The 143,340-nt window shown below is 44.3% G+C and overlaps 7 protein-coding genes and 1 long non-coding RNA gene across 13 annotated transcripts in view; 6 read left to right on the forward strand and 2 right to left on the reverse strand.

Moving 5' to 3' along the window:
* Positions 1–2,640: 2,640 nt before the first annotated feature.
* Positions 2,641–6,279, reverse strand: LOC103723500 (vesicle-associated protein 4-2-like). The gene is made up of 7 exons (XM_008814425.3): positions 5,645–6,279; positions 4,638–4,708; positions 4,337–4,418; positions 4,094–4,212; positions 3,286–3,363; positions 3,052–3,171; positions 2,641–2,959 (listed from the first exon to the last, which is right to left on the reverse strand). The coding sequence occupies exons 1-7, from the start codon at positions 5,988–5,990 to the stop codon at positions 2,900–2,902; spliced, it is 876 nt and encodes a 291-aa protein (XP_008812647.1). The 5' UTR covers positions 5,991–6,279; the 3' UTR covers positions 2,641–2,899.
* A 10,324-nt stretch (positions 6,280–16,603) lies between these two features.
* Positions 16,604–17,231, forward strand: LOC103723501. Its single transcript, XM_008814426.4, has one exon. The coding sequence runs from the start codon at positions 16,864–16,866 to the stop codon at positions 17,134–17,136; it is 273 nt and encodes a 90-aa protein (XP_008812648.1). The 5' UTR covers positions 16,604–16,863; the 3' UTR covers positions 17,137–17,231.
* Positions 17,232–22,654: 5,423 nt separating this feature from the next.
* On the forward strand, positions 22,655–41,619 carry LOC103723504 (protein THYLAKOID FORMATION1, chloroplastic-like). The gene is made up of 5 exons (XM_008814428.4): positions 22,655–23,005; positions 25,799–26,069; positions 27,872–28,088; positions 40,526–40,641; positions 41,199–41,619. Exons 1-5 carry the CDS (start codon positions 22,834–22,836, stop codon positions 41,290–41,292), a joined length of 870 nt encoding a protein of 289 aa, XP_008812650.2. The 5' UTR covers positions 22,655–22,833; the 3' UTR covers positions 41,293–41,619.
* Positions 41,620–48,772: 7,153 nt separating this feature from the next.
* LOC120110530 lies at positions 48,773–60,730 on the reverse strand. Its single transcript, XR_005511622.1, has 2 exons — positions 60,565–60,730; positions 48,773–49,824 (listed from the first exon to the last, which is right to left on the reverse strand). It is a non-coding gene; the product is annotated as an uncharacterized LOC120110530 (long non-coding RNA).
* Positions 60,731–63,121: 2,391 nt separating this feature from the next.
* Positions 63,122–70,367, forward strand: LOC120110531 (chlorophyll a-b binding protein CP29.2, chloroplastic-like). 3 transcript variants are annotated; one of them, XM_039125768.1, is made up of 7 exons: positions 65,847–66,029; positions 66,123–66,366; positions 66,484–66,687; positions 66,766–66,858; positions 66,959–67,060; positions 67,147–67,476; positions 67,580–67,757. In XM_039125768.1, the coding sequence occupies exons 2-7, from the start codon at positions 66,199–66,201 to the stop codon at positions 67,628–67,630; spliced, it is 948 nt and encodes a 315-aa protein (XP_038981696.1). In that variant the 5' UTR covers positions 65,847–66,029; positions 66,123–66,198; the 3' UTR covers positions 67,631–67,757. The 3 variants fall into 3 exon arrangements, with proteins under 3 accessions (XP_038981698.1, XP_038981697.1, XP_038981696.1); XM_039125769.1 differs by lacking the exons at positions 66,484–66,687; positions 66,766–66,858; positions 66,959–67,060; positions 67,147–67,476; positions 67,580–67,757 and adding an exon at positions 63,126–63,794 and having other exon boundaries at positions 66,123–66,280; XM_039125770.1 differs by lacking the exons at positions 65,847–66,029; positions 66,123–66,366; positions 66,484–66,687; ... (2 more) ...; positions 67,147–67,476; positions 67,580–67,757 and adding exons at positions 63,122–63,805; positions 68,217–70,367.
* Positions 70,368–71,374: 1,007 nt separating this feature from the next.
* Positions 71,375–77,282, forward strand: LOC103711164 (putative PAP-specific phosphatase, mitochondrial). Of its 2 annotated transcripts, XM_008797213.4 has the most exons (10): positions 71,375–71,541; positions 71,641–71,737; positions 71,859–71,961; positions 72,129–72,379; positions 72,529–72,588; positions 73,300–73,538; positions 73,614–73,682; positions 75,714–75,792; positions 75,875–75,925; positions 76,912–77,282. In XM_008797213.4, exons 1-10 carry the CDS (start codon positions 71,435–71,437, stop codon positions 77,059–77,061), a joined length of 1,206 nt encoding a protein of 401 aa, XP_008795435.1. In that variant the 5' UTR covers positions 71,375–71,434; the 3' UTR covers positions 77,062–77,282. The 2 variants fall into 2 exon arrangements, with proteins under 2 accessions (XP_008795435.1, XP_008795434.1); XM_008797212.4 differs by having other exon boundaries at positions 71,376–71,541; positions 73,300–73,682.
* An 8,026-nt stretch (positions 77,283–85,308) lies between these two features.
* LOC103711165 (transcription factor MYB102) lies at positions 85,309–87,033 on the forward strand. Its single transcript, XM_008797215.4, has 3 exons — positions 85,309–85,607; positions 85,753–85,882; positions 86,071–87,033. The coding sequence occupies exons 1-3, from the start codon at positions 85,475–85,477 to the stop codon at positions 86,867–86,869; spliced, it is 1,062 nt and encodes a 353-aa protein (XP_008795437.2). The 5' UTR covers positions 85,309–85,474; the 3' UTR covers positions 86,870–87,033.
* Positions 87,034–142,367: 55,334 nt separating this feature from the next.
* Positions 142,368–143,340, forward strand: part of LOC103711223 (probable serine/threonine-protein kinase abkC) — a 10,154-nt gene continuing 9,181 nt past the window's right edge. For all 3 annotated transcript variants that reach the window (XM_039125771.1, XM_039125772.1, XM_039125773.1), the window contains exons 1-2: positions 142,368–142,656; positions 143,166–143,340. The exon at positions 143,166–143,340 is cut by the window's right edge and continues 1,170 nt beyond it. In XM_039125771.1, coding sequence (XP_038981699.1) covers positions 142,622–142,656; positions 143,166–143,340 — 210 coding nt within the window. In that variant the 5' untranslated portion in view covers positions 142,368–142,621. The remainder of the gene's footprint in view (positions 142,657–143,165) is intronic.

A 143,340-nucleotide genomic window follows, 5' to 3' on the forward strand; every position in this document is an offset into this window, starting at 1 on the left:
AAGTCATATCTACTGTTAGTTTGCTTGGCAGCGAGTTTGCACCCTGTACGCCCCTTGTTTTCTAGCCCTGGCCATCCAACCGGCGGGCACACGGACGGCCTCAGAGCCAGAAATGGAATTGAGGATGAACTCGTGCCGACTATCCAGTGGTCGGCAACCAAGCTGCTTACCGCACGGACAATTCTGTGCGCTTCCATTACCGGTCTTTGTAGTCCGCAGGCGAGCGGAGTGGAGTCATGACACGAAGGAAAGAGATGCCGGGGAACGGCATTTGTCCGTTGGTGCGGTGCCGTCTAAATTTGAATTTTACCTCACGTGCCTGTGCTTTTGAACCATTGAATCATGATCTAGTCCGAGGTCTTTGTCCATCCGCCTAGGGAACGTCCGATGGTTACCATAGGAGTATATTGTCTTTCAGATTGGTCATGTGTTTCGGAAAACAAACAAAGCTGCTGATTAGGTCATGTTCTTTGCTGCTCATCATTCTAGAGAGATTTTTTAGACTTACTGTATACAAATCCCTTCACCACTGTGGAATATTTTGTCCCTAGAGTCCGTAAGCAATGCTCACATGGGATTAGTGTGAGCGGCCTGTTTATCCCAAAAAAGTAAAATAAAATGATTATAAAAAAAACTTCCTGGAGCAGCATGATAATTTGGATGGGTCACATGTTCTTGCGAACTTGAAAATAAACCGCCATTGTCCGATAGGGTGGTGAAACAAAGGTTGTACCTTCTTTTTTGCAATATCAACCGTTAGATCGTGCATCAAAAGCTGTGTAGATAGATGGAGGCTTGAGATTTGTGTAATGTGCGATCTGACGATTGATGTCGCGAGAAAAAGATCGATCGTTTCTTTCGCGGGAAAGATGAACCTGATCCCTGAAATGGAACCTTGCGATTTGCGCGATAGCCTTGTGATCTTGACCCATACAAGCCATTGGATGCTCATTATGCGGGTGGCTTGTTTGCAACCACATATTTCATGCTTTAACTAGGCATATGAAAGACATATGCTTCGATCTACTCTATGGACCCCTCTGTGGGATGTCCCTACTGATTTTTTTAATATTTTATTTTCTAATTTTCATGATATTTATTCTAGACTGATTTAATGAATCAGATCTTTCAAAAAAAAAAACATTCTTCATGCATATGCTTGGGCAGCTTGAGCCCTTGAAGGGCAATTCGGCATCACCACCCAGTCTTCGGTTCCAAATGCTTTGGCCAATATTTTGTCAAATGATGTGGATACTGTAATATATTGATAAGATTTATACCCAAGTCCTAATTTTATTAGGATTCTATTTACTTATTTCTTCTAGAATAGTTATTTTTATTGTTAATAGTTATCAAGTCGTGTTGGTTTTAAAATTTGAGTAAAAATGAAACATCGGCTGTTCGTTGCTCTATTCAATGAGGCTTTGGTATCTTCTGAGAAAAGAGAAAGAAAGAGAGAGTGAGAGTTGTCAGGCATGAGAGTGAGTCTTTGTAGTTTATTTTTTTTAATAAAAATATTTTCTTTATTCTAACCTTTTTTTTTTTTGATTAGTATTTGTTATAGATTTTGATCCAACATGGTCAATCTACTTTGTATAGTATGCCCCTCTACACATATTGTACATTACGATGTAAAAAGAGAAGGCATGGTCTCACCAGGTCTCTGAAATGACACTTTGTTGTCTTGGTCATGATAATAAATGGGGGTGTAACATATGTAGATCCTGCATGAATCCTAAGGAGCCAGATGCACAATGATGCAGGGATACACAGCAGAGATCAATGCTTCAGAACCATCACCATTTGGAGTCAGTTGATCTTGTTGCCTGTTAAATATATCGAGCATAAATATATCCAGCGAATCAAAAAAAAAAAAAAAAAAAAAATCTAAGTTCTAAAGGATGGTTAACAGTCAACAGTCGAGGACCATAGCAGGGCACGTTCTCCTCTCGGAATATATTATGAGATGTTCCAGAATGAAGCTGAACATCCGAGCAGTCGTTAGGGCAGCCTGTTGATCTAATCACCATTGGAGAATCACCTTCGAGCCAATTCATCTTTCATGAAGATGTGCAGGGCCTAGGGTCCTCGCCACACTGGTTCCAGAGTCTCTCTCTCTCTCAAGTTTGTTTGCATAAGCTGTATATCGTGCAGGCAATTCACAGGCATCATATTCATAACCCTGTTGACACAGAGAGGGACTGTATATATGCTAAAATTAAACTTCCACCTCAACATAAAGTGCACCAGTGTCAAGTGCCAATTAGGGTGTAGCATATACAACTGGAGTTGTTTAACATTAAAATGGCCTGTCTAGCTCGACCATATAAGTTTCACAAGTAGCTAAAGAATAGCACAATCCTTCCATGACACCGTAAAAATCACATAGCATTGAAGTTTCAACGTGAAAATATGAAGACATTTCAGAAGAATGTTGCACCAGGTTTAGAGGTACATGAGTGAAAATGATTACAACACCTGCCATTGGAAATCAGTCAACACCAAGCCTCCATGCAGAGCTCCCTTTCCACAAGAAGCATTACTTTCAATCTCCAACATCTAGTAATTTTACGATATTCGAAATCTCCTTCACAAGAATATAGAAACATGACGGCAAAATTTTGGGTGCCTCACAATATCTTTCACAACAAGTAGTTTATTTCAAAAGCAAATATCATTATACACATTTAGAAAACAGAGTTCAAAAGCACTACCGATATCAAAGGTTTGAGTAATTGAAGCATGTTATTCTATCAAGTTGAACCTTTAACATAAACAAACACCCAAGGAAACCTAAAAATTAACCAGGGTAGATAATGACAGTTCCTGTCTCCAAAACACATGATTCGGTGATCTCATTAAAGAAAAAGAAGGGGTTACAATAACAGCAAACGGAACTTTACACTGAGTCAACCGCCTCAACCTGCTGACGAGCAAGGTATCGTTCCCTTCGTTCTTTCTAGAAAAAAGGTGAGAGGAGAAAGATAAGAATGATGGCAAATCAAGGAAACAAGCAGTCCTTAGCTTAATTGTTTAGGTAAAGGTGAATACCCATTCATCTATAACAAGCCCTTCACCCACTATTTTGGGGCCAGTGTCTTCAGCAGGTTTCTTGCGCGTCTCAAGTGCCGCCTCAGCCTCAGCCAGTTGGTGCTTCAGCTTTTCCAATTGCTTCAGAATGCATCGACAATACATACGATCATTCAACATGTTTTGCATACAGAAAGCAATCTTAGGCATAAAAGAAGGTATGTGATAGTCATTGTTGCTAAAGTGCTGGCTTACAGGGCAGGGGCGTTCTGGATCCAAGAATATAACCTTTAGAATCTGCTCCGCTGCAGCCTGATCTTTCAGCTCATCAAACTGTCAAGGATATATGCTACGAACATTCAGAATTTTTTTTCCTCAAAACAAAAATTAATGAAGATATATTCATGAAACAAATAATAAAACACAAAGTGCTATCATATTGAAAAAAGGCACAAATGGTCTTAGGCCTGGCTCTAGAAAGGAATACAGATCACAAATATTTGTCAGATCATGAATCTCAAGAACAACAATGTCGATCATCTAATAATCAATGGCCATCTTTAGTATTGTAGGCAAGGTATTTCCATGGATCATGGGAGGTATGTTTCTTTACAAGTAGGTTCCACCTACCCTTGACTGGTTCACAGCAAAAGCTCTAAGATCATCAGTTGGAAGGCTGATGCCAATTTGACAGTCAGCTGGAAAATTAAACTCAACTCTTTGCATCCTTCTTTGTCAAATTTGTGATCCACAGCCATTCCTATCTTAATGGGATAAAACCTAGTTGTGTTGATACGCACACACACACACACACAATTTCATATATAACAGTGCTGACGCCATATTCATATATTCTGGATTGAATTACTCATCTAAAGTTACCTGGAGTACTTCTTTTATCGACTAGAGTTTCCTATATCCTAATGCATAGTCAAAACACACCATCTCTATGTGTGGAACTTTTTACACCCAACAGAAAAACTCGAGAAATATTCATTTGCCATGAAAATTCACTTAATGTATAAAAAGCTTAAAATACGCATGATAGTAAAGAAAGACTCACCAGTTCTGGTACATATTCCATTGGTCCTTTTACCTTTAAGCTGACAATTTTAAACTTAACATTGCTTTTCTGATCTATGATTTTCTCATTGTTCTCTGGTTGCTCCACAAACTTGAAAACTAACAATGAAATTGATGACTTGAATGAGGAATCAACAGAATACTTCCACAAAATTATCCTCTATTTAAATAGAAAAGGAAAAATGAACCAAAACCAAATATCTAAACATGGTGATCATAGTACCAGTTGCTATGATACTCTCGCCCGGAGAAAGTATGGCCCCAGGAGGACGCATGAAACAGCTTTTTGGTGAAGTTGTTTGAAACTAAAACCACAACGCAAGTAACAATATTAGCTAATATAGAAAAGCAAGAGAATTGTGTCAAAATAGTAATAATAAATGTTCGATGATCAAGAGATTTATGAAAACCTGCTCTGTAGATGATTAGATAATTGTCGATCAAACATGTAGATCATGTCAACAGCTACTTTTTGAATTCAACAGTCGCATAAAAACTGAAAGAGTACAGAAGGCAATACAAACCTTAAATGCTACATGAGACTTGCTGATGTTTTTTATCCTGACTGCACTTTTAGCCTGCTTACCAGGTTCATCTTCAATTGAAAAATTTAAAAAAGATAACAACAGTCAGTAAAGAAGAACAACACCGCCTGATTCATGTCCTGAAAAGTAACCTCCCATGGAGTAAATCTAAAAGTAATTCATAATCTACATAAGAATCAAACACAAAACTAAGAAAATGAGGACGATGTTGACAGAGACGAAGAGAACAAATATAATTCATAATGGAGAAGCACTATCTTTTAAAAAAAAAAATCCACCAACATTTGATACTATTACGTTTGTCAGAAAAATGAACAAAAGAAAAGATATGATACCAGGAATTATTCTTAGAATTCAGAACGAATCATAATCTGAAAAAAAATGCAGAACGATCACTAAGGAAACAAAAGATCCGACCCCCACCACACACCGGGAAAAAAAGTTAACAAAATGCAGTAAAAGAGATCAAACGAAGCGAATCCATTGGAATACATCACCACTAAAGCAAAATTATTTTAATGATTGCATGAACCCAGATCGACACATGCACATGTAACAGTTACCAAAAGTAATATCGCAAGAAACAATAAGCAGAAAATAAGCATAAAAGAGCAACTCTCATTAATGCGTCTAAGGCTTCAACATAAAAAGGAAGCCTCTCATTACAAATTGAGAAAGAGACCAAGTTACCATACTCCCAACCCCAAGAGTCCATTGATCTAGAAGCTTTAGAGAAAGGTTCGCCCCTTCGCTAACCAAAATCAAAACTTTCCCTAATATTTCTAAAGAAATCGTAACATGTTGTCGGATTAAAAGAGACGAAAAAATCCAAATCAAAATACCTTTTTTTTTGAGAAGCAAATTCCGAATTTGTTCATGAAAATAAGCTGGCAGATCGAATCAAGATCTCATCTTTCCGACACCTCATCAAATGCAGTCCCAAGAAAAAGGAAAAAAATCCAAGAGTACGACCCCAAGAAACTCACAAGGGAAGTAGAGCTTGTTGGCCGGATCGAGGCGAAGCCGGCGGCGGCTGGGCAGAAGCGACCTCGCCACCGATGAAACCGATCCGCTGCCCGAGCTATGGTGGTGGCCGCCTGAGCTCTGGTGGTGGCCTCCCGAGCTCTGGTGGTGGCCGCCCGATCCGTCCACCTGGCTCGCCTGACCTTGACTCGGCCGGTGGTGACCCACCGACGACGACGACGACGACGACGACGACGATCCCGCACCTCCGCCGCCGCCGCCGCCGCCGCTCTGCCAGAACGGCATCCGGCACAGGCTCCAGACCTTCCCATCCGACGGCTCAGTTTTCTTGTCCGCTATCGCCATCATCGGAGACTCAGCGATCGGTTAAATCACTTCATACAAGAAAGGCGGAGCACCAGACCGCCTGTCGGGTAGCGTCACCGGAGGTGCACCCAAATAATGGATTGCTTCTTTCTTTCTCTCTCACTGGTATCTTCTTCCTATCTTCTTCCTCCTCGATTCCTCCGCGTCTTTAGAGGAAATGAACGACAGCTTGACTTTTTAGCTTTTTAGATCGCCGAGTCGCGGAAGAAGGCTTTTCCAAAAAGAAAGAAAACAGCGAGTGGACGATCGGATCTCAGACACCGATTCAACTGTTTCTAAGAGGCGGAACTGATGTCCGCGATCCGACCCCCGCGGGGAAATAGTATCCGGGTACACCGGATGTAATGCAGCAAGTTTATTTTTTTCTTTAGATTCGTTTAAGTCCGTTTGATCCAATGATCAGATGGCTCATAGTTTGACACCCGTGGCGAGGGGAGTAGGATTTTTTTACCACTTCAATGGTAGCCGTGTCCAAAGAAAGAATTTAGCCGAGGCATGACGTTGACTTGGAAGTCAAACGAGTGAGGGCCATTGGATCTCCTCAGCGCAGCAGGGACGTGGACAGCGGACTGGAATATGTCAACGTGGTAGGCTTAGCCTGGTCTTAGGAAGGGGTTTCCAGGAAGGATATTTTTATTGCACCCCTCCTGTTATCCTATTATGTTTAGACAAATGGCTTACTCATTTTCCCCTTGCAAGACAAGTGATAAGAACAATATTGATCACCTTTTGCGCAACTATTCTTTTGCTACTTAAACCTGGAGTGGTATCAGCTTGAAGCTGGGATGATCCCACTGGCAACAAAGAATGACAGCAAGAATGGTATGGACGGACTGGAGAAATTTGAATCATCTCAAAGCCTATTGAGCTGCATGGAATGCACCTGTCCTTGCTTTTGATTTGGTGTATTTGGCAGGAGAGACGCAGAAGAGTCTTCCTTGGGAAAGAACCATGAAGCTTTCAAACTAGCTAAAGAAAGCTTCTAAGTTATTTAAATCATCGTAAGTGCCAGTCTTCAAAAAGCAGCTGCCTGGAATCTTGATGACCATTCTTTGAATGTTTTTCTTTCCTTCTTTCTTTTGGCCTCAGTTTTGGAAACCTCCTTCTGGGTTCATAAAGAAATTTTATATTTCTTCATAGTCTTCATGAAGCTTGGTGGGAAGAGATCGAGACAGACAGAGAGAGAGCAAAGAGCAAAGCCCAATAGAATGCCTCAAGTTTTTGAACTCCAACTCTCCATGCTCGTTCAAACTAATAAATATCCTTATGTTAATTGTCCAAAAAATATAAGCAATAATTTGAGTTGACAATTTTCTAGGTGCTATTATCTATTAAATATTGTTTATTATGGGTAAAAGCCCATGGCAATTATTTGGGTGAAAACAAGTCTCAAACCCAAATATTAACTCAGTCCATACCAATCTCACCAATTGCATTAGTTGGCAACCTGCAGCCACAAATGATTGCTACTGCCTGAAAAATAACAACGGTGACCATATTAATTTTATCTAAACAATCTACTAGGCAGCTAATAGCCATTAAAACACTAATAATGATATATAAAAATCTCACAATTGCCATGCTTCCCATTTTGGTTTGTGCTTTTAGGTTTTCTTCTCTCCCCTCAAAAGACCAGGAGATAACTGAACCAATAACGCATGTTAATTAACAAGAAAAAGTTGGTGTTGGGTGGAAACAAATGAGCAGGTAGTAGGACCAAAATGTAAAAAAGTTCGTTCAGATGATAAATGGAGGAATGTAAGACCGAACCACTGGTCCGAGTCATGTCAATTCCCATTTGAGCCTGGTTTGGGAGTCAAATTGCTCGTTGTTTTAGATCAGCGTACTATTTCCAGAACTCAAGCCGACATGGCACGTGCACCACCTAGAAGAGCAGGGCTCGCCGTGGCATCGATCGGCGAGCTCGATCACACCACGTGGTCGTGCAGCATGCAAAGCCTGGCCTCAGTACCCACCACATCCTTGCAGTCATCCATCCTCTGATTTCTTTACCTTTGCTGAGATAATCCGATTGAGTTTTCGTCAGAAAGATACGAAAGAGAGCATTTTATAAGCCGAGTTAGGGTACAATTCTTTGCCTATTAATTAGTAAATAGTATCCTGTTTCTACTGTTAGATCCGGTCCTTTCTGGGTAGCGTTAGTCCTTGGACCTGTGCATGGCTGCATTCCTCGGTTTGTTGCAGGCAGCCTTCGACCATTCCTTGGAGTTGGAGAAAGGTTAGTAGATTTCTCCCTTACTTTTTGAAATCGGCAGACTAACATATATGGATCATAATTAAATATCGATATTTTGATATTAAGGCAAGCAATTCTTTTTCTTTGAGAAGTACAATATTGCCTGTATTAGCAGCTTGTCCTTCCAAATTCCCTTGGAAGTTAGTCAACAAATTAAGAGGAGCATACATATGTACATACATCACCAAAAACAATCATACATTACCGACGCATCTTATTACCTATAGTGATATTTATCAGCATTGTTAGTTTTATTACCAATGCTTTGTAAAAAATTGCAAAAGTATTGGCAGTGTGAGCATTAAGAAAAAATATGTCGATACTTATTAGCGTTGTCTATTGTTAATAGCAACGCTTAATCACGTCGCCGGTTAACTACACTAATATTTTTTATAACCACATTTTAAAGCATCGTTATAATTATTTTTTTTGAAAAAAATATTTAAAAAGATTTTAAAACTTTATATACATATATATGCTAAACATATACTCAACAAAAGTGGAATTATTATATAATCAAATAGATTATTTGAAATATTCATATTGTCAATTGTAATTACATTTATATTGTCAATTGACATTTACATTGTGCTTCGAAAAACACAAAAAATATACATATAAAACTCCTAAATAAATAATCTAAAGCTATCATGGGCCGATAGCATCATCATCATCATCTCTACGAGTACAATCAGCATCATAAACCTACAAGAATAAGATGGAAACAGTAGAAGTTAAGAATATGAAAATCATTATGCTAATACAAAAATATATGATAATTACGTAAAATATTCAAATGGTTGTAGTTATTTATTTGAAGAGGGGCAAACCTATACAACATAGATACAATCTGATCAAGCTGAACCCTCAAAGATTGTATATCTGTTTGATGACTTTGCCTCAACTCCTCTATATATGTATGATAATTTTGCCTCATCTCCTCTATCTCTGTATGATGGGTTTGTCTCATCTCCTTCATCTCTGTATGATGGGTTTGTCTCATCTCCTCCATCTCTTTAAGATGGCTTTGCCTCATTTTTTCTGTCGCAGTCTTCAAACTACAAATCTTTATAGGGCTACTACTTTATCTGGTATCTTGGATATATCTACTTGCTACAGACAACTGAGTCAAGATAACTCCAATACTATAATTTTTTATTCGGTCATAAAACTCTGCATTCATCAATTTGGTGGACACCTAAAAGAGTCGGGCTCACCTGACATCGATAAGCCCGCACCACGTAGTCGTGCAGCATGCAAAGCCTAGCCTCAGTACCCACCATATCCTTGCAGTACATCCATCCTCCGATTTCTTTACCATTTGCTGGGATAATCCGATTAAGTTTTCGTCAGAAAGACACGTTGAGAGCATTTTATGAACCGAGTTAGGGTACCATACAATTCTTTGCCTATTAATTAGTAAATAGTATCCTGGTTCTACTGCTAGATCTGGTCCTTTCTGGGTACCCTGAGACCTGTGCATGGCAGCCTTCTACTATTCCTTGGAGAAAGGTGAGTAGGTTCCTCCTTTACTTTTTGAAATAAGCAGAATAACATATATGGATCATAATTAAATATCAACATTTTGATATTAAGGCAAGCAATTCTTTTTATTTGAGAAAGTACAATATTGCCTGTATCAGCACCCAGTCCTTCCAAAATTCCTTGCAAGCTGGTCAACAAGCAAAAGCATACGCATGCACATACATGCGCATGTATGTATGTGTATATATATATATATATATATATATATATATATATATATATATATATATATATGTGTGTGTGTGTGTGTATGTATGTGCAAAGACAGAAAAGACAAGGGATCTCAGTCAGCTTGGGCAGCCTCAGGCCCGACTTCGGGAGCGGCTTCGGCCTCGACAATGACTTCGGGAACTGCTTCAATCCCGACCTCAGTAGTAGCCCTCACGGTACCCTCATCTGCCATATCGGCGACGAGCTCACATGCCTCAATGGGCTTGCTCACTTCAGGTGCAACCGCTGCCTCTGCAGCTCCAGATAGATATGGGCGAAGGTCGCTGAAATCGACCTCGGGGCAAAGCCTCTGAGCCTGGTCATGACAGTTCTCGAAGCCCTAGATTATGGCATTAGTAGCCCCCCTCCACCAGCTCATCCATATATTCTTCGGACTGGCGAAAGTTTCGGACCGCCTCTCGGGCCTGCTCCTCTGACTATCTTCCAAGTTGCTCAGCCTTCAGCCTCAAAACTTCGGCCTCATGCCTTTGGCCACCCAGTGCATCTTCAAGCCTGGAGATGCGGCTTTTGGCGGCCAAACGAGTTCGAGCGAGCTCGGCCTCCATCTCCTAGATTTGGGCAAGTTCAGCTTCGACTGCTCTTCCCTTCTTCTCGGCCTTCCGCTGACGCCGCCCTCTCCTTGGCCTCGAGCTGCCACTTCTCGGTGGCCGCTGCCTTCTCTTCGGCCTCCTGCCGCTACTGCTCGGCAGCCATTGCTCGAGCCTCGGCCTCCTACCTTCGGAGCACAGCGTGCTCCATCCTCGGCCAGAGCACCTTCAGCTGCCCCCGACAGTCAGACATGGTAGACACTAGCATGTTGACTATATAAAGAAACTGACATAGGAGACAAGAGACAAAGTGTTAGCTGAGATCAAGCACTTAGAAAAAAATATAAAAGCAAGGGTATGACATTACTTACCAAGATGCTAGCGGAGTATGCTTCGTTAGCGAAAACTTCGAATCCCAACTCGTCCAACCAAGCTCGGTCGCCCGGGAGTGTGGCGCAGTGGACGAGCTCGCGAGTGACTTTGCCAGACTCGAGGGCCATGTTGTCCTCGAACAGACGACATCCGGGCCGAAATAGCCTCCTCCCGGGCTCAGAGATAGTGGGCTCGGCCCCAGAGGAGGTCAGCACCCCAGATGAGGTCCCGGCCTCGGAAGAGCTCGCGACCCCAGCAAAGGTGGGAACCCTAGAAGTGGACGGGATCCCCAAAGAAGTCAGGACCTCGAGCCCGCACCTTGGCTCAAGGTCCGATCTGTGCTAGCGAACAGTTTTGCGGATCTTCCGAGCTCTATTACCAGGCGCTCCCTTTAGCTCTATTGCCCCCCCTTCTATTGTTGCTGGGGGTAGCTCGACCTCGACATGTAAGGCCTACTCGGGCCCAAACCGAGCAAGTTCGATGATGTTGACCTGAGCAGGCTCGTCCCAGGCGACACCAGAAGACGATGCAACCCTAGCCTTCTTTAGCCTCCGCTCGGGCCGAGCTTCACTCGAGGCGGCCACCCACTTATGGTTCCTAGCCATCAAGGTCTCAACGTCGACAAGCATCCCTTCAATTTCTGACAACAGGAGCCTTAGTGAGAATTAAATATAAAAAAAGGAAGAAAATAAGGAGGAAGAAGGATGGCTACGCCGCCCTTACCCCCAGGATGAGCCGAGCTCAGACCGACATTCAGTAAAGCTTCCTCGCTGAGCAGATCAGGAAGCTTCAAAGACACTTCGAGCTCGAGCAGCTCGTCTAAACTCTCCTACTTGGACCACGACAACTTGGAAAATTTGTTATTCACTATGGCCCGCGCGACCCCCAAGTCGGGTCAAACCCCTACAACTGCTCGGAGGAGAAAAAAAAAGAATTTGTCCTTCCACCCATGAATGGAGGAAGGAGCATCTCGAAAAAGGGTGCGGCCTCTCCGAGGAGAGAAGTACCACCACCTTTTGTCTGCGAGGTTGGGTTTCAGTATGAAGCAAACCCGAAAGACACTCACCGAAATGCGAAGATCATGGGTAAGGTAGAAGACGAGGAAGCTGATGATCATCCTCCAAGAGTTCGGAGTGAGCTGCGCGGGGACAAGACGATAAGTCGCCAGCAGCTCATTCACGAACCCGTGAAGGAGGAACCTCAGCCCTGCTCAGAGTATTTCTACATACACTCCGATCTGACCCCTAGGAGGGTCGATCATCCGAGCCCCGGGCCCCAAAAGCTTAAGAGTGAACTCCCCGAGAAAGAAGAACCGAGCCCGAATTAGGCTTTGCTCCTCTTCGGCCATGCTTGAGCCGATTCCGCCTAGACTGTGATCCACCTCGAACTCGACCTCCTCCGTACCCGAAGAAGTCCGAGTTCGGGATGGACCTATGCTAAGCACAAGGGCTCTCGAAGGTGTTCCCATTTCCTTGCTCACAAAAAAGAAAAAAAAATGACAACTCTCTGGGTGACCAAGGAGAAAAGGAACACCTACTAGAGACGTCTTCGGAGAAGATGATTGGGAAAGGGGAGAAGGATTCGCCACAAAGTCTGCAGGAAAGCTTCAAGTAGGCTCGAAGACAACAATGGTGGCCAGGAGGAAGGAGAGCGAAAGCAAGGAGAATCAAACAAGGACCCTAGGGCCTCCACAAGGCTTTATATAGCTTGCCTTAATGGCTTTGATTGGCCTTCCCAAATGGCCGAAGCGGTCAGATCCCGCCAGGTGGCAGACCCAAACACTCTCCTAACGGCTCCCTCAGCATATCCTCCCGAATCGTAGCATTAAAGGCCAAAAACATCATGGTGACTACTTTCGAGGGCAAGGTATTGATGATTGGCCCTTCACATTCCGCAAAGCCACGCGCTTCGAAGATGGGACATTAATGATTGGCCCCTCGCGCTCCATCTAGCAACGCTTCGAAAAGAAGCGCACACACAACCTATTAAAGAGCTCCTGTGACCGCTCCCGCTTGAAATGATGTGGCAGCCTTATCCACTCAAGCTCGGCTTGCGAAACTCAGCCTGAAATCATTGACCCCCAGTAATGTGAAGCGTACCCAGTTCGGTGCGCACATTTTCATGAGCACTTGGCTACAATGTTGGACGATCAACAGTCTAGCTACTTCTTTCACCCCAGTTAAAGAGCGACTCGACTTCGAAAGATGGGGGGCAAATGATAGGGGGCAGAATAAATCGTCCAGCTCAGGATAGGGGACCACCCCATTCCGGCCAAGTAGACCTCGGTGCTGACTAGGCGGGACCTCGATCCCGCTTAGAGCCAGTCTGACCTCGGACCTCGCCGAAGGCTAAGCTAACCTCGTCAAGATCTCTCCACTGCTATGACCTGCAGCAACCTCTTTTGGTGCTTATAATGACGTCCCGGGCTCGAGCTCAGGACGCCTTGCTGCGTCAACTGCAAACCAAAGAGATCCCTCGACTGCGGGGATATATGACGATGCATTCCAGCCCGAGCTCGGGGTGCCCTATACGACAATGCGCCCCGGCCAAGTTTAGGGCACTCTATGCAACGACGCGCCCCGGCCCGAGCTCGGGGCGCTCTGCTGAGCAAACCTGAAAGTCAAGGAGGATAGGCCGATCTCAAGGCATGCCAAGTCGACCTCATCAAACACGTCGTAGCCCCCAAGTCGGCTCGACCTCAACGCCTACCGAGCCGATATCACCGAATATTTGTCGTGGCCCCCTGTGTCGACTCGACCTCCGCACCCAGCCAAGCGGGCAAGGCCGATCTCGGCCTCAACCAAAGGCCGAGCTAATCTCGCATGGTACGCGCCGCAGCCATGCCCTGCGGCAACCTTACTGCACTATGCTCTGCTTGATGGTCGCGCCGAGACACGTCGACAAAGTACTACGCCTTGCTACCCCAGCCATGCCTACTGACAAGGGCCATGCCTTGCAGCACATGCCAGCGCCATACCACACGCAGAGACAACTCAAACCGTGTGCCTCAAACAAGTTGTGGCTGCGCGCCACCTGGCCAACACCGTCTCCTCCCATGATGAGAATAGGCCACACCTCCGCCACCTGGGCACCTCCGCGGGGACTTTAAATAGCCCCATCAGGTAACGCCTAAAGGACTTTTGGCCAACAAATACTCCACGCTAACTTAAGCATCGGAGGGCCCTCATCGGAAATTCCGGTGAGGCTTTGTGCAGGTACGCCGACGCACGGGAGGTGGCGTCCTATCTTATTCTCGGCCAGAAGCTCCCCCGATTCCTTCGGCGTGGTCACCCCCGGGCCAAATTTGAACCACAACATATATATGTGTGTATATATGTATATATATGTCTATATATATATATATATGTGTGTGTGTGTGTGTGTGTGTGTGTGGATATATGTATATACATAATAAATCAGACATATTGCACTTTTTACATATGAGTGTCCCATGCCCATACGCCGCACTTGATGAATTTATAATCACACGTACCATCCCTATTGTCGTCTTTTTCTCTTCGATGTGGACAAAGAGTAAATAAGTTCGATGGCTAAGCTAGATGGATGCATGAGCGTATCATCGACATTCGATTAGCCAAAAAAATAATAATTAAAAAAATAGATGATTCGAATAGAGTATATCCAGATGCCTTAATCTTCAAATTTTTTTGCTACCATCATATTGTCCATTCAAAAAAAAGATGAATAGAGTTGGATAGGGTTTTGGGGTACCGACTAAATTTATTTACTATTACTGCTACTCCTAAAGTAGAATACTATGAGCAATCTTAAAAAGCAAGATAAAGTAAACATAATTAAAGATAAATTGGATTCATGGATGTATCATAGGATCCCATTCTCAATATTAATTTCAATCTAATATTTATAAATGGCTCCTCATAGCTAGTAAGATGAAATACTCATTTTAGACACTTATCTTTTCTATTATATGCTACATAATCCACTATTACGCAGAATGGGAGCTTGTGTGGAATCTTGGATTTTTGGCATAACAGCGGTAGAACATAACAAAATATTATGGCCGTGTAACATAGGGGCCTACGCTACTGAGAACTGGGCCAAAATATCGACACATGAAGGGCCCGACACATACATATGGTTCTATCTCTCCTCTCATGTCATGGCTAGTGGAAAGACTATACTTCACTCCTCCCATGTTATGAGTAATGGTAAGTTGGATATAATTACGGTTCTTGAATGCTGCTGCATTAAAATCTCGTCATAGGCCGACAACTCTTACTCCCTTGGTATGTACGTTCTATTCATTCAGGCCACACCTTTGATGTTTCAGCCTGCCTTTTTTTTAGTATATCGGCCTTTAATATATCCCTTGGAATCATAACTTGCTCAAAGAGAGATGGAGAATCCAGTCGGTAAAATAAAAAGTTTATTCCTTCCATGGGCAAAATTTTAGCTGAGAACAAGTTAGATCTTGCTCCGCATCTTGAAGTCTTTCATAAGCCTTCTCTCTGTTTATCACATTTCTTTCGAAGTTTCGAATACCTTGGCGGAATCTATGCTGTCAAAAGCCATCCCGTTTTCATTGCGGCATTGTAGCAGTAGAGTGGTGACGGAGTACGTTGAAGAATCAACCTTCATCGTCAGGATATATGGGCCTGACTTGAATCCAACACAATCTTCAGCGAATTTAAGTTGCTCGACGGATACCTTCATTGTAAATTAAAAAAAGGCAAATGAAGTGTAGGTTGAGCGGAAACTGCCTTTGTTCTAATACAACGTTGGACCTTACTCCCTCTCATCATCAAATAATAAATAGGTCCAATCACCAATCTTATAATAGCAATTTGTCTTTATATATATATATATATATATATATATATATATATATATATATATATATATGAAGAGAAACTATTTGTAAATAATTTGCAATATATATATATATATATATCAAATAATAATAATAATAATAGTTTACAAAAGATAGTGGTTTGTAAGTAAATGTGTTATACTATTCAACAAGCTGAACAATCTTATAGGTGATTTAAAGAATCTCTTTATCTTCAATGTACAACTATATAAGCTCCGCATCCTGGTATGAGTCAGCTTTTTTCTAAAAAGATAGGTCGTCGTATCTTAACATGCGACACTAATGCTCTAAGGTTATTTCCAAGTTTGAGATGAGGGTCAAGCAGCTGTTCTGAATGCAAATGCTTCTAGCTGAAGAAGTTTGATAAATTTTTTTGCAAAACATAATAGATAGAACTCGATTTTTTTAAGAAAATCAGAGCATTTCGTTTCTTCCATATTTTCCAACCTACAATTATAATCAATTGATTCGTAGCTTTTCTCATGTTGTTGAAATTTCTATTTCTCCATTTAGTCCACAGATGCTGGTAGGCCATTCTCTCCATTTCGCCCATTCTCAAACTGATCAGCAGCAATCTGATAGCAATTTGAAGTTAGAAAACTTTCACTACTTGGAGAGCAAGACCAATGGATCCACTCAAGTTCAACCTGACAGTAGGTCGAGCTGGCCTTAACCTCGGATGGTCGGATCATTATTGCCAGCTCAACATGGTGGCCCAATGTCTGCCACCGAGCTTGTGTACACGGAACCTGGGCGACCTCCAAAGCAGATGAGGTCATCAACTGTTCTTTTGTGAGCAAGTTGCAGGCAAAGTGTCCCCATGGAGCCCTTCTCTCTAGTGCTTTACTGCTCGCCCCTCGAACCCTCCGGTTTCTGGCCATTAAACACCAAAACAGCCCCTTGTATTTGGGATTGGCACTCCCCAAAACCACCGGCACCTCGCATGCCGTTTTCTCCCACTCTCCTCTATAAATCCTAAGGCCACCTTCCGCTCAATAGAGCACCGCAGTCTTCCTCTATTTTTCATCATCTTTTCAAGCTTATTAGCACCAGCTCCGAGAGAGAGCAGTGATGGCTTCTGCAAGCAGGGCATCTTGGGTCGTGGCCGCCAGTGTTGGGGCAGTGGAGGCCCTCAAAGATCAAGGGGTGTTGTGTAGATGGAACTATGCCTTCAGGTCTCTACACCAGCAGTCCAGGAGAAGCATGGGCTCATTATCTCAGGCTATGAGGATGTCTTCTTCCATCAGTGCTGATAGAAGAAACAAAGGGGAGGATGAGAGAGCTAAGCAGTCTGAGGAGTCCTTGAGGAAAGTCATGTACCTGAGCTGTTGGGGACCCAACTAGCTAGGGAGATGCAAGTCCTTGTAAACCAAGTATGAGAATTGTTATATATCTTGTGAAGAAAAAAAAAGAAAAAAAAGCCTTCTTTAATTCGCCTTTGTCTATGAGTTCACTCTTCTGTGTCTTATGATTCTCTTGCCTTTTTCTTTCTATTTAATTTTTTTATGCCACTTGAGAATTACCAACCTTTTGATGGAATTGAAAGACTGAAAACCGAAGCCTTAGTGATTTGTTTTTTTTACAAGTTTTTGAACTGTGACATGAAAATATTTGTGATCCCCAGATGCTGCAGTCTTTCATTGCCATTCATCTCTGAAGAACTTTCAATTGGTGGTGAAATCTTTTTCCAGGATCTTCAGGTTCAAGTGGGGTGCTGGGCTACTATTCTGGCTTAAAAGTTATACCACCTTGCTCTCAGCTTTTTGTGGATGACAAAATTTATTGTCAAAGCCCTAAGATATAAGCATGTCTTAATCCAATTTTGGCATTAAAAAATCTGTGAGATTTCAATTTGTTTTTAGAAAAATTTGGATGGGAATTATACAAATAAAAATAACAATATTGTAGAAAGGAAAATTAACTAAATTTGCAGGCAGGTTGGGTGGATAAAGAACTCAACCTTCAAATTTTTCCTCCCAGCCGACCTATCTTGGCTTGTTCTCGCAGGTAGGGATTGATTAAGGGAAAAACAAAATCTGGGGACATAAAGGTTGTCCAAGTCCAAAATTATTTTGTGGACATGGTTGTATATACTATGTTTCCTACCATGGGAGAGGTCCGGATAAATTGAAATGCCGAGGTCATCAGGAACAATTTTTTTTTTAATCAACAACCAAAAAAATATATTTCATTTTTCTCATCTTTTATGCCAATTGATTGCGAGATAAAATTGCAAAAAAAAAAATTATGGATCCGAATGAAGAAAAAGAATTCATATAGCTCTTCTAAAACTTAGCTGAGTATAGCCATTGAGTTTTGGTTATACCAATGTTTGCAAATATCTAACATGAAAAATTAATATTTTGAAGCCCGTACGACACTGGATGTGTGCCCAGGAACCTTTTTGGAAGAGGGATAATAATGGCCCCATGATCAGGACATCCCATCAAGAAGCCAGCTGGATGTGGGACCCAAAGGAAAGCACCATGCGGGAACCACTCGTAGAGTTTCACATGATAACATTGCGGTGGGCTTCAATATCTTTCGTTATGATCCTTCCAAATGTGGAGCGTGACATGCAAGTGTAAATTACACAATTTGATTGGGAAGGAGATAGCAATTCCAGCTCCCCCAAAGCCTCAATTAGCCTGCCACCGAGATGGTAGTGTGGTTCGAATAGGGTTAAAATTCCACTGAAGTGGCCCAAGTTTGAAACGTGCGGACTTTGATTAAATACGGAGATCGGATGCTTCCCGCTTGGTTTGCTCGATGGAGTCACCATCTGGTCTGCCGGTACTTAGGTGGTGCTGGTGTGCCGTATCACACGTGGAAGGGGCTGCAACATTGATGAAACTCCCCTGCGGGTGAAGAGAGTATGAGTACAACTTGTCTGCCCGTATCGAACATTCTCTAGTGGAAAGTGGGCCAGTGGAGGTTGCTATGCGGGTGAGGTCCTCTTCACCGCACCCCCTCCCTAATGTACTAAAAAAAAAAACGAAGCCTGAATTAGCCTGACCAAGCAATCTTATTTCTACAATAATGTACTGATAAGTATTTATAAACAAGTTTAAAATGATTAATAGTCAGTTTTCCATAAAAAGTTGTATTTAGGCATTCATAAATATATCTCTATTTTTTAAAGCAAAGAGAAAGTTCGATTCAAATAATAATTACATAAATTTAATGCATAAAAAATTCTTTCAGCATTTGATCCTAAAATCTCTCTTATTAGAGGGGACGCTGCCAACTGGCCACTTCCTAATTCGTGGCGTCCTCTTGGGCCTATCCCTTATTAGACACATTTTTACAAAGAAATAAATATGTTAGATGATTGCATGGACTAGTTAAAAGAGGAATTTATTGATCGATTCTTATCTTGGTGCTTGCTTATTTAATGAGAAGAAAATCTAATTGTAAATTACCCAATTCTTAAGCAATTTCACAAAAAACGGATCGAACGGTATTACAGTTGGATTGCAATTGCGACCAAAAACCATTAGACAAAAATATAAATGGATCAAGTTACCTAAAAGAATTACTTTTTATTTTTGTATGGATAATAATGATGAAAACATATCAATCCTGGTCTGCCGGGATTTGAGCCTGGAATATCCACTGAACGTATAGGAGGCTGATACAAGGGTTGCCAATCCTCAAAACCATATCACTCATTCCACATTTTCAACGTATATACAAGGTTTATAACTATCATCAATAATTTTTTTTCTTATGATTTTTTAAAACTTTTCTAGATATCCGTAACAAGTTCAGGCAATGAATTTTAACCTTTCACCTTGGAGAAAATAAAAGAAAATAATAGCGCCTAGATTCTTAGTTAAGAAATGCATGTAAGGGTTTACATGCAGTTATAGACGCTGCATTTATGATTACATTTCTAGTGTTTTGGTATAATTGATTTGTAGTTGTGACATAATAAAATTTCATATTTGTTTGCCAGTGAATAAGAACTACGTACAGCTACATTTGATTGCACTATTAAAACGATATTAATTATATATCTCTATCAATTAATATCCTTGTTAGGAAGATGTCTCTAAAACCTTCTTCATTTGCAATAATTCATCTTATAATTAATTTAACCACAAAACAAAATATTGGAAAAAAAATCTTGAAATGCAACCTGATTTGCAGAATTTTAATCACCTTACAACAATCCAAATACCAAAAAGTAATCACCTTAATATATCTCAGGATAATCTGAATCTCGTACTCTCTTTCTCGGGATGGTCGAGATAAAATATCATATGGTAAGAGGGGGGTGGGGGAGGAAATATCAACATTTAGACGAATTTTTCCTTCAGGCATAAAGCCTATTAGCAATCTCAATCACCAAAAAACAGTCCCCTTTGTCCAGTTCACTTAAGCAACTTTGCTACTTTAGACGTCCAACTCCATTTCAATTCTCAATCCAATTCCATGGTACCATCCATTACATGCAGAACTACTATTCCAATTTATGATACACAACGGAAAGATTAGATCTTTAGCTAGCATAAATCTCCTCGAAGCCCAAGTTTCTGTACAAATGGAGCATACGATCTGGTAAACTAAGAAAACAACTCCTACATACAGAGGTGCAGCCAACCGAAGGAACATCTCTCTCTCTCTCTTCTCCTATTGTAATAGAAATCTAAACTAAGTAGGTCCCCAACAGCTCAAGAACATCACGATGCGCAGCGACTCCTCCGCCTGCTTCCGCTTATCCTCGCGGGCGGCGACCCCAGACTTGAGATTAGAAGTGTCCGGTGCGCCGGAGAGTCGCATCACTCGCTTGGAGTTGGAGGTGGCCGCGGCGGTATCCTCAATCGACTTAGCGTCCTGCTCCGCGAATCGCGTCACCGCTCTCATATTCTCATCTCGGCTCCTCGAGCGGAAATCGATCTCAGAAGGAGGCTTCCCGGAAGAGCACTTACGAAGGGAAGTAGGAGAATGGGATTCTCAGGAACTCGGACTTGGGGTTGGAAGGGGAGAGAAGGAAAGGAAAGGGGAGGAGAATGTTTATGTAGAGGAGGAAGAAGGGCTGGCCGGGGAAGGAAACCACCGGCTATAGCCGGCGTATGCACGACACGTGTCGGTTGGCGGAGGAAGGCTCTAGAATTTGGATTTGGATTACACGTAGGAGGAGCCTGCCAAGAAAATATCTTCCCTTGGCTTTGGGAGCATCCAGGAAGGCTGAGAGCTGTGCGGCTCGATGTAGCGACGCGGTCCGCTGCGGCTGATGGTGTGCCACGTGGTCATTAGGTTTCACGCCTCAGGAGCGCTCCTGAAGTTGGGAAACTGGGGGCCGCCGGGCGGACATGGTCAGAGGCGCTCGTGATTGGCTGCCAGTCAGAGAACTGCGCTATCCGCTGTTCTGGCATGATAAATAAACTTTACCTTTTGAGATGGGCCGGATGACCCACGGGTCAGGCTTTATTGTGAGAGCTGGAAGCCTGATAAGGCCTGCTGCATCCCATCAAAAATGCCAGATCGGTACCGTTGATCGTGGTTGATGACTTGATGGTGGTTAAAATGCTAGAAATTTAAAAAAATAACGTACTTTTTAGCTCCTTCATTCACGCATGACAATTAAATTAACGATTCGAACAATATGATCCTACATCTTTATTTGATTTGTGATCTCTGAAAACATTCAAATCAGCTAAAATTTAATGTATCTATATTAAAAATTTTTGGATCAGGAATAACAGTTTAAACTTGTTAATTATATAATATACAAATAATTTTTAATATTTAGATGTTTTGTACACCATAAATCATGATGAATGGCGTCAATTTATATTTTTAAATACATATTATTAATTTCTAATAAAAAGTATTTGGAATCCAGCTTTCTCTTTTAAAAAATTTTTAAGAGCGTGTTAGATCTGGCTATACTCAAGTGGATCTCTACTCAAAATCAATTAGATCTATATTGGACAATAGAGGTTCTATATTGATAATCTAAAATATTATATACGATTTATTATCTTTAAACTACTTATATAACAAAAATCATGTAATTTAGAAACTCATAAACTATGTATCAAGCAATAAAAAAAATATAATTTTATATTTTAGATTATAATTTTTTTGACCATTTGATGTAAGGTTATATTTCTATATCACATATTTTTTTGGTATATATAAAATTTAAAGACGGCAGATTACATTCAATAACTTGGATCATCAATGTGAGATCCTTATCATTGAATCTAGATCTGATCAGATTTAAGTGAAGAGATTTACTCGAGTGTGACCAAATCTATCTATATATATATATATATATAATATTTAATTTTTATTTATCTATCTATTATAGTTGCATCAATTATATAGATTAAGATTTTCTTATCCATGTTTTACTATCTTTGTGCTACTTTCATTACTATTAGATATTATGATCGATGTATTAAACTACACTCAGTCTTGTAAATCACCATATCAACTAATGTTGTCATATTATCAAGATAGCCAATATATTCCAGTTATTTTAGAAATCCTTCCACCCTCCCATCTTGACCTAATAAATCTGTCGTCACAAGTGGCGACTCTGACAATGCCCTAAAATATAAATTCAGAGTTTCGGTCACATTCCAAAAAATAATAATAATAAAAGAAAGCAGTTGATGCTTGCATTGTACATCTTGCTCTTTCTTTCCTCCTTTTCTTCTCTTCAATTCGCTCTCTCTCTCGTCCTCCGTCCCGGCCACTAAAATTCAGCATGGGAAAGAAAATAATAATAATAATAATAATAAATATGGTGGCGGTATGGGTTGTGGGTACGCGTCCGCAAACTACTGGCTGGATCGCTTTCTTGGTATACCGGATAAGACCTCGCTTTCTGACCTCTACTCCAATCTTCCCCTCCTCTCTTCTTTCCGCTTAACCTTTTCGAAATGCGGTTTCCGCGGGGTTCCTCTGTCCCGTCACCCGCGACGACGACGACGACGACGACGCCGACGACGACGACGACGACGAGGCATAGCAGAGCCTAGAACTCTTCCACCCTCTTCCGAGAAAAAGCAAACCCTAGCCCTAATGGCTGCCATCGCTTCCGTCTCGATCGCCTCCCTGCGGCAAGCCTCTTTGGAGAGGAGGCCGACGCCCTCCGCTTCTGGACCCTTCGCCACTTCTCTTTTGGGTGGCCTTCCTTTCAAACCCCCTAAGCTGGGCTCTCGAATGGTGGTCCGATGCCTGGCCGCCTCAACCTGTGAGCTTTTCTACTTTGTTCTCGGAATTTTGTGGTTTATTTGAGGATTAAGTACGTGGTAGCAGCGGTCTGGGATTTTCTGTTGATTTTTATGCGTTATTGATAATCATTTTGAAAAAGAAACAAATATTCGTATTCCGGTAAAGTTTGATGTTTTGATCGAAAGCTTTCTGAAATCCTGGGTTAATTAGTATTATTCGGGTTGGGGTGTCTTTTCTTGGAAGTTTAGCTGAGATTTTTATCTTTGGATGCCAAGCCTTTTGCTTCGAAATTTTCTTCCCGTTGTTGTTTCAGTTTTTGAGTCAGTAAGTTACGTTCTTTATGTTCGATTTGAAAAGGGATGGTATTGTGATATTTCAGAATAGGGTTTGATTGCTGTTCAAAAGATCAAGAGTTCTGGGCAAGTTGTTGGCCTCTTCCTCCGACTAAATAAGGCAATAGATAAATAATCTAGAATAGGAGAAAATCCCCCTTTTTAGAATCTAGTCGAGCTGAAGCTTGGTGAACTTTTGTTCAGTTATAGAACAGCATACAGAATCTTGCGGTTCAAGAACAGTAGCAGATTCAAGGCTGCTGAAAGCGATGAAATTTCTGCCAAAAAAAATTGACGCATTGGCATTTTTGCATGCAAGCTGCATGCTGAGATGTATATCGGGCAGTAGGTTGGTAGATTATGCACCTTTCATATTGTGGAGGCACACACACCATAGTACCCCCGTCATGTTTACTGAACTGCATTGCCCTTGGCTATACATGGCCATGCAGTCCACATTGAGTTGTGCCGGTACCGCATGAAGCTCTTAAAAGGCTTGTGTTTTATGGGCTTATGCCTTAGCTTTAATTCCAGCAATTGGTCTGCTGCAGACGTATAGGTTTTTCTTTTCTTTTCTTTTTTCTTTTCCATAGAGTTAGAATGGAAAATTATGGCACCAGCTTGTATCAAAATGTATCAGCAAATACAAGTGCATAATATTGCTTTGATGCAGGGTTATACGATTTGTGCAGATGGTACAGAGCTATGCACCCCTTATCGTGAAAATAAATACGAGAATGATGCAGATAAAAGATACAATGTAAATCAAATTGGGACTTCAACTTTTTGCTAAATGTAGCTATAATCTTTGTACATCATGTGGTCTCCTTTTCTTAAACTTCGAAGCAACACATCGTAGACTTTTATGGTCACTTTCAAGTGTCCCAAAGTGTTTGACACTTCAACATCAGAAAACTTGGCACTAGAATGCTACCATACATCTTTTTCTTCTTCTTTTTCTTTTTTCTTTTTGAGTGCAAATTACACTTCAAATCTTCAATACAGTTGATACATGTAAAAATTGAAAAAAATATTATTGTTAGAATTCTCTGACTCTGGACTAAGTGGATTTTTTTGGTGAAATTCTCTACTTAAAATGATTGGATATAAAACATGCTTTAAAGTATTCTTTGACAGGACACAGTATATGGGTGTTCCAAGGATCCAACGCTTCTGGCTAATTTTAGTATGACAATCCAATTTCCTGAGCAGTACTATGCCATTGCATATGATATCCAAGTGAAGGAAAGCGTCAGAACTCTACAATCCAAAAACTTAAATGTCCAAGCCACATTGTGTATGGGCTAATTTTTCTGGCCCATATCAGAGGATAACAAAGCCCTCTCTATAATTGTCTTCTTTCTGCGTTCTTTTACTCATTTTAGACTGTAATTAGGTTGGTTCTAGACTTGAGCTTGGTATTTAAGCTGTCAATGGAATGGCTTTAGACTTGAGCTTGGTGATGCACATACTCATACTGAGAGTCCCTACTATTGAGGGTACTTGAAACTTAACTGAATGCACCGAGTAATTTAATCAAAAATTGGTCCAGCAAGTAGATCATTCCAAACTCCTGTTTCCTATCCATGTAAGGCAAGTTCCGACTCTCCTTGAAATGGTGAGAAGCTAAATAAATTTAGAGGCTTCTTTAAAACAGATATTTGGAGGTAGTTTGAAACAATAGATATAAATTACATCCTAATATACTTTAAATACAACCCTAAACATTGTAGCTGATGGTTTGGGGTCTCTCAGTAGTGATGCTGGCTGCAAGATCAGCTTGTAACTGATGGACTAATGGAATAGTATATTGTCTTAAAGAAGGTATGGTGCTATTCATTGCATGTACTTCTGCAGAATTACGGCTGTGTGTCTATTTGCCTATTATATTAACTAAATTGAGTTATCTTAGCTAAATTGAGTACCTCAACATGATCTTGGAACCCATATATCCAACTTGTTTCTACTTGCTCTTGCCTAGGAATTATTTTTCTTAGCATTTTTTACTGTATAATAAACTCTCATCTTTGAAGCATTTATTGAAGATAATTCTCTTTTGAGTATGACAATGATTATGTTATAAAGGGCATAATGAAGTGAAAATTCTTCTTAGAAGCTAAATTGTGCTCCAATCACTTGGCTTTCTGTTCTGTTGTTCTAGAATTGTATAGAAATGTAATTAACAATATTTCTCTTCGCTTGTGAGCCCTTTCACTGAACATTCCATAAATCGCAACATATTCACCTTTTCTTCCCCCCATTTAATCAAAGTCTGAAGTTGTGTAAAAGAGTTGGGTTCCAAAAAATGCAGTTGACTCATAGACTATGCAATAGAATGATTCTTGATAAATGAACAAAAAATGTTTATTTTGAACATATGATTTTTTCTCTTTCACTAATTAGCTTCTTGTTCTGTTCTTGGAGAGCTGGTGGAATTTTCATTATCTGTTCTTTCCTTTTATTTTCCCTTTAATTTCCAGATGTCCCACCCACTGTATCAGAAACAAAGTCAAATTTTCTCAAGTCATACAAGCGGCCCATTCCGAGCATATACAATACTGTATTGCAAGAACTCCTTGTGCAGCAGCATCTGATGAGGTACAAAAGAACTTATCAATATGATGCTGTCTTTGCACTGGGCTTTGTCACTGTATTTGAGCAGCTGATGGAAGGATATCCTAGCAATGATGATCGAGATGCCATCTTCAGAGCATATATCCAGGCCTTAAAGGAGGATCCTGAAGAGTACAGGTATATCTTCAAAGGCTTCTGCATGCTCGGTTATATTCTAGCCATGCAATTCTAGGTCTTGTCCTTGGGCAGTAAGAACTTTAAATAATTCTGGATATGTTCATAATATATAATCCAGTGAACTTTTTGAATTTTTAGCTTACCTTTCTGCAGCTGGAATTACTACCAATGAACAGCTGCTGCTCATTTTATTGATGACTATTATGCAAATCAGTCATTTTTGGTGAAATTGGAAAATAAATTACTAGGTGTTATTTGCTAAATTCATGGTCATGTTGTTAATCCAATCACATTTTTGCACATGGCCCAGTCACAAGATGCCTTGCTGATGAATGTACCATATTGAGTTGGTAAAAGCTTCTTAGCATGATACCCAGTGCTCTGGTAACTATATAAATCCCTATAAGTTGCACTGTCACATGTATATGAGTTTTTTGTAAGACATGCATCTGATAACCTTCTCATAAATTTTAGGAAGTTTAGCTCATCCTTTTTTTTTCTTTTTTAATATTTTATAATGGGAACTCTAAGGATGCAGCTACACCCCCGAGTTTGAACCCCAACTCTTTTCCTCATGTTCATCACTCCATGATGGAGCCACTTAGGAGATGGTAAGGCTTTGTGCCAACAGCATTTGATATTCTCTCAGCATTGTGTTCCAATTGATATTCTATCCACCAGCTACGTGCAATGCATGCTGCATTCTAGTTTTAGATAGTGATATAAATAACAGACTCCAAATGAGTGGGACAAGGCTTGACACATAAAATGGATTATAGTTAACAAGCAGTACAAACATATTGTATATTAGTAAATGATCGTAAAGATAAGGCATGTCTAGTTCTGAAAAGTTTTCTTCTTCTATGATGAAATTTGCTACAATCATATGATTCTCGTGAAAAATTTTAAGATTTCCAGCAAAACTATTGTTTCTATAATATGCTTGCTCAGTTTTTAATGAGGGTTTTGGCATGAATCAAGCAACACTATAATCACTTCTCTGATCCTATCTTGCCCTTGAATTGCAGTAGATGACCAATAAGTTGATGACTGGTAAACTGCAAAGTTCATTGCATTTGCTTTATTTGCAAATTGATGATCACATGTAATGTTTGTTTTTTTTCAGGATTTGAGTTGGATGACCTTTGTTCTCTGCATAAGCAATGGTCCTACCATTGGAATATTTATGTTTTTGTAAATTTAATGTAATATGCTTGCCCATAATTTTTTAGCCAGGGTTTTGGTATGAAGCTGCTATAACCCTGAAACTAATGGTCAAATTCTATCCTGTCCTTCAATTACAGTAGAAAATCGATAAGTTGATGATTGGCATTTGCATAATTTGGAAACTGATAAAGCATGTGACATTCTTTTGGTTTCAGCATGAGTTGCATGACCTTGCTCCATGCATCAGCAACGGGCCTTCCATTTGAATCTTAATGTTTTTGTAAATTAGCAAATGGTTTGGTGGTTTCTGGCATTTTATTGTTGCTACAGCTTATCTTCCGGAGGTAGTTACCGCGAAGGATGATCTCTTAAATTTTGAAATTTGATTGTCAAGCAACTCATTTATGGAATTTTTGAGGTGTTCTTGATGAGCATGTGTTTCATTTCTTCCAGTAATCATCGCTATTAGGCTACGAGATCTTTAGACAATCCACAAGTATGTCACATTGTTTTTGTTCATTTCTCCCAGACAGCATTTGTGATTATGTTGTTCAATATGCTTGAAGACTTCAACTATGACCTCCATTCTTTCAATGATCCATATAATTTAAGCTTGCTATGCTTGTCCACTGCAGATGTGACGCACAAAAGTTGGAAGAGTGGGCTCGTGCTCAAAATGCTAATACATTAGTAGATTTTTCTTCGAGAGAAGGAGAGGTTGAGGATATTCTAAAAAATATTTCTGAACGGGCTCAGGGTAAGGGAAATTTCAGCTATAGTCGATTCTTTGCCGTTGGACTGTTTCGTCTGCTTGAGCTGGCAAATGCAACAGAACCAACAATCTTAGAAAAGGTTGTACTTTTTTTCATCATATTTGCAGACATATACACCACACTGTCTTCTATATTTCCTTATAGTCATCTTGGGTGATATTAATATTGATCAACAATATGTATATTTCCTTTGTAAACTGTTATTTTAGAGGTAGCTGTTGCTTATAAATTGCGCTGTCTTATAACTAATATTTCAGCTAGCATTATTTTTTCTATTCTTGGTCCAGCAACCATGGAATTTTCTCTACCAGATATATGTTTAACCTAGTTTTTTTGCAATTTATTTATTTTATTATTACCTGAATTTAAGGATAATTTCAGCATAGCATGGCATGCTAATGGATGAGCTAATGCACTAAACAAATCTACCAAACGATGAATTATCTATACAAAACTATAGATAGAGATCTAATCAAGAATTAGTAAAATTGGTAGGTTGTAAGTTTGAGCACCAAATAACTGGAGGTTCTAATCTATCTGCCTTGCATTCTTGATACCTAAATGTGTTTGAGGGTATTGTCAAAACCTAATTCTCCTATCCTGCATGGGCCTGGGTCAAGTGCTTAGGTACCAACTAGCTGGCTGGCCAGATCTATTGGCTTCCTAAGTGGTTGGGCTCTAAGCTCCGTTGTCAAAAAAGCTCCTAAGCCTAGGTGGCCCAGTTGTCAGCTTTTTAAAATAGTGATTAGTGGGTTTGAGTTATTTATCAACAAGCGAGCATTACATTTTTATATTCTCACATTAATAGAGACACATGAGCCTTAAATTCATGAAAAATCTATATGGTGACATACAACTATCATTAACATAATAACAACATATTTTAGGTGATTTAAACATATTGTAAATACAGTGAGAAAATTACATACTGACAGTACCATGGAAAGTTTATGTATAATGTATTACAATGTGGAATGACTTTTACCATTACCATGTCCAGTTTGTAGATTGATACTCATATTCTCTCAATAAAAATAGAAAAGCTGAAGTATATGAATTACAGATACATAGTTTTAAAATGTAAAAATTAGGTGCTATATCATTAATTATCTTGTGTCAGTCTATATTGCTTCGATATGCATCTCTACAAGCTGATACATATGGATATTGTCCAGCATGGTCAACACAATGGTGCTTATTGTTGGGAACCCGCCCATGCCGCTGATATTTCAAAATAAAAATCAGATGGCAGCGGAATCGGCATGCACGGGTTCGACGTTCATCGCATGAACGTTGTTTCGAGACCTTTCGTAATTAGGCAAGAATTAAAAACTTTTAAAACTATTAGGAAGATCAAATCTTCACCTTGCGCGGGTAGATGATCACTGCAAATCTGAATTCGTGGTTTTTGGAAGAGGGTTCGCTTGAAGCCGTTCAAACGTCCGGCCTCTACGGGTATCCATACGAAGTAGAGGACTGATCAAATCTTTCTTGTCTTCCCGGGGTGCTAGCTCCCTTGCAAAGACTTCTTTTGATGGCTGATCTCCTCTCTTTCAATCAACCCTTGATTGTGCTTGAGAGGAGGAAGAAGAAGGATGAAGATGAGGAAGAAGAAAGAACCCCACGCAGCCTTCTTTTGTTCCTTGCGTTGGATGAAGGAAGGGAAGGGGAGGAGGCCGCCAACACTTGGAGATCCTTTTCCCTTGCTTGCGGCTGAACTAAGAGAGGAGAGGGGCTGGTGGCGGCAGCAAGAGGGGGAAGAGAGCACACACATAGGGCGCCGGCCCTAGGTCCCTTTTTATAAGCATCAAGGGCTCCTACAAGTTAGGAGCCCTTGACAACCTTCTTTCTTTGGAGCGCCGGCCCCTTCTCTCTTCTTGTCGCCCTAACCAATTGGAGAGGGGCTGATGCCCCTCTTACTTGGTTAGCCTAATCCTCTTCCAAAGAGGATTAGGTGCCTCTCTCATGGTTTAATCCTAATCTAATTAGGATTAGCCAATTTTGGGTTCAATCTATGCTAGTCCTAATCCAATTAGGACTTGAATGAACCATGACTCAATTGAACTCTTCAATCCTAATCCAATTAGGAGTCATGTTGATTCATTAGATTAATAATTAATTTAGACTTAAGGAATCCTAATCCAATTAGGATGTATTTAATTTTAGTCCTAATCCAATTAGGACTCTATTTGAATCCGAAGTCCTAATCCAATTAGGATTTCTAGGAATCCTACTCCAAGTAGGAATCCAATTTTAATTCAAAATTCCTAATCTCATTAGGATTGTAGGAATCTTATTTCAAGTAGGAATCCCAGTCCTACTCCAACTAGGATTCCCAGTCCTAATCCAATTAGGACTCTAGGAATCCTACCCGAAGTAGGACTCTTGTTTCAAGTCTAATTAATTAATTCCCTTTGTTCCTTTCTTCAACTTCTTATCAATCAAATTGATTACTTGTGATTCCTAATCACGATTTCAACCATCGGATCGGTCAATACTTCTAGTGTGTGTGACCCCATAGGTTCTATTCTGACTGGTAGTGAGATATATTGTGATCTCTATCTCAATATCATTGAAAACTCCTTTCAATGGGTTGGAACGATTCCAACTCAACTCATTAGGGTTTATCGATCATCAAGATAATCCCTATGAGTCCCACCATCCACCAGTGACACCTAGCAGCATGTAGTGGCTACCCAGCAGAATGGAATGATGAACCTCTAGGTGCAGTTAACGTGTGATACAGTCCTACTATCGTGGATCCCTACAGGACGGAGGTCATGGACAACTCGTCAAACCCCATCGTCTGTCATATGTCAAGATTTATTCGACTCGAGTTCGATAGTGGAAAACTCTTTCTCCACTTTATATTACTGCCCTGGCCAAGGTCTTAGAACTCAGTCTAACAAATCACATAGGATCACTCCTCTTCTATCAAGGTCGATAGATTCTTTATAGGTGCATACCCTACTCCTACAGTGAACTTACTGCAGCCAATCTACATTGCATGGACCCATATGGCTAGAGACCATGTATGTGTGCAGTCAAACTACAATAACCTCACTGTGAGTAGCCGAAGCACCGCAGGTCAAAGGACCAGTCACACTACTGCAACATCAAGCAAGTCACTGACGAGTGGATAGACATCCAAGTGACTTCTTGTCTTGGTCACGCTCAGTACCCTTGTTCTCTAACAAGCACCTGCACTATCACTTCAGTGTCCCTACACTGTGGACTCAAGTCTCATCCATCCAGAAGGAAAGTGATCTGTGCACTGATCGGATCGATCACCGTCCTCGTGATGATCCATTGATCAGGAGCATTTAGAAATTAATCACCAATGATACATGGCTCAAATTCTCAACTCTTGAGAATATGTATCATCTTATTAATTCCTTGGACGATTCATAGACACATAAATAATATGAATGAAAAGATGCCTTTTATTTATTCAATAATAAACAGTCAAGTACAAAATTATGTCCCTAGAATCAACAATGTGTCAGCCAAATTGGCTTCTAGGGCATACATCTAACAATCTCCCACTTGCACTAAAGCCAATTGGTCATATATCTTAGGCCCATCTTCTCAAGATGGGCTTCAGTCTTTTGCTGACTCAGCTGCTTAGTGAACGGGTCTGCCACGTTATCCGCGGAGTCTACTCTCTGCACCTCTACATCATAGTCGCGTATGAAATGGAAGCGCCGCTCTATGTGCTTGGACTTCTGATGAGACCATGGCTCCATAGCTAGTGCTATGGTGCCAATGTTATCGCAGTAAAGTGTTATGGCATCTAATGACATTACACATAACTCTGCAATTAACTTTTAATCAGAAGGTTTCCACTGCACCCTTAGATACGGCTTAACATTCAGCTTCTAAGGTAGAATCTATAATGATCGGTTGTTTGGAACTCTTCCAATTTACTGAACCACAATTGCACATATTCTGATGTAGACTTTCTATCATCAATATGTGTGCATCCTTCTACCTTCAACTCTGATCTTCTCCCAAAGACCAAGAACATGTCCTTAGTTCTTCTCAAGTACTTAAGACTGTTCTTCACAGCTATCCAGTGCTTCTTGCCTGGATCCGACTGATATCTGCTTGTGACACTCACAGCAAGAGCTATATCAGGTTGTGCACACAGCATGGCATACATGAGGCTTCCTATTGCCGATGCATAGGGAATCTTGCTCATGTGTTGAATCTCTTCAGATGTGTTGGGGCACATCTTCTTGGAGAGATGAATTCCATGTCTTAGGGGTAAGAGACCCCTCTTGGAGTTTTCCATGCTGAACCTCTTCAGCACCTCCTCTATGTACATCTTCTGTGAAAGGCCAAGCATCCTTTTAGATCTATCTCTATAGACCTTTATTCCCAAAATATAGGATGCTTCCCCAAGGTCTTTCATGGAGAATTCTTTTTGACAACCAGACCTTGACCGAGGTTAGCATGAGAATATCATTCCCAATCAGGAGAATGTCATCTACGTACAGTACGAGAAAAACGACAGCACTCCCACTAACCTTTTTGAAAACACACGGTTCCTCTTCGTTTTTGATGAAATCAAACGTTTTGATTGCGTCATCGAAACGAGTGTTCCAACTCCGAGATGCTTGCTTTAGTCCATAGATGGACCTTTGCAGCTTGCAGACCTTGTGATCTCCATCACTGGAAGTGAAACCCAAAGGCTGTTCCATATAGATATCTTCATCAAGGTATCCATTCAGGAAAGCAGTTTTCACATCCATCTGCCAGATTTCATAATCATGAAATGCTGCAATAGCAAGCAATGTTCGGATGGATTTTAGCATGGCTACAGGTGAAAAGGTCTCCTGATAGTCAATGCCTTCGCGCTGACTATACCCTTTCGCCACAAGCCTTGCCTTATAGGTCTCTACCTCTCCATCCGAACCTATCTTCCTCTTGTAGATCCATTTGCATCCAATAGGTACAATACCTTCTGGTGGATCTACTAAGGTCCAGACTTGGTTGGAATGCATGGAGTCTAACTCTGACTTCATAGCTTCCAGCCATTTCTCGGAATCGATATCAGATATCGCCTCGTCGTAGGTTTTGGGATCTTGTGTATGATCCCTATCTCCCACTAGGAACATTTCCTTGGTATCCTCTTCAAGTATACCTAAGTATCTATCGGGAGGATGGGAGACCCTACTAGATCTACGAGGTGGTCGAAGGACATCGTGTACTGGCTCTGTATGAATGGGTTCAATAGGATCCATGACTCGTTGCTTTTCAGAGACTTTCTCTTCAAGCTCAATTTTCCTCCCACTGCCTCTATCAAGGATAAACTGATTTTCCAAGAAGATGGCATGACGGCTCACAAACACATTGTGATCCTCTGAGACGTAAAAATTGTATCCTAATGACTCTTTAGGATATCCTATAAAACGAGCACTTATGGTCCTAGCCTCTAACTTGTCCGCCTGTAGTCTCTTGACGTGGGCCGGACATCCCCAAATCTTGAGATGACCAAGACTTGGTTTCTTACCATGCCATATCTCATACGGTGTGGTAGGAACGGATTTAGAGGGAACTCTATTCAATAAATAAATCGCTGTGAGTAAGGCATCTCCCCAAAGGAACATAGGTAAATCAGTGAAGCTCATCATGGACCTGACCATATCCAATAGGGTCCGATTCCTCCTCTCTGACACCCCGTTGAGTTGAGGTGTACCCGGAGGTGTCCATTGTGAGACTATGCCGTTTTCTTTGAGATAGTCCCGGAATTTCCCACTAAGGTATTCTCCTCCTCGATCTGATCGAAGAGCCTTAAGAGGTTTTCCAGTTTGTTTTTCTACTTCATTCTTGAACTCTTTGAACTTTTCAAAAGAGTCAGACTTGTGTCTCATAAGATACACATACCCATACCGTGAATAATCATCGGTAAAGGTAATGAAGTAAGAATAACGTCCCCTGGCTAGCACATCGAATGGGCCACATACATCTGTATGTATTAGGGTAAGTATTTCAGTGGTCCTCTCCCCATGTCCTACAAAGGGCAGTCTAGCCATTTTTCCTTGAAGACAGGACTCGCAAACTGGATATGACTCGGAAGTCAATGAGCCGAGAAGCCCATCTTTATCCATTTTGTTCATCCTATCCTCTCCAATATGGCCAAGTCTGAGGTGCCACAAATATCTTTGGTTTATCTCATCTTTGGATCTTTTGGATCCTTTGGCACTCACATCTTGCTCGGTAACATTCACAGATACATCCATATGTAAATGATAGAGACTGTCGATCATGAAACCACGTGCAACTATTTTATTTCTTAAGTAAATAGAACAGCAGTCTTTGTCAAATGTAAAAACATGACCTTCCTGTGCTAGACATGAAACAGAAATCAAATTTCTGCTAGCAACAGGTACATAATAGCAGTCTCTAAGTATTAAACTAAATCCAGACGGTAGTCGCAGATGGTAGGTGCCCACAGCCACAGCAGCAACTTTTGCCCCGTTGCCAACCCGAAGGGTTACCGCACCTTCCGCCAGCCTTCTACTTTCCTTTAGACCCTGCATGGTAGTGCACAAATGAGCACTAGAACCAGAATCTATAACCCAACTGGAAGTAGAAGAAACCGTTAGATTAGTTTCAATTATGAGCAAGTCTATACCTTCTGAAGGTGTGTCAGCCTTCTTGTTCTTCAGGCTCTCGAGGTATGAAGGACAGTTCCTTTTCCAGTGGCCGTCGACATTGCAGTGGAAACATTTTCCTTTGTCATTAGCCTTTTTCTTTTGAACTTCCTTCTTTGGCTTCTTGTCTTTCTTCTGCTTCTTAGCAGGCTTCTTTTTCTTCCAAGTAGACTTTCTCTTGGAACCAGAAGTCAACTCAGCAGCAAGGACATTGCCCCTTGAACCTTTCAAGGCTCCCTCAGCAGTTACCAACATGTTGATTAGTTCAGTCTTAGTGCATTCAATCTTATTCATGTGGTAGTTTACTATAAACTGACGAAATGAATCAGGAAGTGACTGTAGGATCAAATCCACTTGCAATTCCTTGTGCATGTCCATACCGAGCTTCTCAAGCTCCTCTAGGTCCTTGATCATGGTCAGACCGTGATCATGGACAGACTGCCCCTCGCGCATCTTCGCTTTGAAGAGCCTCTTGGACACTTCAAAACGAGCTGTGCGACTCTGCTCACCATACAACTCTTGCAGGTGTGCCAGTATTTCCCTAGCAGTCTTCATATTTTCATGCTGGCATTGGAGTTCATTAGACATGGATGCCATCATATAGCATTTTACTCTAATGTCATCATCCAACCACTTTTTATGCAACTCACGTTGAACATCAGTAGGACGTGCTGGTAGTGTGGGGATATCTGAATCGAGTATGTAGCCTATTTTCTCACAGTCCAAAACAATTTTGAGATTTCTAAGCCAGTCTTTGTAATTGGTTCCGGTCAGTCGGTTGGTCTCAAGAATACGGGTCAGAGGGTTTGAAGCCGACATTGTATCTGCAGAGAGTAAAGATTCTAGTTAGACTATTTGTACTTGATCCTAATCTGTTCTAAGGTCTTTTAGAACAAATGTGACTCCCACTATTTTCTCGAATCCCTCACACTCCCCTGGTAGGGAAACGGAAATTCCACACGACTAGGGTTTCTAGTGGGTACTGCGGTCCCACCAATTTACATGCCACCTCACCTAACAGTTATTGGTGACACATAGATGGATGAGTGTACAACTCTTGTACAATGCTTCTCAAGCATGTTGCAGTGTAACTTGGTCTCTAAGCCATGAAGACCTCACCTAACAGTTATTGGTCCCATTTCTTAGTTAAGTCAGACCCACCGTATAACCGTAGGAATAAAGTCGTCATTGGGTCCTCACCTAACAGTTATTGGTGCCCAACCCCACCTTTACCCTACAACATCTCATGTCTATAGAGAGGTCCAGCCCCCCGATGCAACTTGACCACTGTGTCCAGCCGAGACAAATCAACATCAGAAAGGCCTTAGCAGCTCTACTACAGTGGAAGACCTATTGACTTAATATTGGTTAATCAGGTCTTAGTGTTTGCAACTTGAGCCCTTCATAAGAGGTAATCGAACAATTGGCCAGGTAAGCAGGTGGGAGGCTCCCCTTACTCAGAGAGTAAGGTCCTAATTAAGTAACCACCTTTCATGCTTTCCTAGACACCAATTAGATCAATTAATCTAATATGACTTGCTCATGTCGGTTCACTCTCGACTTGATTGAGGAGGTTTTGATTTAGGTCTCAATTGGGTTTGCTACATCACATGTAAGCCTATCTACCCGACTCTCATTCACATCACATGCAAACGGCGCATTGCAGGCAGTTATAATCGCGGCAATAATTAAAGCTAAACTTTAACTAGGTGATGATCATGGATTCTAATTAGGTCGTATTACAAGCACATGCACATCAATCGATCAAGTGGTCTTCAACTCTTGAATTGGTTCCAAGCCTCCTTGATTCGATCCTTGATCAACTCTTGATCCCATCGCCATCAACCGCTTAGATCACCTTTCATCTCATGCATTTGCTTCAGCTTGATCGTTGATGTACATCACATCACAGAAATACAACCAGATGTAAAATAAAAATAAAATAAATTACATTTCCTTTTAGGAGGCACGCAGGCCTCTCAAAACATCAAATAAGATGCATGCAAGCATCTGAAAAATTACATGATATCGCAGATCACATCGCAGGTCATTACATTTGATACCAAAAGGGTTTGAATCCTATGATCATCACCATATGCAACAATTATAATTTTCAGATCTGAAAACTAACTGATTATGTCATGACATAGGTTGCTGATCATGCTAATCATGATTCTAAACTTTGTAATCCCATTAACAATGCAATTAGAATCATCTTTTTATCACATAAAAATCAGCATGTAAAAAATCAGCACCCCTGAAAAATCTGCATGCAGAATTTTTCAGCATGCATGATCATTCAATTTTCAGATCTAATAAGCCTTTAGATATTTAATTCCTACCTTAATCTACGAAACCTGGCTCTGATACCACTGTTGGAAACCCGCCCATGCCGCTGATATTTCAAAATAAAAATCAGATGGCAGCGGAATCGGCATGCACGGGTTCGACGTTCATCGCATGAACGTTGTTTCGAGACCTTTCGTAATTAGACAAGAATTAAAAACTTTTAAAACTATTAGGAAGATCAAATCTTCACCTTGCGCGGGTAGATGATCACCGCAAATCTGAATTCGTGGTTTTTGGAAGAGGGTTCGCTTGAAGCCGTTCAAACGTCCGGCCTCTACGGGTATCCACACGAAGTAGAGGACTGATCAAATCTTTCTTGTCTTCCCGGGGTGCTAGCTCCTTTGCAAAGACTTCTTTTGATGGCTGATCTCCTCTCTTTCAATCAACCCTTGATTGTGCTTGAGAGGAGGAAGAAGAAGGATGAAGATGAGGAAGAAGAAAGAACCCCACGCAGCCTTCTTTTGTTCCTTGCGTTGGATGAAGGAAGGGAAGGGGAGGAGGCCGCCAACACTTGGAGATCCTTTTCCCTTGCTTGCGGCTGAACTAAGAGAGGAGAGGGGCTGGTGGCGGCAGCAAGAGGGGGAAGAGAGCACACACATAGGGCGCCGGCCCTAGGTCCCTTTTTATAAGCATCAAGGGCTCCTACAAGTTAGGAGCCCTTGACAACCTTCTTTCTTTGGAGCGCCGGCCCCTTCTCTCTTCTTGTCGCCCTAACCAATTGGAGAGGGGCTGATGCCCCTCTTACTTGGTTAGCCTAATCCTCTTCCAAAGAGGATTAGGTGCCTCTCTCATGGTTTAATCCTAATCTAATTAGGATTAGCCAATTTTGGGTTCAATCTATGCTAGTCCTAATCCAATTAGGACTTGAATGAACCATGACTCAATTGAACTCTTCAATCCTAATCCAATTAGGAGTCATGTTGATTCATTAGATTAATAATTAATTTAGACTTAAGGAATCCTAATCCAATTAGGATGTATTTAATTTTAGTCCTAATCCAATTAGGACTCTATTTGAATCCGAAGTCCTAATCCAATTAGGATTTCTAGGAATCCTACTCCAAGTAGGAATCCAATTTTAATTCAAAATTCCTAATCTCATTAGGATTGTAGGAATCCTATTCCAAGTAGGAATCCCATTCCTACTCCAACTAGGATTCCCAGTCCTAATCCAATTTGGACTCTAGGAATCCTACCCGAAGTAGGACTCTTGTTTCAAGTCCAATTAATTAATTCCCTTTGTTCCTTTCTTCAACTTCTTATCAATCAAATTGATTACTTGTGATTCCTAATCACGATTTCAACCATCGGATCGGTCAATACTTCTAGTGTGTGTGACCCCATAGGTTCTATTCTGACTGGTAGTGAGATATATTGTGATCTCTATCTCAATATCATTGAAAACTCCTTTCAATGGGTTGGAACGATTCCAACTCAACTCATTAGGGTTTATCGATCATCAAGATAATCCCTATGAGTCCCACCATCCACCAGTGACACCTAGCAGCATGTAGTGGCTACCCAGCAGAATGGAATGATGAACCTCTAGGTGCAGTTAACGTGTGATACAGTCCTACTATCGTGGATCCCTACAGGACGGAGGTCATGGACAACTCGTCAAACCCCATCGTCTGTCATATGTCAAGATTTATTCGACTCGAGTTCGATAGTGGAAAATTCTTTCTCCACTTTATATTACTGCCCTGGCCAAGGTCTTAGAACTCAGTCTAACAAATCACATAGGATCACTCCTCTTCTATCAAGGTCGATAGGTTCCTTATAGGTGCATACCCTACTCCTACAGTGAACTTACTGCAGCCAATCTACATTGCATGGACCCATATGGCTAGAGACCATGTATGTGTGCAGTCAAACTACAATAACCTCACTGTGAGTAGCCGAAGCACCGCAGGTCAAAGGACCAGTCACACTACTGCAACATCAAGCAAGTCACTGACGAGTGGATAGACATCCAAGTGACTTCTTGTCTTGGTCACGCTCAGTACCCTTGTTCTCTAACAAGCACCTGCACTATCACTTCAGTGTCCCTACACTGTGGACTCAAGTCTCATCCATCCAGAAGGAAAGTGATCTGTGCACTGATCGGATCGATCACCGTCCTCGTGATGATCCATTGATCAGGAGCATTTAGAAATTAATCACCAATGATACATGGCTCAAATTCTCAACTCTTGAGAATATGTATCATCATCTTATTAATTCCTTGGACGATTCATAGACACATAAATAATATGAATGAAAAGATGCCTTTTATTTATTCAATAATAAACAGTCAAGTACAAAATTATGTCCCTAGAATCAACAATGTGTCAGCCAAATTGGCTTCTAGGGCATACATCTAACACTTATCTCTGGAATGTTAGGGCAACATGTTGGCAACCTGCTATCATATATGTTGGTCTTGATATGCACGTTGAGCTTTGGATTAATGTTAGGAAATTGGTCTCCTTGTTTGTACTCGGTACTTAGAGCTTATGCTGACTCACAATGTTGCCAAGCTCAGAGTGTACCCGAAGATGCTATTGAGAATTTATTCCAACATGGTCTTTTTTAAGGTCTAATTTCTTTTGTATCCAAGATTTGTCTTGCTACAGAAGTAGCATACGAGCAGCTTGGGCTTGGTTTTGATATTTGCTCGTTCAAACTCAGCTCAGCTGTAAAACAAGTCGAGCTCAAACATCTTTTGGAGCTCAGATCCAGAGCCAAGCCTGAACCGCGCTTGGTTCAAAAAAAGTGGGAAAGTTTGGCTTAGCTTGATTAAAGCTCGGCTCAAAGCTTGAGCAGAGCTCGAACAGCTCTTCTAATATACCAAGCCCAGTTGAGCAGCGTGATACTTGGCTCCGCTTGTTGACACCCCTACATACAAAGGTCTAAGGAATAATGAACCGGCATTTTTAAACATTATCTATATGTAAATAGTCAGATAAGTTAATAGCGAACCAGTATTTCAAAAATTTGCTAGAGTTTGGTGTTACTTTTTTTCCTTCAACTTTGTATTTATGCTGCCACTATTGCATATTTAAGAAGCAGTTTATATGCATGCTATGGTTCACAGTAACTCTATGAGGAGCCTGAAGTCACTTCTATTCGTTGTTTCTCCAACACTTGGTTTGGTTACTGGATCTCTAGGTAAATATAGCACTTTCAACTCTGTGAATTCTAGCCGAAATATGCAACTTCTGCTTCCTTCTTTTACTGAAAAAACAGTTGATTCATGCATTTTGACCTATAAGCTTCTGCCTGTAAAATAGCACTTGTTTTGGTATATCAGGTTCAACTCAACCATGTTTGATCAATTTGCTGCATTCTATGATATGTTTTATGTAGATCATTACTAAGGAAGATTCAGTTTATTTTGTTTAACAAGCTGGTGTTTTTGCTTGTCGAAATCATTGAAAAATGCTCAGTATAAAGTCCATCGTTCCATGGAATTCCAGTTTCTCCCTGGTTGTGGGTCCATACTGACTCGGTTTGTTCTGTTTGACAGCTTTGTGCGGCCTTGAACATAAACAAACGAAGTGTGGATAGGGACCTCGATGTGTACCGCAATCTTCTTTCAAAATTGGTTCAGGCCAAGGAGCTTCTGAAGGAATATGTTGATAGGTAATTTTTTTTTTGTCCCAGAAGAAAATCTTGCAGTTTGTTTTGCTCTACTATCATAATGTCATATTAGATGGGTATACATATGAGAGCATGTCAAGTATGTTCAGTTGTACTTTAGCATGCATTGCGGAGTTCTTTTGTTTTTTATTTCATAAGATTTGCATCCATGGGACAGAAGAAAATGAGCTTTAGAAGTCAGAAAAGATAACCTGGCCATTAGTTTGCGTTGTTTTGCAAGAGATGCTATAATTGCTTGTTTTCTTCAACATGATCTGAATGTCAAGAGCGCAATACATGGATACCAAAGTCCAATGCACCTCTTGCAAACCTGATATTGCAGTCCAAGCAGTAGCAAGCAATATATATTCCTCCAATTATATTCATGTGGTTTATTGAATTTACATGCATTTCCCCCTAGCATGATCAAATGGTGACCAGGTTAACTCACCATTCAGTTACAAGTTTGAATTAAATATTAAAACTGTGGCTTAATTTTATGAAAGCTCCTTTCCTTTTAAAGTGGCCAATATTTTCTTTATATGATATTAATTCTGCAGAGAAAAGAAGAAAAGAGAGGAGAGAGTTGAATCTCAGAAAGCTAACGAGGCCATTACCAAATGCATGGGAGATTATCATCATGCAAGGCAGTAATTCGGCAAGTCAATGCTTTGATCTGTTTTCAAAAGCTTTGCTCCATGAAGCTTCAGCTTGCTTTTCCGTTTTACCTCCACCGGAGCAAGATGGAACCTTCAAGCTACTTGTGCCATATATCAGTATATTTTTCACATGTGATGTGTATTATTTGGAGTTTAAAGATCCAAGCATCATATTTTTTAAGCTTCTCCATATTCCAACTATTGTCTCATATCTGCATCTAGCATCATATTGCTCTCTCTTTACTATTTGCAATATGCAAAGGGCATGTGATCAATGTTCTCCTAAGTAATGCAATTTTTTTTTTTCTTTTCTTTTGCTACATTGACAGCTTCACATTTCCTTTTATGGTGCTCTTTCAGTTCTAAGCTTTAAAATGTCTCTCGAATGTGAAGTTGCGGGCATGTGTGGCATACTGGCATGAAAAAGATTCATGGCTTATTCTGCAGCCACTTGAGAGATCGCCACTAATGGGTAGTTTTTTTGAAGCATATAAATTTGGTAGTAGTTTGATCACCTTTGTTGCCATCTGGACGTTGTGATTAAAAACGATTCCGGTGGCAAAAATTTTCTTGGCTAAACTAGAATGCTTGAGTAATTGAATTTTCATTGCACATAAGCAATGTGCTTTGATGATGGTCAAATTGTCAACATATTATAATTTAATATCAGTATGCGAACGAAAGATTAAGAACTTTGTATAAGTCTCTATATACAAATTTTTATTATTAATACTAAGAGCTCGTTTGGTTTGCGGGAATCATTTTTTTTTTAAAAAATATAATTTCTAAAAGATAGATTTCTTAAAAAAGAATGTATGAGAAAGTATTTTTAGCATGTTTGGTTGGTTGACTGACAATGAAAAAATGACAGATTTTCAGAGTGCTTATGTTTGGTTGATCATTTACTTTTCTGAGAAAGTTATGTGTAATTTTTATTATATTCTTAATAAAAATTAGGTCTTTAATGCTTTTTTGATGCTGAAGGAATTTTTAAAAAAAAATAAAAATAGATTCGGCTCACGGAAAAATAATTTTTTCGTATTTTTCATGAAAAAGATTTTTTCATGAAATGTGTAAATCATATTTTCATGATAAATATTTTTTTTCAACTATTTTAAAAATATAATATAATAATATAATAAATTGATAGTTTTTATGGTTAAATTTTTGTGCATGTTAGATGATGGCTATGAGCTCTCGTCATTAATACAGAAATTTATATGGCCAATGGAAAACTTCAAGCATTAATGTTTTGGCGTTAGGAAAAACTCTGGTCACTAATGGATAGGCTTTTTGAAGCGTATAATCACGTACTCAGGTATAGATCCACTCTTGGCGGTTGGGTTCAAAATATGGTCATCCTCTAACACTTGGAACAGCAAACAGGGACACGTATTGAGTTTCATCAGCAACGTATTGAGTTTCAGCCGCGTCGCGGATGATATCCGACACGTGGCATGCGAAGGTGTCGGATTGCTGGTAAGCTGTGTTTGTATCAAGCAGAGACAGCTTCAAAGATCACGGGAAACAGATGCATGACTATTGTCAGCGAATTTGCGGAGCGCTCCGAACATTGCATGGAATTCTATGCGGGCTATCAGATGTTTTTTTGTACATCATCAGGAGCCCAACGGCTAAAACTAATAGAGTTAAAAGGAAACAGAAATGATACGGCTCGGACTCTCGAACAAAGAAGTTGGTACATGATTACTGTTTTTCTTCTCTTATTTTTTAAATCACTCTTAAAATATGGCACTACGGATATTACAAATTATAATAAATAGAATGCTTCAGTAACTAAATTTCTATTGCACATAAACAACGTACTTTAATGATGGCCGAATGGAAACTCTTGTATGCACATGAAAAATAATAAACTTTGCATAAGTTGAGTCTCTATACAGAAAATTCTATCATTAATACTAGTATCACTTATATCATCCCCGCATGATACATGTGGTACAGTTTTTTCTCTTTTTTTTTCAACTATTTTTGAAACACAATATAGCAATATAATAAATTATAATAAATAGAAAGATTTCATAGCTAAATATTTATTGCATGTAAAGCAATGAACCTTGATGATGGTCGAACCCTCCTTAGTAATACGGGCATTTATATGGCGAATGGAAAACTCCTAGCATTAATGCTGGTGTTAGTAAAAACTCTGGTCACTAATGGATGGGCTATTTGGAGCATATAAACTCGGCAGTAGTTCAATCACCTTTGCTACTATCTGGACGTTGTGGTGACTAAAAACGATTCTGGTGACAAATTTTTTTTTGTTTTAGTCTTGATTCATAAATAAATCACCCCCAAAGAAGCAGGAAGATTATTTAGATGATGCCTATGAAATTGTGATGAAGCCTGACTGCAATGCAATAACTCAGGACCTCACCAAAAAATGGCTAACCGGAAGGTATTATTTGGGCTTCTTGATCCTGTATAAGTATCCAAAATCTACCCAGCAAATAATCGATATAGAACTAAACACACGCTCGTATGAATCCTCACATACTCTCCCTGTTTAAGTCCTGACGTCCTCATCAGGCCAAGAGTTCAAATCCATACAAATCTAATCATAAACACCATGATCGGCCCGTGGTCAACCCCAATGGATCTATACTGCAGTGTCCCCTAGTCCACATAGGTTATAGGCTGGGTCCGCTCTGATACCATTTGTATTAGTTTAGGACTTCACCCAAAATGGCTAGCCGAAAGGTATTATTTGGATTCCTTGATCCTGTATAAGTACCCAAGATCTACCCAACAAATAACCAATATGGGACTAAACACATGCCCGCATGGGTCCTTATATAGTCTTCCTATTTAAGCTCTGACGTACTCATCAGGATAAGGGTTCAAATCCATTCAAATCTAACCACAGACACCACGATCGGCCTGTGGTCAATTCTAATGGATCTGTACTGCAGTATCTCCTAGTCCACATAGGTTATAGGCTGGGTTCGCTCTGATACCACTAAATGTCATGTCCCGAATCCAGATCATGACATGGCCATGCTGTTGCAAACATATACATACAATAACATGAAGCCACTTAAAATTTCATAACATAAATGAACAATTTTTATTTACAAATGTCATAACAAGTTTCATCAGAATGGAATGGTACAGAGCTTCTAATCACAGAGAAAGGAGAGAGTGAGGGGTCGTAGAGGTGTTTCTGAGGGGGTTTCTAAGGCTTTTTGTAGCCTACATCGGGAGGGACATAAGGAGGAACGGCAGCGTTCGTGGTGGCCGCCTCTTCAGCAGGCAGTTGTAACCGCTTGTGGTGGAAACCTCCTCTCGAGTCTTCAGATGGGTTGTCGACTTCAACCTATCTAGAGGCCCAATAGTCACATTCTTTCCTCCTTATAAAAAAAAATTCGTCCTCAAAATTTACGTACCTGAATTTGCAAAAAGCTGTGGATACCTTGCACGCATTTCATCTTCAAGTTCCCAAGTTGCTTCCCTTTCAGAATGATTACTCCAACGAATCTTCACATAGGGAATGGTGCGCCGTCTCAAGGCATGCTCCTTATGATCAATGATGCATAGAGAAAATTCTTCATATGTCAGATCTTTCTCAACCTATAATGCCTTATACTCTACCACATTACTGAGATCTACAATGTATTTTCGTAGTAGAAAAACATGGAAGATATTGTGTACACTTGATAGCTCTGGTGGCAAAGCCAGTTTGCAAGCAACCTCTCCTACTTTGTTCAGAATCTTAATGGGGCCAATATAGCGAGGACTCAACTTACTATGTCTTCCAAATCTCATAATACCTTTTGAGGGTGAAACCTTCAAGAAGACAAAGTCACCCTCTTTGAATTTCAATTCTCTTCTTTTTCTGTCTGCCCAACTTTTCTGTCTGTCCTGAGCTACCTTGAGCCTTTCCCTGATCAGTAAAATCTTTTCTCTGGTAATTTGCACCAACTCACGACCCAGTAATCTCTTCTCTCCAACCTCATCCCAATGTATAGGTGATCTGCATTTTCTTCTATATCGAGCTTTATAAAGCGCCATCTGGATGCTAGAATGATAGTTGTTATTATAACCAAATTCTATCAGGGCTATATGATCATCCCAACAACCTCCAAGATCGACTGTACATGGTCTCAACATATCCTCTAAGGTTTTAATTGTCCGCTCTGACTGGCCTTCTGTCTGAGGATGATAAGCAGTACTAAGCCTCAATTCAGTTCCCATAGCAATCTGAAAACTCCTCCAGAATCTGGATACAAATCGTGGGTCCCGATCCGACACAATGCTAACATGTATACCATGTAGGCGCATGACTTCATCAATATATCTTTGTGCCAACTTTTCAAGAGAAGTGCCAACCCTAAAGGGTATAAAGTAAGCTGATTTGGTGAGATAGTCCACAATCACCCATACTGCATCATTCTTCTTAGTTGTCTTAGAAAGTCTAATAACAAAATCCATAGTAATATGTTCCCACTTCCATTCTGGTATCTCTAATGGCTCCAACAATCCTACAAGCCTCTGATGTTCAGCTTTCACCTGCTGGCATACTAGGCACCGAGTCACAAAACTGGCTATTTCTCTTTTCATACCATTCCACCAGAAATGCTCCCTTAAATCTCTATATATTTTTGTGCTACCTGGATGAATAGAGAAGCGAGACTGGTGAGCTTCCTTCATAATTTCTCTCTTCAATTCAGCATCATTTGGTACACATAATCTGCTTCCAAATCGAAGAGTGCAATCTTGATAAATTTTGAGCTCGAATCGCAACCCACTTTCCACATCTTCTTTAAGCTGACATATGTGAGCATCAATCTGTTGTGCAGTCTTAATTCTCTCAAGCAATGTCGGTTTCACCATCAGACTAGCCAGCATACCTCCAGCACTCGTAACAGTCACCTCAATCTGCATTATGTTGAGATATTTGATAATTTACTTTTGAGTGCTGAGTAGAGTTGTGGTTCCTATTGTTGACTTTCTACTAAGAGCATCAGCCACCACATTAGCCTTTTTCGGATGATATTTTATGCTTAGGTCATTATCTTTCAGCAGCTCCAGCCATCTCCTCTATCTCATATTAAGCTCCTTTTGTGTAAATATGTATTTTAAGCTTTTATGATCAGTAAAGACTTCACATAGCTCTCCATATAGATAGTGCCGCCACGTCTTAAGAGCAAAGACTACCGCTGCCAATTCCAAATCATGTGTAGGATAGTTTTGCTTATAAGGTTTCAGCTATCTAGAGGCATATGCCACTACCTTATCATTCTGCATCAATACACAGCCCAATCCTTTTCTAGAGGCATCACTGTAAATGGTGAAACTCCCCGTACTGGATGGTAGGGTGAGAATAAGAGCAAATACTAACCTCCGTTTCAACTCTTGGAAACTCTGTTCACATTCCTCACTCCATTCATACTTTGTTCGTTTTTAAGTCAAACGAATCAAAGGAGTGGCTATCCGGAAAAATCCTTCTATAAATCTTCTGAAATATCCAACCGAACCCAAGAAGCTTCTGATCTCAGTCACATTGGCAGGACGAGGCCAGTTCACCACTGCTTCAATCTTCTTTGGGTCCACTGAAATTCCATCCTTGGAGATCACATGCCTTAGTTATGCAATGCTATCCGGCCATAATTTACCTTTGTTTAGCTTGGCATATAACTTTTTCTCTCGTAGAGTCTATAGTACTTACCTCAAATGATTTTCGTGTTCTTTCTTATTTGTAACAACCCAAGATCTCACCCAAAATGGCTAACCGGAAGGTAATATTTGGGTTCCTTGATCATGTATAAGTACCCAAGATCTACCAAGCAAATAACCGATATAGGACTAAACACACGCCTGCATAGGTTCTCACATGCAAGATTGAGATGAAGCTGAGCAAAAAGCTTCATCAGCCTATAATCAGCTCCCAAATCAATTTCTGAGATGTCCATGTAAGTAACTGAGTTTGGTAGTAAAGGTGGAGGTTGTACCTTGAACTAAAACAGGGATTGACTATTTTTGCAGAAGCTGCATCGACCATTCCACGTATCAGCGTATTTTCAGCTGCATGACCTTTGAGCAACTATCATGATTGATTCTATGAGCCTAGTTGAAGATGCAGCAAAAGGCTACATGTAATGTGCCAGTCAATTGACCCTCATTTTCTTATTTTCCAATTTCAAAACAACTAAACCAGGAATCAAAAGCTGGTATTGTTATTTATTAACCAATAACTGTGCAATAGAATTTGGGACAACCTTAAAGACGAGTCAACTAAAATGAGCACTGCCAATGTAATCTGATTATGCGAATGAGTCTGCTGCACCAAAAGCTTGCATTTTTTTTTTACTTTTATTGTTCACTCCTTTATCATGATGAATGACTGATGAGGCTATTAGGGCATCATGGATGCATTTAGCTATGCAGTTTTGGGTTGTAAGTAGCGCTGATCATGAGTCGGATTTGGACACAGAAAATATCACATTTTAAAAGGCCTAGCCCAATGCCCGACTAAAACTAAATATCAGTTAGGCTCGAGGCCCGACCCATTATCAGCCCTACTTACAAGCACCTTGACTTATCATCTCCACAACCTTGTCCCCCTCCTTCAAAGGCTCTCCAATTCTCGTTTGTGCAGTCAGCTGCATCCTCATGGAACTTGAATTGAATATGATTTGCCTATATGCGATTAGAGAATATATTTAACTCATGTAGTTGTTTTGCCCACACTTGTGCCAGGCGACTAACGGGTCTTATAAGGAAAGAGGTGAACTTTGATACACCATCTCCTTTGAGAGAAGAGGATATTTACTCCTTTCAGGTCTAAAATCAATAATCACATACTCTAGAAATTGAAGATTTATACCATTGGCATGATTTATATCATAAAATATCCCTAGAAATAAAAAGCCACAAATTTTAGTAGTCTCTAACCAATGCATCAAAGGAACGAAAAGATGAACAGTCTAAAATATATGATAAAGCATGTAAATTGAAAATCCACCTTTGTGCATGATCTATATATGTTCAAACATATATATTGAAAATCAAAAAATTTCAATGCTAAGATCATACCATAATATTGTATCATATTATTTTAATAATTTATTTTTATATTTACTTGATGCATAGGTCAGAGAGCATTGAAACACATAACTTTTGGTTTCTACATGTTTTTACTAGTATAGATTGCGGATTTTAAGTTTGGATGTCTGATTATTGATTTTGGACTGAGTATTCTATATCCTTTTCTCTTGAGAGGAGCAAAGTTAATCTCTCTGTATCATCAATTTTTACTAGTCCGTTTCCTTATGTATACAGGCATCCTAGTCATTGGAGAAATAACATATACTCTATTTACCTGTGCAAGGCGAGTCGCATGTCCTTTTGGAGGGGGTAGAACCAGTCCATGCCAAGCATTTTTAAAACACACAACCTCAAGAAGGACATCAACTACATACAAAGAAGATAAGTCTCACCATTAAATCAGAATCTAAATGTAATAATGAAAAAAAGGAGAGCACTATAGAAGTCAGAGTCCCATCTATATGAATTTATAAAACTTGGTCATGCAAATGAGTTCACATCTCTCTGTTTCTTTGTACATGGAGTTCCCCGGAGATTCAAACTTCCAGAAAAGCTAGGCAAGACAAACAATTGACCTAATGCTGAAAATCAGAACACAACAAGGCAAAACAATTAAGATAACAGAAAATGATTGAAGTACATTTTCAACTCCATAGGCAGCATGATGAGACATAAAAGGAGGAACCATCATCAAATTAAATTTTCCAGTCCTCCAATAGCTTGATGCTACTATCCTCCCTTCTCTGAAGGTCAGCAATGGACACCTCCATCTCATCCAACCATCTGAAAATGTCGCCCACCACCTCTCGGTTCCATCTGCGCAGCCTTCGCCTGGTGAGCTCCAACTTACGAAAAATCCTCTACATGGCATCCGCTCGCACCGGAGTCTCCCAGGCCCCCAAACAATATTTTAGAACTGGGGGTACGAAAGCCACACTTTCTCGAACCGGAAGGAGCTGCGATGAAAGGAGCTAAAAGCAGTGGTGATCCTCAGACTTGGTGCTTCCTCACTCAAATCAATAAAGCAATAAAGCTTCTGCAGCACCTTATCCGTGCTTCCTCACTCAAATCAAAAACCTCAAAATTATACAATTTAAATAAAAGCCATGCATTCTGAATGCATTTTCTTAGTCTAACTGAGGCACAAATTAGTTTTAGGTTTAAAATCTGATCGTACAAGGTACTATTCGAAGTAATAATCTTCTGTATATGAATAGTACCTGTACTCTGTTAAGAAGTGCACCGTATGTTACAATCAAATCACCTCCAAGTTGACCACTGGTTTTGGTGTTGATATAAACTATCATAGGACAACCGGGAAAGATGCTCTACTGATAAGTCTGGTAACAGTACGTATTTGGGATATAAGACTCCTTCAGCAGCTGATCATTCTCAGAATTGCAACTACCCACTCTCGTAACCACCTCCTACATTTACATTATACCATATTTGTCAAAACCTGCAAAAGCTGTTATTAGCACCATTGATTATGAATTCAAAGTAACAGAAGTATCCAAGCTAAACTGCTAGTATATGGTGCAGCTAGTGCAGGATTAATCTAACCATTTCCAATGGGTGAGAAAAGAAATGTAAATAAAGTTTGAGAATGGTAACTTCTTATATACTTCTCAGCCTGCACCCAAACACAAACTTTAGTGTAGATAATAAGATGCTAGGGGTGGCAATCGGGTTGGGTCGGACATAAACGGATCGGGTCATATGCAGGTCGGGTCAGAAATCATAAACCTGAATCCAACATGTTCATTTATTAAACAGGTAAGGAATTATAACCCAAACCTATCATGTTTAATAAACAGATAACCCGACCCGACCCGTTTAACCTGTTTAATAAACAGGTAACCTATTTCCCCAACCCGATCCGACCTGTTTAACCTGTTTAACCTATAAAAAAACAATTCGAAAGCCACTTTTGCCAAATCTACCGAAATTAGCATAAAACCAATTCTAAAAACAAAAATAGATGATCAAAACCCTCAAGAGTTTTAATTAATCCGATAGAATGAGGTTCACATCTAAAAGATCACAAAACTAGACACCAAGATCACTACTGGACACAAAAGTAAAAAAAAAAAAGAAGACACCAAACAAGAAATTAAGAAACCAGCACAACCGCACTAGAAAACCTTCTCTGGAAACCAGATAAAAAAAGAATCAAATAAATCACTGATGGGGACATCAGCTAGATCCCCATCTTATTTACATATTTGTTTATTTTCTGTCTGGATTCATTTGCCTTTAGGGTTTATTTGTGGTTTATTTTATTTCTGGGCTTATTTGCATTTTAGGGCTTATTTGTGAGTTATTTGTGTTATTTGTGGGTTATTAGGATTTATTTCTTTGTAAAGGGGATTTATGCAAATTATGTATTTTGGTCCTATATATTGGGACTTATTTTCATGATGAGGAATTAATGAAAGTTTAAGAAATTTTCTCCCCCACGTATCCTCCTCCTCTCTTCTTCTCTTCTCATTCTTCTCCTCCTCTTCCTCCTCTTCTCCCTCTTCTTCTGGAATAGGTTCTACATCAACTTGGTATCAGAGCCATTGGTTTTGCTTCTATTGCCAAAGCCCCGATCCAACAACAATCTTCCTTTTCCCCGGTTCCCATCAACAACAAGATCAGGGTCCTCCTTCCATCAGTTCTGCTCACTAGAAAAAGGGGTCCCTCGCTCTCTCAGTTGTCGCAAGAAGGAATAGAGGGGAACAATCCCTCGGTTTCAAAACAAAAAAAGAAAAGAGAAACAGGGTCTTCGTCCCCGTTCGTCCGTCCGCTGCTACCATCGTCGCGATTCCTCCGACGTACCAACCCCAACCCGCCGCTGCCCCACTACCTGCAACCACCGTCAGCCGGTGTATGGCCGAGCGTCGCCGGATCTCCGGATTTCTGTGGGCGCACGAGTACTATGCTGTACCTCGACCTCAGATACCGGAGCGTGTCGAAGGGCCACGAGCGGTTCCCGCCGCCGGAAAGAAGAAGAACGTCATCGCCCTCCTTGCGGTTTTATCCTTCGAACCCGCAGTCACCACTACGTCGGCCGCCCCGCCTGCAGCCGCCGGTCCGCCCTCCATTCCACACGCAGTCGCCGCTACAACCGCCGCCGCGTCCTCCGCCCCGCATCCAGCCGCCGCCGACCGCAGTTCCGCGGCCATTGGCTGCGCCGCCGGTCCCCTCGGTCGATCCGCAACGGCCGCCGAGCAGCCCGGGTCACCCTCCCGTTTTGGTCGGGAGGTTCGGGAGGTTGAAGAAGAGTGGTAACGGGTAAGTTCTAAACCCGTTACCCCCAAAACCCATTAGCCCGGGTCCAACATCCAACAAGTAAAAAAAAAAAAATTGACACGTGATCTGCACGTGCTGAGTTCACAGTTATCGGAGCGGGTCTCATTCGAAATCCGAACCAGTTAAGGTTCCCAAAAAAAAAAAAAATTCTTACCTCTGTTTCTGTCGAAGGGAAACCCTAAGGGTTTCCGCCGCCGACGCCATTGCCGCCGCCTCCGCCGTGCCGCTCTCTGCCGCCCTTGCCTTCTCCTTCGTCATCCGAGCCCGCGCCGTGCCGCTACGCCGTCCAGACCAGCTGCGACGCCACCGATCGAGGTGCCTCCTCCCCGCGGCCAACCACAGCGCCGCCCGAACCAGCCGCGACGCCGTTGGGCAGCCGACAGACCACCCGAGCTCCGCCCGCTTCCTCCGAGCGTCGTTGTCTCCCTCCCCACCGAGCCGCGCCACCACGCCAACTCCGTCACACGCCACCGCCGCGACGCCCACCTCCGTTTGCCGCTGCACCAGACCGCCGCCTCCACCTTCTCCTTTCCCCTCCGCTTCCCCCCCTGGTTTCATTTCCCCTTTTCTCTCAAGCTGACTCCACCCGTGGACCGTCAACAGACCCACAACCCCTCTTCAAGCCCACGGCCCGCATGCCTGTTATTCTTTTCACTCTTGATCCCAAGCCCACACAGCAAGAGTCTGCCCCTTTCTGAACCCCAAACCCACAAGGCCGCCAGCCCTTTGAGCCCAAGCCCAATCGGCTGCAGGTCCTATTTCAAACCCGATCCAGCACCTCTTTTCAGCCCAGTACAGAAGTCCGAGAGCCCTTGTGCTACAGATCCAGGCCCATCGCTCCAGCTAGCTCCACCCGGCACCAATTTCGTGTTCGAGAATTTACAACGGACGCTTCCGGTCGACTGCATCCGCCACAAGTAACAGGTTCTCCTTTCTTCTGGACTTGTTTATCTAATTATGTTCTAGTTCTCTTGCATGACAGTCCTATTTTGAAACTTATTTTTTGTCAAATTGCAAAACCTAGAACATTTACCACCACACTCATCCTACCCACCATTTAAATCTAAATATTAAATTAGCACGCCTTAGCGACAGGATAGTTCTCATCATCCATAGATCAGATTACTTTCGGACTTTGAATGACCGTAAAACGTGTTTGCAATCTAATTTCTTATAGTGACTAATTTACTACTTTAATTCTGAAATAACCAAAGTACAAATTAGTAACATTTAATTTTAAGTTACTTTTGTGAAAATTTGCTGATTTCCGAATTCATAATAGATTGCATTAGTAGGTTGTCTTGCATTGCATTTGGTAGATTAGGGTTCAATAGTAGCATTGCATATCATATCACCAACTAGAGTAGTCCCTGCATGCCAACCCGTAATGATAGAGAGTACCTCCTCACTGATTCTCAGACCTCTTTACCCACCATGGACCCCAGCATTCTACAAGATATTTTGGAACAATTAGCTGCATTACGAGCTGATCAAGACGAATTCTAACGAGAGATCCGTGCTCTAGTGCAATATCCTAGGAATCCTGAACCGTCAACCCCAATCGCAGCTTACCCCGAGCTTGGTTTGGCTACACCACCGGTAGCTTTTTCCCATCCTCCTAGGAACCAACTTCCTCCTGATCACCAGCGCGATCTTGACGAGCGACTATTTCGTACCGTACGAGTAGATGCCCCCACATTTGCTGGTCAATTAGAGCCGAGTGTGTACCTTGATTGGAGAGCCGCCATGGATAATTATTTTGAGTGGTACGATATGACTGATGATAGAAAAGTATGGTTTGCCAAAATGATGCTTATTGGGCAAGCTCACTGGTACTGGCATAACGTTGAACATCGGCGTGAGACCCAGAGGCTTCCACGTATCACCACTTGAGAGGATATGAAAGAAAAACTGAATGAGAAGTATCTGCCATTCTCTTACCGACAACGCCTTATGGATAGGTGGCAGAAACTAACTCAAGGAACTTCAACTGTTGCCGATTACATTGCACGATTTGAGGAGTTTCACATGAGGTGCGGTGTAATCGAAGAGGAGACTGTTACTCTTTCTAGGTTTCGGGCAGGACTCCGCGAGGAGATCCAGAAAGAATTGATCCTCCGAGAGATTACCACCCTTGGCCAGGCATACCAGTTGGCTCAAGATGTGGATAGTTTTTTACGAGTCCCTGTAGTGAGACGTACCGACTCTCGGTTCTTACCCCCAGGAGCCCGACCTAATCAAAGCTATCTTCCGCAACCCAGACCACTCTCCAACCATCCTTCCCAGCCCGGTTCTAGCCAAACGCCGACTAGGACGTTCCCGATGCTTGCTCAAAGTACATCAACTGATAAAGAAAAAGGCATATTACGGTCCAACCCGCCCTCAAGAAGCCAAACCCAGTGTTTCAGGTGCCAAAAGTTTGGCCATATTGCGTCCCAATGTAATGCCAAGACCTATTTAATGACTGAACTGGAAGCAGGAACTCACGAGACTGAATGTGTCGAAGAAGTCTATGAACCAAACATCGAGGATTTTGTAGATGACTTTGAAGACGAACAGACCGGGTTAGAGTTTGTTCAGACTGAATACCAAAATGAGCCCACTGATCAGAATGACCAAAACCCTAGGCTCCATGTGGTTAGGTGTACACTAGCCCAAACAAAGACCGAACAAGACTGGCGTAGAACCTCCCTATTTTACACGCTTATTAAGATCAATGGTAAAACATGCAAAATCTTATTTGATAGCGGGAGTTGCATCAACGCCATTGCATCTGGAGTTGTTTCTCGCCTTAGCCTGAAATCTACCCCTCATCCTAATCCATATAAAGTAGCCTGGGTAGATAAGACGTCCATTTCGATATCAGAAAGATGCCTTATCCCGATTCAATTCCTATCTTATAAAGACGAGATTTGGTGCGACTGTCTTCCAATGGACGTAGTCAAGTCATTCTAGGAAGACCTTGGTTATACGATAGGGATGTCACACTTCATGGTCGGTCAAATTCGTGTAGCTTTATGTTCCAGGGTCGAAAAATTATACTGAATTCATTGCCTCCTAGAGAGCCCGGCCCTGAGAAGAAGGGTGCTACACCACGAAAAGATGACTCACTTCACATCATTACTTCGAAAGAGGTAATAAAAGATATCGAAAGCCACTCACCTGTGTTCGCCCTTGTGGCTAGAGTTATCAATGTGGAGTCAAATGCCGAGCATCCGGCCACCGTAGTTCCTCTGTTGGAGGAGTTTCACTCTGTTTTCCCAACTGATCTTCCAGATGCACTCCCTCCAATGCGTGATATCCAGCACGTAATTGATCTCATTCCTGAAGCGTCATTGCCAAATCTTCCCCATCATAGACTCAACCCAAACGAGCACACTGAACTGAAACGTCAAGTTGACGAACTTTTCACTCGAGGGTATATTCGTGAGAGTCTGAGTCCCTGTGCTGTACCTGCACTCCTCACTCCCAAGAAAGATGGCTCTTGGAGGATGTGCGTCGATAGCCGTGCTATCAATAAAATCACGGTTAAGTATCGTTTTCCTATTCCTAGGCTGGATAACCTTTTAGACTATATGTCTGGTGCTACAATTTTTTCCAAGATCGACCTAAAGAGTGGGTACCACCAGATTCGGATTCGTCCTGGGGATGAATGGAAAATTGCATTCAAAACCAAAGATGGACTCTACGAATGGTTAGTAATGCCTTTCGGATTAACAAATGCTCCAAGTACTTTATGAGGGTGATGACACAGATCTTTCGACCTTTCTTGAATAAATTTGTCGTTGTATATTTTGATGACATCCTCATCTATAGTCAAACTCAAGAGCTCCATCTCTCACACTTAAGACAGGTTTGTGATGTCCTGCGGAAAGAAAGCTTCTTTGCAAACCCTAAGAAGTGTGCCTTCCTGACTGATCACGTCACTTTCTTAGGGTTCATAGTGTCTTCCAAGGGTGTCTCCGCTGATCCAGAAAACGTAAGCGCGATAGTCGATTGGCCTAAGCCCAAGACCCTAGCAGAAGTACGTAGTTTTCATGGTCTGGCTACTTGCTATCGTCGCTTCGTTAGAAATTTTAGTTCAATAATGTCTCCCATTACAGATTGCATGAAGAAAGAAGACTTTATTTGGACTAAGTCGGCATCCCAAGCATCTAAAGGTATTAAGCATAGGATGACCGAAGCACCTGTCTTACGCCTCCCCGATTTCACTAAGGTATTCAAGGTCGCATGTGATGCCTCTAGCGTTGGCATAGGTGGTGTGTTAAGCCAAGAAGGTCACCCTGTCGCGTTCTTTAGCGAAAAGTTAAGTGACGGCAGGTTACGTTATTCCACCTATGATAAGGAATTCTATGCAGTAGTGCAAACTTTGCGACATTGGCGCCACTATTTGCTACCACAAGAATTTGTCCTGTATTCAGACCATGAGGCTTTAAAGTATCTCAATTCTCAAAAGAAACTAAACCTTCGACACGGCCGATGGATTGAGTTTCTGCAAGCCTATACTTTTGTGCTGAAACATAAAGCTGGAGTTGAGAACAAGGTTGCTGATGCGCTCAGTCGACGGATCTTCCTCCTAGCCGTGATGAGCACTGAAGTAATTGGTTTTGAAAGGATCAGGGAACAATATACCACCTGTCCCGATTTTAGTGATGTATACCTGACCTTACGAGATGGAGTAGAGAGAGAGCAAGATGATTTCTTTTTACAAGATGATTATCTCTTTCGCTCCAACCGATTGTGTATTTCTCAAACCTCATTGAGAAATTTTCTAGTATGGGAAGTACACGCTGGAGGACTGTCTGGGCATTTCGGGAGAGACAAAACCATTGAAATGGTAGAAAGACGTTTCTTCTGGCCGAGTCTCAAGAGAGACGTGGCCAAAATTGTCGCTCAGTGTCGCACATGTCAACTAGCCAAACAACGTAAACAGAACACTGGGCTTTACACTCCACTACCTGTTCCTGATTGTCCGTGGCAAGCTGTTAGCATGAATTTTGTGTTAGGGCTTCCACGTACCTCGACCAAACATGATTCCATTTTTGTAGTGGTGGACCGGTTCTCTAAAATGGCTCATTTTCTCCCATGTTCTAAGACTTTCGATGCTTCTAAGATTGCGAAACTCTATTTTGATGAAGTCGTTAGACTCCATGGCCTCCCGAAATCTATTGTGTCCGATAGGGATGTTAAATTTATGAGCTATTTTTTGAAAACTCTTTGGCACGTGATGGGTACCAAATTAAAATTTTCCTCTGCCTATCATCCATAAACTGATGGCCAGACTGAAGTTGTCAACCGAAGTCTAGAGAATCTTTTACGATGTCTGGTAGGTGAGCATGCTAGGACTTGGGATCTCGTGTTACCAACTGCCGAGTTTGCATATAATAGTTCGGTCAATAGGACCTTAGGCATGAGTCCTTTTGAAGTGGTGAATGGATATAAACCTAGGCAACCCATAGACTTGATTCCCATGTCTCATCAACATAGAGTCTCTGAGTCTGCACAATCATTTGCTTCACACCTGTATTCATTGCATCAGGAGATCAGCAAACATATTCACTCTAATAACTTAAAATATAAATTCCTTACTGATTTGCACAGACATTATAAAGAATTGAATGTAGGCGATTCTGTCATGGTAAGAATTAGACCTGAACGACTCCCTTCGGGAACGTTCAAAAAGTTGCAATCTCGTAGTGCGGGACCGTTCAAAGTCCTAAAGAAAATCAGTTCGAATGCTTATGTTGTAGATCTTCCTGAAGACTATGGGATTAGTGCGACATTTAATATTGAAGATTTAGTCCCATACAAGAAATCAACATTCATTCCTTCTGACCCTTTTGTTGATACACCCACTGTTGTTGATCACCCTGATCCAGCACCTGCTATTGAGCCTTCACCTCCACAGTTTCATGCACGCAGAAAATACATAGAACATATATTAGATGAGCAGGTTATATCTACCAGGAGAGGAAGTTACCAAACGTTACCTTGTTTGGTGGAAAGGTCGACCCGAATCAGATGTGACGTGGATTTCGCGAGCCGAGTTGCAGCGCCTTGACCCTGATCTTCTGGAGCAGTACGACAGCCGGCTAGATCTACACTCGACGGGGTCGAGTTTTTTCCACCCGGGAGGAGTTGATGGGGACATCAGCTAGATCCCCATCTTATTTACATATTTGTTTATTTTATGTCTGGATTCATTTGCCTTTAGGGTTTATTTGTGGTTTATTTTATTTCTGGGCTTATTTGCATTTTAGGGCTTATTTGTGAGTTATTTGTGTTATTTGTGGGTTATTAGGATTTATTTCTTTGTAAAGGGGATTTATGCAAATTATGTATTTTGGTCCTATATATTGGGACTTATTTTCATGATGAGGAATTAATGAAAGTTTAAGAAATTTTCTCCCCCACGTATCCTCCTCCTCTCTTCTCTTCTCATTCTTCTCCTCCTCTTCCTCCTTCTCTTCTCCCTCTTCTTCTGGAATAGGTTCTACATCAATCACCATCGAGAACCGGAATCAAACTAGAAAGCAAGAACCATAAGAATGGGGAAGTTACCCTAAAGAAACGCCAAAACTGGGCATGAAATGAAGGATTATATATCAAGAATACAAAAAAGAAGCAAGTAGAAAGAAAGGGGGGTGGATCGCTTGCCTTGGAGTCTCCGGCTATCGGCGCCGCCGTGCCCCCTGGTCGTCGTTCTCGTCCTTGTGCCTTGGAGGATCTGGAGGCCGTCGGGGGACCACTGGAGGTCGTCGATGCGGCCAGAGAGGACGCAAAACTCGTTCTTGAGAATGCGGTCGCCGTGGCGACCCCAGATCTGGATGGTGCCGGAGAGGTCGGCGGGGGCAATCCACTCGCCATTGGGGGAGAAGCGGGCAACGGTGGCCTGGTAGGCATGCTCGCCGTAGATGGATGCCTCCAGGGGGGCATCGAGGCGGCGGATGATCACCGACTAGCCATTGGTGTAGACGATGGAGTTGGTCTTGGGGTCGCCAGAGATCAGGATCCCGCGGCCCCGCTCCGTCGAGGGCGCGCATGCATACATCTCCAAGAGCTCCATCATTCGGTGACTGATGAGAGATGGCAGAAGAAGAGTGGACTAGGAGAATATAAAAGAGCTAGGGTTTGTGAGGACCCTATTAATTATAAACCGTCTGATCGAGATGGACGGTTGCGGATCAAATTACGACTTAAACGGGTTAAACGGGTCAGACATTTAAAATATGTATCTAACACAATTAATAAACAGGTTAAACGGGTCAACTTGTTTACGACCCGAACCTGTTTAGGCCAAACCCGAACCTGTTTATGGCAGGTCGAACATGGATCGAGTTGGCGGGTCAGGTCATATTTTGTCACCCTTATAAGATGCCATTTACGCATACAGGCTTAGACCAATGCCCTATCTGGGCCCACATTCATGTTGTTTTAGATGAAGACATGGTTTGACCCAACAGAAAATTTTGAAAATGTCCAAGCCTGTCCCTTTAACATCCTACTGTTTGTAAGCAGGGCCATACTCGAATAGTCATGGAGGTCCACAACCACCCTTCAAACACATGCAAGCGTGCATACATGCATGTACAAGCACAAAAAAAGGAAAAAAAAAAGATAAACCCTCAACTGAAGCCCTCCCTCTAATGAAATATATGATTATATAAGATTCTTTTGTTTCTGTTGTATCAAAATTCTATATATATCAGAGGAAAGGAAAAGGAGTGATCCTCAAACCCACCTTCTGCTGACCCTGTAGCATGCCAAAATAAAACAGATTCAAAATCTAAATACTTTGTATTCAAGGATTACTAGTGAAAGAACTGATCAGCAGATTCCACCACATACTTATATAGAATGCATCACTTTAACAACCTAATGACATGATTATTAAGAAAATCAAAGGCTAACAATAGTACTTGCTCAAGATCGTTTCATTAAGAGGAAGGGCTCAGTTTAAAGAAGTGCAGACAATTTACAGAAAGAAAAACAATCTTCTTGAAAGTAAATGATAAGCAAAACAAGAAGAAATATCACAGGGAAGGATTTCATGTATGTTTGCAGCCCATATCGAAAAATCTGGAATATATTCGGTATCATCAAATACAGAGATATTTTTTTCTTTTTTAATTAAGATGCTAGCTGACACGTAAAAACAAAATCTGTTTGGAAAAATATCCTTTTGTCCAAATGCAACTTAAGAAAAATTTAGAAAGTATTCTGGTGTAAAGACGATCTCTGGGTTTAGATCTGAATTTAAAAATTGCAATTTTTTTCATGATAATAAAGGAAAATAAATGAAAGAAACTACGGATGTCAAAACTTGTAGGAGCATAAAGATTATCAAACAACAGTAAAGATTGTATCTCCAATTTAGGGCTACATCCGTCAACTAAAACTTGGTTGACCTTCAACCAGATCCTGAGGTCACAACCGATACCAAGAAGATTGGTCAAGCCTTCTTGTGCAGAACTATAGAAAACCAACGGAAGGGTTACAAAACAACTCACAGTTGGGACAAAGAATCTTATGGTTTTGAACAAATCGGACGAAGACAGAGAGGTGAAAGCTGCAACCCAGCTAAACCATGACGTCATACAACCCCATAACTGCTTCCAGATTCGATAAAAAGATCCGGGATCCATGAATCAATACAAGAAGCAAGAATTCTAACCAAACACAAATTCAGATGGCTCGGAAAGTTCAAGAATCTCCATTATGATTCTTGACCCATCGAAATCAAACAAGGATAGAAACCCCAATGCAACGAGAATTTTGGATTCATCTAGGTAATTCCAACTCTATGGCAGAGGATTAAGCATCAAAACCCTAAAAATTGGCGCAAGAATCGAAATCTTTATCGATGAAACCCATTAAGATAGTTGCGGGGAAAGAAGCTCACCGGAGGAGGGATTCCGGGGAAATCTCAGGAAATTCGCAGCGTTGTACCCTCCTTCACTCGATTCCCTTTCCCGTTGCGAGTCCAAAGGACCCGGCCAGGGGGATTCGACCGAGGCGAGCCAAAGAAATCTCAGACAGTCGGAGAGACCATGGAGGGATACCAAGGGGTCCGGACATTATAGGTTATAACCCCAGGATAAGGGTAGAATTGGGATTTTGAAAATTTCGCAGGTAGGAAGGGGGGTGGTTCTATATACACCCCCCCTATTGCTCAGGACACCCCCCAAAAATTAAAAAAAAATTAAATACTCTCTACACCCCCCCATTTGCTAAGGACACCCCTAAAAAATTGAAAATTCCTAAATTACCCCCCACCCTCCCCACCCCCTCACATAAATTGCTCTCTACACCCCCCAAACCCCCCCACCCCGCTCTTCCCCTCCAAAACACCTCGCCAACGCCCAAAACCCCCCCGTTCCCCCTTCTCCCTCTCGTCGCCGGCATTCTCCCGATCTCCGACCACCTCGCCGGCTTCTCCCGGAACCACCTCGCCGGCTTCTCCCGAAATTTTTTTTTTTCACGGTTCGTGCTCCGTTCGGCACTGGATCGCCGAACAAAAGGCTTCTGTTCGGCTGAACAGTGCCGGACAGAAGCCTTCTGTTCGGCACTGTGCAGCCGAACAGATCTGTTCGGTTGAGGGTTGCCGAATAGAAGGCTTCTGTTCGGCACTGTTCAGCCGAACAGAAGCCTTTTGTTCGGCGATCCAGTGCCGAACGGAGCACGAACCGTGAAAAAAAAAAATTTCGGGAGAAGCCGGCGAGGTGGTTCCGGGAGAAGCCGGCGAGGTGGTCGGAGATCGGAAGAATGCCGGCGACGAGAGGGAGAAGGGGGAACGGGGGAGGAGGGGTTTAAGGGGGGTTTAAGGGGGGTTTGAGGGGTGTTTTTTTTTTTTCCTTTTCAAAACGAAACGGAGGAGGAGGAAGGAGGGGTGTATGAGAAAATTTCAAGGGCAATATGGTAATTACACTAAAGGTTAGTTTGGGTATTTTTTTTTTGGTTTTTGGGGGGTGTGCTGAGCAATAGGGGGGGTGTATATAGAACTACCCTAGGAAGGGCCCCTTCTCTGCCTGAAGATACTCTTAACTGGATCCGCTACGAGAGGAAGGGACAAGATCAAGAAATCCGTCCGGGACCCACCTGAAATGATTACGCGTCATCAAAATAGATGCTGAGTAAAATTCTTTTGTGCATGATGGCGAGCACGGGATTCAAGATTCCGTAAGACGGGCCCAAGGAGATACCTTCTCAAAAGCGTGGCCGAAGGAAAGGTGGACTTCCTTTTACGAGTAAAAACGGTGACCATCGAACGAAGGGGGTTCCAAAGTATGGTAATCCTCTAACGCTTGGAACAGCAAACAGCCTATTCTTTAAATGGTCACCAGCAACATATTGTATTTCAGGCGTCCTGATTCTTAATTTAAATAATTTATTATATATTTTAGTACATCGACATTCTGAAAACTTTGCATTATTCAGAAACATTTTTAGTAATTTAGATCATAACCAATAGTATAGATTTCGATTTAGATGTCTAATAATTAACATTGAACTTGCATTTACTTTCTTTGAAAAGTGTATAATCCATTCTCTCTGCATGTATAGAAATGGTAAAACCAATAGTTTTTATTTGCTATCAGAGTTAACCTATTTTTAAAAATCTTCCTAGAATGAAGTAGACTATTCTTTTTTTGCCAGTCTAGTTGAGCCTTAGGAGACTATTGAACTATTAATATTAGCTGCTAAAGTACCTACCTAATATCTCCTAGTCTATATTTGGAGGCTGAATAGCTAGCCACTCCTTCGATAATTTTAATTATTGGTATTCATCCTCAAACAAGCTATCTAGCAAATAACTTTGCTGTTTAGTTGGTACTTTCATAATTAGTGGGATAAAGTTATCCAAAAAGCAAAAAGTTGAGGGGAAAAAAAAAGAATTGTGGACGTTTAAAGTTAGTTTATATTGCTTTAGGAATAATTTTAACATGGCTAAAAATTTAGAAAACATTACAGAAATACCTCTCAACTTTAGGCCAATCACTTTGACACTCTCTCGACCTTAAAAATATCAAACTAATTTTTTTAGTTTTCAAAATGTTCCAAGTTGGTTCTATTGTTTACCTTCGTTAATAGAATGGTAGTAGGCAAGAATAGTTTGGTTATTATATAATTTTGTTAATAGATATGAATGGCAGCCTCAGTTTAGAATATTTTAATAATTTTAAACAATGAAAAATTGTAAGAACGATTGGCCTAAAATTGAGAAGGTATTTTTGTAATTTTATTAAAATTTTAATCACCATCTTTTCCTTTTTCTTTTCCTTTGGACCGATGCGCCAGTTGGAATGTCCGAGACCACATGTCCCGCAATTCCCCACCACAGAGCACCAAGCCACCTTAACCAATCAAAACACACCATGTGTAAACATCACCCAAGAAGATCTTTCCCCAAACGACCGGGAAGAGAAGGCAAGGATAAGACTTCACGCATTAAAACCGTCAGATAGATCTCATTCCCCTCGCCACCCCTCCGATCTCCGCTCCCCCGGATAACACACCCATCCTATGACCATTGACCCCCCACGGCCATTGAACTCCTTCCCATTGTTCATTTCGTGAAGAGGGGGAAGGAGAGACAGAGTGCGCGCGCGCGCGCAGAAGTAGAAGAGAATGGGCTCCACAGCCGCGGCCACCTCCCCGTTCTTGGGCACCCGCCTGCCCGACTCGCTCCCGGCCAAGAGCGGGGGCCGATTCCAGGCCCGGTTCGGGTTCGGCGGCAAGAAGAAGACTGCGGCCAAGAAGAGCGCCAAGTTGCCCGCCCCGGACCGGCCGCTCTGGTTTCCGGGCGCCAAGGCCCCGGAGTGGCTCGACGGTTCGGTGGTAGGCGACTACGGGTTCGACCCGTTCGGGCTGGGCAAGCCGGCCAAGTACCTCCAGTTCGATCTCGATTCTCCAGACCAGAACCTGGCCAAGAACCAGGCCGCGGAGGTGATCGGGACCCGGTCCGAGACCTCGGACGTGAAGTCGACCACGCTGCAGCCCTACACGGAGGTGTTCGGGCTCCAGAGGTTCCGTGAGTGCGAGCTCATTCATGGCCGGTGGGCCATGCTGGCCACGCTTGGTGCGCTCGCCGTCGTGTCGCTCACTGGCATCCCATGGCAGGACGCTGGAAAGGTGAGAGTCCAGTCCTTCCACATTTAATTCTAGGATGTTAAAGCTGACTTGAATCCGATACGTTCATGTGATGCGATGCTTTTCTTCTTGTTTGTGTGATGTATCGGGGAGCAACTTGTTTGTTCATTCGAGGAGCTTTTCGCGAATAAGATCATGTGAATAATTCATCAATATAAGTTCTTAAATTCGTGGTGATTGCTCCATTATTCAAGTACTAAAACTTTGGGTGGAATTTTTTCAGGTAGAACTAGTGAACGGATCACTACAACAAAAAAAGGTGTCTGCCGACTTTAAATTGCCGACGCTAGATAAAAGCGTTGGCAATTTTTTTTCTTGCAACAGTAAATGCCGACGCTTTGAGAAAGCGTCGGTAAAAAATCTTCCGCCGACGCTTTTGACGCGTCGCATTGTTTGATCACCGACGCTTATAAGCGTCGGCATAAGGGAGAAATGCGACGACGCTTATAAGCGTCGTCGGACTTCATTTCTCCCACATCAAAACCCGATCGACCCTCTCCCCCCACAGCCTTAAATCCCTACTATCCCTAGCTAGCTCACGCCGACCGACTCCCCCCTCCCTCCGCCGATCTCAGCCATTCCCCTCTTTCGTGCGACCCCAAATCGCGTTCCTCCGCCGCATCTCCTTCCCCTCCTCCCCCTCTCTGTTGGCCTCCTCTCTGTGGATATCTCCCGCCTCCTCCGCCGCAGATAGGCATCACGCGGCGTTTGAAGTTTGGAGCCGGCAAGGACAGGGACAAGGCCAGGTTTGGGATCTTCTTCTCTTGCTTCGATCTTTAAATTCTAGATGTTCTGGATCTTTAAATCCGTGCTCGCTTCTCGTCACCACACGTCCTCCGTCGTTGCTCCCGTGTCTATCTTTCCTTTCTTTCCCCACCTCTCGTCCGCTCTGTCGATCTTGATCTCAATCTCGACAGAAAGAAGGAGAAAATGGTGATGTTTACGGTGACTCCGAAGGAGACGTCTCCTTTTGAGGGGCAGAAGCCCGGGACTTCGGGCCTCAGAAAGAAGGTAATGATCGCCTATCGTAGATCCAGGGTTTCTTTGTTCTTTTTTCTTTTTCCCTTGTAGATCTTGAGTTCTAACATAGGTATTGCCCCAATAGGTAAGACCTATGGTACTCAGAGTTCTAGCATAACGTACTCTTGAAGGCATGCCATAATACACAGAAATATTGATGCAGACCTGGAAATCTTGTTCTCTTTCCTTCACCTTTCTAATTATATTTCCTTTCCCCACCGGGATTCTTCAGTTACTTTTTGTAATCAAGGATAAACAAATTTGGATGAGACCTACATGATTTTTCTTTAATTCCTTATTTCCTTTTGAACTGTCTTATAATCTTTTAGTCCTCTGTTGCAAATAATCTAAATTGAATTACATATTAACAAATGCATATGATCAGGCAATGGGGCATTAGCTTCTGTAAAAAATTGTATGTCTTTTACTTTCAAGGCTGATCACACTCTCACATGTTCGTATTCTAATTAAAATTTCTGCTGTTATTTGATAGTTACTTCTTCTGTAGAGATGGCTATGTCAACAAAAAACAACTGAATGCCTAGATATTGTGATGTTCTAGAACAACTCAAATAGATAAACTTGGAAACTTCTGCTAGAGAAAATGTTTTGATCCATATGAATTTAATGCAGTTCTTAAGTATATCTTTATTTTTACTGCATATTTGTGACCCTTTTCGTTGCCTAATCATGTACATAAAAAATAATAGTACCTGTACATGTGTATGGAATTGCCCCAGGATTCTTTTCCCTGGCTGACTTGGCTCCTGTATGGATAATTGTACCTGTACATTTTTTTGGTTTATTCTACCCTATAATGATTTTATAGGGTAAAAAAAAAACGATCTCCTGCAACCCAATCCGCAACCCTATAATGCTTGAAATTTTCTGTCTGCTCTGGCCTAGTTGGAGAAAAGGTTTGTGATTCATCCACTGTTTTTAATATTTTATGATTTATACATTAGTTACTCTTGCATTTTTAAATAGATTTCAATTGCTTAAGTACTTGCTTAGGTAACAAAATGCACCGAGGAAAACGATTCAGAGATGTGGAGTTCCAGCAGTCTCAGGTGGGATCTTCTTCTGCTTAGTCCATGCGATCCCAGCAGCCCCAGCAGCACGAGTCCGAGTCTCAGCATGAGTTCCAGTCTCAGCAACATCCAGGCCAGGAGGTTATGGATGACTTGCATATCCAAGGTAATTTGATTTAAAGTGCATATATTAAGTTCATTTATAATCTAATTATTTTAATTAATTTGCCTCCAATGTTTTAATTATTATTTTTTATAGATGAACAAGGGAGAGTGAGGTTGACACGGGGTTCCTCTCGACCACGGGATGTTGGCAGCTTCGTGAGGATGAGAAGATGGTCGTCGAATGCAACGAACTAGGGCAGCCCATCAAGAGGGCTGGAAGCCTTTTATCAAGTTTCTTAGGATCAGTTGCGCGTAGGGGTCAGTTGTGTCCGCTCAACTATCATAAGTGGAATGATATGCTTCCTTCTTATAAAGTTGAGCTTCTTAAATTTGTACAGGTAAAGAATTGAATTTAATATTGTTAATTTGATAGCTACTGTATGTTAATTTGCTTACTATTATAAATTTAATTTTTTGATTTAATATTATTATAACATTCTTTTGTTTTGGTGTAGAAAAAGTTTGTGCTCCCTCCAGAGAGCCATGATTGGGTGCTAAAGTCCCTCAACCGCAAATGGAAAGAATATAAGTCGAAGTTGAAGGCCGACTGGAAGCGCGAGGGTATGACAGAGGAGGAGGTTGCTCGTGTTTGTCCTCCTGATGTATACCATCATCAGTGGAGGGAGCTTGTTCACTATTGGTTTTCCGAGAGAGGACAGGTTGTGTATTCTCTCTCAATACCTTATATAATGTTTAATATATTTAATATATTACAATGTTTAATTTTTTCGTGGTAGACATATTCTGACATTGGTCGAGCCGCACGAGCATCTCAGACAATTCCTCACACTTCAGGCTCGAAGAGTTATGCGAGGCTCAGAGCTGAATTCGTAAGTTTTTTTGAAACTTTTTGAAACTCTTGTATCATATAGCATGTATCATGATATAGTTCGATAAGATGAAACTCTTCCAATATACCTTTTGTTGTAGATGGAAGACCATGGGAGGAAACCTGGTGAGGTGGAGTTCTATAAGATGACTCACACCCACCGAGATGGCAGCTTTGTCCGAGAGGAGTCGAGAGATATAGTTGTATGTATTTATTAATAATTTCTGCAATGATTTTTTATATATTTTAATTTTTCAGAAATTAATTTGATTGTTTTTGAGAGATATAGGACAGAGCTACATCCCTTATTTCAGAGCGTATCGGAGAGTCATCTTCAATCGGCAACACCAGAGGTGTCGAAGCTCAGGTGTTTACCGAGTTGATGGGCTCGGAGCGTTATGGTCGAGTGAGGGGTTATGGCGTTGGAGTTATCCCCACTCAGTTGTCTACAGTGGGTAGATATACTCAAGATGTTAGACAGAGTAGTAACACTGCAGAGGTTAATGATCTGAAGGCAGAGATAAAAGAGTTGAAGCAGAGCCACCAGATAGAGATGCAATCTTTGAGGGCTCAGATTAATCAGATTACATCTTTGTTGCATCAGTTTGTCCCTCCTCAGGTAAATTACTACATCTACTTGAACATTTTGCATAAGTATCATATTTTTCTTAAAGAGTTTAATAATTTTCGTATTCTTAACTGCTTTAGTTTTTTTATTACAGGTTCCTGATAGTTCATCTGCACGTAGAGATGGTGATGCTAGCGACCCCTGAAGCATTTATTTTGGAGTTTATATATATTTTTTTATGCTTTTTGAAGTACATTGTAAACGTAAATTGATAGTATGAATGTAATTTGACAATATGAATGTTTAGATAAATATGTTTGATTTTGTGTATATCTCGCTTAGTGTGTGTGGCTTTGATTTTGTAAACAGGGTTTAGAAATTTTGAAAATTTTTTTTAAAAAAAATTAATATTCTAACGACGCTTTAAAGCGTCGTTAAAATTTCGACCAGAAATCAATTAGCGACGCTTTAAAGCGTCGTTAAAATTTCGATCAGAAATCAATTAGCGACGCTTTAAAGCGTCGCTAGATGGAATTTAACGATGCTTTAACGCGTCGGTTAATTGAGCATTTCCCGACGCTTTAAAGCGTCGTTAAATTTTTAGCTAGCGACGCTTTAAAGCGTCGCTAATTTTGCAATTGCCGACGCTAAAGCGTCGGTAAAGCGTTGCTAATTTCCCATAGGCGACGCTTTGCCGACGCTTACGAAAGCGTCGGGATGGTTTTTAGTGACGCTTAAAAGCGTCGTTAAAGGCCAAAAAAATGCGTCGCTAATGACCATTATTCTTGTAGTGGATCCTCCTATCTCGGCCAGCCACTGCCCTTCTCCATCACTACATTGATATGGGTTGAGGTGCTTGTGATTGGCTACATCGAGTTCCAGAGGAATGCTGAGCTCGACCCCGAGAAGAGGCTGTACCCTGGTGGCAAGTTCTTCGATCCCCTCGGCCTTGCATCTGATCCCGAGAAGAAGGCCTCGCTGCAGCTTGCAGAGATCAAGCATGCGCGCCTTGCGATGGTCGCCTTCTTGGGCTTTGCCGTCCAGGCCGCCGCCACTGGGAAAGGCCCCCTCAACAACTGGGTCACTCATCTTAGCGACCCACTCCACACCACCATCTTCGGTACCTTCTCCTCCTCCTCTTAAAGTCCCAACTCTCTCCTTCTCCATCCATTTGTATTTCCTCTGCGTAATTTTTTGCAAGGTTGTTAAGTTAGCAGATGCATGATCTGTTGAAAAAATAATACCTAGAAATTGCTATATTGTGATTATAGAATGGAGTTATAAAAGAATAATCTATTAAAATAAAAAACAAAAGATTAAAAAGATTTTGTCCGAATCAAGGCGTGCGATCAAGAACGTGATTTGCCCCTATGTCCGAGGTACACGATGTTTCGAGAATATGGCATCCTAATGGAAACCAACATTCGCTTATGAAATGCTACGCTGTACGTGTACACGCTCGTGCCCATGCGCGCACGGCACAAGCGATTGAGCCGAGCTGAATCGCGCACGCATGATCACTAGCCCAATCCCGTATAGCCCGATTTGGGCTTCTAGAAAAGAAAATCTATTTAAGCAAGAAGACTTGCTTGTGTCCTACGGACCTGAACCTCACTTGGTATTGGTAGTATGTATGCGAAGAAACTATAGTAGATTAGACCTTGAACTAGATCTTTTATCTCAAACTTCTACTTATGACACACATAGTATAGATCAGTTGGGTCTTAGTGCAGTTAATGCCATTTAAAGGTCTTGCGTTTAGTACCTTGATTTTTTATGAGAATTTTGTTAAGGTTAATCCAAACCTCTAGTTATGGCTTATACGACAATTCTCACATAGGTAAGTCCTCTAAAAATATTCGTGACCTAAAAACTTGCAGAATTTTTATCTTGGACTTATTAAGAGTATAACTCAACCCTTCTAAAAAAATTTGTTATTGATAAGAGCACTCATCATAGGGATAGGAGGAGATATATTCTAAAAGAATGTGCTTTGACACGATCACTCAATCAACCTTGTTTTTACCACATCGAACCTCCTTCATAGAATCTCCAATCATAGAGATGGGTATTCACTATTGGTGACCAAATAGTTTGTTTAAGCCCCATCCTCCTTGATGATTATAGAACTCTACTCCTAGACAAACTCTTGGTTAATTGATTTACCAAGTTTTTTTTTCAGACTTAATAAATTTCAAGAAAATAACATTACTCTTTTTGAGTTGTCTAACAAAATAATGACAAATCCGAATGTGTCGATTCATTTTGTTGTTAGTACTTTTTTGGTTCGTTAGTTCTATTATGGCTTTATTATCACAATAAACTGATATGGTCAGAACTGCCCTAGGTACTAAAAGTGTCTCTAGGATAAGATTTTTAATCCGCCTCAGTACAGATGGTATCTAGAGCAATCAACTCGACCTCCATAGTGCTATGAGATATAATATTTTTTTGGATGATTCCTCAACAAAGGCAGCACCGTCGAGAAGAAAGAGATATTTAGTAGTTGATTTAATTAAGATCAAAAGAATCAGTAATCAAAGTTGCATCACTATAACCTTTAACCACCTTAGGGTATTTAGTATAAAAGAGAGACAGATCAAGAGTTCCCTTAGGATATCATAATACACTTTCAGCATCTAACCAATGAGATTGATTTAGATTTTGAGTACATCAACTTAGTCTCCCTACAACATAGATAATATTAACTCTTGTCCTATTTACCACATATAGGAGAAAACCTATAATTTAGGAATATCTGTTTTGATCAACCAGTTCACTTAAATTCTTTTTGAGATAAATACTTGAATCATAAGGAGTAGATATAGATTTTTGATCAGAGTAGCCAAACTTTTGAATCATTTTCTTAATGGAATGAGCAAGGGAGAGAACTATCTCTTCAGGAGATCTGATTAGCTTCAACCCTAGGATAATTTCAGTTTTACCTAAGTTTTCATATCAAAGGGATTTGAAAGGAATTGTTTGATTTCAGATATAATTTTAAGAGAACTTCCAAAGACCAAAATATCATCAATGTATAAATGAAGAATCACACAATCATCATCAATGATTTTGGAATCCACACTTGTCATAGTCATTGATGGAGAAACCATAGGAAATGATGGTTTTATCAAACTTTTCATGATTGTCTAGGAGTCAGTTTTAGAATGTATAGGGAATTAATAAGTTTGCAAACTTTGTTCCTTGTCCCTCGGATTCTTTAGGTTGTTCCATATATACCTCTTCATCTAGATTTCTATTTAGGAATGCAGTCTTCATATCCATTTAATAAATGATCAACTTATAGATAGAAGCAATGACAAGAAGGTTCCAAGGTAGAGATTTTAGCAGTAGGAGAATAGGTATCAAATTAATCTATACCAAAATATTCGATAGGGATATTTTTTTAATACATCAATAAAATATTCGATAGAATTTTTTCACCAAGTAATTTTTTTTTAAATTCGGTTTACTCCTATTTGTGTATTAATTTTCGAAATGCAACCACATTGATCAAATCGTCCTTTCTTTCTTTCCTACTGCATCAATAATCTTGCATCTATCCTTAGCAAAATGGACATGGAATTGTTATAGAATACGTCTAGTTAGAAACTTTGTATGTAATATTCATGTTAAATAGTAAGTGGTTTATTTTAAAATGCTCCAAACAACTGTCTGGGGATATTGGAACTAACTTTTCAGTCCACTTCAAAACAAATCTTGTTATAATATTTATGTCATAGATACTCTTCTGTAAAAATGCTATAGAAGCTTGACATGGTATTATGTTCTATAAGTCATGATCTATTAAAACACCTAAGAGTTTCGGTATTAGAGTATAATGTAGAAATAAACATTTCCGTTGTATCCCGGGGAAGGTTTACACGTCAAATCCTGCACGTGCGATTCACGCGACGTCCGCAGCTGCGACACGCGAAGCCTTTCGCGGAGATATGGGTCAAACAAAAGATGGAGGAAAAAAGAGGGTGTCTCCGGGCTCTCTCCCGCCATGACGCTTCTCCACCCTTCCGCCCGCCTTCCGGTCCGTCGATTCGGTGCTCCCCTCCTCTCTCCGTCCTCCCGTGCTCCTTCCGCTCCTTCCTTCTCTCTCATTAGGTTCCCGATCCAAACCCTCTTCTTACTTCGAGACTTCGAATCGAATCAGAACCCTAGGGTTCTCGACACCTCGTTCTAAGAAGTCCCTCTCGTTTCCAGGTCCAGCCTTCCCTTCCCGCCGGAGAAAGCGCGTTTCCACCGAGAGCTTGAAGCCGCCGTCGATGTGGTCGAGAGGGCCTGCCGCCTCTGCGTAGACGTACGCATCTTATTCAATTCCATCGAATTCGTAACAAAACGAAGATAAATTTGGATAAAATCGTTTTTTGTGACCAATAAAGGTTCTTTCTTTAAAAATATAGGTTTTTTTTGTTGATCAGGTGAAGAAATCATTGCTCTCGAGCGACGGTCGGATTCTTGAAAAGAATGATCGGACGCCTGTCACGGTAGCCGATTTTGGAGTGCAGGCTCTGATCAGCTTGGGTAAGTTATCTGTATTTATATTTCCTAATAACTGCCAACAACTTCTTTAAGCATTTGATACCTTGAGTTTCGGGGTAATTAAACCAGGTGCAGATTGATTTTGATGTCAAAATTTGGAATTAGGTTTGATAAAGTTACTTTCTTAATGGGTGATGTTGCAATGGCAGAGCTGAAGAGTTTGTTTCCTTCAATACCTTTAGTGGCTGAAGAGGACTCTGGGTTCTTGCGGTCGAATTCTGTGCATGCTCAGAGGGGTGAGGTTCATGGTGCTAATTTTCTTGTTGACTCAGTGTTGAGTGCTGTGGCTGAGAAGACGAGCAGTGTTGATGAACCTTTAACTTCTGATGATGTGTTGGAGGCTATTGATAGAGGGGGGAAGGATGCGGTCTCATTTGATGCAGAACCCTCAGCCTATTGGGTAAAAATTGCATACTGATATTTGAATAATTTAATTACTTAGTCATGAATAGAGGCTACTGTATGCTATTAGGAAACATGTTTTTATAATGCTGTTGTTTTTGAGGATTTCTTGTTTTTATTGTTGATTGAGTTGGTTCTTGAATGTAGGTGCTTGATCCAATTGATGGCACGCGAGGATTTTTGAAGGGCAGTGATGCCCTGTATGTGGTATGCTTTGCTTCTTCTTTACGTTCTCAATTTCTATTTTGATGCCAATCATGTCCTTTTGTATTTCAGATGAAGTAAAAGATGAATATGTACATGTAATTAACCTGCTAATCTCTAGGACAAAGTAAAGGGTAAAGGTTAGCATCCATTTTTTTTATTCATTTTAACAACCTTCTTAATTTTGTTGTGTATGGTGGAGGTTTCTTGAACATTCATCTCAAGGGATGGTTTGTGAGCTTCTTGTTTTGCCATCTTTCACTTGTTTCTGTTTTGGTTGAAAATCAATGGCATGCATGCCTGTAGGTGTTTGATCTTGTAGCTGTGACCATTGGCTTAGTTTTGTACATGATTGTGCTCATCTTGACTGGTAAAGCTGCAAAACTTATTTGCAACTTGAAATTTTGTTAACATTCAGCTTGTGTGCTGATCATGCAACTAAACTATTGAATAAATTCTTTGTGCGATGGATCTGTTTGAGATCTTCAATCACACCTAGATATCAGCTAATACTTGAACAAAATTAAGAACTGCATGCAGTGGCAATTTTCTTCTAATATCAAGAGTTCGCTTTGTAGAATGCCTTTATCAGTTCTGTTATTCTGGCCTATACCTTGAATTTTATCTCCCTGTATCTAAATTGTTCATCATCATCAGTTTACAATTTTTGTATTACCTTTCTGTTGGCTGAAAAATAACTTAAATGGATCTCAGGTGGGTTTGGCTCTTGTTGTCAAAGGAGAAATTGCCATAGGTGTAATGGGCTGTCCAAACTGGAAAGAATATAATCTTTCCACTAAAAAGTCTGATGATAAAATTGGTGTGTCTACACCAGGTATCATTATGATCGCCCATTCTGGCTGTGGAACATGGACAAGGCGATTTTCAGATGTAATGGGTAACTATAAAAGAATCCAAGATGGTTGGAGAAGATGCTTTGTTGATAGCTGCTGGTTGGTTAATGAGGCAAGCTTCTGTATTCCTGATAGTCAAACATGGGACTTGATACCTTTATCTGTTCTGTTCAGCTCTTCAGTTGACTGTGGGGATATTAGAGATAAACAAAAAGTACTTCTTTTGCCAACATGCTGTGGCAGGTTTGTTCCATTGTGACATGATTCCTTTCGACTGACATTGTTCTCTTCACTTATGATTTTATCAATGGTTCATTGTGGCTTTCCACTCTAGTATGGCATAAAAGTGTGAAAGAAATTCCCTCATATGCCCTAGTTGAATCTCAGATGTGTCCTTTGACTTTAGAGAAGGATTCTTGACAACAGTAGAGCTGTATTCTCACCTGAATATATAAACTTAAGCTTCATCCCAACTTTTGTTCTATAACAAGCATTAGCAACCAAAGAGAATTCATCTAGTACTGTGCAATGTGATTGTTTAAAAAAAAGGAAACAAAACTTCAATGATGTCTCATGCAGTACTTTTTGAGTACACAAAATCATGATTTATGAGCAGCATCTTTTTGACTGGTCATAAATATTATTTAAAAGAGTTTATCATTCAGGATGCTTTTGCTTCAATTGCATTTAGAGACATGTCTAAGCTTTTACAATGTACTCTATAGTGTTATTTATCTTGCAGTACTTAACTCATTCTTGTGGAATCAACTCTATAGATCCAAAGGTGTTCCTTCAAAGTCTTAGACTTTTCTGTATTAATGCCAAATTCTTGCAGTGCTGTATGATTTGGTGTCAAATTGCGAGCCAAGAGAACTTTGAACAGGAGGTGAATTCCTTGAAACCTGAAAGGAAGCTAAACCTTTGTTATTAGATATTAGCCTTACCCACCAAATATCCCCTTGACTCAGAGTTTTGTTGAAAAGGAATGAGTGCAAGATTTAGATAGACAGATATGGAACTGTGTTTGTGTACAATTAGATAGATCTATGTAACAAAGGGCCAAATTAAACACACCCCGATTATGGATACTTTCCTCCCCTAAGTATGACTGTATAGATTGGCCAAAGTCATCAGTCCTACACTTCTCTGCCTTCCTTAAAGCCTTAAACTTCTCTCTCACACACACATGCACATTTCTCCATTTGCAAGGAGGCTGTGGGCATGTGCTGGCCTGTTTAGTTGAAAACAGCACCCATTCATTTTCCTTTCCTATATATAAATTTTGTGGGACATGCATCTACATTTTCACGCAAGCAAGCATTAGATATGATGGTATGCATTCATGTATTTCTTCTTTCACATAGAAATCTTATTTTATGTAGCTGATAAAGTTGTCAAGGGACTTGCTTTATCATCCCATTTCTTTGATCTTCAGACATTTAATAAACTTCAAGTAGAAAGAAGTTCAGGACAAATGGAATCAATATTGAAGTATTTAGAGAGTCTGCAATCTGAAAATGCTTGAGGAAGTAATTCTACTAGGTTGTTAAGATATGTGCATACATCATTGTGTATGGATTCTCATTGATGGAGAGAGACATTGTAAGAACATTTGGAACCATATAGAATTCCCTTTGGTAGGCACACCAAAATGCCCAGTTTATGAGAGAAATAATAAGATTGACCTAAAAGGAATATATGCTGTTGAAGATTAGTACTTCACTAACTAGAACTTACACACTTTTCAAGAGGTACTAGATTATCTTTTGGATAGGCCCTGAATGGAGAAGGAAGGTTGACTCAGGAATCAAAGCATTGTTCAAATGCTAACTCGTTTGATCCTTGTTAGTACTCTGAAAATTTTCCTCTCATCGGAACTTCTGCCTTTTTTTCCTTGTTGGGAGAAGAAGGGGGGGGGGGCGGGGGGGGGGGGGGGGGGGGGGGGGGGGACGGGGGTGCATGGGGCAGTAATTTGTGTGCTTTACTGTTGAAGCGTGTTATGCATTTGGGCATGCGATTTGCCTTGGATGTTCTGTTTACTGCATTTAATGATACAAAATATATAAAGAAAGTGTTTGCTAATGGATGGTGTTATAGATAATTGGCTTCTCCTCAAATTCAGAATAGCTCTGCTCTTCAGTTTTTCAGGATTTGTGCTTTCTTATGCTTAATTGTCCTTGCATATTTTTCTAACTTAGGCTTCTACTCCTATAATGTCAGCACAAAATTCATAATTTTTACTTAAATGATATCCACTTGCTTATGCTTTTGCAGCCTGTGCAAATACCTAATGGTTGCTTCAGGTAGAGCTTCTGTATTCATTCTTCGAGCAAGGGCTCAAACTGTCATCAAGGTACTTATACTTCCATTTCTAGTCAACTCTGTAATATTATACATCAACTTGCATTGATGGCTTTTGTCTCATCTTAATATAGGTTTGGGATCATGCTGTTGGAGTTGTATGCGTACACGAAGCAGGAGGGAAGGTATGAGCTCTCAAAAGTTGCATAATCTTAGTTTTCATTCTTTGGCTTGGCCGTGTTGTATCTGCTTTTTTTTATATTAATTAGCTTGACAAATGCTTCTAGCTTGTATTTGGAAATGATGGTTTCGGATTTGTGAATAACTGATATGTTTTTCTTTTTTTTTTTTTTGCTAAAGACGGGTATTTCATATATTACGTGAATGAATACACTCGGTAGAATCAGCAAAAACTAAGTCACACAGTGCCCTAGGCAATTCACCCTCCTCTGTCCACAGGGTGTCTTCTGAGTGGCACGCCATATACGCCGCCACTCAGTTCGCTGCCCTGTTGGCCTCTCGATACACATGTTTAGCCTGAAAAGCCACTATATCACTCACCATATCCCAAATATCTCGAAGAAAAGGGTGTACCCCTCCCCCTCCGCTCGGGCCCTTTTGGACCCACTTGATTACGGTGGCTGAGTCACCCTCCAATATGATCGAAGTAGCCCGGAGCGCTTGTCTGGTGTAGCATAATCCAGTCCAGGCCCCTCGCAGCTCTGCTCCTAGCACAAAGATGTCAAAGATCTGGCGGCCGCCAGCAGCGACCACCTTGGAACTCAGGCCCCTGATGACGAAGCCTCTGATATCCTTGTTAAGTGGGGAAGTTTGTTTACTATTTGGCCTACCTGATGAGCTGTGTTTACTGATTACACTGTGCATGTGCTTCTATATGTATCTTATTGGTTCTAGCGCATGCTATGCACCATCAATTCTGCTGCAATGAATCTGTCTAATATGTATGTGTGATGACCCCCTTAGAGTTCCAAAATTGGTTATGGTCACCATATGAAGCCTCCCATTATCGTCTTTCCTTGTTGCTCAAGCTCTCGCTCAAGTTTGTTTTGAGATTACTAGTCCTCGAGTATCTGCCAAATTTTATGTCAATGCATTATTTTTCCATTTGTTTTATATATTATGGATCAGGAAATTAGCTTCATCTGATCAGGTTACTGACTGGAATGGAAGTCCACTGGATCTTGCTGCTGATCAAGTAGATAGAAGAATTATCTTCCCATCCGGTGGTGTACTTGTGACAAATGGGGCACTACACAAACAGCTCTTGGAAATAATTTCGTCCAATTCCTCAATTGCTTGATACGTGAAATGTATCCATAATTGCTTGGTCAAGGAAACTGCTCTTTGCCAAAAATAAAATTTCTGATTCTTTCTGTTATGAAAACATTTGGTGTGGTTTGAAGAATGATGCATTCATATTGAAACTAGTTTCAAAACGACTTACTTTTAGAATAGCTGAGTATAAATTGTTTTAAAGCCTCTTGTAAATTACTAAAATTTAAAGTCTACATGAATTTGCCACAGGTAGGCTGCTCCATGCATTATGGTGGCTGTTGCTTTAAATGATTGAGAATATTGGGTTTTGCAATGTGCTATAGTTTCAACTAACTTTACGATGGAATGTGTTTCCCAATTTCAGTTTTGTCAGATAAAAAATAAGAAACGTGTTTAGAGTTCAAAGATCGGAAAAGCTGCAAAAAATGAGATTTTTTGAAAAAAAAAATAATTTTTAGATATAATTTAGGAGAATGTCATGGTGCAGCTTCGAACATTAGATAATGCTGTTTGTGTACTTCCTAATTTTGTAGTATACTTTGGTTTAGTCGACACTATCATACAGTAACAAGGTTGCTTTGGCTCAAGATGAGATACAGATGAAGAGAAAACATTGTGCTATTAAGTTGGGATTATTGATGGTCGATCAGACAATTGCACAATTTGTACCTCATGATCGGGCACATCGGTACAGTAGATTGGTTGTTTTGTTTTATGATAAAACTGAATTGCACTTGCTGAAGGGATGCTTTAAACGGACAACGAGAAACAGATTTCAAAGGTGGCCTATGCTGGTAATGGCGCTCCGGCCATCATTCTGAGTGGGGAACAGAAGAGGGGAAGCCACTGAGGTGGTAGCCTAATGAGAGCGTGGCCTTACTTCCAACCAAGTGGTTCCGAATTCGAAACGTACGGGCGTCGATTAAATTATAGAGACCGGATGTTTTCTGCTCGGACACGGGGTCTGGAAGGGTGTATCACTCTGCTGGTAGCCTCGGTGGTGCCAAATGTGACGTACTCATATGTGGTATTCGTGCCTGAGCCCAAAGGGATAACCGAGCCGGGCCCACGAGTGGGGAGGGTATGAGTAAAACCGGTCGGGGTATTCAACACGGTCATTTCTGTCCGCATCAAACATTTTTCTGGCAGAGTGGGGGCCCAGTGGGAACTGCTACGCAGGGGTAGGCTTATCCCTTCCTCCCCCTTCCCTTTTTCTTTTAGCCAAAAAAAAAAAAAACACAAAAGGAGGGAAGAACAAAAAGGGAAAATTGCAGAACGGGCTTTCAGGCAGTCAGGTGCTTGTCTATACGTGCTTAATGACTTGTATGTATACATACACATATATACGCATAGATACATGCATGCATACATACATACATATGCAAGTATCTATGTGTGTGTTTGTGTGTACATGTGTGTGTTTTATTTATTTATGTTGTTCTAGATAATCTGAGAATCGATATGAGAACTCAACGACAGGAGTTTAGGCTTCCATGGCAAAAGAGTTTCTTTTCAACATGCAGGCACCTGGATGACGTTAAAGACGACATGCGAAACAAAGAGGGAAAACAAAATCTATTGCCTTAGAATAAGCAAAACAACAATAGTACGTCTTCTGCTATCATAGCAAAGAAATGGTTTTTCTTTCTTTTTTCTTTTTCAACAAAGAGAGAAAATGGTTTGCTCCCGGGCCATTTCAAACGTCCATATAGTCTTTGGCCTAACTGACCACTGGTCTTGACAATCTCGTATTGACAGATGTGTTTGCTATTAGGCAGAGATTCTTTTTCTATCTTTTTCAGATAGTTTTTTTCTAATAGTTTCTGGCGTCAGGACACGTAATATATACGAGAGGAATTGTGGATGATCGTGACCTTACATTTGCTTAAAGACTATATTATTTACGTAGTTCGAAAATTTATTTTTTTAATTTTTAGCTGCTACATATATGTACTAACATTAGGAGTCCATCTAAATGCATGGGAAGTATCAAGGGTCGGTCGTACATCCTGTCTAAAACTTGCATGGTAAAATACTAAGATGTTCCGTGTGACGTCCATTTCGTCACCTTCGCCTCTCAATGTACGTCAGCACATCAACACTGCAAGCAACTTCTCGGTTAGAGATTCGGGAGTTGAAACATTTGTACAAGCGTGTAGTTTTGGAAGTCAGGCTTCAGGTGGCATGCATGGTTGGCCACCAATGCGAACAAACAAATGCAACATGTTTTGATGTTTCCTTGACGGTCTGATGGTTGTTCGAGGAAGTGTCAGGTTGGGGTGCAAAAGAACCAACTCGAAAGCTTTTAGAGATCAGCCCGTGAACGAACTGATGTCGATCACGCTTGGTTTGCAAACTGTGTGGAAACTCCATTTGAGTTGGCAACAAGCTTGCTCAGTTCAGTTCATAAAGGAGCCATTCTTGAACATAACACCATCGAGCTTAGCAACAAGCTTAAGCATGAGCAACTCACCATTTGGCACATCCGCACCCATATTTTATATATCATTCCCTTGGTTTTAAATATTGCTGCACTAAATCGTGACTCAAAAATGAGATATGAGACCAAGTTTTGTTCATCATTTTCACAAATTCGTATCGTGTCAATTGTCAAACCGGGTGGAGGAGGGCATCAACTGGTTCGGCTAAAGTCTCATATGCCTTGTCAAGCTAAAGATACTTTATTTTAGGCTTATTGAATAGATTTACAATAATATAGATGTCTGAAGGTCTTGACTATATACAACTAGCATACCAGATCTAAAGGTCTTAAATATAATCCTAGTAATTTGGTTGTCCTCCCAATCCTAAGCTACCACCTGCAGCCCCTTCAACGTTTGTTGGGCCTAATTGCACACCTCAATGGGTACTGGGTACCACCCAAATTAAGGTTATTTACTATTTTTCCGAGGACAAGGAAGCTAAGGAAGGCAACTAAGAACTAGAAAACCCCCAGAATGTCGCCAGGGAGTTGCCCTACTGAAAATGAGATGTAAGAGCTTCCAACCTATTTAGGTGAGCTGACAAAAAATACGAGTTGTCTCCAAGACACCATGCATGGCAATCTCAAACTCATTAATCTAATCCGAGTTTTCTCACCAGAAGATCATATATTTTTTTCCTTAGTCTCCTTCCATATGGATTAGTTTGCTAGGTCAGTCCGCAACGTGGAAGATGGGTGAGATGTGAGGATTATTGGTAGAAGCAAGGTCAGAATTCTCCTTTCTACTAGATCATATCATCTTGGTGAAATCTAACAGCTCTTTGCTCGCCATTTCTACGCGTGAAGGTATTCATTGCACTGACAAATTAGCGAAAGCGAGACTAGACCTTCATGTAAGCCCTTTCAAAAGTCCATTATTCATGGTCGAGTTGATTAGGATCGACTTTCGCGTGTCCGAAGAGAAAAATAGATCTGCATACCGTCACAAAATCTGAAAAAGCGTCGAGTGTTAGCATAACATATTCAAGTACCAAGTTGACAAGCTTCACTAAAACAATAATAAAACTCAGAAAACGGGTCACATCATGCTAGCTATTACGCTTGTTATTAACTACTCTATATATGGAGTCAACTTGCAGACGTGTGACACTTTGTTGGGCAAGCGAAATGACACGTAAGGCTAAGGTGGCGCCATGCAATTGCCTAAAGCGGGCATGCGACACGGGCTTTTTTTTTATAACAAAGAAAAATATCAGTGTTGTGGTGCCTTGAACTTGGAAGCTGGTCCAAAAGTGGTTTGATTCCATGGCACCGGACACAGAGGCAACCGCGGATGAGTACGGTGCATTAAACTAATGGAGTGCTTGTGGGATGAAAAGGGCACCAGAACTTGAGACCTCAAGGCCTTTGCCATGTACTAAACTATGTATGGCCGTAAACCATGCGTCTCTGCCTCCTTTGTAGTATAACCTTGCTGTTAACTTACACCGTTCATTGGTTTTTTCCTTTGAAATAAAACTTGCAGCATTGTTACCAAAACAAGACAGCAAATCTCCTGAAACTTTCTGATCATTTGCTAATGTATTAAACTCATAAAAACAAAAGCATATGCTTAGGAGTTGAAAAAGAGGTGCACCTGACATGTTGCTAATTACCATTGGGTAGGTGCTTTCCAATCTTGTTTCTATTACCAACTCGTCGTATGACCACTTGAAGCCGGGGCTCGACTTGTACGTACGTAAGAAGTGAATCGAGGCCACGTTATGTCGCAACTCTTTACCACGCACATTGTAAGGGTTTGTTTGGACGGGGTATATGTATTCCTAGGAATCATTTATTTAAAAAATAGTTGTGGGAGAAAATAAAACTTACCATATTTGATTGGTGAAAAAAAATTCAAAAAGTTTGTATCGGGAAAAGGTCACTATACTTGGTTGGAGGTAGTCTTATATGAGAATATTACCAAATTTTTAACAATAATACTCTTAAATAAATAATTCAAGTAATAACATTTTTTTTTCTTAATACATTTGTTGGCTATTTACGGCTCACTTGCATAAATGTTGTTAATATTAGCTATTTCGAATATCGAAATATATTTACATAAGTTAATAAATATTTTTAAATTAATTATGCATATTTTTATTAGAGAATATATTTTTACTATAAATAAATTTTAGCATATTTTGGTGCATAAATAAATATATTAATTATTAATAAATCCTATCTTATATTTATTGATAATTTAATGAATACTTGTTAATTATTTATTAATAATTAATATCTATTATATAATTTAATTACTACACTATTCATAAAATATAAATAGGGGTATTTTCATCAAAAAATGATAATTTCATATTACTTCCACTAAGTAATTAGGCATGGGAAAATAAATACCACGACCTTGGTGGTATTTATTTTATCTTCTCTCTCGTAAGAATAGATATAGGATCCACCATTTATTTTACCATCCCTTCCATCTACTTTTCATACTAAAAATGGTTATGTAATATGGGATTTATTTTTTCATATCAGATTATCCCCAACCAAATGGGTCCTAAGCTTATTTATTGGCTAAAGAAATAAATAAGTGGGCTCCAATTTCTGGTTGGTTTTGAATTTTCTTATGCTTTGAATGAGGTTTAATAATGCTTGTTCGCATTGACCACAACTTTTACATGCCTAGCATTGGTGAGTAGCCTAATTTGATTTCGCCACAACTTGTTTTGAACTCGTTCCAATACTAATCTAGCAATAATTTTTTAGATAGCATAAAAAGGTGCTTAGAAAAAAAAATATCCTATATCAAAATTGGTTGCTATCCAAGGCCAAGTCTTCTGAAATGGGTATCTTGTCACCACGACGGTGCATTAATGCAGCATAAATCTTATAAGAAACTTCCTAAACATTTCTACGACGCAGTAGACAATTTAAAGTCATGCCATGTCATTTTCAATGCCGCCCAAGTTTGGATAGAACAGCTGCTTTCACCTTGCATTCCCATTTACCAAATTTTCATCAAGGTGGCATCCCCAAGTTTTTTTTGAGAATAAGGGGACCTCCCCAAGTTACCTACGATGCTTGGGCATGAAAGTCTGCTCTCTGTTCATGGAAAAACCGGCGTTTTACTTCCGTATCTATTAGACCATCAACTTGACAACATGTTATGAATTCCAAACAGATGCTTTACTTTGTCTCTTCCTAGGGGGGTAAGCTAAAGGGAATATGGGTGACAGGAACATAACCAAATCTAGCTAAAGACCCTTTTCCAATGATCTGACTATCTTAGTTACGTTTACAATGTAATATAATATTTCCTGCTGGGGGGTTAAAGTAATTAATAGTTTGCAAGAGAACGAATGAATATAATATTTGGCCAACCAAATTGTTGTTGGAGTAGATGAGGCATCATGCACACTATCTTTTCTACACCTTTGAGACTACATGCTCGTCCTCTCCTCTTATAGCTTATAATTCGCTATAAATAAATCATTGGATAATAAGACAATAATATTATTGGATGCTTTTGGGAGTTGATGGTCCCCAAAGAGTGGCTCGGTCAAAAAAGTAGGGGCCTTGTTGTCGAATACCAGGCAAAGGGGCACGCGTCACAATAGTGGCCTGGCAAGGAGCGGGATCCGTACTGCGGACCCCACATTAAACAGTGCAAGATTCTTAGGGTGACATGTGCCCACGTGGCGGCCTCGTCACTGCATTAGAAAGCCTCCCTCATGAAACCGTCATGTTTATTATATAAAATATTTTTTTAATAAAATTAGAAAATTAGCCCACATGATGCCTCCGAAATGGCTGGCTACGTAGACAACCACTCAATTCGTAGCTCTGTTTGCTTCTCTAAATATATGCTTAAGCTGTAAGGCCACTCCATCCCTCACTATCATTAAGATAATAATTTTTTCAGATTAAAAACCTTAGTATAGATGTGCTAGAAATCTTGGAGCTTTCATGAAAACAAATTTAGGAAAATCATCTCTTTTTTCTTTGTGGGAAATATCTTGTGATATATTAGTCTACCGGTTGAAGTCACACGATGACTAAGCAATATAGAGAATAGTTTTTCTTTGAAGGCAACCTCTTGTATATTGCTGATAGCATTGAAAACGGCGATGCTACTGCATTGTATATGATAAGAGTTACGATTTTTCCACTAGCACATCATTAAAAAGAAAGCAGTTGTGGCCATAATTTATTTGTAGCTAGGAAACAAAATCGTTGAATCAGATGTACAATGACCATATGCATGATTTGAATAGAGCAAAATGTTTGCCAAAGGGATAATAGCACTTGTTTGGCGAACAATTCGTACCAGTATGTTGAATGTCTTGATCAATGGAAAAACACCACAAGTTTAGTGGCCTTCTGGATTCCACAGATGCTCATATTTCGAAAGCTATGACCTATCTCAAGATGTAGCTAGTGGTCCACCAAAGACGATGGTTTTTTCTTAACAGACATGACTGATGTCCATAATAGAGAATTGTCCTTCTACATGTATGATTATCTCTTTTGCCATTCATGAAAGGATGTAAGAATGATGTATGTGTGCTTAAGTTATACAAAATCTCATTCCCGTCCAAAAGCATTTTGACACTAATGGAAGCTTTCTACCAAATGTTCTATTTTGTGGGGAATACATTGCATAGATTTATAGGATATGATCAATTCTATTATATTTCAAACAAACATAAATACCAATTGCAGTGTAGCAAAGAGAAGCAACTGCATGGACAATATTAGAGTGCATTGAGCTGATAAATAAAGCAGGGCTGTATACTTTAAAACAAGGGATTCTCCATGCAATCCACTTGTATAGTCTTGCATTATCATGGATAATTAACCTTCTTTGTTTAAATAGGAAATCAAGATATGAAACTTAGCTATCTACTTGCCTCTCAAAGGTGTAAAGACATTGATTAATACTATATAAGATGAAATACCTAAAAACGTCAGGATCCAACAGTAATAGTTCATCCAAATTAAACAATTTCTCTCGAAGGGAAAAAAAAGAGAATAAATAACGCCATCTATATCTACCCTTTTTTTTTCTGATTTGACTAAGTCAAATATGATTAATCCACTAAGGCTAGATTTAATATTTCTATTCGCACTACTATTTGAACTGTAGAATTGATTCTATACTCGGTAAGAATGCTATATGTACGGACGTTGTACGTTGGGACCGCATTTGCATGCAATGATCAAATTAGTCTACGTAGATGTGACCTAATTACAAGTTAAGGCAACAAGTAATCGATCCTACAAAAAAAATCAACAATAAATTGAAAAATATTTCCAAATCCAATCTTCCATTCTCTCCAGAAAAAGAACACACACACACAAAAACATCTTTCACGTTTGCCATTGTGGTGCGCCTTATGTCACCCTGCGTCACTACAAACATCAACCATGTGAGCACTCACACAGCCGATGAACCACGCAAGAACAACGTGAGCGTGAAAAGCTCCCCACCCATGTGTCGACGTCCATAGCGTCATGAGAGCTACGTGGCACCACCAAGTTAACGCCAGGTAATGGATAAAAAGAGGGACGATGCGAATTATTGCCTACGCCGCGGGCACCAACGTGGCCGTAGACGCAGCCAATCACGGCCGTTGATTCCTGTAATGATGTAGCTTGTTGGACTCCCCTCCGCTCCTTCCAGGCCCTCAAGAAGTTTAGCCACCGAGAGAGATTAAAGACACCATTCGCGAGGGAGACACGTCGCCTTGGTGATAAGCAAAGGCCGGCACCGAATCCTGTTGACTTTCTACTGCCTTCCTCCCTCCTTCTATATAAACCATTCGTACACTGCCATCTCCCATTCAAAGCCGGCCCCCATTGCTGTTGGACCCCAAAACAAAGCTTCTGAGCTCTTCTTCTCATCCTTTAGCCAATCATCTCCTCCAAACACCAGGGATTCCAAAAGGGAAGTCGATTCCCCTGGCAAAACGACTTTTTGGTTATCGCCGCCATGGGACGAGCACCTTGCTGCGATCAGAATGGACTGAAAAGGGGGCCGTGGACGCCGGAAGAGGATCAAAAGCTTATCGACTACATCCAAAAGCACGGGCAAGGTAGCTGGAGAACCCTCCCAAAGAATGCTGGTGAGCGACTCTTTTTTTTGTTAGCTTATGGTCCTGAGTTGCACTCATGGTTATCTGTGAGCTTGAAGTGTTGTTTTTGAATTGTGGATGGATTAACTCAAGGGTCTTGCGAGGTAGAACTCATTTGAAGTGTTTTGATTCATAGGGCTCGCGAGGTGTGGGAAGAGTTGCCGGCTCCGGTGGACGAACTACTTAAGGCCTGATATCAAAAGAGGAAGGTTCTCATTTGAAGAGGAAGAGACAATTATTCAATTACATAGTATACTGGGGAACAAGTGAGTTTTTCTCGCTTGAAGCTTTCAGTATATTCTGTCTACTTATGATGACTCTTAGAAAAATTGCTTTTCAGAAAAAAAATTCGGCAAGCAAACTGGTCCAAAGCTCTTAATTGTTTAATTGTTCCTGTGTCTTCATAGTTTTGGATGTTCTGAATTAACATGGTCTCTACTGTTATGAGCTTCAGGTGGTCGGCGATTGCTGCTCGCTTGCCAGGAAGAACGGACAACGAGATCAAGAACTACTGGAACACCCACATCAGAAAAAGGCTTCTTAGAATGGGAATTGATCCCGTAACTCACAGCCCCCGCCTCGATATCCTCGACCTCTCTTCGCTTCTCAACCCATCCTTGTACGACCCAAACCAACTCGATTTATCCAGATTGCTCGGGCTCGAACCCCTCGTCAACTCAGAGCTCATAAGACTGGCTACCAATCTCCTATCATCTCAATGCCAAAACTCCAACCTTCTTGCCCAAAACTTCCAAGGGCCACAGCTCCCCAATCCCCAAGTCCAAGACCCATACCCATCCTTCCCAGCCCACCAGCTCCAAACCCCAATTCAACAAGAGTTCCCTCCTTGCACCACTTCTGCTGCTCAATTCCTTGATGAAACCCAGCTTATGCAAGCCAATGAGGAGCATTTCCAACCAGAGGCTCAAAGAAATCTGTGGCAAGAAATTGTCACTCAGGCTAACTTTTCTGAGAATTGTGTGCCTACTACAAGTGTTATGTATGACGATCCGGATCCATCCATTCCCCAACTGATCTCCGAAAACTCCAACTTTCCGGCGATGATCAGCAACCCGAATTGTAACCTAACTTCTGTTCTATCGACACCAGCATCAAGCCCGACCCAATTGAACTCTTCAACAACGTATGTGAATAGCAGCGCCGAGGATGAGAAGGATAGCTATTGCAGCAACATGTTTGAATTTCCTATTCCCGAACTATTGGATGTGAGTGAGTACATGTATAGAAAATAGAGAGACAGAGAGAGAGAGAGAGAGAGAGAGAGAGAGAGAGAGAGAGACGGGAGCTGAAGGAGAAAATATGAAGAGAGAGAAAGAATAAAAGAGAAACATTAGTTGTGTATCCTTTTGTGAATGCATGAAACGCAGATCTTTTCACGTTTTTTTCTTTGTGTTCATGCTGGCGAATTGCCATACGTTTTCTATTTTAATTTGCTCTCCAAAGTTCAGTGTATTATGCGGCTGTGGAAGCAGCGCTGTGGATTAATGGCTAATAATGGTTATTTGTTTCACATATTAAAAGTACTCTTAGACAATGAGAAAATATAAGTCGTACCAATTATTAGAAAAAACAGGATAAGGACGCACGTAAGTGTCATGCTCACGTGATATGCGATATGCAATAGTTTCTTAGATAGGTGAAAGAGGCAAAGGGTTTTTCGCTAAATGATTGCGCTTGATATTTTATCATTTGAGGTCATCAAAGAGTAGAAGAGAATGGTAGTATCGCACATAAAAACATACAACTAATTAGGTCCTGTATCTTTCTCATACGCATCCAGGGTCAATTAATAAATGCTATTGTGCATAGAAAAAAAAATGTCATTGTAGTGTACAATCTTATAGTGTCCTCTTTGTTTCGAGACATTTCCAAATTTTGATGGGACATTGCTTCTTTATTTTTTTGCCTAGACAATTTGCATAGTAATATTTGTTAGCCTAGATGCACAAATATAATTGATAAATTAATAATTAAATATTTTTAATATTCAAAAATAATAAATAAGAAGAATAAACTAGTAAATAATTTAACTTGACAATAGAATAATAAAATGAAGAAAGAGAGAGAAGGTGGCCCGTGGATCGAAGCCTGTTGACACGTTGTTACAGAAAAGTTTATGCCTCCCATGCAGGGGTCCATTGGCACATTTCTATGCTTGCTTTTGCGCGTGGATGTATGACACTTGTCATGCCCTGCTTTTTTTGGGGATTTTTCCATATTTGCTTCCATGCTGTTTTCCTCGAATAATTTTGCTCCAAAAAAAAAAAAAAGATGACACTCGTATCAGGCTGTCTTATGATTGAATATTGGAGAAGGCTGGTGCTACTTGCATTGTATGCAGCATGAGTCATATTGGCACCTGGTACAATATTCTTTGGCTTACATGTCCTTGTTATCATAGAAGATGAGGTGAGAAGTAAAAATTATAGTGATCTAGTCCTTATCTAGTCGTAACTATTTTCTTCTTTGGATCATGCAACATCTTAAAAAAGACTGAATTCTAAAATATCTTACATCATGTCTGCAATGAAATGGTATGTTGTAAAATTTTGTCAAAAAATATTTTTTTAATTAAAATAATCACCAAAACATCTTTTCTTTGTGACTGATTACCTTATGACCAAATACATATATCAGGAACATTTTGATTATTCAACAATATAGTATTTAATTTGTTGACTTTGTCTCCTACCAAGAAATGCTAAATTGCTGACTTTCATCAATTATCACTCAAGGTTAAATGCTGTCAATATCTTGAAAGCTGGAAGTTGCATCCATTCTGCACTTAGTGGAAATTTCGCATTTGGATTATAACTGATGAAATAGTACGTACGTTGCTTGCTAGATATCGTCGGTAAGGTGCCTCTAAGATTCGTGTTCGACCAGATTAATCCTCCTCCGTGAGCCCGTGAGGGTGATTCTGACTTATCCGCGACCCACGTGGAAGGATTTGAGCAATAAATCGATGATTTTAGGGTGAACTCTGATTTCCGTGCACAGCCTTCCGTCCGCAAGAAAGCTGCGGCTTTGTTCGATCTCAGCCGTCCAATCTCGTGGAAGGCCGAAGGGTGGGGGGGCGCGTGGCCTGCCATCTGTACAGCTGACGGTCGTTTCACGTAATACTGATTGTGATCCATCCCCGTTTGTCGGACCAATCGCTGCACGTCGCGTGTCCACCGACCTCGTGGATCCGGTGGAAATCTACAGGAATCGAGCTGATGTCACGGTCTGCGCCACCTAAATCAATAATTCGCCACCTGCGCTTCCTTCGGGATGTTTGAGGCGTGGGAGCAAGCTCTCCCGTTGCTTACGTTTTCCAATAAAACGATAGTTTAAAAATTCATGAAAAATGATTATAGCAAAAGAATAATATTATTTTTTTGTTATCGTAATTAATATTTTTTTCTAATAAATCCATTCCAAAGTTAGGTTGAGCAGACAATAATAATTATGTTTTGCTGTAATTAAAAAAAAACTTTTAAATGAATTCCTTACCTGGATAATTGAACATATAGGGCTTTTTGACCAGAAGAAACAATGGATGTTTTTGCTCATTGAGGGTTAGTGGGTTGGTGTGAGGTTTCCGTGTCATGAAGTCCAATGTTTAAAGGAACCTTTGAGACATGTTTTTCATGTTGATCGATCACTTCTTGTGGGCCGCTTTTAGACTTACAACATCCTTTTATTCTTTCATTTGCGAGGTAGACAAATTGTACCGAAGATTTAGAGTCAAGTGCTGAAGATAAGCTTAAGATTTTTGTTAAATTTAGACTAAAAGACAAATCCTTTTAGTGCATTCAACTATAGGGTATAATCCCTCCCAATTTTAGAATCTAGACCTTCTTTAGAACTAGGAGGGCTATAGCCAGTGCGCCTTTAGCGTTTTTAAATGTTTTGATTTACATATCACATTTACATTCATCGCCAGGTTTGCGCTTATATACTAATTTCTTGTAAAAGAGTAATTTTATAGACACGATACAACTTAACAAGTTGAAACCTCATAATGCACTTAGCCTCTTAGAGATCTTATGATCATGATATATAGATCTTATCTATGTAACAGTTAGAGACTAAGGCACGAAAGGACCTGCTACCGAATGCTCTGAAATAGCCAATGGGGGGCTTAGCCTGTCAACATATATGTAGTTTTGTTTTCTTAGGAAAATAGAGTCTTGTTTTGGAACCTTTCCCAGTGGAGGGAGATCTATCAGATGTCTTATTTGATAAGTCTATGAATGTGCACTGTAGTGCTCGACGTGTGACGGAACTTAAAGGAAAAAGCTGCAGTCTCAACGACAGCTGATGACACATGTTCATCCCATTGTTGACAAAGACCTCTCGTTCCTCCATTGAGCTGGATGGTATCTTTTGGAGAAGTCATTGGAGGCTTGTAAACTCTAAAGTAGGCATTATAAAATGTAGAGAAAGTTTTAGCTCGTGACTTTTGATCTTATTTGTTGACATGCAAGACAGGGAGCAGATTTTCTTGCTAAAAAGTAATTCAGTTTTGAAAATTGTAAAGAAAACTCTTTTGCAAACAGAGATTGCTGAGCAACTTAATAACCTAGTTTAAGAAGTGTAGTGCATGTATACTCATCTTTTTTTATTTAGGCTTGATGCCCTGATTCCGGTGAGAACTTCCTATGTTAACCATCTTCATTGTTTAGAAGATAGAACATCTAAATTATGCTTCATCTTTCACCAAAAAAAAAAAAAAAAGCTTCATCAGATTCATATTTCTACCAATTCATCAAAGGTAGGGAAGCTTGTTGACCACCACTTATCATGTATCTTAAGAGGCTGTTTATATGATGATCATATGGCATTTGTAGCTCCCAAAAGCTTGAAGTGCTCTAGCCAGCTGGTAATGGTTACCAGCTAAACTGGACACCTATGCCAATGTCAGCAGTGATGCATACGGACGTAGATAGAAAGGGCGGTGGCTCCTGGGGGACAACCCTCCACCCTGTGATACCGACTGTAGTGGGCTTCAAAAGCCCCAAAAGCTTTGCCTAATGCGTGCTTTAGAGGGTGCAAAGCTTGGTTTGACCAACTCTTTTTCCGGCCGACCCAGTCCTGGCCGGCCGCCCGCCATTATCCGAACTACTGAACCTGCCGCCCAAAGAAAACTAGAAGGTTTCTTTTGTTTCCACCTGACCACCAACAAAAGGGAACATTTGTCTCGTATAAATATTTTCAGCACAAAAATGGCAGGCCAAAGGAGAGAGATGGCGTTCGTGACTGGTACAGTGGAAGAAAGGCCAAGCGACATGTCTAGCTTCACTGCAACGGTAGTGACATATCCTTCTGAAGTCATTTGGGTGGAATCACAACTCTCAAGCTTTTGATGGGTTTGGGATCTTGTGATTCTCTCGCCTCTACAAGCGAGACCTTGTTTTGGATAAGTGAAAGACTTGCAAGCAGCATCTATTTGCTTTCAAGGAGACGTGGGAAGGGGGGATCATGTTTAGTGTGTTGAGAAAAACAAAGGCAAGGAGCTTTACTTCTGCAGCCATATTGAGGTTACCATAGTTGGACTTCACATGAGGTAGAAAAGTAAAAACCACATGACGATGCTCAGGGTTACATTGCCAAAAATAACTAGTAGCTTTTCTCTTTTTTTTGACAAAAAAAGGTGACCTGTTTGGTGAGAAATGTCTTATTATTATTTTACTTTTTTTAAGTGTTAATGGAGAAAGTAAGGCACTTCCCCAATTTATTAAAGTAAAGAAGGATATTCAATTATATACAAAAAAAAGGGGTTAGAAAAAATGTTAGGCACTAGCATTAGGGGATAGGGTTGTTTCTTTTGCGTGAAAAAAGGATTCACCTTCCTTCTTGTGAAATAATCATTGGATCATCACTTGCACAGCTCTCAAAATGCTCTGATCTTCATCATTCATTTGTCGTCATAGATCTCGAAGTGAGTAGCTGATAATCCAATGGAGATTCACACAAAAAAAGATGAATCCTTCTTTCCCGCGAAAGATACACCACTGGCCCTGACATTAGAGCCTAATAGTGAGTAGTAGAGGGAATCAAGGATGATAGAGTATTTTAGAGCTTTCTATGCTTGACAATTACTACATAGGAACAAATGTGTTCCCAACAATGGAAGGATTGAAGGTCTTCTGACCAAGCAGATGGAGCTATTTTTTCTACATGGAGCAGAAATCAGCCAATCACAAGCTCCCCTAATCGACAGTTGAATTTCTTTTTGCTCCTCGAGATAGTCCAAAGAGAGTGAAGATTAGGAGGCCATCCTTTCAATTTTAACTGGTGAATCTTAATCGTGTTCCAAACACTTTGGGTAAATAGGTATTTAATGAATACATGAAAGATGGATTCCACCTTGGATCCACAAAGACGGCAACCAAAAGTCACCAGCTGTCTTTTTTAGCAAGGATCTTGCTTGTATATAATTTGTTCTTCAAAACCAGCCATAGAAATACTTTGATTTTCTCTAGATAATTACCTTCCAAATTGTTTTGTGGTATAGGCAGAGAAAGCCACCATTATTAATGATCTTATAATAAGACTCAATCAGAAAGCTTCCAAACTAGAAAATCAGCTATTTAAAAGGTGCCTTATTAGTATTTATTACTTATAAATATTTTGTTAGTGACTTGTTGATCATCGAGAAATATCAATTTTAGAATATCGAAATGAAAGAATTAGAATTCTTGTAGTTTGATGATAATTTTAGAAAATGATAACTAATTAATAAGTGACCCCCAATTTCATTGAGTAAGTGTTTTTTTTTTTAATGAGTAAACTCTGTTAACTAAGTGAAATGACAAATCTACAGTATGCGTAGAAGAGGCTAGGGGGAAAAGGGGGGGGTGGGGGGAGGGGGGAAGGACGGGCTGCAACATATAACTACAGTTGAATAAAACCCAACAACCTAGTGGGCCTAGAGGTCCAAGACAACTTACGCAATCCACTGGCCCCCATAACTGCATCCAAATTAAGGGCCGAGGGAGTTGGGCTTAAACCAACAGAGAACTTCTCTGGTGCAACTCCGGCCCAATCATTTGCAAAGAAGAACATAAAGTGAAGCGTGCTCAAGATAGAGCTCAATCTCGTTGTTAAAAATCTGAAAATTTCTAGCACGCCAAATAATCCATGTCATCGCCACCATTAGACAAATCCCAATCAATAGTTGCCAACTGCTTTAGTTGTTAGTACAATAGACTTGGATTCAATTCTACACTCAAGCTGGTTACAGTGACGTTAATCTGAGGTCAACACTTCTAATTTGAGTTCCATTGGACTGGAGGTGTTAATGAGCCATGGCTTGGGCCAAACTTTACAATTTCAGGATGGATCGATTATTAAGGGTTTGTTTGGCTATTTCTATATGATTGGGTTGAAAATTTTGTAGAATTAATGGATTGAGCTTTCTATTTAAGCATGACCTTGTATCAACCAAACTTCATCTTGCTTAAATCTTGTGGAAAAAAAAGATCCCCATAGATCTTTTTTTTCTTCCTGTAGCCCAAAGGCAAGAATTTGGGCTGAGTTTCAACAGGCTCTTAGAAAATACAAGCTAAATGGAACAACATGCCCTCAAAAAAAATCCTAGTTCCTTATTTCTTTTACTTAAATTTCTCTTCTTAGAAAATAATAGCTTAAATATTGACAATATATGACAATCAGAAATAATTTAATGAAATAATTGGTTTTTTTCTTTAAGTGTGTCCATTTAATTTGTGGTTAGCTAACTTCAGTCTAGGATTTATAAGTTCGCCTCACCTGATACCTTAACAAAACATAATTTAAAAGAAAAAAGTAATAAAAGATTCTTAGCCTTCTATTAGCTAGAAGTATTCTAGTGTTATCCAATCAAATATTTTTGAGAATGAAGCTTGAGCTCATGTCATGAAAATCTATGATATCAGCCAATTAAGCTTATCCATTAGGTGTACACATAAAATCTCATGGGTAAGAAGCTTGCTTTACAAAGTCATTCGATGTAATGCCCACTCAAGAAAATGCCATCATTTAGCCTTATAACTGATGTGACACCATCATTATGTTGTTCTTATTGACGAACTGTGGTCATAGAAATATATCAAGGATGAGTCTGATGCTAAAGGCATCACACTCCACTACTCCTTGATTCATGATCATCAACTGATACCGAGATGCCTCTAGGTTAAGAGAGCATAGCTAGTTTTTCTTGAACCATTAGACCAGGTTTTGATAAGAAAGGGTAGTATATTATAAAAACCATCACTTATAAACGTACTGTAAGGATCTGTATGAGCGTGTGTTTAGTTCCGTATCAACTATGCAACAAGTAAAATTAAGCACTTATAGAGGATTACGAAACTCAAATAACATCTTCCGATTGGTCTTTTTGGGTGAGATCCTGGGTTATAAGAAATGATATCAAAGTAGATTCGATCCATAGCCTATGTCAGCACGAGTCCTTTTAAATTGACCATTAGTTGATCATGATGTTTTTATTGAATTTGAACTGATTTGGACCTTTAGCTCGGCGAGGACATCAAGGCTTAAATGAAAGGATTAAGTGAGAACCTATGTGGATGCATATTTAATCCTACACCGACTATACATGGGGTAGATTTTGGATACTTATAGAAGCTTAAGAAACTCAAACAACATCTTCCGACTAGTTTTTTAAGAAAAGCTAAGGAACTCAAATAATATCTTTTAGCTAGCATTTTTAAGTAGAGCCAAAGAACTCAAATAACATATTTAGCTAGCCGTTTTTGGATGAGATTCCTTGTTGTAACATGTATCTTAACCCTTGATGGATGGACAATCTTGGAATTTCCTAACCTTTCTCTTCATGACTAATCTAGCATAGAGTAATGGGAAATCCCTAGGCTCAAGAGAAGTACTTGAAAAAGAACAAGTCATGGAGGAGTAGGAATTTCTAAGAAGACTTAGAGTGGTTTACGACTCTAGAAATCTTATTATGCCTCAAAGACTATCATATCATAGCCCTCTAGACCAAGCATGTGTATCGAGAGGCCAATCGAGCAGAGTAGCTTTCTTTGTGGCCAACTATTCTAGAAATACCTTTTGAGTAGAAGAGAGTGGGTTATCCGATGCACTTTGGAACTTATTATTTTTTGACTCTTTTGGATGTATTCATATCCATATTATATGATACATTCGTTTTAGCAGCAGAAAAAGAAAAAAAAGAAGAAGAAAGAAAGAATTAAGAAGAAGAAGAAGAAGAATCAATGGTGTGATTTTGCGGCAAAAGAGAAATTATAAGAATTTCTGATCTCGTCGTCACCAATTTAGCGCCCTCCGCCAATCATATTACTCTCCAAGATTCACATCTGCACTACATAATTAGTCCCTTTTTTTTAGGGCTTCTCTAATCCTCGTCCATCAAAACAGAATTATAGCTACTCAAAGAACTCAAATCATGGAGAGGAGGAGGAAGACGCCTGTTAGATATCTTCCTGACCATATCCTTGCCGAGATACTCACGGCTACCAGCAAACGCTCTTCATTGCCGATTTCGTATGCATCCGAACGCATTTATCAAATGATCCGCGAACCTTTCTTCATCGATACCACCTTGATGGATCACAGCCCGACCTTCTGCTCCAACCGAAACCTTTGTTTTCTTCCTCACGCTGGCTCGATACCCGTTTCGCGACGATAGATAGGGGAAGGCCATCGTTGCAGGATCTCCCCAACTTCCCCCCCTTCAAGGCTTCCAACTCCTGCAACAGTCTCGTCCTTCTTAAAAAGCCTTCTAAATCGTTTCAGTCTTTCTCGGTCTATAAGCCGGTCACCGGTGAACATATAGAGCTTCCTGCGTTCGATGATACGCACTCGGCCGGCGGCATCGGTTTCGATCGTTCTGGCTCGGATACTATTCGCAGATGCAAGGTCTTAACTTCCTCATCGATGAGGTGGAGGGTGGTGAACGGGCCATCTTCTCTCGTACGATGGAAAACCGGACCGATCTTTGCCGATGGGGCACTGCATTGGGATAGCGTTGGGCGGCACTTGGTCTCCTTCGATGTAGAACACGAGAGATTCGAACGCATCGAACTCCACAAAGAACCGACTCCTGGGGGTGTTTCGCGCACCATGGTTTCTGAGAGGGGAGGACTTGTAGCTAGCCTTCGTCAAGAGGATTCTGGGCAGTCCGTTTGAGTATCGTGTGTGGATCTTCAATGATAAGTGTGGGAGAGACCGGACAATGTTATGCTTCACCAATCCGGAATGTAAACTCCCCCGACGTGGCATCGATTAAATGCAGAGACCGGATGCCTCCTGTCTGGTTTGTCCGTTGGGAGCGCTACTGATCCTCTGGGCCCAATGGGGACTGCTACATGGGTGGAGTTTATTCCCCTCCCCTCCCTTCTTTAATCCTAGCAAAAAAAAAAAAAAAAGTTGTGTTTGTTATAAGAAAATATAAAATATATAAATAAATCTACTTCATCCTATCAACTTAAATTTTTGGGACGGTAATTTTAACATGGTATCAAAGCAAAAATCTTGAGTTCGAACCTATCTCCGCACTTTTTAACTTCATTATTAAAAAAATTTACATAGTGCTCTTCAGAGTAGGGAAGCTTAATCCAACCCTACTCATTGTTCGAGATGGAGAGCAGGCTGGAAACCAAAGCAATAGATTGCTGCATGTCTCACGTCAACAGCCTGATATCCTGGAATAATAATCTGATGTTACAAGAGAATGATGCTCTCATGCTCGTCGATGTCAACTGATTAGTGATTATTACTTATAGTGATGGTGATCAGCTTGTACTTTTTTTTTCTTTTTTATAACTAAAATATTATTGAATCAATTGCTTTTTGGGTGAGAATCATCGTGCTTGTATACTTTCTTAGCCTTGAATGTACATCCAATAAACAATACGGTATGTATACGAAGCAAAGGAGCAACTTGGTGTTCAAATTACGAACCATAAGGGATGATATAAGTAAATTTATGACTATCATGGTGCTAACTAGTACCATACATGAATTCACCAAAATCTACTATTAGTCATAATACCAGTTAGGCAAATAATGTGCCAGAATTAATCAATACTATGAAGTTAAAAAGCTCCTAGCTAGTTGGCCAAATACTAATAGGAGGGGAGGAAGTGCAGCTAATTTAAATTCCAGATTGATTACCAAAGCTAATGCAACTATGTCCATTATGTCTAAATGACCAGGTATGAGTATTTCTATCAATTTGAATGAATTTTTGACTGCTATATGTATTTTATTTCTAATGAATTTTCTCATTGTTTTTTCCACTGTTAAAGAATTTAGAATTTACCACAGAGTGGCGGACTAGATGTACGTGTGTGGTGTTCCTCGACCAGATTCAGGGTCAGGATGGGCGATCTCTCCCGCATTCTTAGGCGGGAGTACGAGCCTGGCCCGGATTGTGCCTGGATTTGGCGATTGGGGCTCCACCCGAGGGTAGCGTTGTTCCTCTGGAAGGTGGTCTGGGACTGTCTTCCTACGAAGCTGTACTTGGAGGTCGAGGTGTGAGGATCCCATTGGTGTGTGGGGCTTGTGGTGTGGCCGAGACGGTGGACCATGCTCTGTTTCGGTGCACATGGGCTAGGGGTACTTGGCGTCTGGCAGGGGTCCCACAGGTGGTATGGCGCTGTAGGGACCTGTTCTTACAGCCATGCGTCAGGGCTCGAAGTCCCCAGTGCTTCGTCAGGAGGCTGTTCGAGCGAGCTGCACTGCCTACCAGATCTGGCTGGCCAGGAATGCTCGCACCTTCGGCGAACGACGTATGTCGCCGCGATTTGTGGTCGAGAGTGCCCGCGTTCAGGCGGCAGAGCTGTGTTACACCATCCCTGTTGGAGGGACCTTGATAGCTCGGGACATCTGGGGTTCCCATTCTGCTTCGGTAGTATCCCGTACGGTGTTTTTCACCTGGAAGCCCCCACCCCCGAGTTTCCTCAAGGTCAACTTTGATGGGTCTGTTTTGGATGGTGGCATGCAGGGAGGCGCGAGTTTTGTTATTCGGGACCCGTCTGTCAGGGTTGTGGCTGCCGGTGGCAGTCAGTTATTTGACACTTCGGTTCCGAGTGCGGAACTGAGAGCAGCCTGGGCGGGCCTTCGCTATGCCCGGTGTGTCTTACAGGCTAGGTCCATCATCCTGAAGGGTGACTCAGCCACCGTCATCAGTTGGATTCAGGGAGGTCCAAGGGGTGGCGGTAGTGACCATCCCTTGCTCCGTGACATTTGGGCTATGGCGAGGGATGGATGGGCCTTTCAGGCCAAGTATATTTACCGTGAAGGTAATGGTGCTGTGGATTGGGTAGCTGCGTATGTAGCTTGTCACTCCGGAGGTACCTTGTGGATTGGTGATGGGGAGTTGCCCTTGGCACTCCGAGGTATCCTATTTTTTGACCTTATTGGGTGTATCCGTTCCCGTCAGGTATGATCCATCCGCATTAGCAAAAAAAAAAAAAAAAAAAAAAAATTTAGATTTCCATATATACTCCAAGGTGAAGGGGCCTTCACGGTGATGAGAGTCAAGTATGTTGAATCCTCTTGAAATTTGGTCAGTCTCCTCTAAAATTGAATGAGACATTATGTTGGAGAACTTTAGATTGAGATCATGAAAGTAAAATACTCCCCCTCGTTATAGTACACAGAGAGTAGCAGAAGCCTTTTCCAACATTGGAATAGTCAAGTATCCATACTAAAGAGTGAGAGATCCTAAATAAAGCCTCTTTCTCGTCTTATGGTACAGTTTTAGTAATTATTTCTAGCCATAACTATACTTTTTTTATGGTTCCTTGTTCTCGTAACTCCCTCTTTGATGGTTGTTGCTAGTTACCTCCATGAATAACCTTTTGGCAATGAATCATACAAATGAGACCTCTTGTATGAGCGACAATTGGCCACTCTTGATCACTCCAAGTGTCACATATAAATAATTTAGTAAACTTTGGTCGATGCATATTTTTTATAACTTATTTAGTTGGTCTATAATAATTAACTTTTGGGTGCAAACAACCATACATTTTGTTGCGGGGACGGCATTCTGCCGGAGCCTCACACAACAGCCTAGCCCACATTAAGCTAGCAGAGAAAGAGGACCGCGTTCCTCCCGAGGTATTGTCCGCTTTGGGGGTCGAGCGCACCCGGAGCCCTCCTCACGGTTTTGTCCCACAAAAGGGCCCTCGAGAGGAAAGGATTTCCACCCCCCATTTAAGGCACGGAACCTTTCCGCTACTAGCCGATGTGGGACTAAATTCAAGGCCCCCTCCCCCCCCACAACATAGCCCCCCCAGCGGGAAGGTTCCGGCCAGGTTTTACCCCAACGGGCCCCCACAGTCCTGGAGGGTAGTCAATGGAGAGAGAAGGCGCCCCTACCTGGCGCGCCATCTGTTGCGGGGACGGCATTCTGTCGGAGCCTCACACAACAGCCTAGCCCACATTAAGCTAGCAGAGAAAGAGGACCGCGTTCCTCCCGAGGTATTGTCCGCTTTGGGGGTCGAGCGCACCAGGAGCCCTCCTCACAGTTTTGTCCCACAAAAGGGCCCTCGAGAGGAAAGGATTTCCACCCCCCATTTAAGGCACGGAACCTTTCCGCTACTAGCCGATGTGGGACTAAATTCAAGGCCCCCTCCCCCCCCACAACATAGCCCCCCCGGGGCAGAGCTGGCGCAGCTGGTTGCGGAAGTCGTCGAACCCTTGGACAAGGCCGTTGACAGCTTCCTCCTCCAGTAGCTCCTGGAACTCCTCCGACTCTTTGAAGAGCCGGACAGCGTCTGAGGCCCGCTTCTGGGCCTCCTCCTCTCGGGCTCCGAGCTGAGCCTGGAGCTCCTTGATCTTGAGCTCCGCTTCTCTTATTGCCTGCTCACGCATGGTGAGCAAGGACCGCGCCTCGGCCAGGCGAGCCTCGGAGGCTCGCAGCTCCGACCTGGCCAGGGAATGGGCAGCCTTCTCCTCGTCAAGCCCCATCGTCAGGAGCTTGGCTTCATCTTCGGCGGCGCCCACTCTGAGCAAGAGCTCCTCCTTCTGGAGCTCTAGTCCTCGTGCCTTCTTCTCGGCCTCTTCTTGGGCTCGCATGCACCGGCGAGCCCGTTCCTTGTAATCGGCACCCAGAGTGATCAGAGTGTCGACTTCGAGAAGATGCTGCAGGCAAAACAGGGGTCAGGCCGAAGACAAGGACTAGGAATATGGAAACGCTAAAGGAAAACTTACCCGAACAGCCGAGAGACGAGCCGAATCAAGAAATTGATTCAGGCTCATAGCCTGAATCTTCGCCCTATCGGCGGGGAGGATCGCGACGCGGAAGAGTTGCCGCGCCGTCTCAATGTTCTCGAGAGCGGAGTCACTCTCGGACAGCCGCCACTCGACTGTGTAGGTCCGCTCCCCTTGTTCTTCCTCCTCTGGCGGGGCAGGGGGGCCGGGCCTCGCCGCCACCGGAGAAGGCGGCCTCGCAGCTCCTCCGCTGCTCGGCTCAGGTGCCGAGCTCCCGGGACGGGTTGCAGGCCGGCCCGATAATTGTGAAATAGGCGCAGGACACGCCAGCGCCAAGGTCTTACTCCCCGAGCCTCCGGGCTCGGAGCTCCGACCCCCCCTCGCGCCTTTGGGAGGGCCGTCTCGGGGAGCGTCGATCTTCGCCCTCTTCTTTGGCTCCAGCGGCTCCCCCGAGAGCTTGGCGGCCCTCTTGCGGAACCGAGCGTATATGACCTCGCTCTTTGTCACCATTTTTGCGATGTCTGCAAGGGCGAGCAGGATGTGTTGGACAAAAAAAAAAAAACAAAAACAAAAAACAAACCTCCTACTATTATCCTTACCATGAGGCCGCGCCGAACTCAGGCCTACGTTCACCAAAGCATCCTCGCTTATGAGGCCGCTTAGGAGGATGCCGTCCCCGAGGCTGCGAACGTCATCAAGGATCCCCTGCTCGCGCGTGGTAAGCTTGGGAATTTTATTGGCGCTCCTGAGTCGGCTCGGCCTCCACCTAGGGTCGAACCCTCACGACCGCTCCGAGCCCAAAAAGAAGAATTTCTTCTTCCAATCATGAATGGACGACGGAGCGCCCTGGAAGAGTGGCCAACCCGCCCGAAGGGCGATGTAGAGCCACTCCCCGTCTCCCGCATTCAACTTTAACATAAAAAGTCGCCGGAGGACGTTCACAGAAGACGGGACCCCGTACGCCAGACATAGCGACAGGAACCCGATGATGGTCCTCCATGCGTTTGGAGCGAGCTGCGCCGGGACCAACTGGTACTCCGCGAGCAGCTCGTTCACAAACCGATGGAGCAGGAACCGTAGGCCGGCCCAGAGTGCCTCCAAATACACTCTGATCCGGCCTACCGGGGGATTCGTGACACGGTCCCCCAGCCCGGCGGGTTCCAAACGGAACACGTGCAGAGGGAAGAACCACTCCTCGACCATCTCGACCTCCACCTCGCTCATGACGGACGCAACGTCATTTGGACCAGAACCCATTAGAAAAGAGGGGAAGAAGGAAGAAGACTCCGGACAAAAAAAGAAAAAAGAAGAAAAGGACCTGTCGGAAGTTCGCCGGAAATCGGTCACTCCGGACTAAGAAGAAAGCAAGAAGAAAAAGAAAGGAGGTAGGAAGAAACTCGAGGAAGACTTATATATATACCCCTCCAACGGCCCGGATCCGCGGGACCGAGCGCTGCCCACCGACCAGATCGTGACACGTGTCAACCCTAGTAATTAAGACGCCGCATCCAACCCGAACCGGCACCTCGAGTACGGGAGCGTCGCGTCGGATCGTGTTGTCTCATCATGAGCCCACGACGCGAGGACGCTTCGAGAAGCGAAAAGGGACTGACGAAGCGACTGCCCATTATTAGCGCCTTGAAGCGCGCGGAAATTCGAAAATCCCCCTAAGCCACAATTAACACGGTCGAAACTACTTCCCGCGCTCGAACTCCCGAGTAGCTCGAGCTCGAAAGTCGGGGGGTAGTGTTGGGGGAAGTGTTGCCGCGTCCTCGGCCGAGCGCATTCCCCGAGCAGGAGCGCGTTCCGCCGAGCAGAGGCCAGCCGAGCAGGCTGAGCCGCTCAAGCAAACCCCTGCGCGGGAGCCGGCCGAGCGCCTCCCTCCGAGCGGGAACCGCCCGAGCGCGTTTCTCCGAGCAAGAGCCGGCTGAGCATGTTCCTCTGAGGAGGGGCCAGCCGAGCGGACCCTCCGGGCGGGGACCGACCAAGCGATACTTAGCCTGGCCAACCCGAGAACGCCCAAACCACGTCCTGAGGCCACGTCCTCCCGCAGCTTAGTCGGGAGATTACGTGTTGACTTCACCAACAACCGATGAATACGAGTCGTGCAGACTCCCGTTTCACTCAACAATCAAAGCGTATGGCACTCGCAGGCCCCCAGCTTGCTCAACAATTAAGGCATATGGCTTCCATCACTTACGGACACCAAGCCTTTCACGGCAAACTCACATGCCTATAAATGACGGCATGGCTCCATGATGACTTGGGCTCCGGCCTAATCTCCTGCAATGATGGCATTGACTTTCATGATAGGGCATTAAAAGATTGATCGTACGACAGATTCTGTCACATCACAGGTGAACTAGCCCTCCCTATAAAAGGAGTATTTCTCCACTCAAAGAGGGGGCTTTTCTCCGACTGGAATCCTCTCTCTCTTTCTCTCTCTCGGTCCATTTTTCTCCACATATTGCCCCTGTTCTGACTTAGGCATCGGAGGGCCGGCGCCGGAGAGCCCGGCCACTGGCTTCCTGCAGGTCTCTAGGAAGGCGCCACCCGCCGACGGACTGCCACCCACCACTCAGGCGGCGGAGCCTCCCCTTCCGGCCGACGGTCGCCCTCGGGTCCAATTTCCAGCAACACATTTAGCTTTGAAAGGTCATGGGCCAGCAAAAACAACAACAAAAGACAGAAATAATAGTAGTTCAATTGATTCATGAAAAAAACATGAACAAACTCTTCTCGGTAAATATACCCAGCAAGATAGAACATCTCAAGGAGTTTTCAAATAGCAGTAAATATGAAAGATAAATAGATAGATAGCATTGGAAAGATAGCGATGGCAAAGAGAACGTCAGGATAGCGGTAGATGATGGATAAATAGATAATTGGCACTGAAATTAAAGAAGCACAACGGTATCAATGTAAAGCAAAATCCATTAGCCTATTAAGTTCTTCTTCCCTCGGAAAGAATAGGAAAAAAAGAACATATAAAAAGGAAATTGAATTATAATAATTAAAGAGAGCAATCTACAAAATATTATCTCCTAAAGCGAACAGTATGCTGATGCAATGATAGGATGATTTAGGCAGGATGGCATTATGCGATGAAGACTGTGGCTGATGCCTTCAATTCCTGGAACGAATCACTTGATCCCCAACTCCAGGACCTGTCTCTATTAGCTTTTCTCCCTCGAAACGCTTAGCTCTGTTAACACAATCAAGGCTTTGATTCTCTATTTTTCAGGCTTTTTTCTTGGATTTTCTCATCGGCCGGCCACTGCAGCCAACCATCCCCCACCTCCAGCTATTGTACAAGTCCCCTGGAACGACCCCCAATCCCCACTTCTCTCTCCACTTTTTCTTTCTAGTTTCTCTCTTTTTCTTCTTTCTCCCTCTCCTTCTTATTTATCCCTCTAAACTGACCTATATGAATCCTATTATGGTATCCCATCTATCTTTTCTTTAGATTCGAAATGACCCTGCAAGAAGGTCCTAAACCGTCTTGGTGCCTAGGTAGCCTGTCGGACCGACCATCCCAGCCCTGTTGAATATTCTTAAACCCACTGATGATGAATCCTGTTAAATGACCTTGACTCTAATTGAGTTCGTGCCCCATGATTCATTATTCGGGTCACCCAGGCCTGACCCACCAAGAACCGCCAAGCGCCATCATCCGTCTAATCATTTTTGTTCCTTATTATTTTAATTTCCTTCAAGTCATTGAATAGAAAATAATTTTACTTTTAATATTCTTAAATAGGTTTAGAGATTCACCCAGCAAAGTTTGACGATTTAAGATGAAAAAGGTAAGTAGATCTTACACTCATTATTTTAAATTATCATATTTTCTATGCAAAAGTTGTTTGTAAATATATTATTTTTTAAAAAATTATGGATCAGCATACATGTTATAAAAGTCATCTTTTATTATAAAAATAATTTTATGAATATTTTTTATCTTGATGAAAATAGCTTGTTTATGAAATATGAATTTGATCATGTTGTTTAGTATTTTTTTCATCTACCTATGTATATATTTTAGAAAAAAGATATAAATATTTCAAAGGCTCTTAGATAGCTATATAGGATCCTTAAAATTGAAAAATTTTGGAGCTAGCATCGAACTATACAAACACAGGCTCCGCTAGTGGGTATAAAGTTAATAGATGAAACATGAATCTATGTCGATTATGAGCATAAGCCCTGTCAGGGATATAAAGTGACCGTAGCACGAATATTTGTGAGCAATGTTTTAAACTATGATGTAGCTAAATTACAGTAAAATAATTTATGAATTTATTTATAAAATAACCTCTGAATAATGTATATGAAATATGGATGATTTGTTTATGCATTATTTGCTTTATGACTTGCTTTAATATATTGCACTATGAAATTCTTTATTTTTGCAATAACTGTTGGTTTTTTTAAATGATGCACTGGCATAAAAAAATTATACTTGATCCGGTAAGGTAGTATAAGTTTTTACTTATCGAGCTATGTTGCTCACATACCTCCATTTTTATTTTTTCTCTTTCTAGACGAATAGGGTCAGTAAGGACAAAGGATGGTCTATGCTTGGAGTTAGCTCTAGCAAGCTCGACGATTTGTAGCAGAATTTTAATTCTTTAGTTGGTCATATATTTGTAGCTTAATAATTTTCTAAATATTAAGAAATATGATTTGGTATTTATGTTTGGATTTAGATGTTCTGAACCGTTGTTTACTTTGTAATCTAATAGATAATGAATTTTAGATTTCTATCTATTATATTTGAGATGGATTTGGAAAGTTAAATATAATTGTTGGCTTCGTGTTATTGTGGGTTGTACCCTTCGGTAGCATGGCCGTATTATGTCCCGGATTTGGGGCGTGATATTTAATAGTATAGAGCGGACTCGGCCAATGGCCTATGTAAACTAATGGACACTACAACACGGGCTTATTGAGGTTGACCACGACGGATCGTGGTGATTGTGATTAGATTTGAATGATTCTGAACCTTTAGCCCGATGAGGATGTCAGGGCATAAACGAGGAAAATATGTGAGGCTCCGTGCGGGCGTGTTTAGTCCTACATTGATTATTCATTGGGTAGATCTTAAGTATTTATATAGAATTAAAGAACCCAAATAATATCTTTCAACCAACATTTTTGGGTGAGGTTATGAGTTGTGATACCCTTATTATGAGATATAGGGACTAAACAATCAGAGGAGTCATGCATGAACATTTTGTTTCACCAACTAAATCCTGAAATTCCAATTTGGTATATAATGTGTCAAAAATAATCAATAGAATCACCTTTTCTTTCCCTTCCCAAAGAAGTGGAGATGCAACTGATCTGAATTCCAGATGTGATTGCCAAAGCTTAAGCAACTGCATCTACTGTATATAAATGACTAGTGTTTTCTATATATTTGAATGAATTTTTGACTGGCCTGATCCAAGTGTGGTTGCAACGCTATGCATCATGAAATCATAAACAAAAATTCATTGAAGATGTTTTCTGCAAGGAAAAATCAATGATATATTGCTTATATCATCAAGATCTAGGCTACCAACTGAGCTAGGCTACTCCACGTGGAATGCAACTTATGGCAAAATGGAAGGAAGAGGCAGTAAAGGAGTTCCTTTCTTAGGATTTTGCTTTGGAACTTTCAACCCTGCATCAAGGGTGGGGTATCTTGAATTACTTAACATGTTTACGAGAAAAATGGTCTAAAGCTCTTAGTATTTTCTTGAAGCATTAGAACAAATGTTTATGTTGGTTCCGAAGTCTACGTCCTCCATGCCTATCACTTTGACTTTTTTTTTTTGATGAAATAGAAGGTTTTATATCACAATTGAGGACATCATCCAAAAAGGCTAGCTAAAAGAAGTACCTAAAATCTATGTAGTACATAGTCGATGTGGAACTAAATATATGCCTGCACAAGTTCTTACATACTTTCTTCATTTAAGCTCTGATGTCCTCGTTAATCTAAGGATCCAAATCAATTTAAATCTAGTCACAAGTACTATGATCGGTCTATGATCAACCCTCATAAATTCGTACTGCAGTGCCTCCTAATTCATAAAAACCATGAGTTGGATCTGCTTGATACTATTTGTCACAGTGCTGGATCTCATTCAATAAAGCTAGCTGGAATGTGTTATTTGGATTTCTTGGCCCTGTACAAATATCCAAGATCTACCCAGTGTATACACTACAAAAGAAGGAATAACTCCCGGCAGTTTTTTTTGTCTCTACCGACGCTTATAAGCGTCGGCGAATTCCCAGCCCACGCTTCACAAAGCGTGGGTCAGACGTCGGGCAGGTGGGCGTGGGTCGGGTTTAACCCGACGCGTTAAAAAAGCGTCGTGGGTCTATGCCGACGCTTTTAAGCGTCGTTCCTTTTATAAGACTCCGATGCTTATAAGCGTCGGCGAGAAGGTTAGTTACTATGGTGTTAGGCCGACGCTTAAAAGCGTCGTTAAAGGCGTGCCAGTTTACGTTCCGGTTGCTTTTTCCGACGCTTATAAGCGTCGGCATTAAATTTTTTTTTAAAATATGTATCAAGGGTCGGCATCATCATCTCTACGAGTAGATGAAGTATCATCAACCTACATGAAAAAAAATATTTTAGAAACTAAAAATACGAAAGTCATCACGCTCATACAAGAATACATTATAATTACATAAAATATTCAAATAGATTTAGTTATGTACCGGAGGAGCAAATCTCTGCAAAAAGGATGAAATATGGTCAAGCTGGTCCTGCAAAGATTGTATCTTCAACTCTTGGCTTTGCTTCAACTCCGCCATATCAGTCATATGACTCTGCCTCATCTCCTCTATCCTTATCTCATATGACTGCTTTATCTGTGTCATCTCTGTCTTCAAACTACAAACCTCTGCAGTGCCAGTACCTTGTCTGGCATCTTGGGTATATCGGCTCACTGCAGATAGCTGAGTGGGGGTAACTCCGACACCGTAACCCCTCACGCGACCATAACGTTCTGGGCCCATCAATTCAGCATACACCTGAGCCTCGACGCGACTGGCCGCGTCGGATGATGATGACTCCCCGACACGCTCTGAAATAAGATTTGTAGCTCTTTCCTATATCTCTCTAAAAAAAACAGTCACATTAATATTTTAAAAAAAGTAAAATTAATAAAAAAATTGTGATCAAATAAAAAATGAATACATAATACATACAACTATATTTCTCGACTCGTCCCGGACAAAGCTGCCATCTCGGTGGGTGTGGGTCATCTTATAAAACTCTACCTCACCAGGCTCCCTTCCATGCTCTACTATCTACACATACGGAAAGTATATTGGCAAACTATATATTATGATACGTGCTATATGTTAGTAAAATTTCAAATAGTTTCAAAAGAACTTACGAATTCATTTCTACGTCTCGCATAACTCTTCGAGCCTGAAGTATGAGGAACTGCTTGAGATGCTCGTGCAGCTCTGCCAATATTAGAATATGTCTGCCAAAATAAAAGCACACAGTATAATATGATTCAATGTATATATTTGCAATCTATATTAATAATAAATATAATATAAAATATTGAAACAATATACGTGACCTGTTCTTTTTCAGAAAACCAGTAGTGAACAAGCTCCCTCCACTGCTGAGGGTATACATCAGGAGGAGTCACACGAGTAACCTCCTCCTCTGTCATACCCTCGCGCTTGAAGTCCGTCTTCAATTTTGCTTTATATTCTTTCCATTTGCGGTTGAGGGACTTTAGCACCCAATCATGGCTCTCTGGAGGGAGTACAAACTTACCCTACAACAAGATACAGAATGTTATAATAATATAGAACCTCAAAAGTAATATTATGGTAGTAAGCAAATTAACACATAGGAGGGGTCAAATTAAAAAGAACAAATTCAATTCATTACCTGTATAAGTCTAAGAAGCTCAACCTTATACGAAGGAAGCATGTCATTCCACTTCGTATAGTTGAGCGGACACAGCTGACCCTTGCGTGCAACCGATCCTAAAAAGCTAGATAGAAGACTTCCAGCTCTATTGATGGGCTGCCCCAATTCGTTGCATCGGATGATGATCTTCTCACCCGGAGGAAGCTTCCACACATCCTTTGCTTGAGTGGGTCCCCGTCTCGTCCTCACCGTCCCTTGTCCATCTATTAAAATTAAAAAGTCTTAAAAAGTTGAAGACAAATATGAACATAAAATATGAACTTTAAATCGAATTACCCTGGATCCGGAGCTCATCTTCCGGACAATCAGCAGGAGGCTCGTGCTGAGATCCTGACTCGTGCTGCTGGTGCTCACATGGCTGCTGGGACTGCAGGGACTGCTCAGAAGTAGATCCCACCTGAGAATGCTGGAACTCCACATCTCTAAATCGTCTCCCTCGGGGCATATTGTTACCTGGTATGCACAAAAAAGAATCAATATTTGGTTAAATAATAAATTTATACTAAATAAAGGGCTAATAAAAGAGAATATAATATTTGGTTAAATGATAAATTTTACTTACCATTATGAAACTACATTCTCATTCAACATCCATCCTAATCAAACTCCTTGGTGCATTTACTTCATCAGTTGGCTCATGCCAAATTCAAGTTGCATGCTTGTTTGATGCTGTTGGACGCATACAGAAAGTTTCACAGGATCACAAAGTTGTGCTGGTTTTCCTAGTGCCCATTTTGCAAGGCTAGGCTTGCATTAGGCCACTCCTAAACCAAGCTTGGCTAGTTCAAACTATTTGGTGAAGTTGGCCAGGCTTTCATGACTGAAGTTTGTCCATCTTAGGACAGTAATTTAAAAGTAATGCTACTTAACATTAGTGGTACTGGTACAGGCTACTTCTTGCTGTCTATATTCCAGCCAAGGTTTCACAACACTTGCAGCATATTAAACATACTTATAGGCAATAACAATGCAGCCCAATTCCCGGCATCAACCAACTTTAAATCGACAAAGTTAGAAGCAATGCTCCAGAAAAGCAACAGTGGGAATGGGCATCTATTGTAGTACCTGGTCTATTGCTTCTTTGCTTCCCACCAGTACACTGATTTGTTTGCCCTGCAGAGATGACATCTACGCTAGCAAACTTGATTTATACACTCTACCCCTAAAAGATACTGCAGCAATTAATGAGTCTTTTCCAGCTGCCATTTATTTTGGAACCAACAAAAATTTGAATATGGGATATCATTCAAACAAACATCCACTAAATGAACAGCTATTGTTTCCTGAAATATATCCAACAGGCCATAACAGTGGAGAGTTCAGAACAAAAATTTAGCTTTTAGAACTTACAGACTGAGTATGTGACTAATCTAAACAAATCAGTTCATTGACTGGCAGCACATACATCACAAGATAAGTGCTGACAAAATCAGACTCCTCTAATGAAAGCCTAAGATTTGTATTTGTACTCTGAGTCTGTAATTTGGTTCAGCATAGTTTGGTTCTCCAATTACATAGTCTGTAAGGAAGACATCATGCCATCAGAATAAAACAATTGCACAAAGGTACAACTTCAGCCATGATTAACAGTTGGATGGGATACAGCTGAAACTGGTCTATCTCAGCATAGCTAAGCCAAAATTGATTGCCGAAACTTACTATTAAAACTGAGTTTCAGCTAAAACCAGCTGATATAAGTCCAATTTCTCATCATTTTAGGGCCATTAGCTCTTTGTTCATATTGATTGGTTAACTAGTGTCAATTTGGTCATGTGTTTCGTTTTCTTTCCTTTTCAAAGTTAAAAAGAAGACAAAATGAAAAATTCAACATCAACAATTTTTCCTAGAAAATAAAACATAAACTTTAGGAATTTCAAAGATTGAAGCACTTTGACAGTAGCTTGCTTGTTTTTTTTTTTTACTATTTTGCCTTTTCTGATATAAACTTGGACCAAAACCACTGAGATTTATGAAATCGAAACTCATTAGGCTCAACCAAGACCAAACCAAATCCATATTAGGGATGTGAGTTGATCAAAGATAAATTGATGAATGTATATATCCTGACCATTATCAAGAGCACAATTCTCACACTTGATTAAATCACTGGCTCGTGAATCTGCCGAACCATTGCAACTCACAAATAATAGACCAATCCATAATGTTATCTGGATTTAGTAGGATTTAATGAATTCTATACACATTCATGCTGCTTTATTCAGCAAATACAAATCTTAATGAAAGCCTAAGATAGTTTGGTTCTCCAAGATAAGAGAGGACTGAGAGTAGAAATGGAGCAGCTTTGTTCAGCATAGTTTGGTTCTCCAATTACATTATCCATGATGGAATTGATTCTCCTCCTTCTGATCCCAAAGAGGCCCCATATTCTGTTCTTGAATAGTCCGGTAATAATGGTGCACGAGATCATGAGGCATCATAATTATTATGAGGCTTTTTTTTTTGTTTTCAGGGATAAAACAGCAGATTAAAAAAAAAACCTAAAACAACATAATTATACACCCTCAACTGGTGAACAAATTTTCCTACAGGATTCTAAATGCATAATCTAGCAAAGTCATTAGATATGTTCACAACAAGCAGTTATGAACAGAGAGTATGAGAATCACTTACCTCAGACGACGGCAATGTCGACGGCGGCGGAGTAGCTAGGGCTCGTGCGGGATGGAGGTGAGATGTCGGCGCGCAGCTAGGGCATCGGCCGACAGAGGATGAGGAGACGGGGCCGGGCGAGCGTTAAAGACAAGAAACAAAAAAAGAGTTGGAGGAGGAGGAGGACGAGGAGAAGAAGGAGACTTACCTCAGACGAGGGCGAGTTCGACGGCAGCGGGGAAGTCGCCGATGGAGGTGAGAAGTCGGCCGGGCGATGGAGCTAGGGCAACGAGCAATAGAAAATGAGGAGAGGGGGGAGGAGGGAGGAGGAGGAAGAGGACGAGGAGAAGAAGAAGACTTACCTCAGACAAGGGCGAGTTCGATGGCAGCGGGGAAGTCGCCAATGAAGGTGAGAAGGCGGCCGGGCGATGGAGCTAGGGCAACGAGCGATAGAAAATGAGGAGAGGGGGCCGGGTTGGGGGGTTTTATGTTTTCTAACGACGTTTTTTAGCGTCGTTGTTTTTGAACGTTTTAACGACGCGTTATAGCGTCGTTGTTTCTGGAGTTTAACCGACGCTATCAAAAAGCGTCGGCAAAGGTTGGCGCCCAGCCAAACTTTACCGACGCTTTCTCCTAGCGTCGGAAAAAGATAGTCGGCAAAACCCACATTTGTTGTAGTGATAGTCAATGGAGAACTAAATATATGTCATATTTTACCCCCCAATGTTATTTATTTATGGTATTTAAATTACATGTGTTGTTATTGGGATTGTAACGTGGGGCCTGAGTGGCCTTGGTATGTGAATACCAGCCAAGCACAGAACCGAAATACGTTTGCAAGAGGTCCCACCAAAATAGTTGGAGATAATGCAACTTCGAATGGAGCTTTACTACTGATCTTCTTATATTCTCTTTGCTTCAGCTCTCAAAACAGCGATTTCTTCAGTTTACGGATGAGGTCTGCAATAGGTTGTTTTAGGCTCGCATTGCAGAACGACGTCCAGCTTTCCAAGAGCGACACGCACTGATCGGAAATCTTCCATTGGGTGTGAGCTTCGAAACGAAATATTCTACCATTTCTTTCTTTCCATAACGTCCAAATGAACACTCTGATTAGCCAGTCCCATACTTTGTATGGATGTGTTTGGGTAGTTCTTTTCTCCACTCCAACCGTAGTTCGTTCACCGTGTTTGGTTTCCCATAGATCTGTTTTCTGGTGTATCTGTTTCCAGCCATCCGAAAAGCATTTGCATGCGAGAAACAAGCGGTCAGTCTCTAAAAAAAAAGAAACAAGTGGTCAGTGGTTTTTTTATCCGTCACCACATAACGGGCAGTATTCTAGGGCTTTCATCATCTTTTTTTTTTCCCTTATATTTTCTGCAGTCATGATTATTCGATCTTGAGATGGCAAACAGTTAAATTTTTTTGCTTTTGCCGGAAGTGGGATACCGCGAAATGATACCTCCATGCCTTAACAGCTTCTTACATTCCTTAACGGTGAACTTGTGACTTTGATGCCATTTCCATGCCACTGTGTCTACCTTGTCTTCTAGGTTTAGAATTTCTCTGAAGTGATTTCTGACGTCGGCCGTTTTGAAGAAGTCAGCGACCGAGATTTCTGGTTTGTTGGATAGGATGAAGAGCTCTGGAAAAATTTCTTTCAGTGTGGTCTGTCAAGGATCCAGTGATCATACCAAAAGGAGATCTACATTCCATTGCCGATCTGGAATCTGAAACTTTGGGTGAAGGAAGGTTATACTCTCAGAACACTCTTCCAAACTGCTGAAGCTTGTTTGAGGTTTTTTGAGTCTGTTATGCTTGGTAGCTTGCTTGGGTATTCCGTATGAGCATTCTGTAGGCTATATTGTCTCCTCTCCATACGAAATCCCTCTGTTTTTTGTCAATTTTTTCTATGACTTCTTGGGGGAGATAGAATGCTGACATCCTGTAGGTTGGAACTGCGCATTAACACAGCATTTATTGGTGTAACTTGTCCCCCTAAGGAAAGCAATTTTCCTTTCCATGAGGTCAATTTCTCGTAGGTCTGTTGACGAGCCGAGGCTTGGGCTCGGCTCGTTTCACAGAAGCTCGGGCTCGGGCTCGGTACCGAGCTTTTTATTGGGCTCGAGCTCGAGCTTGCTTGGCAAAGCAAAGGCTCGGGCTTGAGTTTGTAAAGCTCGTTTCAATTACGAGCTCAAGCTGGAGCCCGAGCTCAGCTCAGGCTCGGGCTTAATAAGCTTTTCATAATCCTTGCTTGCCACCTCTCAAACTCTCTTGCAGCTTGGGAGCTGCCGCCCATCATGCCATGGCATCTCCACCTCCTCCCTCTCATCAAACCAGAGGCAACTCTTCAGAAGACTACTACTACGAAGCTTGACCCACGTCCATCTTGTCCTCCACTTCTTCTTCTCGTTCTTGCTATTCCTTCTGATTTCCCATCATTCTCCCGGGACACCACGTCAGCCGCCTCGGGCCCCAATCCCATCTCTTTCGAGATCAACAGCAAAACCCTCCAAATAACAAACCCTCGGGATTCTGACCAAATGAATGGAACTAGTAACCCTAAAACAAAATAAGAGAACCCAACAAGATAATCTGATGATGCCGAGATCTTGAAACCACCTTGTACCTCGGAATTTTCTTCTCGGAGCCTCCGGAACCCTAGCGAACACTCACGCGGGTACCGCACGGAACCTAGAAGCCGACCTATTCCCGGCGAAAAGAACAGGCTCCAGCCGCTGGCGATTAGAGCACCGCTCGGAGCGCCGCCCGAAGGAAACCAGTGGGGGTTGGGAGGAGCAGAGAAAGGCTCCGAAAGCCGTCCCAGCTCCCGAAGGTCGCCGGCATTGCAAGGGCTTGGGGGGGAGAGAGGGTTTAGAGAGAGAGAGCGAGAGAACGAGAGGAGCGAGGGTGATGTCTTTTGGAGCGGAACAAAGAGGGACGAGACAAGGGATTGGGAAGTATGGAAGACTGGGAGGGGGGGTAAGTCATGAGCTTCTTTGGGCTCGTGAGCTGCTTTGGCTTAGGTTCGAGTTTAAATGGACCTTATTTTGGGCTTGGGCTCGGGCTCGTTTGACCAACGAGCTTAGTTCGAGCCGAGCCCGAGTTGCTCGGCTCGTTAACAGGCCTATTTCTCATCAATTTTTTCAAGCATGAAAGCCCAATCCGAAGGCATCAATGAAACCTTGAAGATATCATGACATAATTAACTAGAACATTGGATCGCCATCCTCAAATTTGTTCATCTCTTTTCATCATATCCTGATGCCAATGACTTGGTGATGACTGACTAGTACTCAAAGAAATGACTTTGGGAGCATTCGATGTGTAACTAATAAAACAGAATTTTTTCAGCAACTTCCAACGATTTATAGTTAACGTGAAGAATGGAAGGCATCATGCCTAGGAAAACATTGCTCTTGAGACTTGTACCTAGGAACAAGTCACATAAGGCCTTGTTTGGGAGAACCGTTGGCAGTAGAGCTGTTGGAAGTAAAGCTTTCTGAAATAGAGCTTTTATAAAAAGCTTTTTATTATTTGGTAACTACATTTTTAAAGTGTTGTGGCACTTTAACATGTGTTTAGTAAACAAACTGAGAAAATACTTTGTATGACAAAATTACTATAAAGGATATTGCATAGTATTATATAACAGAGCATAATAAAATATAACATATATTAATACATAAATATATGATATAGTATAATATTACTGTAATGTAATATAATATTATTATAATATAGTAATATAACATTGTATACTATAGCATAATAATTTAATATAATATTAAATTATTTAACATAACATATCAATGTAATATGATATAATATAATATAATATTATATTTATAGTATAATACAATGATAAAGGTACAAAATATTATAATTATTAGCAAAAAATAATTTTCCATAATATAACATAATATTAAATTATTTAACATAACATATTATTATATTATGATATAATGTAATATAATATTATATTTATACTATAATATAATAATAAAGGTATAAAATATTATAATTATTAGCGTACATTAATTTTTCATAATATAACATAATATGAAATTATTTAACATAACATATTAATGTATTATGATATAATGTAATATAATATTATATTTATAGTATAATACAATGATAAAGGTATAAAATATTATAATTATTGGTGTAAATTAATTTCTCATAATATAACATAATATTAAATTATTTAACATCACATATTAATGTATTATGATATAATATAATACTATATAATATTTATAGTATAATGCAATAATAAAGATACAAAATATTATAATTATTAGCGTACATTAATTTTTCATAATATAACATAATATGAAATTATTTAACATAACATATTAATGTATTATGATATAATGTAATATAATATTATATTTATAGTATAATACAATAATAAAGATATAAAATTTTATAATTATTAGCGTAAATTAATTTTTCATAATATAGCATAATATTAAATTATTTAACATAACATATTAATATTGTTATGGGGGAATTGAGCCGCCATGCCCCACGTGATCGGCACGCGTATCCAGGAAAGCTACAGCTGCCCTATGATCCAGCACTCCGACCCCGAGTCGGACCTCCTCGGCTCCGCAGCCCGACCCCGGGTCGGCTGCCCTATGATCCAGCACTCCGACCCCGAGTCGGACCTCCTCGGCTCCGCAGCCCGACCCCGGGTCGGCTGCCCTATGATCCAGCACTCCGACCCCGAGTCGGACCTCCCCGGCTTCGCAGCCCGACCCCGGGTCGGCTGCCCTATGATCCAGCATTCCGACCCCGAGTCGGACCTCCTCGGCTCCGCAGCCCGACCCCGGGTCGGCTGCCCTATGATCCAGCACTCCGACCCCGAGTCGGACCTCCCCGGCTTCGCAGCCCGACCCCGGGTCGGCTGCCCTATGATCCAGCATTCCGACCCCGAGTCGGAGATCTTTTGATAACGACAGGCTATTCTCCAGAGGCACGCCGCGGCCTCCTGCTCCACTACTCCCTGCAACGGCTGTACCCGATGCTGCCCACGATCTCCTGTATCGACCGTACAAAGCGGAGCTCCACTACGCCCTGCCATGACCGTACCCGGCGCTGCTCCACGACGCCCCGTAACGGCCATGTCAGTGGCCATTCTATCGTGCCCCACGACGACAAACCCCCCGGAGAGACCTCCCAGCCAGGCATATATGCGGCTGGGGGGAGAAGGGGGGGGTAAGCAATACCTCCCAGAGCACTCTCTCCCACTTGTGATTATCATCTCTCCTCCTCCAATCTCCTCTGACTTGACCGTCGGAGGGCCATCACCACCCTGGTGGTGGTGCAAGGCTTGTTTGCAGGTTCCTTGGCGGAAGGTGGAGCGCAACCAGCACCAACCAAGACAACTCAGGCGGAACCCCGTTCACACCGTCGTGTCAATCGTTCTCGGTTTGGACCACCAGCAACAGTTGGCGCTAGAGGAAGGGCCGAATCTCAGAACGGTCGTAATGGCACGGCGAGGTGGTCGCGGAGCTTCCAATGCTTCCGGTCGCGGAGCCTCTCGCGCCTCTGGCCGGGAGGCTGCTGCGTCCCCAACACACTCTCAGCAGCATTCCACCGCTTCTCCTCCCATTCAGACGGTCGAACCTGCTCAGTTCGACCAGCTAGCCCAGCAGGTTCGCACCCTCACGGAGGCAGTGCAGAATCTGCAGGGTGTGATCTCTCGGGTGCCGCAGCGGGCTCAGGAGCCGCTGCTCCCCGAGCACTCGCCTCTTCCTCACAACCCGCGCTCCTTCCTCTCCCATGGAGAGGAGCGCCGGCGCGGGGAGGATTCTCGAGTGCGGTCCATTCTGCCAGGACCTTCTCATCGGAGCTGCGCGGGGTACGAGAGGCGGACCCGGGCGCGTTCTCAGACACCCCAGTCCTCGAGGGGCCCGCACTCCAGTCGGTCCCCCTCGCGCCGCTCCTTGTCTCCCACCCACCGGTCGCGCTCCCTGGACCGGCGGGTGGACGATCTCCACAGACAGCTCCAGGTCCTGAAGGGCCACTCCAAAGATCCCTTCGCCGACTTGGAAATCTCCTCCCAGCCGGCGCTTGCCTCAAGGATCCTGCGAACCCTAAACCCGCCGGGGTTCAAAATGCCGGCGATCGAACCCTACGACGGGGCGGCGGACCCACGGGACCACGTGGAGAGTTTCAGGACTCTTATGCTCCTCCATGGAGCATCGGATCCTCTCCTCTGCAAGGCCTTCCCGGCGACCCTCCGCGGCCCGGCAAGGGCGTGGTTCGCCGGCCTGGAGGCTAATTCCATCCAGTCCTTCCACCAGTTCACCCGTCTCTTCATCAGCCATTTCGCCGTCAGTAGCCGGCGAAGACTGGTCTCCGACTCCCTCTTCGATGTCCGGCAGAACGAGGGAGAGAGCCTGCGGGATTATCTCACCCGCTTCAACAAGGCAACACTGGAGGTCCGGAATTTGAGCCAGGAGGTGGCTCTCTCAGCCCTGAAGCGAGGCTTCCGGAAGGGCAGACTCACCTTCTCCCTGGACAAACGTCTGCCGCGGAGCTTCCCGGAGCTGTTGTCTCGGGCAAACCAGTATGCAGACGCCGAGGAGGCAGCCTCCCACCGGAACAAGGAGGCCGCCGAAGCCCCTCTAAAGCCCGGGAAGAAAAGGCGAAAAGAGGCACCCCAGAGGAGGAGCCCGACGCCTCAACGCCGGCGCAGAAGCCCGTCACCAGCAAGGAACCACGGCGCCACACGCCCTCGTTCTCCGCACCGACGCTTCAACCGGTACACCCCACTCCTGGCCCCCCGGGCCCAGATCCTCATGGAGGTCAAGGGGCGGGAGGACCTCCCGGTCCCGAGGCAGATGAAGAAGATCCCTGGGAGGAAGCCTTCTCGGGCGTACTGTGAGTACCACCGAGACCACGGCCACGATACCGAAGACTGCTTCCAGCTTCGGGACGAGATCGAGGCTCTCATTCGCCGAGGACGTCTCGGTCGATATGTAAACGACCGACGTCCCCCCGCAGACCCGCGTCCAGCCGACCCGGCCCCTCAGGAGCCTCGGGAGCAGAATCGACCCGTTGCGGGAGTGATCCACACCATCACTGGGGGCTGCTCTCGGCCCGTGAGGAACGCAGGGGGCTCGGCGGAAGTATCAGGAGTGGCCGTCGCGAAGAGGCAGCGGGTCGGAAATGTAATCACTTTTTGTGATGAAGATGTAAAGGGGGTTCAGACTCCCCACGATGACGCCATGGTGATCTCTCTCACTATGGCGGACTATGATGTAAGGCGTGTTCTTGTGGATAGTGGAAGCTCAGCTGATATTTTGTATTACGAGGCCTTCCAAAAGATGGGCTTTCCCCGACAATTGTTGCACAAAACATCCACCCCCCTCATAGGATTCACTGGAGACGCTATCTCGGCCGAAGGTGTCATCGAGCTGCCTGTGACTGCGGGCATTGCACCCGCAGAAGCCACGGTGCGGCTCGGGTTCTTGGTCGTCCGTGTCCCCTCGGCCTACAACGCTATCCTCGGACGATCCGGACTGAACGCCCTTCGCGCGGTGGTTTCTACCTACCATTTGCTCATGCGGTTCCCCACAGCGGCCGGGATTGGAGAGGTCCGAGGTGACCAGCCGACCGCACGGCAGTGTTTCCTAGCAACTCTCAAAGGGAAGAAGCCCATGGAGGCCCTAAGCGTCGAGTCACTTGACGCCAGAGACGAAGTGGCCTTGCGGCACGGGGAGCCGGCCGAGGGCGTAATCGAAGTTCCCCTCGAAGAAGGCCGCCCGGACCGCACGGTCCGGGTCGGTGCCAATCTCGACTTGGAAGCTCGGCTCCGGTTAGTGGAATTCCTCCGAGCCAATGCAGATGTGTTTGCCTGGTCGGCGGCCGATGTACCTGGGATCGACCCGGAGGTCGTTTCTCACGCCCTCAACGTCGACCCGACCCACCGACCGGTAAAGCAAAAGAAGAGACACTGTGCCCCGGATCGGATCCGGGTGGTCGACCAGGAGGTAGACAAACTCTTGGAGGCAGGTTTCATAAGAGAGGTGAGCTACCCCGAGTGGCTGGCAAACGTCGTACTTGTCCGGAAGGCGAGCGGGAAGTGGAGGATGTGCGTCGACTACACCGACCTGAACAAGGCGTGCCCCAAGGATAGCTTTCCGCTTCCACGGATAGACCAACTGGTCGACGCGACTTCCGGATATCAGCTACTGTCTTTTATGGACGCCTTCTCCGGCTACAACCAAATAATGATGGCTCCACAGGACGAGGAGAAAACTGCCTTCATAACAGACCGGGGGCTGTACTGTTACAAGGTAATGCCCTTCGGTCTGAAGAACGCTGGCGCCACTTACCAGCGCCTCGTCAATAAAATCTTCAAGGAGCAGATCGGCCGGAATATGGAGGTGTACGTGGACGATATGCTGGTAAAAAGCCGCCATGCAGACCAGCACATTGCAGATCTGGAGGAGACTTTCACCACCTTGCGAAAGTTTCGCATGAAGCTAAACCCAGCGAAGTGCGCTTTTGGTGCTTCGGCCGGGAGGTTCCTCGGTTTCATTGTCAACCAGCGCGGGATCGAGGCCAACCCGGACAAGATCAAAGCCATCCAGGATATGTCCCCTCCGACCAAAGTGAAGGAGGTTCAGGAGCTCGCTGGAAGGGTCGCCGCGCTCGGACGATTTGTGGCAAAGTCGGCCGAACGCTGCCAACCATTCTTCAAGGTGTTGAAGCGCCCAAAAGACTTCCTCTGGACGGCCGAATGCCATGCGGCGTTCGACCAGCTCAAGGAGTACATGGCGTCTCCTCCCCTGCTGTCCAAGCCGCAAGAGGGGGAGATGCTCTACCTTTACCTGGCGGTCTCCCCAACCGCAGTCAGCGCAGTACTGGTTCGGGAAGAGGCAAGACTTCAGAAGCCTGTATACTACATCAGCCGAGTCCTCCGGGATGCCGAGACGCGGTACACGAAGGCTGAGAAGATCGCCTTCGCGCTGCTGACTGCGACCAGGAGGCTTCGCCCCTATTTCCAGGCTCATTCTGTCACCCTTTTGACCGATCAACCACTGCGGCAGATTCTCAGCAATCCAGAGAATGCGGGACGGCTGGTGAAGTGGGCAGTAGAACTTGGTGAGTTCGACATCCGCTACCAGCCCCGACCAGCCATCAAGGCCCAGGTACTCGCGGACTTTCTCGCTGAGTGCACTGTGCAGGAGGCGGAACCTAAGCCGCCGGAGACACCCAGCCTCGATCTCCCGATCTGGACGCTCCACATTGACGGGTCGTCGAACCCTGAAGGTGGAGGGGCTGGGCTGGTCCTCACCAATCCCGATGGAGTGATAGCCGAGTATGCCTTGAGGTTCGGATTTCCAGTGACCAACAATGAGGCGGAGTACGAGGCCCTAGTCGCGGGACTCAAACTCGCCAAGGAGCTCGGCATCCGGCGTCTGAAAGTCTTCACCGACTCCCAGCTGGTGGTCGGGCAGGTTCGAGGGGAGTTCGAGGCGCGGAGCCCGACCATGCAGAGCTATGTCCGGAAGGTGCAAACACTCATTCCCGACCTCGGCAGTGTTGACATTCAGCAGGTCCCGAGGAGCGAAAATGCCAGGGCCGACAGGTTGTCCCGCCTAGTGGACGCAGACGCGCACAACTTGTCGAGGGCAATCTACCTGGAGACCCTGGATGCCCCGAGCATTGACGGGGCTGGAGCGGTGATGGCAATTGATCCGGAGCCGTCTTGGATGGACCCGCTCGTCGCCTACCTCGCCGAAGGAATCCTCCCTGAAGACGAAGATCAGGCCCGGCGGCTTGTAAAGAAGTCCGCCCACTACGTACTTTATGAAGGGAGGCTGTATCGGACCTCGTTTACCGCCCCCCTCTTAAGGTGCCTCCGCCCCGCGGAAGCGGCCTACGCCCTCGGCGAAGTCCACGAAGGCATCTGCGGATCGCACTTGGGGGCTAGGTCCTTGGCGCATAAGATCATGAGGCAAGGCTACTATTGGCCGACCTTGATGGAGGACTCGAAGGACCACGTGCGGAAATGCGACGCCTGCCAGCACCACGCCAACGTCCAGAGAGTCCCCTCTGTCCCCTTGGCGCCAATCACCGCGCCCTGGCCCTTCGCACAATGGGGAATGGATATCCTCGGACCATTCCCCGTCGCTTCGGCCCAGCGGAAATTTTTGATTGTCGCCATCGACTACTTCACCAAGTGGGTGGAGGCAGAGCCACTGGCCACCATCACGGAGGCACAAGTCCGGAAGTTCGTGAAGAAGAACATCATTGTCCGATTTGGAGTACCTCGGGTCCTCATCTCGGATAACGGTCGACAGTTTGATAACAAACACTTCCGGAACTTCTGCGAGGAATTTGGGATCGAGCATCGGTTCACATCCGTGTCGCATCCCCAAACCAACGGCGAGGCCGAGGTCACAAATCGGACAATCCTCCAAGGTATCAAAGCGCGGATCGGCCGGACGGGGCAAGCTTGGGTCGAGGAACTCGAGAATGTCCTTTGGGCGTATCGGACCACACAACGGACTCCTACTGGAGAGACGCCTTTCAGCCTAACCTATGGCACGGAAGCCGTTGCCCCCGTGGAGCTCGGACTCCCCTCGCCTCGGGTGGCCGCGCACCGACCCGAGGCCAATTCAGAGCAACTCCGAGGGAACTTGGATCTCTTGGAAGAGGCAAGGGAAATGGCTCAGGTACGGATGGCAATGTATCAGCAGAGGGTGGCCCGATATTACAACTCCAAAGTCCGACCGAAGCTTTTCAGAATTGGAGATCTGGTGCTGAGGCGAGCTAAGGCATCTCAACCTACGGAAGGTGGGAAGCTAGCGCCAAATTGGGAAGGCCCGTATAAAGTTCGTTGGGTAAACCGACCTGGCTCCTACCAGTTGGAAGCCCTAGATGGCCGAGAAATTCCAAGGGGCTGGAATTCCGCTAACCTGCGGATGTATTACCAGTAGAACAACAAGGCCAGAAAGACAATTTAAAAAGGTGCAATACTTTTCATTTCAATAATTTCTGGTTACAGTGGCGTGCTCGTGTGATTACAAGGAATTCCCAGAGGGGAATTAGGGAGTAAAGAAAGTAAAGAAGAGGTGGGGACCCAAACCCTCAACCCAGGGCGGCTGCAGTCCCACCAGAAGTGGGTGCTTCTAACCGGAGGCGCCATCCAGCACCTCACCAAAAAGAGGAGGAGCCGCCGCAGAAGAAGCTCCCGCTGCCCCCAGGGGAACGCCGCCTCCAAAGGATATTCCCATCTTCCCCAGTGGTAGGGAAGAGAAGGGATTCGAGGGGGAAGAGTATATGGAGGCGCGGTCCCGGATTGAGCGTCCGGCGCAGAGCTCAACCGGGAGGCTGAACTTCAAGGAGGGGAGATGTGATCCCGGATGAAACGCCTAGAGCGGAGTTCCGCCGGGGAGACCCTCCTTGTTGATCCCAGATGAAACGGCTAGTTGGCTGAAGTTGTAAGGGGAGCACCTCCCCTTTCCTTCGACAGGAGTCTCTCAGTCATATGCCAAGGAGGAGGTCCGCGATCCATGGCAACCTGCAGCTCCGGCTTAGCAAATTCCATCGTACCTGCACCTGTATTTGTAGCCAAGCTGCGGCCCCCTGGTAGTTCCGATACGGGTGGCTCCAATAAATGCAGGCGCACTGAATCCGGAGCCGTACCGGCTCCCGAGGCGTATCTCCCCGCGATTTCCTAAGCGTCATTCTCCTTGAATCGCATTCTTTGTGCAGGACGATCCGGGTGACGTATACCCCTAGGTCCACGTGTCTCCGCTCGCGCCCAGGCCGCATCCTCCTCGAAGAACCCGCGTATCGCGGCCGCTCAACTAACACTCCTCACCAGCAGCAACTGGCGATCCGATTTCCCAGGTAACGCATTAATTAGCGTTTAATACCCTTCTCGTGTTCCCCCCAGACAACGCTTGGAGGAGAGGAGAAACACGGTCGCGGCTGGGCACAGAGAAACCCCGATGGGCGGCGAGCGACAAGTGGCCGACCAACGAGTGGAATTTCCCTGAGGCTTGACAACCCTCAGATGCCTGGCTAACCCGATGATCATCCCGGGAGCAGACTAGCCGGAAGCCCCGACCGGTCGCCTCGGCTTGCGCCAGCCTAGGCCGACCAACGAGTGGAATCTCCCGAGGCTCGGCCCTCGGATGCCTGGCTAACCCGATGATCATCCCGGGAGCAGACTAGCCGGAAGCCCCGACCGGTCGCCTCGGCTTGCGCCAGCCTAGGCCGACCAACGAGTGGAATCTCCCGAGGCTCGGCCCTCGGATGCCTGGCTAACCCGATGATCATCCCGGGAGCAGACTAGCCGGAAGCCCCGACCGGTCGCCTCGGCTTGCGCCAGCCTTGGCCGACCAACGAGCGGAATTTCCCTGAGGCTTGACAACCCTCAGATGCCTGGCTAACCCGATGATCATCCCGGGAGCAGACTAGCCGGAAGCCCCGACCGGTCGCCTCGGCTTGCGCCAGCCTTGGCCGACCAACGAGTGGAATCTCCCGAGGCTCGGGCCTCGGATGCCTGGCTAACCCGATGATCATCCCGGGAGCAGACTAGCCGGAAGCCCCGACCGGTCGCTTCGGCTTGCGCCAGCCTTGGTCGACCAGCTTGCGGAAGAATTTCCTGAGGCCTAACCCTCGGATGCCTGGCTCAGCGCCGGAAGAGTTTCCTGAGGCCTAACCCTCGGATGCCTGGCTTAGCGCCGGAAGAATTTCCTGAGGCCTAACCCTCGGATGCCTGGCCTAGCGCCGGAAGAGTTTCCTGAGGCCTAACCCTCGGATGCCTGGCCTAGCGCCGGAAGAGTTTCCTGAGGCCTAACCCTCGGATGCCTGGCTCAGCGCCGGAAGAGTTTCCTGAGGCCTAACCCTCGGATGCCTGGCTCAGCGCCGGAAGAGTTTCCTGAGGCCTAACCCTCGGATGCCTGGCTTAGCGCCGGAAGAATTTCCTGAGGCCTAACCCTCGGATGCCTGGCTTAGCGCCGGAAGAATTTCCTGAGGCCTAACCCTCGGATGCCTGGCTTAGCGCCGGAAGAATTTCCTGAGGCCTAACCCTCGGATGCCTGGCTTAGCGCCGGAAGAGTTTCCTGAGGTTTAACCCTCGGATGCCTGGCCTAGTGCCGGAAGAACTTCGGGAATCAAAAGTCAGCAAGAAGCAACCAAGAGCTAAAAAAAAAAAAGAGGACGAGGGCGAGATGAAGAAATATTCAACGTGCATTAATTTTCAGGGCCGAGGCCCATACAATTGGGCAAAACGCCGACATACAAAAATAAAAAAGACAATGGAAGGTACAAGAGGTCAGCTTGGAGGAACTCCCGAGTCGGGAACGCCGGGCTCGTCCGCGGGAGGTAGGGAAGCAGCAGGAGAACCAGCAGGCGATGGCGCCGGAGAGGAGTCCAGGAGGGAGATCTCGCTCAGGTCAACTTCGGGATACTTAGCCGACACCCTTGCCAGGCCCTCCTCGAAGCCCAAGGTGAAGGCTTCGGCCCCCGCGTCCGACGCGTCATGGACAAACTCGTCAGACTGGCGATAGGTCCGCACTGCCTCCGACATATCATGGGCGAACTCGGCGGACTGGTGATAAGCCTCTACCGCCTGACGCCCGATTTCCGCCCTCTTCTCGGCCAGCTCCGCCTCAGCTCGCTCCATAATCTGAGCCTTGGCCTCCAAGACCTTCGCCACAATCCGGCCTTCGGCCTCAGAGGAGACCCTCAGCAGATCAGCCTGAGCCTCTTTATGCTTCGCCTCGGTAGCAACCCGAGCGGCCTCGGCTTCCTTCAGGCGCGAACGGAGCTCTTGGACGTCCGTGCATGACTTCTCCAGGGCCGACTCCAGTTCGCCTAGTTTGGCTTCAAAAGAGCGGATTCGGTCGCAGGCGTTGTCGGCAGACCGCTGGGCCTTCTCCCACCGCTCTCGATAGTCCGCGATCTTCCGGGACTGCTTTTCAGCCCGTTCCTCCGCCTTCTTGACCCTGCTTTCGAGGCCCGAGGCGGCTTTGAGTTGCTCCCGAGCCTCTGACAGTTGCTCCTCCAGGGCGGCGAAGCCGAGTGCCCGCTCTTCGGCCTCCCGGAGCCTCGCCTCGAGGTCCCCGGTCGTCCTGCCTGCCGCAGCCCGGCCTCCCTCTTCCATTGCTTTCAGCCGGTCCTCGGCCTTCGCCAAAAGCCCCGCCTGTTCCTTGTAGCACTCCTCCAGACGGATCATGTACTGGGCGAGCTAAGAAATAGGAAAAATAAGGGAGTCAGGCGGAGAACAACAGAGCCAATAAATGGTGAAAGACGGCCAGAAGAACACTCACCGACATGAGACAGACGCAGCTGGCGGCCCCGACGTCAGAGACATCCAACTCCCGGACCCGCCGACGGTCCTTCTCCAGCAACACTGTTTCGATGAGATTTCGGGCGCCATCGGTAGTGAAGGCAGACCCCGATTTCTCCCCGGAGCCGGATGGTGGTTCTGCAGCCTTACCCTTATCCATCGCCTGGGGAAGAGTCCGGCTGATCACGCTCGCGGCGGGGGTCGCCCCAGGAATTGATAGGGTCCCGCTCGGCCGGGGCCTCGGCGCGTCCCTCCTCGAGTCATCAGGAGCCGACCGAGTCGAAGGCCGGGTTGGGGACCGATCACGTCCGACCCGTCCGTCTTGAGCAGGCTCAGGTGGCACCTCCGGAGTAGCGGCAACCTTACCACCGGAGGGCTGATACAGCGTCAGCTGCCGGTCGGTGCCCACGACATCTCCCTGACCGGTGGGCCCGGACTCGTCGGTCGGCATCGGAGGTATCTCCTTACGGGACTTCTTCGCCGGTGGGGCCCCGCTCGGAAGAGCTCGTTTCCTCCTCCGGACTGCTTCCAGCAGGGACGCCCTACCAACAGCCTTCGACTTCACCGACCGCATGACGTCGTCGACCTCTGCAAGAAGGACGGGATGGTCAGGGACTGAGAAACCGAAAGGAAGAAGGAACGAAAGAGAAGAAAAGAGCTAAAGAAACGATGGCGGACTCACGGTCGGTGGGGGACCGAGCTCAAACCGACGTTCACCAAGGTATCCTCAGAAATGAGGCGGCCCACCGGGGGAAGCTGGCCCTCGGCGACCAACCCCTTCAAGGCGGCGACGCCCTCGGATTCCTCCCTCGACAACTTCGACAGGCCAATTGGGGACTTCACCGGCGTCCCCCAGATTGCCCTGATTTCCCAGGAGGGGTCTGCATCAACGAAAAAGAAGCGCTCCTTCCAGTGGTGAATGGAGGTAGGACCCTCCTTGACAAGGCCGCACCCTCGCCGCGCTGCGAAGCACCACCACCCTTTGTCCTGGGGGTGGCCGCTCAGGCCGTAGAGCTCCCAGAAAACGTTCAAGGTGGCGGGAATCGCATGCAAGCGACAGAGAACCTGGAAGACCGTCAGAGCACGCCACGAGTTCGGCACCAGTTGCGTCGGTGCCATTCCTAAACCCCGGAGCAACTGTAAGACTAGGTCTGAAGGGGGAAAGCGGAACCCGGCTTGGAGGATGCCCTCATTGATGGCGATCTTCCCTCGGAGAGGATGAGACATCCTCTCCTCAGGCCCTGGGAGCGTGACATTGCAGGCCTCGGGAAGGTGGTACCGAGCCACAAATCCGTCTAAGTCCTCGGCGACCAGTTTTGACTTGATGCTATCTGCTCCCACTTCGCCCATCCCTAATGGCCAATCTACGGTCAGGACGGGGTCAAGAAGGAGGGAAAGGCCGGAACGACTGGGGTGCACTAGTACAAAAAGAAAAAGTATGAAGAGCTCAAAGTAGAAGAGTGGGAAACTCACTTGAAGAGGAGGAAGAACGGCTCCGAGAGCGTCAAAGGAAAAGCAAGCGAACGTTTCGGCGGCAACAATGGTAGCGCAAAGGAGAAACTCGAAAATGTCCGTAAAGAAGAAGACGGACGGGGGAGGGCCCCCGATTAAATAGGCGAAAGGGCAAGTGACACCTCGATGACGCCAGAAGACGCCTGGCCGCCGAAGGGTCGCTCGCACCCCAAAGGCGAATCGACACCATTAAGGAAGGATGTCCGCCGAAATCCTCAGGTTGCCAGGTCAGCAGCAACCGCCATACGCCATAAAGAAGGCGGGAAGCTTGAAGCGCGCGCGCCTCTCCGAAGGATGGCGGCAATCTCGAAACATCACTCCCTTCACCTGTTCCCCTTCTGGTTCCAGGCTCGGAAGTGGGGGGCTACTGTTATGGGGGAATTGAGCCGCCATGCCCCACGTGATCGGCACGCGTATCCAGGAAAGCTACAGCTGCCCTATGATCCAGCACTCCGACCCCGAGTCGGACCTCCTCGGCTCCGCAGCCCGACCCCGGGTCGGCTGCCCTATGATCCAGCACTCCGACCCCGAGTCGGACCTCCTCGGCTCCGCAGCCCGACCCCGGGTCGGCTGCCCTATGATCCAGCACTCCGACCCCGAGTCGGACCTCCCCGGCTTCGCAGCCCGACCCCGGGTCGGCTGCCCTATGATCCAGCATTCCGACCCCGAGTCGGACCTCCTCGGCTCCGCAGCCCGACCCCGGGTCGGCTGCCCTATGATCCAGCACTCCGACCCCGAGTCGGACCTCCCCGGCTTCGCAGCCCGACCCCGGGTCGGCTGCCCTATGATCCAGCATTCCGACCCCGAGTCGGAGATCTTTTGATAACGACAGGCTATTCTCCAGAGGCACGCCGCGGCCTCCTGCTCCACTACTCCCTGCAACGGCTGTACCCGATGCTGCCCACGATCTCCTGTATCGACCGTACAAAGCGGAGCTCCACTACGCCCTGCCATGACCGTACCCGGCGCTGCTCCACGACGCCCCGTAACGGCCATGTCAGTGGCCATTCTATCGTGCCCCACGACGACAAACCCCCCGGAGAGACCTCCCAGCCAGGCATATATGCGGCTGGGGGGAGAAGGGGGGGTAAGCAATACCTCCCAGAGCACTCTCTCCCACTTGTGATTATCATCTCTCCTCCTCCAATCTCCTCTGACTTGACCGTCGGAGGGCCATCACCACCCTGGTGGTGGTGCAAGGCTTGTTTGCAGGTTCCTTGGCGGAAGGTGGAGCGCAACCAGCACCAACCAAGACAACTCAGGCGGAACCCCGTTCACACCGTCGTGTCAATCGTTCTCGGTTTGGACCACCAGCAACAAATATATTATGATATAATGTAATATAATATTATACTAATAGTATAATATAATAATAAAGGTATAAAATATTATAATTATTAGCATAAATTAATTTTTCATAATATAACATAATATTAAATTATTTAACATAACATATTAATGTATTATGATATAATGTAATATAATATTATATTTATAATATAATACAATAATAAAGGTACAAAACATTATAATTATTAGCACAAATTAATTTTTCATAATATAGCATAATATTAAATTATTTAACATAACATATTAATGTATTATGATATTGTTGCTGGTGGTCCAAACCGAGAACGATTGACACGACGGTGTGAACGGGGTTCCGCCTGAGTTGTCTTGGTTGGTGCTGGTTGCGCTCCACCTTCCGCCAAGGAACCTGCAAACAAGCCTTGCACCACCACCAGGGTGGTGATGGCCCTCCGACGGTCAAGTCAGAGGAGATTGGAGGAGGAGAGATGATAATCACAAGTGGGAGAGAGTGCTCTGGGAGGTATTGCTTACCCCCCCTTCTCCCCCCAGCCGCATATATACCTGGCTGGGAGGTCTCTCAGGGGGGTTTGTCGTCGTGGGGCACGATAGAATGGCCACTGACATGGCCGTTACGGGGCGTCGTGGAGCAGCGCCGGGTACGGTCATGGCAGGGCGTAGTGGAGCTCCGCTTTGTACGGTCGATACAGGAGATCGTGGGCAGCATCGGGTACAGCCGTTGCAGGGAGTAGTGGAGCAGGAGGCCGCGGCGTGCCTCTGGAGAATAGCCTGTCGTTATCAAAAGATCTCCGATTCGGGGTCGGAATGCTGGATCATAGGGCAGCCGACCCGGGGTCGGGCTGCGGAGCCGAGGAGGTCCGACTCGGGGTCGGAGTGCTGGATCATAGGGCAGCCGACCCGGGGTCGGGCTGCGGAGCCGAGGAGGTCCGACTCGGGGTCGGAGTGCTGGATCATAGGGCAGCCGACCCGGGGTCGGGCTGCGGAGCCGAGGAGGTCCGACTCGGGGTCGGAGTGCTGGATCATAGGGCAGCTGTAGCTTTCCTGGATACGCGTGCCGATCACGTGGGGCATGGCGGCTCAATTCCCCCATAACAGTAGCCCCCCACTTCCGAGCCTGGAACCAGAAGGGGAACAGGTGAAGGGAGTGATGTTTCGAGATTGCCGCCATCCTTCGGAGAGGCGCGCGCGCTTCAAGCTTCCCGCCTTCTTTATGGCGTATGGCGGTTGCTGCTGACCTGGCAACCTGAGGATTTCGGCGGACATCCTTCCTTAATGGTGTCGATTCGCCTTTGGGGTGCGAGCGACCCTTCGGCGGCCAGGCGTCTTCTGGCGTCATCGAGGTGTCACTTGCCCTTTCGCCTATTTAATCGGGGGCCCTCCCCCGTCCGTCTTCTTCTTTACGGACATTTTCGAGTTTCTCCTTTGCGCAACCATTGTTGCCGCCGAAACGTTCGCTTGCTTTTCCTTTGACGCTCTCGGAGCCGTTCTTCCTCCTCTTCAAGTGAGTTTCCCACTCTTCTACTTTGAGCTCTTCATACTTTTTCTTTTTGTACTAGTGCACCCCAGTCGTTCCGGCCTTTCCCTCCTTCTTGACCCCGTCCTGACCGTAGATTGGCCATTAGGGATGGGCGAAGTGGGAGCAGATAGCATCAAGTCAAAACTGGTCGCCGAGGACTTAGACGGATTTGTGGCTCGGTACCACCTTCCCGAGGCCTGCAATGTCACGCTCCCAGGGCCTGAGGAGAGGATGTCTCATCCTCCCCGAGGGAAGATCGCCATCAATGAGGGCATCCTCCAAGCCGGGTTCCGCTTTCCCCCTTCAGACCTAGTCTTACAGGTGCTCCGGGGTTTAGGAATGGCACCGACGCAACTGGTGCCGAACTCGTGGCGTGCTCTGACGGTCTTCCAGGTTCTCTGTCGCTTGCATGCGATTCCCGCCACCTTGAACGTTTTCTGGGAGCTCTACGGCCTGAGCGGCCACCCCCAGGACAAAGGGTGGTGGTGCTTCGCAGCGCGGCGAGGGTGCGGCCTTGTCAAGGAGGGTCCTACCTCCATTCACCACTGGAAGGAGCGCTTCTTTTTCGTTGATGCAGACCCCTCCTGGGAAATCAGGGCAATCTGGGGGACGCCGGCGAAGTCCCCAATTGGCCTGTCGAAGTTGTCGAGGGAGGAATCCGAGGGCGTCGCCGCCTTGAAGGGGTTGGTCGCCGAGGGCCAGCTTCCCCCGGTGGGCCGCCTCATTTCTGAGGATACCTTGGTGAACGTCGGTTTGAGCTCGGTCCCCACCGACCGTGAGTCCGCCATCGTTTCTTTAGCTCTTTTCTTCTCTTTCGTTCCTTCTTCCTTTCGGTTTCTCAGTCCCTGACCATCCCGTCCTTCTTGCAGAGGTCGACGACGTCATGCGGTCGGTGAAGTCGAAGGCTGTTGGTAGGGCGTCCCTGCTGGAAGCAGTTCGGAGGAGGAAACGAGCTCTTCCGAGCGGGGCCCCACCGGCGAAGAAGTCCCGTAAGGAGATACCTCCGATGCCGACCGACGAGTCCGGGCCCACCGGTCAGGGAGATGTCGTGGGCACCGACCGGCAGCTGACGCTGTACCAGCCCTCCGGTGGTAAGGTTGCCGCTACTCCGGAGGTGCCACCTGAGCCTGCTCAAGACGGACGGGTCGGACGTGATCGGTCCCCGACCCGGCCTTCGACTCGGTCGGCTCCTGATGACTCGAGGAGGGACGCGCCGAGGCCCCGGCCGAGCGGGACCCTATCAATTCCTGGGGCGACCCCCGCCCCGAGCGCGATCAGTCGGACTCTTCCCCAGGCGATGGATAAGGGTAAGGCTGCAGAACCACCATCCGGCTCCGGGGAGAAATCGGGGTCTGCCTTCACTACCGATGGCGCCCGAAATCTCATCGAAACAGTGTTGCTGGAGAAGGACCGTCGGCGGGTCCGGGAGTTGGATGTCTCTGACGTTGGGGCCGCCAGCTGCGTCCGTCTCATGTCGGTGAGTGTTCTTCTGGCCGTCTTTCACCATTTATTGGCTCTGTTGTTCTCCGCCTGACTCCCTTATTTTTCCTATTTCTTAGCTCGCCCAGTACATGATCCGTCTGGAGGAGTGCTACAAGGAACAGGCGGGGCTTTTGGCGAAGGCCGAGGACCGGCTGAAAGCAATGGAAGAGGGAGGCCGGGCTGCGGCAGGCAGGACGACCGGGGACCTCGAGGCGAGGCTCCGGGAGGCCGAAGAGCGGGCACTCGGCTTCGCCGCCCTGGAGGAGCAACTGTCAGAGGCTCGGGAGCAACTCAAAGCCGCCTCGGGCCTCGAAAGCAGGGTCAAGAAGGCGGAGGAACGGGCTGAAAAGCAGTCCCGGAAGATCGCGGACTATCGAGAGCGGTGGGAGAAGGCCCAGCGGTCTGCCGACAACGCCTGCGACCGAATCCGCTCTTTTGAAGCCAAACTAGGCGAACTGGAGTCGGCCCTGGAGAAGTCATGCACGGACGTCCAAGAGCTCCGTTCGCGCCTGAAGGAAGCCGAGGCCGCTCGGGTTGCTACCGAGGCGAAGCATAAAGAGGCTCAGGCTGATCTGCTGAGGGTCTCCTCTGAGGCCGAAGGCCGGATTGTGGCGAAGGTCTTGGAGGCCAAGGCTCAGATTATGGAGCGAGCTGAGGCGGAGCTGGCCGAGAAGAGGGCGAAAATCGGGCGTCAGGTGGTAGAGGCTTATCGCCAGTCCGCCGAGTTCGCCCATGATATGTCGGAGGCAGTGCGGACCTATCGCCAGTCTGACGAGTTTGTCCATGACGCGTCGGACGCGGGGGCCGAAGCCTTCACCTTGGGCTTCGAGGAGGGCCTGGCAAGGGTGTCGGCTAAGTATCCCGAAGTTGACCTGAGCGAGATCTCCCTCCTGGACTCCTCTCCGGCGCCATCGCCTGCTGGTTCTCCTGCTGCTTCCCTGCCTCCCGCGGACGAGCCCGGCGTTCCCGACCCGGGAGTTCCTCCAAGCTGACCTCTTGTACCTTTCATTGTCTTTTTTATTTTTGTATGTCGGCGTTTTGCCCAATTGTATGGGCCTCGGCCCTGAAAATTAATGCACGTCGAATATTTCTTCATCTCGCCCTCGTCCTCTTTTTTTTTTTTTTTTTTTTTTTTTTTTTTTTTAGCTCTTGGTTGCTTCTTGCTGACTTTTGATTCCCGAAGTTCTTCCGGCGCTAGGCCAGGCATCCGAGGGTTAGGCCTCAGGAAACTCTTCCGGCGCTAGGCCAGGCATCCGAGGGTTAGGCCTCAGGAAACTCTTCCGGCGCTAAGCCAGGCATCCGAGGGTTAGGCCTCAGGAAATTCTTCCGGCGCTAAGCCAGGCATCCGAGGGTTAGGCCTCAGGAAACTCTTCCGGCGCTGAGCCAGGCATCCGAGGGTTAGGCCTCAGGCAACTCTTCCGGCGCTAGGCCAGGCATCCGAGGGTTAGTCCTCAGGGAATTCTTCCGGCGCTAGGCCAGGCATCCGAGGGTTAGTCCTCAGGGAATTCTTCCGGCGCTAAGCCAGGCATCCGAGGGTTAGGCCTCAGGAAATTCTTCCGCTCGCTGGTCGACCAAGGCTGGCGCAAGCCGAAGCGACCGGTCGGGGCTTCCGGCTAGTCTGCTCCCGGGATGATCATCGGGTTAGCCAGGCATCCGAGGCCCGAGCCTCGGGAGATTCCACTCGTTGGTCGGCCTAGGCTGGCGCAAGCCGAGGCGACCGGTCGGGGCTTCCGGCTAGTCTGCTCCCGGGATGATCATCGGGTTAGCCAGGCATCTGAGGGTTGTCAAGCCTCAGGGAAATTCCGCTCGTTGGTCGGCCAAGGCTGGCGCAAGCCGAGGCGACCGGTCGGGGCTTCCGGCTAGTCTGCTCCCGGGATGATCATCGGGTTAGCCAGGCATCTGAGGGTTGTCAAGCCTCAGGGAAATTCCGCTCGTTGGTCGGCCAAGGCTGGCGCAAGCCGAGGCGACCGGTCGGGGCTTCCGGCTAGTCTGCTCCCGGGATGATCATCGGGTTAGCCAGGCATCTGAGGGTTGTCAAGCCTCAGGGAAATTCCGCTCGTTGGTCGGCCAAGGCTGGCGCAAGCCGAGGCGACCGGTCGGGGCTTCCGGCTAGTCTGCTCCCGGGATGATCATCGGGTTAGCCAGGCATCTGAGGGTTGTCAAGCCTCAGGGAAATTCCACTCGTTGGTCGGCCTAGGCTGGCGCAAGCCGAGGCGACCGGTCGGGGCTTCCGGCTAGTCTGCTCCCGGGATGATCATCGGGTTAGCCAGGCATCCGAGGGCCGAGCCTCGGGAGATTCCACTCGTTGGTCGGCCTAGGCTGGCGCAAGCCGAGGCGACCGGTCGGGGCTTCCAACTGGTAGGAGCCAGGTCGGTTTACCCAACGAACTTTATACGGGCCTTCCCAATTTGGCGCTAGCTTCCCACCTTCCGTAGGTTGAGATGCCTTAGCTCGCCTCAGCACCAGATCTCCAATTCTGAAAAGCTTCGGTCGGACTTTGGAGTTGTAATACCGGGCCACCCTCTGCTGATACATTGCCATCCGTACCTGAGCCATTTTCCTTGCCTCTTCCAAGAGATCCAAGTTCCCTCGGAGTTGCTCTGAATTGGCCTCGGGTCGGTGCGCGGCCACCCGAGGCGAGGGGAGTCCGAGCTCCACGGGGGCAACGGCTTCCGTGCCATAGGTTAGGCTGAAAGGCGTCTCTCCAGTAGGAGTCCGTTGTGTGGTCCGATACGCCCAAAGGACATTCTCGAGTTCCTCGACCCAAGCTTGCCCCGTCCGGCCGATCCGCGCTTTGATACCTTGGAGGATTGTCCGATTTGTGACCTCGGCCTCGCCGTTGGTTTGGGGATGCGACACGGATGTGAACCGATGCTCGATCCCGAATTCCTCGCAGAAGTCCCGGAAGTGCTTGTTATCAAACTGTCGACCGTTATCCGAGATGAGGACCCGAGGTACTCCAAATCGGACAATGATGTTCTTCTTCACGAACTTCCGGACTTGTGCCTCCGTGATGGTGGCCAGTGGCTCTGCCTCCACCCACTTGGTGAAGTAGTCGATGGCGACAATCAAAAATTTTCGCTGGGCCGAAGCGACGGGGAATGGTCCGAGGATATCCATTCCCCATTGTGCGAAGGGCCAGGGCGCGGTGATTGGCGCCAAGGGGACAGAGGGGACTCTCTGGACGTTGGCGTGGTGCTGGCAGGCGTCGCATTTCCGCACGTGGTCCTTCGAGTCCTCCATCAAGGTCGGCCAATAGTAGCCTTGCCTCATGATCTTATGCGCCAAGGACCTAGCCCCCAAGTGCGATCCGCAGATGCCTTCGTGGACTTCGCCGAGGGCGTAGGCCGCTTCCGCGGGGCGGAGGCACCTTAAGAGGGGGGCGGTAAACGAGGTCCGATACAGCCTCCCTTCATAAAGTACGTAGTGGGCGGACTTCTTTACAAGCCGCCGGGCCTGATCTTCGTCTTCAGGGAGGATTCCTTCGGCGAGGTAGGCGACGAGCGGGTCCATCCAAGACGGCTCCGGATCAATTGCCATCACCGCTCCAGCCCCGTCAATGCTCGGGGCATCCAGGGTCTCCAGGTAGATTGCCCTCGACAAGTTGTGCGCGTCTGCGTCCACTAGGCGGGACAACCTGTCGGCCCTGGCATTTTCGCTCCTCGGGACCTGCTGAATGTCAACACTGCCGAGGTCGGGAATGAGTGTTTGCACCTTCCGGACGTAGCTCTGCATGGTCGGGCTCCGCGCCTCGAACTCCCCTCGAACCTGCCCGACCACCAGCTGGGAGTCGGTGAAGACTTTCAGACGCCGGATGCCGAGCTCCTTGGCGAGTTTGAGTCCCGCGACTAGGGCCTCGTACTCCGCCTCATTGTTGGTCACTGGAAATCCGAACCTCAAGGCATACTCGGCTATCACTCCATCGGGATTGGTGAGGACCAGCCCAGCCCCTCCACCTTCAGGGTTCGACGATCCGTCAATGTGGAGCGTCCAGATCGGGAGATCGAGGCTGGGTGTCTCCGGCGGCTTAGGTTCCGCCTCCTGCACAGTGCACTCAGCGAGAAAGTCCGCGAGTACCTGGGCCTTGATGGCTGGTCGGGGCTGGTAGCGGATGTCGAACTCACCAAGTTCTACTGCCCACTTCACCAGCCGTCCCGCATTCTCTGGATTGCTGAGAATCTGCCGCAGTGGTTGATCGGTCAAAAGGGTGACAGAATGAGCCTGGAAATAGGGGCGAAGCCTCCTGGTCGCAGTCAGCAGCGCGAAGGCGATCTTCTCAGCCTTCGTGTACCGCGTCTCGGCATCCCGGAGGACTCGGCTGATGTAGTATACAGGCTTCTGAAGTCTTGCCTCTTCCCGAACCAGTACTGCGCTGACTGCGGTTGGGGAGACCGCCAGGTAAAGGTAGAGCATCTCCCCCTCTTGCGGCTTGGACAGCAGGGGAGGAGACGCCATGTACTCCTTGAGCTGGTCGAACGCCGCATGGCATTCGGCCGTCCAGAGGAAGTCTTTTGGGCGCTTCAACACCTTGAAGAATGGTTGGCAGCGTTCGGCCGACTTTGCCACAAATCGTCCGAGCGCGGCGACCCTTCCAGCGAGCTCCTGAACCTCCTTCACTTTGGTCGGAGGGGACATATCTTGGATGGCTTTGATCTTGTCCGGGTTGGCCTCGATCCCGCGCTGGTTGACAATGAAACCGAGGAACCTCCCGGCCGAAGCACCAAAAGCGCACTTCGCTGGGTTTAGCTTCATGCGAAACTTTCGCAAGGTGGTGAAAGTCTCCTCCAGATCTGCAATGTGCTGGTCTGCATGGCGGCTTTTTACCAGCATATCGTCCACGTACACCTCCATATTCCGGCCGATCTGCTCCTTGAAGATTTTATTGACGAGGCGCTGGTAAGTGGCGCCAGCGTTCTTCAGACCGAAGGGCATTACCTTGTAACAGTACAGCCCCCGGTCTGTTATGAAGGCAGTTTTCTCCTCGTCCTGTGGAGCCATCATTATTTGGTTGTAGCCGGAGAAGGCGTCCATAAAAGACAGTAGCTGATATCCGGAAGTCGCGTCGACCAGTTGGTCTATCCGTGGAAGCGGAAAGCTATCCTTGGGGCACGCCTTGTTCAGGTCGGTGTAGTCGACGCACATCCTCCACTTCCCGCTCGCCTTCCGGACAAGTACGACATTTGCCAGCCACTCGGGGTAGCTCACCTCTCTTATGAAACCTGCCTCCAAGAGTTTGTCTACCTCCTGGTCGACCACCCTGATCCGATCCGGGGCACAGTGTCTCTTCTTTTGCTTTACCGGTCGGTGGGTCGGGTCGACGTTGAGGGCGTGAGAAACGACCTCCGGGTCGATCCCAGGTACATCGGCCGCCGACCAGGCAAACACATCTGCATTGGCTCGGAGGAATTCCACTAACCGGAGCCGAGCTTCCAAGTCGAGGTTGGCACCGACCCGGACCGTGCGGTCCGGGCGGCCTTCTTCGAGGGGAACTTCGATTACGCCCTCGGCCGGCTCCCCGTGCCGCAAGGCCACTTCGTCTCTGGCGTCAAGTGACTCGACGCTTAGGGCCTCCATGGGCTTCTTCCCTTTGAGAGTTGCTAGGAAACACTGTCGTGCGGTCGGCTGGTCACCTCGGACCTCTCCAATCCCGGCCGCTGTGGGGAACCGCATGAGCAAATGGTAGGTAGAAACCACCGCGCGAAGGGCGTTCAGTCCGGGTCGTCCGAGGATAGCGTTGTAGGCCGAGGGGACACGGACGACCAAGAACCCGAGCCGCACCGTGGCTTCTGCGGGTGCAATGCCCGCAGTCACAGGCAGCTCGATGACACCTTCGGCCGAGATAGCGTCTCCAGTGAATCCTATGAGGGGGGTGGATGTTTTGTGCAACAATTGTCGGGAAAAGCCCATCTTTTGGAAGGCCTCGTAATACAAAATATCAGCTGAGCTTCCACTATCCACAAGAACGCGCCTTACATCATAGTCCGCCATAGTGAGAGAGATCACCATGGCGTCATCGTGGGGAGTCTGAACCCCCTTTACATCTTCATCACAAAAAGTGATTACATTTCCGACCCGCTGCCTCTTTGCGACGGCCACTCCTGATACTTCCGCCGAGCCCCCTGCGTTCCTCACGGGCCGAGAGCAGCCCCCAGTGATGGTGTGGATCACTCCCGCAACGGGTCGATTCTGCTCCCGAGGCTCCTGAGGGGCCGGGTCGGCTGGACGCGGGTCTGCGGGGGGACGTCGGTCGTTTACATATCGACCGAGACGTCCTCGGCGAATGAGAGCCTCGATCTCGTCCCGAAGCTGGAAGCAGTCTTCGGTATCGTGGCCGTGATCTCGGTGGTACTCACAGTACGCCCGAGAAGGCTTCCTCCCAGGGATCTTCTTCATCTGCCTCGGGACCGGGAGGTCCTCCCGCCCCTTGACCTCCATGAGGATCTGGGCCCGGGGGGCCAGGAGTGGGGTGTACCGGTTGAAGCGTCGGTGCGGAGAACGAGGGCGTGTGGCGCCGTGGTTCCTTGCTGGTGACGGGCTTCTGCGCCGGCGTTGAGGCGTCGGGCTCCTCCTCTGGGGTGCCTCTTTTCGCCTTTTCTTCCCGGGCTTTAGAGGGGCTTCGGCGGCCTCCTTGTTCCGGTGGGAGGCTGCCTCCTCGGCGTCTGCATACTGGTTTGCCCGAGACAACAGCTCCGGGAAGCTCCGCGGCAGACGTTTGTCCAGGGAGAAGGTGAGTCTGCCCTTCCGGAAGCCTCGCTTCAGGGCTGAGAGAGCCACCTCCTGGCTCAAATTCCGGACCTCCAGTGTTGCCTTGTTGAAGCGGGTGAGATAATCCCGCAGGCTCTCTCCCTCGTTCTGCCGGACATCGAAGAGGGAGTCGGAGACCAGTCTTCGCCGGCTACTGACGGCGAAATGGCTGATGAAGAGACGGGTGAACTGGTGGAAGGACTGGATGGAATTAGCCTCCAGGCCGGCGAACCACGCCCTTGCCGGGCCGCGGAGGGTCGCCGGGAAGGCCTTGCAGAGGAGAGGATCCGATGCTCCATGGAGGAGCATAAGAGTCCTGAAACTCTCCACGTGGTCCCGTGGGTCCGCCGCCCCGTCGTAGGGTTCGATCGCCGGCATTTTGAACCCCGGCGGGTTTAGGGTTCGCAGGATCCTTGAGGCAAGCGCCGGCTGGGAGGAGATTTCCAAGTCGGCGAAGGGATCTTTGGAGTGGCCCTTCAGGACCTGGAGCTGTCTGTGGAGATCGTCCACCCGCCGGTCCAGGGAGCGCGACCGGTGGGTGGGAGACAAGGAGCGGCGCGAGGGGGACCGAATGGAGTGCGGGCCCCTCGAGGACTGGGGTGTCTGAGAACGCGCCCGGGTCCGCCTCTCGTACCCCGCGCAGCTCCGATGAGAAGGTCCTGGCAGAATGGACCGCACTCGAGAATCCTCCCCGCGCCGGCGCTCCTCTCCATGGGAGAGGAAGGAGCGCGGGTTGTGAGGAAGAGGCGAGTGCTCGGGGAGCAGCGGCTCCTGAGCCCGCTGCGGCACCCGAGAGATCACACCCTGCAGATTCTGCACTGCCTCCGCGAGGGTGCGAACCTGCTGGGCTAGCTGGTCGAACTGAGCAGGTTCGACCGTCTGAATGGGAGGAGAAGCGGTGGAATGCTGCTGAGAGTGTGTTGGGGACGCAGCAGCCTCCCGGCCAGAGGCGCGAGAGGCTCCGCGACCGGAAGCATTGGAAGCTCCACGACCACCTCGCCGTGCCATTACGACCGTTCTGAGATTCGGCCCTCCTTCTAGCGCCAACTGTTGCTGGTGGTCCAAACCGAGAACGATTGACACGACGGTGTGAACGGGGTTCCGCCTGAGTTGTCTTGGTTGGTGCTGGTTGCGCTCCACCTTCCGCCAAGGAACCTGCAAACAAGCCTTGCACCACCACCAGGGTGGTGATGGCCCTCCGACGGTCAAGTCAGAGGAGATTGGAGGAGGAGAGATGATAATCACAAGTGGGAGAGAGTGCTCTGGGAGGTATTGCTTATCCCCCCCTTCTCCCCCCAGCCGCATATATACCTGGCTGGGAGGTCTCTCAGGGGGGTTTGTCGTCGTGGGGCACGATAGAATGGCCACTGACATGGCCGTTACGGGGCGTCGTGGAGCAGCGCCGGGTACGGTCATGGCAGGGCGTAGTGGAGCTCCGCTTTGTACGGTCGATACAGGAGATCGTGGGCAGCATCGGGTACAGCCGTTGCAGGGAGTAGTGGAGCAGGAGGCCGCGGCGTGCCTCTGGAGAATAGCCTGTCGTTATCAAAAGATCTCCGATTCGGGGTCGGAATGCTGGATCATAGGGCAGCCGACCCGGGGTCGGGCTGCGGAGCCGAGGAGGTCCGACTCGGGGTCGGAGTGCTGGATCATAGGGCAGCCGACCCGGGGTCGGGCTGCGGAGCCGAGGAGGTCCGACTCGGGGTCGGAGTGCTGGATCATAGGGCAGCCGACCCGGGGTCGGGCTGCGGAGCCGAGGAGGTCCGACTCGGGGTCGGAGTGCTGGATCATAGGGCAGCCGACCCGGGGTCGGGCTGCGGAGCCGAGGAGGTCCGACTCGGGGTCGGAGTGCTGGATCATAGGGCAGCTGTAGCTTTCCTGGATACGCGTGCCGATCACGTGGGGCATGGCGGCTCAATTCCCCCATAACAGATATAATGTAATATAATATTATAGTTATACTATAATATAATAATAAAGATATAAAATATTATAATTATTAGTATAAATTAATTTTTCACCCTTCTGATAACTATTTATCTATCTGATCCACGACTAGGGTTCTTTATTAGGGCTTCAGCAGATTTTTAGATTTATAAAGGGATAAAGTATGTAATTGTTATATTTTTTTATGGGTATTTTAGTTAAAAAAATAGCTTTCCGACAAAGTTCAAAACAGCTTTTACGGAAAGCTCTAAAATGGAGCTTCTTCCAAAAAATTGTTTTTTAGGTTTCTGAGCAAGCTAAAACAGCTTTTCTAAATTTTTACCAAATATTCTTTTTCATCCAAAAGTGCTTTTGGAGGATGAGAGAGTACTTTTTGGCCCTCCAAAAGTTCCCCAAACAGGGCCTAAGTTGCTTTGCACTTGTTAATTGTAGGCTCCAAAATGAAGCTATGGGTCATTTAACCTGTTTTAATATTGTGTTGCCCAAGGTGACAACCCAAGAGGGAGGATGAATTGGGTTTTTCTAAATTTTTAGTGCTTTAAAAAACTTCCTTAGTTGAGTGCGGTGGATGCTTTTTTAAATTACTTCAATGAATTAAACTATAGCAAAGATGAAAGATAATGCAAGAATAATCACAAGTGAAGCTACAACACAAACACTACGATGTATAGTGGTTCGGTGCACCCCAAGGCACCTACGTCCACTCTTCAAACGTCCCCTTGGAAATTTTACTATAATCCCTCGGATTACAATAGGATTGTTTTTCGGGCTCACAATCCAAAACTTTTACAATTTGGTTTTCCGGGATCACCAATAACCTACATTGTTTTTGCGGGCTCACCAACAACCTAACGTTGGTCTTACGGGCTTATCAACAACCTACGTTGGTTTTACGGGCTTACCAACAACCTAACGTTGGTTTTGCGGGCTCACCAACAACCTACGTTGGTTTTACGGGCTTACCAACAACCTAACGTTGGTTTTGCGGGCTCACCAACAACCTACGTTGGTTTTACGGGCTTACCAACAACCTACACCGTTGGTTTTACGGGTTCACCAACAAACCTTACAATGAATAAAAAATCAAAGGTATAAAGCTCCTAAATGAGCAAATATAACAAATATGCATTAACGAGAAGAAAAGAAAAATGTTATCTCTTTGAAGGCACTTTTCTTTTCTTCGTTGAGATTGCTTCACTCTTCAATGGATTGGTTGAGCTCTTGAAGGCACTTAAATTCTGCTCAACATATTTCTTTTGGGTTTGAACTTGAAGTAATAAATTGAACTCTCTTGAATTTTCTTTTTCTCTTGAATGCACACTTAGATCCTCACCAAGATGCCTTCCTTTGATGAATAGTGGCTCTTAAATACTTCTCCAACCTTCAAAGATGACTTCCTAGCCGTTGGAATAGAGAAACTAGCCGTTTATAGCCGTTGGGATCTCAAAAAGTACTTCTGCAGAACTAGCCGTTATGCTGTCAGCCATGCTGGGGTCGACTCAAGTTACTGTTCATCAGGCTAGGGTCGGCTCAAGCTTTTCTGGGGTCGGCCCTCTCAGGAAATTCAGAGACTTGCTTTCTTGACATTTCAATCTGGGGTCGACTCAACTTTTTCTGGGGTCGGCTCAAGGTTTCCTGGGGTCGGCTCAAGGAAACTTGGGGTCGGCCCTCTCAGTAAATTCCAGAAGGCTGTATTTTCAGATGGCTGAAACTGGGGTCGGCCCGAGCTTTTTTTGGGGTCGACCCGAGCTGGGGTCGGCCCGAGCTTTTCTAGGGTCGACCTGAGATCTGTGCCATTTGTGCCAGAATGTGCCAAAGTGTGCCAAATTGTGCCAGGGTCGACTCCATCTCTTATGGGGTCGACTCTAACCATGTTTTTCTGCATCTTTAGGTTAGATTTGCACATTAAACATATAAAAGAAGTAACAACATTGCAAATCATTTCTTTCTCCTTAGGATGCTTGGCACATTAAAGTTTAAGCTCATTAAGCATGTAAATGACAGAGTTAAGCTTCAATTAAAAGAACTTGACTTTAAGGTATATTAAACTCTAAATTAGTTCTTTCCTCAAGTTCTTCCAATATAATTTGTTTTAGATGTGTTCTTGAAAGTTCTTTTAAATATATCAAGTAAAGCGTATCAAGGATGTATCAAATCTTTCTTCCTTACTTACTTATGTATTAGATCAATTGAATTGAAAGCATTAGTATTTCCATTTGACCTCAATGACTTTGTAAACATCAAAATCACACTAGGATCTTCATATTGGCTAAAGGGGAAAGCATATGCTTGCCTTGCATAACGTAAAGACTCTAAACATAATATCATCAAATGTAAAGAAACTCCAGCAGAAATAAATAACTAATAGACAATCAATATTTATGAAAAAACTCACTTATGACTTTTCAAGTCAATAGCCATGGTTCTAACCATCATATCCCAGAAAAAAAAAACAACACTTCAGGACCGTCTGCCAGGATTGTGGCTGCAGGAGGCAGTCAACTCTTTGACATATCGGTTCCAAGTGTGGAGCTGAGGTCCGCTTAGGTGGGCCTTTGTTACGCCCGGTATGTTTTACGGGCCAGTTCCATCGTTCTGAAGGGGGATTCGGCCACGGTCATCAGTTGGGTCCGGAGGGGGCAAGTGGTAGTGTCCACCCTTTGCTCCGAAATATCTGAGCAATGGTGGGGGCTGGAGGGGTCTTTCAGGCTAAGTATGTGTTCCATGAAGTTAATAGGGCTGCGGACTGGATGGCTGCTTATGTAGCCAGTCACTCTGGTAGTACCCTATGGGCTGGAGATGGGGAGTTACCTTTGACACTCTGAGGTATTTTATTTTTCGATTTTATTAGGTGTATCCGTACTCGATCCACTCGTCTTAGCAAAAAAAAAAAAAACATTAACCCAACGGTCAACCTTAGTAGAAAACAGATAATTTTTTGAACAAATTAAATCGCCGACTTCAGTGTTCAAGAAAGGCTGCTTGCCGTCACTCTCCGCCGAGACCAGCGTTACGATGGTCCGCGGGACAACGAGAATATATGTCGGTTCAGTGGAGGGGCGTTGACCAGTCTGGTTTCTTGGGCGCCAGGAATAAACCCCTTCATATACCCTATTCTCTTTCGACTATTCCCATTAGTCGGTCCAGCCTTCGGCACGGTGTTGCGGCCGACTTCGACCGCGTGATCGCTGGCCTCGGCATTTGAAATCCCGCCTCCCTCTTCTCCTCTGAATTCTTAGAAACCCTAGGGCGAAGGAAGGGCGAGGGATTCGGCAGCTTCCTTTGCCTTCAAATTTCTTGATCTCATAGGTTTTCCTGGTTCTTTGATGGGTTTTTTGTTTATATTCTGTGGGTTGAATTGGTTATGAGGGATGCCGATGCTCCGCCTCTTGGCAATTCACGGAAGGTGAGTGAATCTGTTCCAGTTGGTTTTGATCTCTTTTTCTTTCTTTCTTTTTCCTGCAATTTTGCGCTGCACTGTTATGATTTGTGACGGAAAAGTGGAATTTTTCTTCGATTTTGGGTTTCTTGATGCAATATGAAATTGAATTTTCTGTATATGTCGCAGTTATTTTGAGTGTGAATTTACATCATTAATCTCATTCATTATTCTAGCAACGTGAATCTTTTTTTTTTCTTTTCCTTTCTTCTTTTGGTCAAAATTCCTTGATAACAAGTTATTTTATTGCGTTTTGCATGCATATATGCCTTATTTTGTTTTCAAAAGGTTCCTGTGTTTACATCAAAAAAAAAAAAAAGGTTCCTGTGTTAATTTGTAATGCAAATGATGGTCTTAATGTGGAAGTGCTGCTATTAACAGCAAATGACTGAAACGTTTTAGAGAAACTAGAGAATAGAAGTTTATATTTGTGCAATTTCTTGAAATGGCAACTTGCAACCTTCTTTATTGTGCAGGTTACGGGCATTTGGAAAGAATAGGAGGGCTGGGTTTTTTTTCCAATCCAACAAAAAATTCGGCCACTCAGTAGTAAGGGGTTATGGGTCACTTGCTGAAAATGGGATACCTTCCTCCTTGTGCAGAATGTTCTTACATGATAAGGTTACCAGTAGAGGGCATCGCATGTTTGGC

The sequence above is a fragment of the Phoenix dactylifera genome, chromosome 4 (assembly GCF_009389715.1).
Source record: "Phoenix dactylifera cultivar Barhee BC4 chromosome 4, palm_55x_up_171113_PBpolish2nd_filt_p, whole genome shotgun sequence".
Taxonomy (NCBI): Eukaryota; Viridiplantae; Streptophyta; class Magnoliopsida; order Arecales; family Arecaceae; genus Phoenix; species Phoenix dactylifera.

Coding starts and splice junctions, on each gene's coding strand:
- LOC103711164 (XM_008797212.4), top strand. CDS start 71,435: ATGACGCTTCTCCACCCTTCCGCCCGCCTTCCGGTCCGTCGATTCGGT. Junction 71,542..71,640: donor CCTTCCTTCTCTCTCATTAG/GTTCCCGATCCA, acceptor TCTCGTTTCCAG/GTCCAGCCTTCCCTTCCCGC. Junction 75,926..76,911: donor TACACGAAGCAGGAGGGAAG/GTATGAGCTCTC, acceptor TCATCTGATCAG/GTTACTGACTGGAATGGAAG.
- LOC103723504 (XM_008814428.4), top strand. CDS start 22,834: ATGGCTGCCATCGCTTCCGTCTCGATCGCCTCCCTGCGGCAAGCCTCT. Junction 26,070..27,871: donor GAGGATCCTGAAGAGTACAG/GTATATCTTCAA, acceptor TGTCCACTGCAG/ATGTGACGCACAAAAGTTGG. Junction 40,642..41,198: donor CTGAAGGAATATGTTGATAG/GTAATTTTTTTT, acceptor TTAATTCTGCAG/AGAAAAGAAGAAAAGAGAGG.
- LOC103723500 (XM_008814425.3), bottom strand. CDS start 5,990: ATGATGGCGATAGCGGACAAGAAAACTGAGCCGTCGGATGGGAAGGTC. Junction 4,709..5,644: donor CAACAAGCTCTACTTCCCTT/GTGAGTTTCTTG, acceptor TTTCAATTGAAG/ATGAACCTGGTAAGCAGGCT. Junction 4,213..4,336: donor CGAGAGTATCATAGCAACTG/GTACTATGATCA, acceptor TTTCATTGTTAG/TTTTCAAGTTTGTGGAGCAA.
- LOC120110531 (XM_039125768.1), top strand. CDS start 66,199: ATGGTCGTCGAATGCAACGAACTAGGGCAGCCCATCAAGAGGGCTGGA. Junction 66,688..66,765: donor GGTTTTCCGAGAGAGGACAG/GTTGTGTATTCT, acceptor TTTTCGTGGTAG/ACATATTCTGACATTGGTCG. Junction 67,477..67,579: donor ATCAGTTTGTCCCTCCTCAG/GTAAATTACTAC, acceptor TTTTTATTACAG/GTTCCTGATAGTTCATCTGC.
- LOC103711165 (XM_008797215.4), top strand. CDS start 85,475: ATGGGACGAGCACCTTGCTGCGATCAGAATGGACTGAAAAGGGGGCCG. Junction 85,608..85,752: donor AACCCTCCCAAAGAATGCTG/GTGAGCGACTCT, acceptor TTTGATTCATAG/GGCTCGCGAGGTGTGGGAAG. Junction 85,883..86,070: donor CATAGTATACTGGGGAACAA/GTGAGTTTTTCT, acceptor TATGAGCTTCAG/GTGGTCGGCGATTGCTGCTC.
- LOC103723501 (XM_008814426.4), top strand. CDS start 16,864: ATGGCTTCTGCAAGCAGGGCATCTTGGGTCGTGGCCGCCAGTGTTGGG.